Source organism: Hemiscyllium ocellatum, chromosome X, assembly GCF_020745735.1.
Source record: "Hemiscyllium ocellatum isolate sHemOce1 chromosome X, sHemOce1.pat.X.cur, whole genome shotgun sequence".
NCBI lineage: Eukaryota > Metazoa > Chordata > Chondrichthyes > Orectolobiformes > Hemiscylliidae > Hemiscyllium > Hemiscyllium ocellatum.
In genome coordinates, this window is record NC_083453.1 from 6,891,069 (window position 1) to 7,035,247 (window position 144,179).

A 144,179-nucleotide genomic window follows, 5' to 3' on the forward strand; every position below is an offset into this window, starting at 1 on the left:
TCCCATGGCTCATCCACCTAACCTACACATCCCTGGGCACTATGGGCAATTTTGCACACCCAATCTACCGAACCAGCACATCTTTGGACTGTTGGAGGAAACTGGAGCACCCAGAGGAAACGCATGCAGACACAGGAAGAATGTGCAAACTCCACACAGACAGTCACCTGATATGATGTAATTGGGATGACAGAGACCTGGTTCCAGGGTGACCAAGGATGGGAATTCAGCATCCAGGGTTATTCAATTTTCAGGAAAGCCAGACAGAAAGGGAAGGTAGGTGGGGTAGTGTTGCTGGTTAAGGAGGAAATTAGCCTGGACGATGTGGAATCAGTATGGGTGGAGCCGTGGAACACCAAAGGGAAAAAGACATTAGCAAGAGCTGGAAGTTTTTGCTGCAAACGTTTCGTTCCCTGGCTAGGGAACATCATCAGTGCTGTTGGAGCCTCGTGTGAAGCGCTTCACACGAGGCTCCAACAGCACTGATGATGTTCCCTAGCCAGGGAACGAAACGTTTGCAGCAAAAACTTCCAGCTCGGCGAGCAGAACCACAACAACGGATACCCGAGCTACAAATCTTCAATCAGATTTTAAACATTAGCAGGAGTTGCCTACAGACCACCAAACAGTAGTTGTGATGTTGGGGACTGTATTAAACAGGAAATTAGAGATGCATGCAGTAAGGGTACAGCAGCCATTATAGGTGACTTCAATCTACATATTGATTAGATTAACCAAATTGGTAGTAATGTGATGGAGGAGGATTTCCTGGAATGTATGAGGGATGATTTTCTCAACCAATATGTTGAGGAACCAACTAGAGAGCAAGCCTTCCTAGACTGTTATTATGCAACGAGAGGATTAATTAGCAACATTGTGGTGCGAGATCCTTTGGGGAAAAGTGACCACAATATGGTAGAATTCTTTGTTAAGATGGAGAGGGAGACAATTAAATCTGAAACTATGGTCCTGAACTTAAAGGAAGCTAACTTTGATGTTATGAGGCATGCATTGGCTAGAGAAGACTGGTGAAGGATACTTAAGGAGTTGATAGTGGGAAGGCAATTGTAAACATTTAAAAAAACACATGGATGAACTTAACAATTGTACATCCCTATCTGGGATAAGAGTAAGACAGGGAAGGTGGCACAACCATGGCTAACAAAGCAAATCAGGAACAGTATTAAAGCCAAAAAGGAGGCATATAAATTGGTTAGAAAAAGCAGCAAACTTGAGGACTGGGAGAAATTTAAAATTCAGCAGAGGAGGATAATTCAGAAAGGGAAAATAGAACATGAAAGTAAGCTTGTGGAATCTATGAAAAACTGACTGCTGAAGACAAATGTAGGTCCCTTGCAGTTAGAATCAGGTGAATTCATAATGGACATCAGAGATGGAAGGCCAGTTGAACAAATACTTTGGATCTGCCTTCACTAAGGAGGACACAATAACCCTCAGGAAATGCAAGGGGGACAGAGGGGGAAACTGAGGAAATCTTTATTAGTCAGGAAATGGTATTAGGGGAATTGATGGGAGTAAAACCCAATAAGTCCCCAGGGCCTGATGCTATCCATCCCAGAGTACTTCAGGAAGTAGCCCTAGCAATAGCAGATACAGAAGTGATCATTTTCCAACATTCTGTAGACTTTGGAAGAGTTCTAATGGACTGGAAGGTAACTCATGTAACTCCAATCTTTTAAAAAAGGAGGGAGAGAGAAGATGGGGAATTATAGACCAATCAGCCTGACATTGCTGGTGGGGAAAATGCTGAAGTCAATCATTAAGGATGCAATAACTGAGCATTTGGAAAGCGGTGACAGGATCAGTCCAAGTCAGCATGGATTCACTAACGGGAAATCATGCTTGACAAATCTTCTGGAATGTTTTGAGGATGTGACCAGTAGAGTGTACAAGGGTGAATCAGTAGATGTTGTGTATCTGGACTTTCAAAAGACTTTTGACAAGGTTCCACACAAGAGATTAATAAGGAAAATTAAAGCTCATGGTGTGGGAGGTGTATTGACATGGATAGAGAAATGGTTGACAGACAGGAAGCAGAAAGTTGGAATAAACCGGTCATTTTCAGTGTGGCAGGGAGTGATGAGTGGGGTGCCGCAGGGTTCTGTTCTTAACTGTTCACAATATACATTAATGATTTGGGCAAAGGAATTGAACGCCATATCTCCAAATTTGCAGATGACGCTAAGCTGGGTAGCAGTGTGTGCTGTGAAGAGAATGCTAAGAGGCTGCAGGGTGACTTGGACAGACTGGCTGAGTGGGCAAATACTTGACAAATGCAACATAATGTGGATAAATGTGAGGTTATCCATTTTGGTCACAAAAACAGGAAGGCAGATTATGATCGGAATGGTGACAGTTTAGGAAAAGGTGAGGTGCAACAAGACTTGGGTGTCATGGTGGAACAGTCACTGAAGGTTGGCGTGCAGGTGCAGCAGACAGTGAGGAAAGCTCTCCTTCATAACGAGAGGATTAGGATACAGGAGTAAGGATGTCTTGTTGCATTTGTGCCGTGATGAGGCCACATCTTGAGTACTATGTGCAGTTTTGGTCTCCTAATCTGAGAAAGGATATTCTTGCTATTGAGGGAGTCCAGCGAAGGGTCACCAGACTGATTCCTGGAATGGCAGGACTGACATATGAGGAAAAACTGGGTCAAGTGGGCTTGTATTCGCTGGAGTTTAGAAGAATGAGGAGGAAATCTCATAGAAACATAAAATCCTGATGGGACAGGACAGGCTAGATGCAGGATGAATGTTCCCGATGTTGGGGAAATCAAGAACAAGGGGTCACAGTGTAAGAAAAAGGGGTAAGCCATTCAGGACTGAGATGTGGAAGAATCTCTTCACTCAGAAAGTTGCAAACCTGTGGAATTCTCTCCCCCAGGAAGTTGTTGGGGCCAGTTCATTAGATACATTCAAGAGGGAGCTGGACATGGCCCTTGCAGCTAAAGGGATTAAGGGGTATGAGAAAAGGCAGGAGTGGGACACTGAGATTGCACGATCAGCCATGATCGTATTGAATGGTGATGTAGGCTCGAAGGGCCAAACGGCCTACTCCTGCACCTATTTCCTATGTTCCTATTCAGCCTTCTCTTTATCCAATCCTGCACATTCCTTGATATTCAGGATGATGGTCCCACCCTTCTTTATTAGTCTGGATTAGCCCTGTACTCTCCATATTTCCCTCTTGACTGCTTCCTACTGTTTGGACATAGATTTACCTCAAAGTATCTGCTCCCAGTCCATTCTAGCCAAGTTATATCTGATCTTATTAAAATCAGCCTTCTCCTAGTTGAGAACTTTGACTTCAGGTCCATCATTGACCTTTTCCAACAACAATGTTGAACCTAACTGAGTTACAATCATTGTCTACTCTCCCAATGATACTTCAACCACTCTCCCAGCTTTGTTGCCAAAAATTAAGTCCAGTACAGCCCCCTCTCTTGTGGGATGTTCTAAATACTGGCTTAAAAAGCTATCCTGAATACATTTTAAAAATTCTGCTCCCTCTAAATCTTTCACAGCATGCTGGGAAAGGTGGGTACTATGACTACCCTAATATTTTTACATTTCCCTGGAATTTGTCTATATATCTGTTCTCTTTTTTGGACTGTTCAGGGTCCTATCACTTCCAGCAATGTGATTGTGTTCCTTTGGTTTTTAATCTCTCCCATGTGGTTTCACTTGAGGAACTTTCCAAGATGTTATCCCTCTCTTACTGTTGTAATAGATTCCCTGGTCAAATTTGCAACACCTCCTCTTTTACCCCCTTCCCTGTCTCACCTGAAAGCCCTGTATCCTGGAATATTGAGCTCAGTGCCCTCTCTCAGCCATGTCTCTGTGACAGCAATGACATTGTACCCCCATGTTAAAAGTTGTGCCCCCAACTCGTCCACCGTTTGCTCAACCCTTAGCATATCAGGCCCATCTGAAGAGGATGGAAGCATAGGAGGTATAGTAAGTTTTCAGATGACACCAAAATTGGAGGTGCAGTGGACAGCAAAGAAGGTTACCTCAGATTACAATGAGATCTTGATCAGATGGGCCAATAGGCTGAGGAGCGGCAGATGGACTTTAATTTAGATAAATGTGAGATACTGCATTTTGGAAAGAGAAATCAGGGCAGGACTTATACACTTAATGGTAAGGTCCTGGGGAGTGTTGCTGAACAAAGAGACCTTGGAGTGAAGGTTCATAGCCCCTTGAAAGTGGAGTCACAGGTAGATAGGATAGTGGAGAAGGCATTTGGTATGCTTTCCTGGACTGGTTAAACTATTGAGTAGAGGAGTTGGGAAGTCATGGTGTGGCTGTACAGGATATTGGTTAGGCCGCTTTTGGAGTATTGTGTGCAATTCTAGTGTCCTTCTTATAGGAAGGATGTTGTTAAACTTGAAAGGGTTCAGAAAAGATTTACAAGGATGTTGGCAGGGTGAGAGGGTCTGAGCTACAGGGAGAGGCTGAACAGGCTGGGGCTGTTTTTCCTGGAGCGTCAGAGGCTGAGGGATTTAAAATCTGATTGAAGATTTGTAGCTCGGGTATCCGTTGTTGTGGTTCTGTTCGCCGAGCTGAGGGGTGACCTTATAGAGGTTTATAAAATCATGAGGGGTATGGATAGGATAAATAGACAAAGTCTTTCCCCTGGGGTGGGGGAGTCCAGAACTAGAGGGGCATAGGTTTAGGGTGAGAGGGGAAAGATATAAAAGAGACCTAAGGGGCAACGTTTTCACACAGAGGGTGGTACGTGTATGGAATGAGCTGCCAGAGGAAGTGGTGGAGGCTGATACAATTACAACATTTAAGAGGCATTTGGATGGGTATATGAATAGGAAGGATTTGGAGGGATATGGGCCGGGTGCTGGCAGGTGGGACTAGATTGGGTTGGGATATCTGGCCAGCATGGACAGGTTGGGCCGAAGGGTCTGTTTCCATGCTGTACATCTCTGTGGCTGTATGGGAATTATATCAGACACGGGATGTTAACACTATCTCTCTCACGCGACAGATGTTGCCTGACCTGCTGAGTTTCTCCAGTAATTTCTAGTTGTTTCTGAAAGAGGGAACCGTCGGTTCTCCAACATACAATGAACCAGCAGAGACACGCACCGACACAGCACGGACTTGGACAGATCCACCGCCTTTTCCCTGGGAGCCGCTGATGAAAGCACGCATTGCTCGCGAGGCACCGTCATGACGTTGGGACGGGCCGTAACTGGGTTCAAGATGGCGGCGGGCTGGAGGATTTTGCGAGGAACTGGCTATCGGCTGTTACTTGTGGCGGCGAGGAAGCAACTGTGTGTCCTGGATTTTCCCAAACGCTGTAAGATGTTTATTGACCTTTCACGTGCGAGAAGCCCCGAACATGAGAACGTTGACCACATCAGGGTGTTGCTGAGGGGGAGAGAGGTGTATATGAGAATCTCGGGCATGTGATAATGTGGGGGTGGGTGTGTGTAGCAGGGTTGAAGGAATGGAACGACTTTGGTGGGGTTTGTAGTTAATGTTGAGACTGAGGGGAACAGCGGCGGTTGTTAAACCTCGTGGAATCACTGGGAGAGTAAGATTAGTGAGGGTGTGGTTAGTGGCAATCATCGGATTATGAATAGGTAGAATTTTGAAAAAAACAGACCCCAGACCAGCGATGATTGATTGAAATAGTCTAACAGTAATGCGTAGCCAATTGGTGCCTGTTTCTTTGGAGACACTGCCAGAATGTTACTAGCTGCAAATGAATCTAGGCTGCAGGCAAAGTCCAACAAGTTCTTGGAGACAGCCTCTCAGCAATGCCTCTTTTACTTACACTCCTGCAAAAATTGAAATTGCTGGAAAAGCTCAGCAGGTCTAGCAGCACCTGTGCAGACAAATCAGTGTTAACGTTTTGGGTCTGGTGACCCTTTCTCAAAACTGGGAACTGAAGTTATGAGGAAGGGTCACCAGATCAGACCTGAAACATCCTCTTCACAGATGCTGTTAGATCTGCTGAGCTTTTCCAGCACACTCCATTTTTGCCTCTGATTTTATTTATGCCCCAATCTGTTATCACATCTGTTGCAGAACTACAGCTGCAGCAGCAAACTGGTCTGTTAATGCAGCAAATCCCACCACCACAAATCATTTTAATTTTTTCAACATCCGTATTGCTATCTAAAGATACCCTGTCTGCTGCAATGGCACCTGCCTCTCCCACTGGGACTGCCAGCTGAACAACTGTGGACTAATTCATTGGTCCAGTAGGATGTGTTAATGCACTTCTGGAGGCAATTGGATCTGGTAAGACTGCATGGGCATGTGACGTGGCTGCTGCAGTAGTGCCAGACCTCAGTATTCTCACTAAACTTGTCTCCCTGATCAGCTGAGTTCCTGTTTTTTTATGTACATCTTGCACTCTTTGAAATGTCACCATTGTAATGTTAGAAATGAGTATACAACAAGATCCCATAACAACAGCAAGCTCATTTTTTTTGGGAAAATAGGAATAGAAAACACTCATCGAATGGCATTTGTAGATCAATTAATGTCAACTGTTAATTGAAGTTTGGAAGGTAAAAACTGCAGATGCTGGAAACCAGATTCTGGATTAGTGGTGCTGGAAGAGCACAGCAGTTCAGGCAGCATCCGAGGAGCAGTGAAATCGACATTTCGGACAAAAGTCCTTCATCAGGAATAAAGGCAGTGAGCCTGAAGGGTGGAGAGATAAGCTAGAGGGGGGTGGGGGTGGGGAAAAAGAGTATAGAGGACAATGGGTGAGTGGGGGAGGGGATGAAGGTGATAGGTCAGGGAGGAGAGGGTGGAGTGGATAGGTGGAAAAGGAGATAGGCAGATAGGACAAGACCGGACAAGTCATGGGGACAGTGCTGAGCTGGAAGTTTGGAACTAGGGTGAGGAGGGGGAAGGGGAAATGAGGAAACTGTTGAAGTCCACATTGATGCCTTGGGGTTGAAGTGTTCCGAGGCGGGAGATGAGGCGTTCTTCCTCTAGGCGTCTGGTGGTGAGGGAGCGGCGGTGAAGGAGGCCCAGGACCTCCATGTCCTTGGCAGAGTGGGAGGGGGAGTTGAGATGTTGGGCCACAGGGCGGTGTGGTTGATTGGTGCGGGTGTCCTGGAGATGTTCCCTAAAGCACTCTGCTAAGAGGCGCCCAGTCTCCCCAATGTAGAGGAGACCGCATCGGGAGTAACGGATACAATAAATGATATTAGCGGGTGTGCAGGTAAAACTTTGGATGTGGAAGGCTCCTTTAGGGCCTTGGATAGAGGTGAGTGAGGAGGTGTGGGCACAGGTTTTACAGTTCGTGCGATGACAGGGAGAAGTAAAAGGATGGGAGAGTGGGTTGTAGAGGGGGCGTGGACCTGACCAGTAGTCTCAGAGGGAACGGTCTTTGCAGAAGGCGGAAAGGGGTGGGGAGGGAAATATATCCCTGGTGGTGGGGTCTTTTTGGAGGTGGCGGAAATGTTGGCGGATGATTTGGTTTATGCGAAGGTTTGTAGGGTGGAAGGTGAGCACCAGGGGCGTTCTGTCCTTGTTACGGTTGGAGGGGTGGGGTTTGTTTTATTGATGCCAATTGAGCAATAATGAACAGGACATTGTTCCTTGCTCTCTAAGTAATGGCCATGGAAACATCTCCATCCACCTGACAGGATTTTAATGGAAACAATCTCCCTATCTATCCACAACAAGATCCCCTCATTTTCCTCTTTGCTATCCTACCCCTTACATTGAATTCCAATCGCCACACTGCTGCAGCTCTGAGAGAAATGCTGGACACATGTCGAGCCCATTCTCCTTTTCATCCCTCTTCACCTGAAGCTTTGTATCTCTGTTTCACATCCACCAAGCTAAAATCCTTTGATTCTGACATTTTTCTCCTTCCCTGAGCCTGCTCACAACTCCTCACTCTGTGACCCATCTTCTCAATACCTAACAGTCTTCTTGCTCACCCCTATACACTTATCATTTCATTCCTCACCTTAGGCCATTTCTTCTGATTCCCACTCCCAGCGTAACCATCTGACCTCAACCTGCAGTCTCTATCTCACCCATCCCACACTGAGCCTCAAATGTTCATAATTGAAGCTGAGAAGACTTTTGGTAACAAATCTGTGTGCTTAAAAGGAATTGCTTGCCACTGGCTAACTGGGAATGTCTCTTAAGCAATGTACTTTGCGTAGCAGTGTGTAGCATTTCTTTTTTTCATTTATAGACTTAAATTTCAAATTGGATGAGAAGACAGCTCACAGCTGCTTAGACCTTTTCAAAAAAGAGACGGGAGTTATCTACCGTATGATTGGCATTGACCCAAGTAAAGTGCCAAAAAACCCTGAGCGCTTCAGAGAGTGGGCTGTGGTCTTGGCTGATGTGACTCTTTCAACTGGGAGACATTACTGGGAAGTAACAGTGAAACGATCTCAAGAGTTCCGAATTGGGGTGGCAGAGGCAAACATGTCACGAGAAGAATGTATTGGTGCCAATGATTGCTCCTGGGTTTATGCCTATCTCCAGAGGAAGTGGTACTCCATGTCTTCCAGTGAGATGGTACCAGTTGACTTCTTTGGAAAGCCTGATCGAGTGGGCTTTCTTCTGGACTGTGACAACAAGGAGCTTAGTTTAATAGATGTTGAGAAAGCAGCGGTTGTTAGCACAATAACAGTTGATTTCAAGATGCCACTAGTTCCAGCCTTTGCGCTATGGGATGGAGAGCTCTTAACACATTCAGGCATGGCCATTCTGCAAGGCATCTGAATTCCCTCCTGCCTTCCAGTGAAGGTGTTTTCTATCTGGACTTCATTCTGTTCGCTGTGTAATTTTTCAGGAATTGGCTACAATAATTTGTCTTTTGAAGAAGAGTTATCCTTTTGACCTCTTGATGTACTGTCTAAAGACTGTGTCCATGTTTTATCCAGCTATGAGCAATATACAAATGCTGCTAATATTGAGATCTATGTAATTTCCTGAGAATACACATGTAACCTCTCTTCAGTGTGGAAGAGAATTTTACAAAGAAAAACAGATTTTGGTCCTTGTTAACAATGAGAGGACTTAAATCTCTATTGGCTGGTTCTGGTTCTGGCTTTGTGCAACTCTTTCCACATTGGATAATTGTATGACCAGCTCTTAAAATGCCAAGATGTAATTAAGGGGATGTGCTTAATTGAGGTGTAGAGGTCTGCATTAAAAAAAGTCAAGACTGAAGAAGTAAATGATCAACAGTGTTGCATGAAGTTATAATTAAGTATTCTATTCTATCTGTATTCTAAGAATTTAATAAAATGTGATTTTAAAAGCATTGACTGTGTCAGCTTTATTGTAGTAAAATGTCCCAAGGCATTTTACAGGGCTATCATCAAACTGACCATACACTGACCTGGGGAATCTCAATTCTCCCCCACCCACCACCACCACCAAGCAGCCCCCAAGCTCATAGTTCACCAACCCCTTACAACCCCCTTCTCCTTTCTGTTTGTAGACTTTGAGATGGACTGCTCAGGCAGACCCATTGTTTCTGGCTGTTCCTACCCCAAGGTACTTATTTCTTCCTACCTTTGTCCAGTCCCTTCTGACACTGTTTCAAAATTTCCAATTTGCAGGCTCTAGCAATCTCCTCTTTACCGTGGATTTACAAACCCTTGACATATCCATCCGCCATCAAAATGGTCTTAGAGCTGTCTGTTTCTTCCTGGAAAGAAGGCTTGAACTGTCCCCACCCTCCTCCGCCTCATCAAGTTTGTCCCCAGTTTCCTTCTCCTTTAATTCCTCTCACTTTCTTCAGGTTAAAGGGTTGGCCATGGCTATTCGTATGGGCCCCAGTTATGCCTCTCTCTTTGTGGGATATGTGGAACATTCCTGTTCCAGTCCTACCCTGACCCCACCCACAGCTCTTTCTCCAGTATGTTGATGACATCATCAGTGAGGATTCCCCTCTCATCTCAGAGTCATAGAGATGTACAGCACGAAAACAGACCATTCGGTCCAACCCGTCCATGCCGACCAGATATCCCGATCCAATCTAGTCCCACCTGCCAGCACCCGGCCCATATCCCTCCAAACCCTTCCTATTCATATACCCATCCAGATGCCTCTTAAATGTTGCAATTGTACCAGTCTCCACCACTTCCCCAGGCAACTCATTCCATGCACGTACCACCCTCTGTGTGAAAACGTTGCCCTGTGGGTCTCTTTTATATCTTTGAACTGGAAAAAAATATCAATTTTGCTTCCAGTTTCCATCCTGCTTTCATCTTAACCCAGTCCATCTCTGACTCCTCCCTTCCTCGACATCTGTTTCCATTTCTGGGAAATACGCTAGCCATCGATATCTATTACAAACTCACTGATTCCCACAGTTACCTGGACTATACATCCTCACACCCTGCTTCCTGTAAGAACTCCATTCCATTCTCTGCTTGTCAATCTTTTATGATGATGCCATTTTCTGCAGGGAGTGTTGAAGTTTTACTGACCTGAAACAAGATTCCAACAAATGATTTCTTTGTCTAAAGCGAGTCTTTTGTTTTTATTCTTGCATGCAAGGGTAGAGAATCTGTACATATATACGTAGCATCTCCAAGTTATTCAAAATAGTATTTTTATAATGTAATCATGTCTTTACGTGACTGTTTCATTTTAGTAGCAAACCGAGTTACGATAATGAGCCAAACTGGTAGGGAATGAATGAAAACTGCAGTTTTATAACTCGTACTGTTCACAGCTAGTTCAGGTCACGGAGGCTGACTGTTCTTTCCCAGGAATTCTGGCCAAAAGGCCAGTACTTGCTAAGATTCATGGATTATGACCAAAAAGTTTTGTTTTGTACTGGTTACTGCTTTTAACTAAAACACCTATGTTGTTAATAATAATAAATGTTAATCCTTAAGCCACTTTATCCTTCATTTTATTAAATTTTAATCATTAAGCTTCATGCTGGCTTCCTAAACAATTTATTCTTCCACAGGGAACCTCAGAAATGTCCACCTTTTACTTCAACTGAAGATTCCCCGCCACTGTTGTTGAAACGGTCCTTGGGAGTGTCCGACCCATTTCCTGCACTTCTGATTATCAGCTTTTCTCCTTTCCTTGGTATTGTCTAGGCCGTTGTCTGTATAACATTCTTTGTCCCCCTCTGGGCTCGCACCTCCACCTGTCTGCTTACTCCTTTTCCCCCTCATCACCTGTCATCAGCATACATGCCATCTTTTCCTTGCTACTATCAGCCCTGAAGAAGGCTCACTGGACTCAGCACTAACACTGTTTTCTTTCCACAGATGCTGCTAGACCTGCTGAGTTTCTCAAGATTTTTAAAATAGGATTTAGAATGGTTGAGCGAAAAATCGTAACCAACTCACTCGGGATAACTTACTGTACCTCTTCACATCATGGTACAGGATGGTTTTTACACTGTCTGAGAGGGAAGGTGGAACTTAGGTGTAGCATCTGTGAGGTAGCACCTCTGCCGGTGCCGCACTTCCTCAATGCTGCTATAAGTACCAGACCAAATTAGGTGCTCAAATCTCTTGGGTGAGACCTTGAAATTACATCTGAACCCAAAGTGAAGTCCAAGGTGCACTCTTTGGTTTGTGCTGAGTTATCTGGAGGGAGGGAGGGTGGCAATGCAACTAGCACACCCCAGCTCTGAGAGACTGTCAGCAGCAATGCAACCAGCACCTCGTGGGTAGGATGCTGGAAGGTGTTGTGATTTATAACTGAAAAGTATGCTGGTAATTGAACCCCACTGTACCACTAGTCATCACAAAATGTATAAAAATCCCAGTTAAACAACTAAGATGATGAATTTACTTGACTGACTGCTAATACTTCCTCTAATTTTCTTTTTAGTGCATGACAGTGACTTCCAAAACTGCAAGTCAATGCTTTGGCACACCAGTCGGTATGTGCAGAACTTCAGAATAGCTGTGCAGTTTTGGATTACTAATCTACTATCTTACAATTTAAACTGTGCCCCTTCAAACTACAAAAACAAGCACACTCGCACTTCACTGGGTTTGCGATGCAGAGTGGTGCCAACAGCACAGGTTCATTTCCTACACCAGCTGAGGTTACCAACATCTCAGCCTGTCCCCTCACCTGAGGCAACGTGACCCTCAGGTTAAACCAATACCGGTCATGTGTCTCTGCAGTGATCGAGCAGCCCTATGCTCTAGTAGGAGTATGATGACTTTACCTTTATCTTTGATTCACAAATAAAACAGACGAGAGACAGATGCTTTACATAAATATGGTTGGTAAAATATAAACAGGGAACAAAACGCTAACGATCATAAGTCCAGATTTCAAAGATAGGTTAATTGTCTCAGTTCCTTTTGATTTCAGCAGTGATGACTTCCTGATCAGATGGACCTAGGTCTTGTGTTGTTTGCACTGTTTTTGATCTTCCATGGTTTTTCCTGCCTTTTCGCTCACATTGGGAGAAATGGGGAGAGATATTTTCTATTCGCAGGCGCTGGAGATCTCCGGGTGCATCGCACTTGCAGATCTGGTAAAAACAAAACTGCAGCTCAACCAAACACAGGGCTGGCATAAGGAGCCTTCCCTTAACTCAAAAACTCCTGATTTGACACAATATATCAGTCTCATTGCTCCAAGAGCAACTTTGTCTTCCATCTCTAAAAATATGCATCATTTGGTTTTCCAAGTTGCAAAACTCTCTCGTATTTCAGGTGTACTGTGGTCTGACTTCCATTCTGGTTTACAATGCAAAAAGGAAATAAGTGGTCCCTTGCAGAGCAGCAGTGCAACTTGCCCATCTCAGCTCCAGAAATGGGTGGCAGCAATGAAACCAGCGTATCGCATCTCCAAGAAAATGGGAGCAGCAATGACACAAGCACACCCCAGCTCTAGAATACTGACACCAGCAGTGCATCCCAGCTCTTTAGGAATGGAGACTGACAATGCAACCAGTGTATCCCTACTCCAGGAAACATGGGGAGAGAGAAGGGACAGTAACCAGGAGGAGGGGATGGGGACCAGCATGTAGAAGGAGGTAGAGTAAAAGGAGGAAGGAATTTAGAATTAATGAGAATCCAAAGGGTTTTTAACAAATATATTAAGGACAAAAGGGTAACTAGGGAGAGAATAGGGCCCCTCAAAGATCAGCAAGGCGGCCTTTGTGTGGAGTCACAGAAAATGGGGGAGATACTGAATGAATATTTTGCATCAGTATTTACTGTGGAAAAGGATATGGAAGGTATAGACTGTAGGGAAATAGATGGTAACATCTTGCAAAATGTCCAGATTACAGAGGAGGAAGTGCTGGATGTCTTGAAACGGGTAAAGGTGGATAAATCCCCATGACCTGATCAGGTGTACCCGAGAACTCTGTGGGAAGCTAGAGAAGTGATTGCTGGGCCTCTTGCTGAGATATTTGTATCATCGATAGTCACAGATGAGGTGCCGGAAGACTGGAGTTTGGTAAACGTGATGCCACTGTTTAAGAAGGACAGTAAAGACAAGCCAGGGAACTATAGACCGGTGAGCCTGACCTCAGTGGTGGGCAAGTTGTTGGAAGGAATCCTGAGGGACAGGATGTACATGTATTTGGAAAGGCAAGGACTGATTAGGGATCGTCAACATGGCTTTGTGCGTGGGAAATCATGTCTCACAAACTTGATTGAGTTTTTTGAAGAAGTAACAAAGAAGATTGATGAGGGCAGAGCAGTAGATGTGATCTATATGGACTTCAGTAAGGGGTTCAACAAGGTTCCCCATGGGAGACTGGTTAGCAAGGTATACAGGGAGAACTAGCCATTTGGATACAGAACTGGCTCAAAGGTAGATGACAGAGGGTGGTGGTGGAGGGTTGTTCTTCAGACTGGAGGCCTGTGACCAGTGGAGTGCCACAAGGATCGGTGCTGGGCCCTCTACTTTTTGTCATTTACATAAATGATTTGGATGCGAGCATAAGAGGTACAGTTAGTAAGTTTGCAAATGACACCAAAATTGGAGGTGTAGTAGACAGCGAAGAGGGTTACCTCAGATTACAACAGGATGGGCCAATGGGCTGAGAAGTGGCAGATGGAGTTTAATTCAGATAAATGCGAGCAGCTGCTTTTTGAGAAAGCAAATCTTAGCAGGACTTATACATTTTATGGTAAGGTCCTGGAGAGTGTTGGTGAACAAAGAGACCTTGGAGTACAGATTCATAGCTCCTTGAAAGTGGAGTCGCAAGTAGATAGTCGCAAGTGAAGAAGGCATTTGATATGCTTTCCTTTATTGGTCAGCGTATTGAGTACAGGAGTTGGGAGCTGAAAATGTGTTGCTGGTTAAAGCGCAGCAGGTCAGGCAGCATCCAAGGAACAGGAGATTCCACACAGAACTGCTGACAGTCTCAGCAAGTCCCATTACTAACAGGAGATGACAAAGCACTGTGACAGACTCCTTGAAGAAATGATACTGCTCCTCAAGAAGGAAGTAATGCTTGAACAGCCTGTTCTCTTGCATAATGCTTCCCTCATCCACTAATTCATATAGTCATAGAGATGTACAGCATGGAAACAGACCCTTCGGTCCAACCCGTCCATGCCGACCAGATATCTCAACCCAATTTAGTGCCACCTGCCAGCACCCGGCCCATATCCCTCCAAACCTCATATTCCCATCCAAATGCCTCTTAAATGTTGCAAATGTAACAGGCTCCACCACAGCCCCAGGCTGATAGGAAGGAGACCAGAATTGCACGCAATATTCCAACAGTGGCCTAACCAATGTCCTGTACAGCCGCAACATGACCTCCCAACTCCTGTAGTAAAAAGTGAGGTCTGCAGATGCTGGAGATCAGAGCTGAAAATGTGTTGCTGGTTAAAGTGCAGCAGGTCAGGCAGCATCCAAGGAACAGGAGATTCGATGTTTCGGGCACAAGCCCTTCATCAGGAATGAGAAAAGTGTGTCCAGCAGGCTAAGATAAGAGGTAGGGAGGAGGGACTTGGGGGAGGGGCGATGGAGATGTGATAGGTGGAAGGAGGTCAAGGTGAGGGTGATAGGCTGGAGTGGGGTGGGGGCGGAGAGGTCAGGAAGAGAATTGCAGGTTAGGAGGGCGGTGCTGAGTTCGAGTGAATCGACTGAGACAAGGTGGGGGGAGGGGAAATGAGGAAACTGGAGGAATCTGAGTTCATCCCTTGTGGTTGGAGGGTTCCCAGGCGGAAGATGAGGCGCTCTTCCTCCAACCGTCGTGTTGTTATGTTCTGGCGATGGAGGAGTCCAAGGACCTGCATGTCTTTGGTGGAGTGGGAGGGAGAGTTAAAGTGTTGAGCCACGGGGTGGTTGGGTTGGTTGGTCCGGGCGTCCCAGAGGTGTTCCCTGAAGCGTTCCGCAAGTAGGCGGCCCGTCTCCCCAATATAGAGGAGGCCACATCGGGTGCAGCGGATGCAATAGATGATGTGTGTGGAGGTGCAGGTGAATTTGTGGCAGATATGGAAGGATCCCTTGGGGCCTTGGAGAGAGGTAAGGGAGGAGGTGTGGGCGTAAGTTTTGCATATCCTGCGGTTGCAGGGGAAGATGCCGGGAGTGGAGGTTGGGTTGGTGGGGGGTGTGGACCTGACGAGGGAGTCACGAAGGGAGTGGTCTTTGCGGAACGCTGATAGGGGAGGGGAGGGAAATATATCCCTGGTGGTGGGGTCCATTTGGAGGTGGCGGAAATGACGGCGGATGATACACTGTATACGGAGGTTGGTGGGGTGGTAGGTGAGAACCAGTGGGGTTCTGTCCTGGTGGCGGTTGGAGGGGCGGGGCTCAAGGGAGGAGGAGTGGGAAGTGGAGGAGATGCGGTGGAGGGCATCGTCGATCACGTCTGGGGGGAATCTGCGGTCTTTGAAGAAGGAGGCCATCTGGGCTGTACGGTATTGGAACTGGTCCTCCTGGGAGCAGATGCGGCGGAGACGAAGGAATTGGGAATATGGGATGGCGTTTTTACAGGGGGCAGGGTGGGAGGAGGTGTAGTCCAGATAACTGTGGGAGTCAGTCGGTTTATAGTAGATGTCTGTGTTGATTCGGTCGCCCGAGATAGAAATGGAAAGGTCTAGGAAGGGGAGGGAGGAGTCTGAGACAGTCCAGGTGAATTTCAGGTCGGGATGGAAGGTGTTGGTAAAGTTGATGAACTGTTCAACCTCATCGTGGGAGCACGAGGCAGCGCCGATACAGTCATCGATGTAGCGGAGGAAGAGGTGGGGGGTGGTGCCAGTGTAGTTGCAGAAGATGGACTGTTCCACATATCCTACGAAGAGACAGGCATAGCTGGGGCCCATGCAGGTGCCCATGGCAACTCCTTTAGTTTGGAGGAAATGGGAGGATTGGAAAGAGAAGTTGTTCAGGGTGAGGACCAGTTCAGTCAGTCAAAGGAGGGTGTCAGTGGAAGGGTACTGGTTGGTGCGGCGGGAAAGGAAGAAGCGGAGGGCTTTGAGTCCTTCGTGATGGGGGATGGAGGTGTACAGGGACTGGATGTCCATCGTGAAGATAAGGCGTTGGGGACCGGGGAAGCGAAAATCATGGAGGAGGTGGAGGGCGTGGGTGGTGTCCCGAATGTAGGTGGGGAGTTCTTGGACTAAGGGGGACAGAACCGTGTCGAGGTATGCGGAGATGAGTTCGGTGGGGCAGGAGCAGGCTGAGACAATGGGTCGGCCGGGGCAGTCAGGTTTGTGGATTTTGGGCAGGAGGTAGAAACGGGCGGTGCGGGGTTGTGGGACTATGAGGTTGGAGGCGGTGGATGGGAGATCCCCTGAGGTGATGAGGTTATGGATGGTCTGGGAGATGATGGTTTGGTGGTGGGAGGTGGGGTGATGGTCAAGGGGGCAATAGGAGGAGGCATCCACGAACTGGCGTTTGGCCTCAGCGGTATAAAGGTCGGTGCGCCAAACTACTACCGCACCTCCCTTGTCTGCCGGTTTGATGGTGAGGTTGGGGTTGGAGCGGAGGGAGTGGAGGGCTGAACGTTCTGAGGGTGAGAGGTTGTCCACCCCTCTTACCCACTCCAACCTCTCACGCTCAGAACGTGCAGCCCTCCACTCCCTCCGCTCCAACCCCAACCTCACCATCAAACCGGCAGACAAGGGAGGTGCGGTAGTAGTTTGGCGCACCGACCTTTATACCGCTGAGGCCAAACGCCAGTTCGTGGATGCCTCCTCCTATTGCCCCCTTGACCATCACCCCACCTCCCACCACCAAACCATCATCTCCCAGACCATCCATAACCTCATCACCTCAGGGGATCTCCCATCCACCGCCTCCAACCTCATAGTCCCACAACCCCGCACCGCCCGTTTCTACCTCCTGCCCAAAATCCACAAACCTGACTGCCCCGGCCGACCCATTGTCTCAGCCTGCTCCTGCCCCACCGAACTCATCTCCGCATACCTCGACACGGTTCTGTCCCCCTTAGTCCAAGAACTCCCCACCTACATTCGGGACACCACCCACGCCCTCCACCTCCTCCATGATTTTCGCTTCCCCGGTCCCCAACGCCTTATCTTCACGATGGACATCCAGTCCCTGTACACCTCCATCCCCCATCACGAAGGACTCAAAGCCCTCCGCTTCTTCCTTTCCCGCCGCACCAACCAGTACCCTTCCACTGACACCCTCCTTTGACTGACTGAACTGGTCCTCACCCTGAACAACTTCTCTTTCCAATCCTCCCATTTCCTCCAAACTAAAGGAGTTGCCATGGGCACCTGCATGGGCCCCAGCTATGCCTGTCTCTTCGTAGGATATGTGGAACAGTCCATCTTCCGCAACTACACTGGCACCACGCCCCACCTTTTCCTCCGCTACATCGATGACTGTATCGGCGCTGCCTCGTGCTCCCACGAGGAGGTTGAACAGTTCATCAACTTTACCAACACCTTCCATCCCGACCTGAAATTCACCTGGACTGTCTCAGACTCCTCCCTCCCCTTCCCAGACCTTTCCATTTCTATCTCGGGCGACCGAATCAACACAGACATCTACTATAAACCGACTGACTCCCACAGCTACCTGGACTACACCTCATCCCACCCTGCCCCCTGTAAAAACGCCATCCCATATTCCCAATTCCTTCGTCTACGCCGCATCTGCTCCCAGGAGGACCAGTTCCAATACCGTACAGCCCAGATGGCCTCCTTCTTCAAAGACCGCAGATTCCCCCCAGACGTGATCGACGATGCCCTCCACCGCATCTCCTCCACTTCCCGCTCCTCCTCCCTTGAGCCCTGCCCCTCCAACCGCCACCAGGACAGAACCCCACTGGTTCTCACCTACCACCCCACCAACCTCCGTATACAGCGTATCATCCACCATCATTTCCGCCACCTCCAAACGGACCCCACCACCAGGGATATATTTCCATCCCCTCCCCTATCAGCGTTCCGCAAAGACCACTCCCTCCGTGACTCCCTCGTCAGATCCACACCCCCCACCAACCCAACCTCCACTCCCGGCATCTTCCCCTGCAACCGCAGGAAATGCAAAACTTGCGCCCACACCTCCTCCCTTACCTCTCTCCAAGGCCCCAAGGGATCCTTCCATATCTGCCACAAATTCACCTGCACCTCCACACACATCATCTATTGCATCCGCTGCACCCGATGTGGCCTCCTCTATATTGGGGAGACGGGCCGCCTACTTGCGGAACGCTTCAGGGAACACCTCTGGGATGCCCGGACCAACCAACCCAACCACCCCGTGGCTCAACACTTTAACTCTCCCTCCCACTCCACCAAGGACATGCAGGTCCTTGGACTCCTCCATCGCCAGAACATAACAACACGACGGTTGGAGGAAGAGCGCCTCATCTTCCGCCTGGGAACCCTCCAACCACAAGGGATGAACTCAGATTCCTCCAGTTTCCTCATTTCCCCTCCCCCCACCTTGTCTCAGTCGATTCACTCGAACTCAGCACCGCCCTCCTAACCTGCAATCCTCTTCCTGACCTCTCCGCCCCCACCCCACTCCAGCCTATCACCCTCACCTTAACCTCCTTCCACCTATCACATCTCCATCGCCCCTCCCCCAAGTCCCTCCTCCCTACCTCTTATCTTAGCCTGCTGGACACACTTTTCTCATTCCTGACGAAGGGCTTGTGCCCGAAACTTTGAATCTCCTGCTCCTTGGATGCTGCCTGACCTGCTGCGCTTTAACTAGCAACACATTTTCAGCTCTGATCTCCAGCATCTGCAGACCTCACTTTTTACTACAGGAGTTGGGAGGTCATGTTGCGGCTGTACAGGACATTGGTTAGGCCACTGTTGGAATATTGTGTGCAATTCTGGTTTCCTTCCTATCAGCTGAGGCTGTGGTGGAGCCTGTTACATTTGCAACATTTAAGAGGCATTTGGATAGGTATATGAGGTTTGGAGGGATATGGGCCGGGTGCTGGCAGGTGGCACTAAATTGGGTTGGGATATCTGGTCGGCATGGACGGGTTGGACCGAAGGGTCTGTTTCCATACTGTACATCCCTATGACTATATGAATTAGTGGATGAGGGAAGCATTATGCAAGAGAACAGGCTGTTCAAGCATTACTTCCTTCTTGAGGAGCAGTATCATTTCTTCAAGGAGTCTGTCACAGTGCTTTGTCATCTCCTGTTAGTAATGGGACTTGCTGAGACTGTCAGCAGTTCTGTGTGGACCTTTGTTTGCAGCCTAAGACTCTTCTGGGTTGCAGCAGGTGACACAAGCAACTTTTGACAATTCACAAGCTCCTGCTATATCTGAAAGGTCACTAGTCAGATGACTACCGATCTAAAATTGGAGATTCTAAATTGACACACAGCTGGAGAACTCAGGCCTGACAGAAAATTGGCCAAACTGAATTAAACAGTAGTCAGCAGCTATTGACTGCAGAGAACAGCGGAAATCAAGGTCAAAGAGGTCAGAAAGGTTTGGGGGAACCAATTACAACCAGCCTGAGGGTTGTGTATTGGAGAAGTGTTGATCAGACATTCTGGCATTTTGACTACTTGAGTATGCACTTTACACCTCCACATGGCCACAGTGGAGTGACCCCATTGGATACTTTGAACCTAGCTCATGATCCCATTGGCTAACGGCCACAGAACATTCTGGAAGGTGTAGGCTAAGGAGGATGAACACTCAACCTGGTCCAGCAGCGGAGCTCTGACCATTGAGAGAGACAAGTTCTGTCCTGACCCTCTTTATGAAAGACAGCCAGCTGTATGTCAGAGAGGGAGGAGGTTCCAATGGCCCAGCTCAAATACGTAGATTGTTGCAGGTAATATGATTTCTCAGACAGATAGAAATAGATACAGAGTAAATATTGTGAGAATTTGGGAAATGCGCACATGGTGTTTTCAAGAAAGAATATTTTGCTATTAAAATTGAGTTGAACCACAAATCGAATTCTGCATCCTGTTTCACTGATGAGCACTTGCATAATATGTTTTGACATAAACTGGTCGATATGTCCAAAGCACAGACAACATGTTCCTGTGTGCTCTTCAATTAGAATTATTTGTATAACTTCCAATGTCAAACCCCACTAACCTTGAACTCTCAGACCTCCAGCCTGAGCCTGATTTAAAAGGGCAGCTAGCTACCCCATGTGACAGGATTCAAGTGGGTAAAAGAGGATGGAGGCTTCCAACCAGCGATTGGGCCATAAACCAAATGCTTGTAATGTGAGGATGACAAACAGCCATAGACTATTATAGGGTTAAAGAAATTTGTGTCAAGGAAGCTGAATACAGAGTCAGAGGACCTACGCGGATACAGAGAAGCTAAAGTAGGGTCAGAGACCCACTAGGTAAGAAATAGTGAAAAGTGTCAGGAACTCAGAGTCACAGAGAAGTGAAAAAAAAAGTAGCAAATATAAGTTAAGGGACCCACAAGAAAGAGAGCAGTAAATTAAAAGGAACTAATAGATGGAATGGCACAGTGCCCAGAGTGGGAAGAGATACTAAGGAAGTCCCTAAATTAGAAGTGGCCCAGGTGAGTCAACCATTGCAGTGAGCAAATATTAGGTCTGGGACCTGTGGGACAGAAATGCAGGAAGGTGGCATGGAAAGTTGAAAGGAAGAGTGCTTTAAAACTTAACAAACTATAGTGATAAAGGTCGAGAGTGTGGTGCTAGAAAAGCACAGCAAGTCAGGCAGCATCCGAGGAGCAGGAAAATTGATGTTTCGGGCAAAAGCCCTTCATCAGGATCATGATAGCCAGCTGCGTGGAGCAGCTGAGAGACAGAGAACGGGAGGTGGTGAAGCTAAGTCAGGGACTGGAAGAAATATAGCAGAAACTGGAGAAATTAAGAGTCAAAGCAGCAGAGCAGAAGAACTAGGTGGGCAGTACACTTGGAACAGTTTCAGACCCAGTATGATGGAGTACACCAGAAGGCGCAACACACAGTCAGTGATCAGGATACAGCCAAAAAAAGCTATGGATGAGCTCACTGAGAAATGCAGAAACCTACAGAGCAGGCAAAGAAAATAGAACCCATGCTCTGAACACTCCAGCACGAGATTGAAAAAGTGCCAACCTTCTGTGCAAATGGGAATGATATGTGCATTTGGGACAACAGAATCAGATGGGGACGGTGATAGACTGGGAGGAAATGGAAGAACAAGCTGGAGAATAGATATACCAAGAATGAGAAAGAATCACAAAGTTAAACCATCGTGAGACAGGTTAGTTTTACCCTACTGATAATATGTTGTTGCAATAGTAATCCTGCTCAGTATGACAGGAACTGCAGGTTCAAACATTTGGTGTATGTGCTTGGCTGAGGAGCCAATAGTGCGAAGCTACCATTTGTGGGATTATGACTGAATGCCTCTAAGTCAGAATACTGCTTAAATTTAACGATATCCTAGTGCCACAGATCACTGATTGGCCTTGGATACCCAACTCCAGTCGGTGCATAGTGCCACTCGATTCAGGACAGGAGGGTGGCCATACATGTGTTGCCTCTCTCTTGTAAATGTATTGCACGTTCGTGGGCTTCTATTGGAACTGGGGCAAGTGGATCCTAATCCAAGTCCTGATCACGGACAAGCTTTACGGATCCAGGCCAGGATCCTGGACTAGCTATGGACACTGTCACTTCTGAGGCCTCGCCCCTCAGGAACTGAACCACAGCTAGCCCCACCACTTCCAGCCAGCAAAGGCATGACCTCAGTGTGCAGCAGCCCTGAAGTGAAAGGGGTGGTTAGAGACAGTCTGCCCAAGAAAGCGTCCAGTGTGGCGCTCTGGCCCAGAGACAGATACAGCCCCTTTACTAACACAGTCATTCCAATACTCCAACCAAGGCTTGTTGGAGGAGCAAGTCCCTGGTATCTAGAGCCCTGCCACCCAGGCAGGAGGCTTGATTCTTGCCCACACACAAACCCACCTACTCACATACCCACACACCCACTCTCATACCCACCCACCTACTCACATACTTAACCCACTCATTCACACACACACCCACTCACCCACACACAGACACACATACCTACTCACATACCCAACGACCAACTGACATACCCACACACAGACACACACACCCACTTACATACCCACACACCCACTCACATACTGATACACAATCACACACTTATTCACACACCTGCTGATGTACCCACCCACACACACGCACACACATCTACCCAGTCCCATACATACAGACACAGACCCAACCACTCTCACACACCCACTCAACATTATATCTGCCCACATGCACATACACCCACCCACAGAAATGCAGACACACATCCACCTACCCTTATTACACTGTAACCCTGATGCCAAGCTTTACGTATTATGGTCATAGAGGAACATTGTCAAAAACCCAAATTTTCCAGTCAAGACTAGTTGTCCAGGGTTACAGCACCATATGTTATAGCTAGCCATCATTATCATTATCATCTTTGAGCCACCTTCATGCTTTGGCCATTTCTCGTCTCATCTTCATCTTACTCAAATTAAAGGCCATTTTGTCTTTTGACCATTTTTCATCCCATCATCTAAGTTTTAATCATCTGGACCTCTGACGCTGCCATTGCACCAACCCACTTCCACCCTGCCAGTTTGAAGTGAGGGCCTAACACAAACATAATTGACTGACAAGAGGGGAATTGAGAGAATTCAATAAAAGTACATTTTGGACGGAGTTTAGCTGAGTGCCGGCCAGGACCAGACAGAGTTAGAAAAACATCTCCACAGATGGAGAAGTGTGGGGAGACAGCTATACTTGGTCAAATATTACATTAGCATAACAATAGATGCCACCTTGATCCCCTCTTCAGGTTGGTCTAATCATTGGCTGGATACCAGGATGTGATTATCAGAAGCAATAATTGAGCAAGAGTACACATATCCCGGCTCTCTGTGGTTTGTCCCATTGGAGTCAGGCAAGTGTGGGGATGGTGCTTTGTAGGTCCATCCCAACAATCCGTGATGTTTGGCAGTAACAACCAACGGGTTATGTATAGAAAGACAAATGAGAGTCAAAGTATTACCACCTGAGTACAGACACCATGGGTGACAGGTAGCGTACTCCACAAACAGATGTACTGAAATGGTATGTTTGGCTACCAGTCTAGAGAAAAGGCTATAAAATTGGGCAACAATGCCCCAGGAAGGTCGAAGGGGGAACTATGTCCTAAACAAAATTAACAAAGGGCTAAAGGCAGCCAGAAAGTGCATGTGTTTGTCCGAGGACTACCCGAGCACCACAAAATAGAGTGATTTTAAAACACACAGGCAAAACCCCTGGACGACAATGTACACCGTGAATTGGCACCAGCGGGGTTAGATAAATCCTGAACCCAGCTTCCAGAATGGTGCCTTTCCCAACTTCAGAAATTATACTTGTATTTGACTCACTGGCTATTAGGATGGAAACAGAGATTGACAAGGGGGGAGGCCAGACCCAGGCCAGCGGGATTTGTATAAGATTTTGAATGATTTGGCAACAGCTTACAGAGCAGGAGTGTCCACAGTCAATACTCTTGATGTGACTAATTTGGACAATAAGTTCAGAATTTTAAACAAGCAAGTTAAACAGCCCTTGGATAAAATTAATCTGAACAGTCGGCAAGATGCCGAGGGCAAATAAAAGAAACTCACAGACAACCAACGTAGTAACTGTGCTAGAGAGCACACCAGGACCATCAACAAGATCATCTGAGGAAAGAGAGATGATGACAGTAAGGAACAGAATAGGTCCCTGTGTGGCATCTATGGCCAATGGATGATCAAACAATTGAGAGCAAACCTCAAGCAAGCTAAGCAAGAACAGGTCCTGAGCAAATAGAGCATTTGTTCTGCAGGAAAAGAGACTTCAAACTGTCAATTACAGCAGTTGACTAAGGTGTGGTTTAACAATGATTTTAAGGGAACCCCAGGAAAGACTGTGGGCCTGGTCCTGGGGATCCTGATCATAACACAAACTCAAAATGGGTTACAAGTCTTCGAGTTGGAAAATGCCAGCATTATCTGAGTGGGAGCATGGTTCAAATTCAAACAGGATCTTCCGAATGCTGTTGAGAAAGAGGGAAGCCTCGTATGTACCACTCTGGATAGATGTCAGCAGACAAAAGAAATAATTGTGTACCCCTGACCCTGTATATTCAAATAAACATGCCTTGTGTGGGTTTCGGACAAACAGCATTCTAATTTGTACTGCAGAGATTCGGACGCTGAACACAGACATCATCAGGATTGCATACAAGGGGAAGAGAGAACATTGCATCACTACTAGTATGGGACCTTTACATGTAACATCCAAAACACCTTTTGTATGAGGCCACACACACCAGGCAGGGTAGGCCTAACTGAGCACAGACATCCAGAAGAGAAGTGAGAGCTTTGTCAATATCAGTGATGAACTCAAACAAACTTTCGGGGATTACTGGGAGAAATGTCAGGTAATGCATTTTGGTAGAAGAAAGACATAGAGACAATAAGACTCATTGATGTAACTTTGAAGGGATTACAGGAGGGGAGGGACCTTGGGGTTCACATGCATGATTCTCTGAAGGTGGGCTGGCAAGTCAAAACAGTTGTTAAAGCTTATAGGATCCTTGGGTTTATAAATAGAGGCATAGAGTGATGCTGCAGAAAAACCAAAGAACTGAGGAGGCTGGAAATCCAAAACAAAACCAGAAATTGCTGGAAAACCTCAGTAGGTCAAGCAGCATTTGTGGAGAGAAATTGGAATTAATGTTTTGAGTCCAGTGACCTTTCTTCAGAAGTGATGTTACACCTCTAAAAATCATTGGTCAGACCACATTTGGAGTATTGTGTTCAGTTCTGGGCACCTTATTTAAGGAAGGATGTTAAAGCCCTTGATAAGTTTCAAAGGAGATTTACCAGAACAATACCAGGAATGAAGAATTTTATATACAAGGAAAGCAATAGAGAAATTAGGCTTATTCTCCTTGGAGCAAAGAAGATTAAGAGGTGAAGTTTTAATGATGTTTTTTAAATTATGAACAATTTTGACAGGGTAAAGAAAGATATTCTACTTCGACAATTTAGCATGTCTAACTAGAGGTCACAATTGCAAGACTGTCAGCAAGAGAGCTAGGAGTCAGGTGAGGAAAAATGTTTTTACTCAGAATTGTTAGGATTTGGAATGCACTGCTTGGGAGAGTGATGGAGGTTTAAAAAGAGAGCTGGCTATACATTTTAAAGCGATGAATTTAGACAGCTATGGAAATAGGTCTGGTGAATGGGAATAGCTAACTATGACTCTATGCTCCTGCAGCAGGAGCCAAGAAATGAATGAACCCAGACTGTGTTGTGAAAGAACAATGTAATTACACGGTGTGAATTTTACTCTACCGCATGCTGCTAATTGCCAAAGAGGCTTGAAGGTGAGCCAGTATATATAACTAGTGGCTAAATTCTTAGTTTATGTATTAAGTTATTTGTATATAATACTGTTATTGCTATGCATAAGAAAGATAGCTAGTGTATAGGGGATTATTAGCTATGTATGATGGGTAACACAGTAACTCAGGGAGTTAGGCTATCTATCTGAGACTTGATGCATGTCTGCATGAGTGCATGGTCTGAACCTCTGATCTTATTTTCATTTGACACTTCAAGGGATCAACGGGAGAATCTGTGGTCACCTGGCAACAGACCCAAAATTTGAGATTCTAAATTGACCTAAAGCTAGAGAACTCAGGTTTGTCCTGACAGAAAATTGGCCAAACCAAATTAAACTGCAGCCAGCACCTATCAGTGACAGAGAATAGTGAAAACCAAGGTCAAAGATGTTTAGGGGAACCAGTTACAAACAGCCTGAAGGTTGTGCATTGGAGAAGTGCCAATCAGACTTTCTGGCATCTTGACTGCCTGAGTGTGCACTTTACACCTCCCTGGCATGGCCACAGTGGAGTATTGGCATGGCCCCACTGAATGATGGGGTTTAGCTCATGACCCCATTGCCCAATGGTCACAGACCATTCTGGAAGTTGTGGGCCAAGGAGAATGAAGACTCAGTGAAGACTCGACATTGTCCACCAGCTTTTCACCTACAAGCATAGAGCTTTTCTTGTGCTTTTCCCTGAGCTCAATTCTTGCACAGCTGCATTAGATAAATATCGCTTATTGGCTTTTCAAACCCACTCTTAACTACACTAATTTACTAGTGGCCCACCACAACTTTCAAAACTTTTACTGAGCCCTGACTTCAACACCTAGCTGCCTAATAACTCGTAGAACTTGGCCTGAGTTCTGACAGAAGGAGCATCCAACTGCTATTGGAAATTGTTGTAAACCATTGTTACCTACACTTCTAACAGAATCTACTATCTCTCTGTCTTTGCAATTCATTGTCTTGTCAGTCTCTGCCTTTTGAACTGCTCTCCAGTGACCCCTATACATCCTTAGTAACCTACTGAAAAGTCTGCAATGAACACACCTCTCCAATTCAAATTGATGTCCCATCTCCTGGGAATGAGCTTCCTTGAAATCCATTTATCTCCTACAGTGAATGAAGAAACTGCTCAGAGCGTTTGCACATACATAGTCTGGAGACAGCACAATGCCTATGCACAGACACTCTGCCATGAGATACAGCAGCAGCACTGGCCAAAATTCTTCTCTCTATAGAGTTCTCTGATTTTAACAGCTGGATATTTGGAGTGGGGATGTCCTGCTAACAGAGGTGGGTGTTGCCTGCTCCTGCAGCCTTGCCAGCAACACCCACTGCTCCTCAAGCCAAGAATCCCTTGTTTTTGGTTCCCCCAGTTCATCATCTTGAGGTTAACACATATGTCAAATACAGCCTGAGTTGCTGAAAGGACAAACTGTGCATGTGCAGGATTTATTCATAAAAAGCTGAAACTAACTCCATGCTCATACAACATTGACATTGAACCAGATAAGCAAGTGAGAAAGAACAGAGTTCATATTCGATTTACACCTGAACTGGAAAAGCAGTAAAGGTCATCCCCACCAGCAACAACATGACTAACCAGTGAAATACCATCAACAGCTTCACCAGCAAGCAGTGGAACATCAACACCAAGGAGCACAACATTAGGAACATCAAGCAGCTCTCCAACATCACAAGGAGCAACAGGCACAACGTTGTCTGTGCAGTGTGCCAACTCACCTCAACACTGAGAACATTGAATGACAAATCTAAATAACAGAGGCACAACATCCGATCACTAGTGTTACCGTGAACAATGTTTTTTCTGAGAAAAGAAAATAAACTACCAAAGACTCTTAAGGTGTTCAGCTGCTCAATTGTTAATCGTCCTTACTATTGAAAAGAAAATTAATGATTGGAACAATTATATTGGTATGGAGAATTTAAAAAAAATAAGAGCTAAGAACTAATTGTCATGTGGATGTACATCAATGTTGAACAATGTTTCTGTCATGAAGAACTGTAAGAAACACACTCAATGAAGTTCCAGCATTTTCAGTCTCAAAGTGTAACTTCAAATTTGTGGGAAGGAATTTGGCAGCCTATCAGTGGGACCCAGGCTGTCCTGTATTCTCCCTTGTTTTGAATGCCTGTCCCTTAACAGGTATCTTTATTCCCATATTTCTAGAACAATCTGTCAGAGAAATTAACCTCGGAGTCTCCTTTTATATTTGTCTCTTTTTTTGTGAGCAAGCAGCATTCATGTCATACAAGTGCCAGGCAATGACCATCACCAATAAGAGGCAATCTAATCATCAGTGATGTTACCAACATTGAATCTCCCACTATCAATTTCCATGAGGTTACCATTAACCAGTAGTTCAACGGAACTCGCCATAAAAATACATGGCATTCTGCCAGCACTAAACACATCTTCCCCGTCACTCTCCCGTCCATATTTCGCAGGGATCATTCCCTCTGGGATACACTAGTCCATTTCTCGACCACCAACACCACCATCCTTTCCCATGGCACCTTCCCATGTAACCACAGAAGGTGCAATACCTGTCCTTTCATGTCCTCCCTGCTCACCATCCAAGGGCCTAAACAGTCTTTTCAGGTGGAGCAGCATTTCACCTACATCTCATCCAATCTTGTGTAATTGTATTTGCTGAAAATGTGTTGCTGGAAAAGCGCAGCAGGTCAGGCAGCATCCAAGGAGCAGGAGATTCGATGTTTCGGGCATAAACCCTTCTTCAGGAAATCCTTTCCTGAAGAAGGGCTTATGCCCGAAACGTCGATTCTCCTGCTCCTTGGATGCTGCCTGACCTGCTGCGCTTTTCCAGCAACACATTTTCAGCTCTGATCTCCAGCATCTGCAGTCCTCACTTTCTCCTCGAAGATTTTAACCTAATTGTATTTGCTGCCAAGTGTGTGGTACTGGAAAAGCACAGCAGGTCAGGCAGCATCCAAGGAGTAGTAGAATCAAGTTTCAGGCAGAAGCCCTTTGTCAGGAAGCCCTTCACCACTCCTGATGAAGGGCTTCTGCCTGAAACATCAATTCTCCTGCTCTTTGGAGGCTACCTGACCTGCTGTGCTTTTCCAGCACCACACTCTCACTCTGATCTCCAGCATCTGCAGCCTCACTTTCTCCCTACTGTATTCGCTACACCCAATGTGGCCGACTGTACATTGGAGAAATCAAACATAGATTGGGTGACCACTTTGCAGAACACCTCATGCTCTGTGTGCAGTGTGACCTTGACCTTCCTGTAACAGATCATTTTAACACAGAGTCCTGCTTGCATATACGTTGCTCTGTCCTCAGCATGCTACAGAGCTTCAAACTAGGCACTTTACAACCTTCTGGACTTGGCGAGTTCAATACCTTCAGATTGTGAACCCATTCCTTTCATTTCTTTTAGCTTTACTTGTTACCTTGTTTGTCACCATGAGTTCTCTCCCCTTCCCCTACTCCAGCGGGACTGTCTGTCCTTCCCAGTCTAGCACTTAGACACACCATTGTTCTCCCATTCTGATCACTGAATCTGAACTATGAAGTTCCTTTCTCCACCAGTATCCACGCCCACTGCCCTCCCCCACTCCATTGCATAAATGCTATCCCCTCCACACATCAGCTCTGATGAAGAGTCATGTAGACTGGAAACATTAGTTTGCTGTCTCCCCATGGATGCTGCCTGACCCGCTATGGTCACCAACATTTATTGATTTTAGTCATTTGTTCTGACGCTGGCTACAAAAGCACTCCAGAGGCTAGGAACCCTGCGCAGAAAGCTCGACGTCTTAAATGAAAATTACAATTACATATCGCTTTAAATCACGTGGGGTAGACTTCCAGCTGGGTGGTTCTGCGATTGAATGGGATGTTTTTATAGTTTGATTTTTTTTTTGTTTAAAAATTGGACAGCTATTATTCAGTTTTCACATCCGCTTCTCTTTAAGTGCCTTGAAAGGTGAGTAAGTTCGCTGTTGGCACTTTTATTCAGAACAATTCTAACTCCGCTCTTAATAACTTCCGGGTTTGAGAAGATCGGCGGTGGATAACAGTGCGGAAAATGTTCGTTTCATGGATTCTTGCTATCACGGTTTGTATATTTTTTTCTTGCAATTTAGTATTCCTTCTGTGAAGTTAAACAGACTTTCACTTCAGGATCGATCCCATCGATCGCTGCCTTTTGGCTGAGAGTTAATTCTGATCTGGATCGGAGGAGGGAATCCCTAAAAGAAAATCCGTTTTTCTCGAAACCATTTGAAAAGTTTTGGCAGGACTTGGAGCTGCTATAGGAACGGTGAATCTTCTATCCGGTTCAAACCGAATCAGTACTTCTAAACTATTTATAGACGAAAAAAGACTCTTGTTATTGTAAAGTCTGACCTAAAGTTTTTTTTCTTGGCCCGTGCATTGCCTTTCCTATCTCTCCGCCCCACCCTCCTTTCCAACCATCACCACCTTCTTCCCCCATCCTATTGCTTTCCCAGCTCCACTCCCCCGATCCGCCTCTCATTTCTTTATAAGCCCCGGCCCACAAGCCTCATTCATAACGAAGGACTTTTGCCCGAAACGTCGATTCTCCCTCACCTCGAATGCCTCCTGACATGCTGTGCTTTTTTTTTAGCACCACACTCTTGACTATGATCTCCAGCTCCTGCAGTCCTCACTTTCTACTAAAGTTTTTTTTTAGTCTGTATGGATTCATACTACTAATGTCCATTTATAGCCTCAACACAAAACATTTTAATTTTTCACTTATGTATAGGGAGGGGCTGAACAGGCTGGGGATATTTTCCCTGGAGCGTCGGAGGCTGAGGGGTGACCTTATAGAGGTTTACAAAATTATGAGGGGCATGAATGGGGTAAATAGGCAAAGTTTTTTCCCTGGGGTTGGGGAGTCCTTGGGGTTGGGCATAGGTTTAGGGTGACAGGGGAAAGATATAAAAGAGACCTACAGGGCAACTTTTTCACACAGAGGGTGGTACGTGTATGGAATGAGCTGCCAGAGGAAGTGGTGGAGGCTGGTACAATTACAACATTTAAGAGGCATTTGGATGGGTATATGAATAGGAAGGGTTTGGAGGGATATGGGCCGGGTGCTGGCAGGTGGGACTAGATTGGGTTGGGATATCTGGTCGGCATGGACGAGTTGGGCCGAAGGGTCTATTTCCGTGCTGTACATCTCTATGACTCTATGTATGTGCTATGTGATTTTGTGTGAAATCTATTCTTCACTCTCTCGAAGCTGGAGATGAGTTTTATTGTTTACATTTTAAAAAAATTTGCTAGGTAAGTAGTAGGTAAAGTCAGATCAATTATTTATGACCTTTTATCTCTTATTGTTTGTAAGGTCTTTTTATGGTTTATAGTTTCTAAGGATTGTGTTTTGTAGTAACAATGAACAGGAAAGAAGGGCCCTGAGAAATCAATATTATTTAATGTTAAGTGTCTTCCAAAAGATTTAATTTTAAAAGTAACTCAAGGCAATAGAGTTTGAAATTGTCATGTGCTCCTCCTCTGTATGTGAAGCTTGGGCTCATTTCCAGTGCATGGAACATTCAAAACAAAGTGGATGAATTAGTCATGTAAATGGGTATGATATAGTTGAGATTATGGAGATATGACTGTAGGATGATCAAGGATGGGAACTGAACATCCAGAAGTATTCATTATTTAGGCAGGGCAGACAAAAAGGAAAAGGTGGTGGATGTAAACACAATATTGATGAAAAATATTACCTCTGACAATGTAGGAGCTGTGTAGGTAGCATTGAGAAATACCAAAGGCCAAAACAAAATTAGCCAAACTGCAGTGGTGATGTTGGGAATGGCATTAAACAGGAAATCAGCGATGCATGCAACAAAGGAACATTTTTATTATGGGTGACTTTATCTGCATGTAGATTGGGTGAATCAAATTAGTCACGATACTGTAGAGGTTTTTTTTTGGACCAATACATTGAACCAACTAGAAAACAGCTTTTGGAGTGCTGCTCCTTCATCAGGTAGCTGTGGAGCTGGACCATAAAACACAGAATTTGTATGCAACTGAAATGATATATTGAACAAACCTAGATTGCTGTTAAGTCTTTCGTCTTTTTGAATGGGTTGTAGGTTTATTAATATGTAAATCCCTGAACTTCTTTTAAATCACATTCTCAAGATAACTTAAGGTTTTATTTAATAAAAGTGACACCTCAGCTTAGATAATGCATTAAAGATGTAGGTTAGCATCTGTCTGTATCCCAATCTTGAGTCAGACTGGTTTTATTTCCAAAGTGGAATTTAATGCACTGTCTGAGCTGAGATGTCACTTTTTTTTTGTAGATATTTTTATTGAAATTTAACATTTTTGCAAATTTACAAAAATAAACAAAACTCTCAAATACAAACATTGATGTACAATTAAATCATATATACAATAGTCATAATTTAACAAAGAAAAGAGAAAGAAAGAAAACAAAAAGAGAAAAAAAAATGAATAAGGAAAGAAAAAAAAACTCAACTTTCTACTAATCTAACCTATAACTAACCAGAGTGTATACCTAAGTCTCTTACATGCTCGGAATGTATAAACATCAAATATAATAAAACCCGTATTCGCGCAGGATTCCTCTCCCAAGGGGCCCCGGAGCAGCCCGGTCTGAGATCTTCACTAAATAAAAGCCCTTGTTAGGATAGCCGAAATATCTGCATTTATATAATTCAAAAAGGGCTGCCATATTTTATAAAATAATTCAGTCTTTCGGTGCACCATATTTGTGAGGAAGTCAAGGGGGATATATTCCATAATTAATCTGTGCCAATTTGAAAGTCCAGGGGGGCCCTCAGCCACCCAGTTCACCAAAATATTTTTCCTTGCACAGAAAGAGAGAATAGAAAATAGTCTCTTCCCATGCATATCCAGAGATGAGAGGTTCGAAAAGCCCAAAAGGAGAGATACAGGGTCCACCCTAATTTCTGTTCCTAAAATTTCTGTCAGGGTATTTGCCACTTTAGTCCAGTATCTGCGGATTTTCTGACAAGTCCACAGACAATGTGCAAGAGTACCCACCTCTATTTTGCATTTGGGACACATTGGAGATGCTCCTGCCTTAAATTTTGCCAGTCGAGCCGGAGCTATATGGGCCCTATGAAGTATCTTTAGTTGGATAGCCTGAGTTCTGTTACAGATAGCAATTCTTCTAGCATTTTCCCAAATGTCATTCCACATATCCTCAGAGATTTCTAACCCCAAGTCCTGCTCCCATGTTTTAAGCAGGTCATCCATGTCTCCTGAGACTCCATCATGTAGCAAATGGTATATAGTACTAACGGAGGATGCCCCCGCTGGTCGTAAGACATTACGTTCTCTGTCTGATTTATAAAGGCTATCTATTAATGTAGTCTTCCTCTGTATATAATCTCGAACTTGGAAGTATCGAAAGAGATCCCCATTAGGTATTCCGAATTTCAGACGCAGCTGCTCAAAGGACATCAGGATCCCATCTTTAAATAGGTCCCCTAAGCATGAGATGCCCCTGGATCTCCAGAGTTTAAAGGTGGCATCTGTAATCCCCGGTTGGAATCCCCATGCGCCTACTATTGGTGCATGGGGGGATGTTTTATGTGAGTTACCCTCATTTTGCCGCATTATATTCCAGGCCTTAATTGTGTTTAATATTATGGGATTTTTACAGTGGTCTGTAATGATTTTCCTCTTATCTGAAAATAAAAGGTTAATAAGTGGGTATTTTACTTGGGAGGCTTCGATATCCAGCCAAATTGATTGTGGATCAGATGAAACCCAATCAGCTATGTAACTTAGTAGGGAGCTTAACTGATATTTCCTAAAGTCTGGGAAGTCCAGTCCTCCCCTTGCCTGTGGAAGCTGTAGCTTCTTCAGCTTAATAAGGGGCCGTCTATGGTTCCAAATAAAGGAGCCCAACCAGCCATATAATTTACGTAGGGCTAGCCTTGGCAGCATCAGCGGGAGCATTCTCATAGGATATAAGAGACGGGGCAGAACATTCATTTTAATTAATGCTATTCTCCCTAGCCAGGAAGTCGGAAGGTCTCTCCATCGCTGGAGGTCCTGCCTTATCCTTTCCATTAATTGTACAAAATTAGCCCTATACAGCTGATCAAATACTGGCGTGATAAAAATACCTAAATATAAGAAGCCCTCCAGGGACCAACGGAAGGGAAAAGGGGATCCGTCCATTAAGTGGGGTTCCATAGCCAGACCACCCATTGGCATGGCTTCCGATTTTGAAAAATTAATTTTATAGCCTGAGAATGCACTAAATGTATTAATAACTTGAATTAGACGAGGCACTGACATTAAAGGATTACTGAGGAATAAGAGAACGTCATCTGCATAGAGGGTAATTTTGTGTTTACCTGTACCAATCCTCGGGGCCGTTATATTAGGATCAGTCCGGATGGCTTCTGCTAATGGTTCGATTATCAGTGTAAACAACAATGGTGAGAGAGGACATCCTTGACGGCAGCCCCTACCCACACTGAAGCCATCCGATCTTAACCCATTAGTAATAACAGCTGCTTTGGGATCACTATACAATGTTGAAACCCATTTGGTAAACACCTGTCCAACGCCAAACCTTTCCAATGTGTAAAATAAATATGACCATTCAACCCTATCAAATGCCTTTTCCGCATCCAATGAAATTACTACTCCTGGTATCTTTCCCTGATGACAGGCTTGGATCATATTCAAGACCCTTCTGATATTATTGGATGATCTGCGGCCCTTAATAAATCCCATCTGGTCCTCCTTTATAATATATGGCAGTACCCTTTCTAGTCTTAGTGCTAACATTTTTGAGAGAATTTTAAAGTCTACATTTAATAAGGATATTGGTCTGTAAGATGCACAATCTTCTGGGTCTTTTCCTTTTTTGAGGATAAGAGAAATATTTGCTTCTTTCAGCGTGGGCGGGAGACAGACCTGACTATGCGCAAAATTATACATATCCATAAGTGGGTCAACCAATATTCCTGTAAATTCTTTATAGAATTCAGCTTGAAAACCGTCCGGGCCCGGTGCTTTTCCGCTCTGAAGTTGCCTAATTGCCTCAAGTATTTCTTGGACTGTTAAAGGGGTATTTAGGGCCGACACCTGTTCCGGAGTCAGGCCCGGGAAGGTCAAATTTTTAAAAAATGACTGCATCCTCCTAATCCTATCTTCACAATCCTGCGATCTATATAGTTCAGAATAAAATTCTTTAAAGGTCGCATTGATCTTTTTATGATCATGAGTCAGGGTACCTGTACTTTCCTTGATGGTCGGAATAGTTTGAGGGGCTTTCTTTTTCTTTGCAAGAAATGCTAAGTATCTACCCAGTTTGTCGCCATATTCATATAATCTTTGTTTCGCAAATAATATTTCCCTTTTAGCCGTTTGAGTAAGCGCGGTGTTTAAAGCTGTCCTAAGTGCTGTAATCCTCTGCAATTTTGTGATAGAAGGTCTATCAGCGTATGCTGTTTCGGCTGCTTTTAGGCGAGCTTCGAGCAGACGCTGTTGCTCTCCCTTCATTTTCCTCTGGGTCGCTGAATAGGAGATGATCAAACCTCGTGCATAAGTTTTGATGGTCTCCCACATCATTGACGGATTGCTAGCCGTACCAGTATTAATTTCTAAAAAAGTTTTAAGTTCTTGGGAGAAGTACTTTAAAAATTTGCTATCTTTTATCAGAAAGGGGTCCATACGCCAATGCCGAGCGGATGTCCCATTGTTCTTTACCTTAGTTTCCATGTATACAGCGGCATGGTCAGAGATTGCTATAGTACCTATTTTACAGGTTGCTATAGAATTTAGAAAAATCGATGGGGCAAAAAACATATCAATTCTTGTGTGACATTTATGTGGATTAGAGTAGAAAGAAAAATCTCTACCCTGTGGATGGAGACATCTCCATACATCTACCAATCCTAATTCTTTATTCAGGTCCGCCAATTGTCTAGATCTGGGAGATACTCCAGCGGCACTCTTGGGAATCCTGTCTATTTCCGGATCCATAATACAATTAAAGTCTCCCCCTATAATTGTATGACGGGCACCAAAGGCCATCAGTTTTGAAAAAGCTTCCGTTATGAATTTAAAGGGGTGTGCCAGGGGGCAGTACACATTTAAGATCCCATATTCCTCTCCATTTATGAGGGCTTTAATCAAAATATATCGTCCAGATTCGTCTTTTATCTGATTTAGAATTTTCAAAGGGAAGTTCTTCCGGACAAGGATAACGACTCCCCTGCTTTTTGAATTAAAAGAGGAAAAAAAGGCCTGATCAAATCCGCCCTGTCGTAATTTTAAGTGTTCTTTATCCGACAGGTGTGTCTCCTGTAGGAGAGCTATATCAACTCTCTCCTCCTTAAGATTTGATAATATTTTCTTCCATTTAACTGGCGAATTACTCCCCCTGACATTCCAGGTGCACCACTTAACCGACTGTTCAGCCATAATCATCTGGACAGATCCGAGACCCCTCGGGAGAGGAAACCCTATCTAGAACATCCCGAGCATGGAGCATACAAGATTTACAAAAGTAAAGACTCTCTGATACACTCAAAACAATATAACAAAAAACTCTTTCTAAGTATAAAAGATATAAAACATTCCGAATTGGAGATTTTCTCCCTTGTTCCCAGGGAGCGTCACTTCCTCTCCCACAGTCCATCTTACCCTCTTCCAACCAGTGCCCCACCCTTGACCCAGGTGTTCCTCAATAAAATGAGGAGAATTCAAATATAATATAAAGCTAGAGTTAACAGTGAACACCCCACCTCCACCCACACCCACATCTAAATATATTTGGGAATATTAATACCATATATAACTATAAGATTACAATCTCAACATGTAATACTTAAATATAATACCACAAAATAACAGGGGAAAGAAAAACAACCCCGCTCCTAAAAACAGAAGTAAAATAGAATAAGGTAACCACCTCTCCCCATCAACATTAACCAAACGCCCCAACATATATATATACATACACACATAGGGGGAAAGATAAGAAAAGATGAAGGGATGTAAACCAAAATAATGGGAAAGGCAGACCAGCGTCCACAATCTCTTACAGTTTATTTAAGAGAGTTCAAGAATTCCTTAGCCTTCTCCGGTGATCCGAAGTTATATATGGATCCTTCGTGGCTAAGGCGTAGCGTCGCTGGATATCGTAAGGAGTACTGAATATTTAAATCCCTTAAACGCTTCTTCGCCTCATCGAATGCCTTCCTCTTTCGGACCAAAACTGGGGAGAAGTCCTGGAACAGCATGATCCTGGATCCTTTGTGGGTCATAGCTTGGGGATCTTTTTCCAGATTTCTTGAGGCTTCCAGGAGCATCTGCCTCTCCCTATAGCTCTGCAGCTGGAACAGGACCTGGCGTGGGCGCTGGGTTGAGCCGGGCCCACGTACTGCGACCCGGTAGGCCCATTCTACCCTTACCTGGCCTGATCCAGCAGGCAGATTTAAAAGTTGTGGCAGCCAATGCTCTAAGAATGCTGTCAGCTGACCTCCCTCTTTCTGCTCGGGCAGGCCCAACAACCGAATATTTTTTCTACGACATCGATTTTCGAGGTCATCAATGTGGTTTTCTAGGTTCTGGACTCGATTCTCGAGAAAACGGATGTGGTCGGCTGTTGATTTTATCGCAGTCTTTGAGGCTGCGGCCTTCGACTCCACCTCTCTGACTCGGCACTCCAATTCCTGAATGTCTCTGCCCTGCTTCTGCAGCTCGGCTGATAGTGCTTCTCTGCTCTGCCGAGACTCATCGATAAAAGCATCAATCTTCGCCTCCCACCTGACAAACATCTCCTCAAAGCTCATCTTCATTGGTAAATCTCCTGAAGTAGCTGAAGACACCTTTGTTGCAGCTGAAGAGGGAGAGGGTGGGGGAGGAGTCCCTGCTTTCTTAGAGCCGCCTGTTCCCTTCCCTTTACTCATTTTCCAGCTAGTATTAGACTATGTAAATGTACTAATAGGTAACTATTTAAGGTTAACAACTATTATAAATGGTTTAGTGAGTGTGGTGGGGGTGGATAGACCACTTTGCCCAAGTTTTGGGTAGAGCACTGTGGACTCAGTCTTGCTGGGTCGCCGCCATCTTGGATCCCCCGAGATGTCACTTTTTTAAAAAATAAAATCTTAAGTTATCTTGAGAATGTGACTGGGTTTTACATACTAATGAACCTACAATCCATTCTAAAAAAATGAAAGACTAAATAACAATCTCTAGGTTTGTTTGATTATATCATTTCGTTGCATGGCGCTGTAATCTTTTGCTATAAATTGTCTTATGGACCTGCTCCACAGTTACCTGATGAAGGAGCAGCACTCTGAAAGCTAGTACTTCCAAATAAACCTGGTGATGTGATTTTTTAAAAAAACTTTGTCCACCCCAGTCCAACAGTGGCTCCTCCACGTAATGAGAAAGGAATAATGATAATGTGTTTGTGAGCGACCATGATCTGATCGGATTCTTCATCAAGATGTAGAGTGAGGTAGTTGATTCTGAGATTAGGGCCCTGAATCTTTAAGGGAAACTAGGATCGTATGAGGCTTGAGTTGGCTTTGATGGACTGTGAAATGTTACTGAACGGAATGACCGTGAATGGGCAAATGGCATACATTCAAAGAGCAAATGGGTGAACAGCAAAAATTGTTTATTCCTGTCTGGTGCAAGAAGTCAGTGGACAAACTGTGGCTTACAAGTGAAATTAGAGATAGTTTTAGATGCATAAAGAGGCATCCAAATTGGCATGAAAAAACAATAGGCTTGAGAACATTTCTGAAGTTAGCAAAGGAGGACCAAGGGATTGATCAAGAAGGGGAAAATAGATTGAAAGTAAGCTTGCTGAAAATTTAAGAACTGAGTGGAAAAGTTTGAGAGCTATGTAAAGAGAAACAAATTTTGAAAAGTAATTTAGGTCCCACACGTTCAGAAATGGGGGAATTTATAATGAGGAACAAAGAAATGGAGGAGCAGTGCCAGATGATTGGTGGGTGGCAAATGTTGTTATTCCCTTGTCCAAGAAAGGGAATAGGGATAATCCTGGGAATTACAGATCAGTCAGCCTTATGCCAGTGGTGAGCAAAGTTTTGGAGAGGATTCTGAGGGACAGGGTTTATGATTACTTGGAAAAGCATAGCTTGATTCGAGGTAGTCCATATAGCAAGGTTTGTGAAGGTTTGTAGCTCAGGTTGAAGTTTAGGGTTTAGGTTTGCTCACTGAGCTGTCGGTTTGATATCCAGACGTTTCATTACCTGGCTCGGTAACATCATCAGTGGGGACCTCCAAGTGAAGCGAAGCTGTTGTCTCCTGCTTTCTATTTATATCTTTCTCCTGGATGGGGGTTCCTGGGGTTTGTGGTGATGTCATTTCCTGTTCGTTTTCTGAGGGGTTGATAGACGGTATCTAGATCTATGTGATTGTTTATGGCGTTGTGGTTGGAGTGCCAGGGCTCTAGGAATTCTCTGGCATGGTACACCAACCACAATGCCATAAACAAACACATAGATCTAGATAACCATCTGTCAACCCCTCAGAAAATGAACAGGAAATGACATCACCACAAACCCCAGGAACCCCATCCAGGAGAAAGATATAAATAGAAAGCAGGAGACAACAGCTTCGCTTCACTTGGAGGTCACCACTGATGATGTTACCTAGCCAGGTAATGAAACGTCTGGATAGCAAACCGACAGCTCAGCGAGCAAACCTACACCCTAAATAGTCCGCACAGCTTTGTGAGGGGCAGGTCATGCCTCACAAGCGTTGTTGATTTCTTTGACGACGTGACAAAACACGTTGATGAAGGAAGAGCAGTGAATGTGGTTTACATGGATTTTAACAAGGCTTTTTATAAGGTTCCTCATGGTAGGCTCATTCAGAAAGTAAGGAGGCATGGGATACAGGGAAATCTGGCTGTCTGGACACAGAATTGCTGGTCCATAGAAGACAGAGGGTGGTGCTAGATGGAAAGTATTCAGCCTGGAGCTCGGTGACCAGTGGTGTTCCACAGGGGTCTGTTCTGGGACCTCTGCTCATTGTCATTTTTATAGATGACTTGGATGAAGTGGAAGGGTGGGTTGATTAGATTAGATTACTCGGTGTGGAAACAGGCCCTTCGGCCCAACAAGTCCACACTGACCCGCCGAAGTGCAACCCACTCAGACCCATTCCCCTTCATTTACCCCTTCACCTAACACTATGAGCAATTTAGCATGGTCAATTCATCTACCCTGCACATTTTTGGACTGTGGGAGGAAACCGGAGCACCCAGAGGAAACCCACACAGACACTGGGAGAACGTGCAAACTCCACACAGTCCACCTGAGGTAGGAACTGAACCTGGGTCTCTGGCGCTGTGAGGCAGCAGTGCTAACCACTGTGTCACTCATTGTGCCACTTATGGGCAGCATGGTGGCACAGTGGTTAGCACTGCTGCCTCACAGCGCCTGAGACTCGGGTTCAATTCCCAACTCAGGCGACTGTGCAAACTCCACACAGTCAGTCGCCTGAGTTGGGAATTGAACCCGAGTCTCAGGCGCTGTGAGGCAGCAGTGCTAACCACTGTGCCACCATGCTGCCCATAAGTGGCACAATGAGTGACACAGTGGTTAGCACTGCTGCCTCACAGCGCCAGAGACCCAGGTTCAGTTCCTACCTCAGGTGGACTGTGTGGAGTTTGCACGTTCTCCCCGTGTCTGCGTGGGTTTCCTCCAGGTGCTCCGGTTTCCTCCCACAGTCCGAAGATGTGCAGGTCAGGTGAATTGGCCATGCTAAATTGCCCATAGTGTTAGGTAAGGGGTAAATGTAGGGGTATGGGTGGGTTGTGCTTCGGCGGGTCGGTGTGGACTTGTTGGGCCGAAGGGCCTGTTTCCACACTGTAAGTAATCTAATCTAATCTTATGTAAGTAAGTTTGCCGATGACACAAAGGTCGGTGGAGGGCTGTTGTAGTTTGCAACGGGACGTTGACATGATGCAGAACTGGGCTGAGAAATGACAGATGGAGTTCAACCTGGAAAAATGTGGATTGATTCACTTTGCAAGGTTGAAATAGATTGCAGAATACAGGGTTGAGGGTAGGATTCTTGGCAGTGTGGAGGAACAGAGGGATCTTGGGTCTAGGTCCATTGATCCTTCAAAGTTGCCGTCCATAGTTAAGGCATATGGTGTGTTGGCTTTCATTAACAGGGGGATAGAATTTACGAACCACGAGGTTATGCTGCAGTTCTGTAGAGCCCTGGTTAGATCACACTTGGAATGTTGTGTCCAATTCTGGTCACCTCATGATTGGAAGGATATGGAAGAGTGCAGAGAGATTTACTGGGATGCTGCCTGGACTGAAGGGCTTGTCTTATGAAGAAAGCCCTAGCTCCCTCAACCTATTCTCATTGGAGCAAAGAAGGATGAGAGGCAACTTGATAGAGGTGTGTAAGATGATGAGAGGCTTTTTTTTCCCCAGGGTGGAAATGTCTATCACAAGGGGGCATAATTTTGAGGTGATTGGAGGAAGGTTTGGGGGAGATGTCAGAGGGAGGTTCTTTACAGAGAGTGGTGTGTGTGTGTGGAATGCACTGCCAGTGTTGGTAATAGAGTCAGGTACATTAGGGATATTTAAGCGATTCTTGGATAGGCACATGGATGATAGTACAATGAAGGGTATGTAGGTTAGTCTGATCTGAGAGTAGGATAAAAGACTGGCACAACATTGAGGGCTGAAGGGCCTGTACTGTGGCTGTACTGTTCTATGTTCTATAATTTGCTTCAGCCTTCACAAAGGAGGATATGGTGGGGAATACTGGGTTTAATGAGAGAAGGGAACTGGAGCAAATTTGTAATACTAGAGAGATGGTGTTGGAGAAATTGATGGGACAGTTCCTACAGTTTGGAGGGTAGTTAATATAAAAGAGGGGTTGAGAGAAAACAGAATTATAGACCCGTGAGCCTGACAGCAGAAGTGATAAAGGTGCTAGAGTTCATTATCAAGGATTTTATGTTGGAGCACTTAGTGGTAGAATCAGATGCGGTCAGCATGGATTTATAAAAAGCAAATTGTGTTTGACAAACCTACTGGAATTCTTCAAGGATATAACTAGCAGAGTTGATTGGGAGAATCAGTGGATGTTGTTTATTTGGTCTTTCAGAAGACTGTCAAGGAAGTCCCACATAAGCAATTAATGTGTAAAATTGAAGTGCATGGGATTAGGGTTGGTGTATTAAGATGGATAGAAAATTGGTTAGCAGACGGAGGGCAAAAAGTGTAGGAATAAATAGTCTTTTTTTTCTAAATGACAGGCAGTGACCAGTGGAGTGTTGCAGGGATCGGTACTAGGAACCCAGCTCCTCACAGTATATGTTAATGATTAGATGAGGAAACTAAATAAAATATCTCAAAATTTGATGACACAAAACTGAGTGAAAGAGTGAGCTATGAGGAGGATGCAAAGATGTTGCATTGTGACTTGGACAGGCTAAGTAAGTGGGCAGATGCATGGTAGATGCAGTGTAATATGGATAAATATGAGGTTATCCACTTTGGTAACAAACTTAGGAAGGCAAATTGTTATTTGAATGGCTGTAAATTGAGAGAGGGGAATGTTCAATGAAACCTGGTAGTCCTTGTGCAGCAGCCATAGAGTCGTAGTGTCATATAGCCTGGAAACAGATCCTTCAGACCAACTAGTCCACGCCAACAATGTTCCAAAACTAAACTATTCCCATTTGCTTGGTTTGGACCATACCACTCCAAACCTTTTCTATTCATGGACCTGTCCAAATGTCTTTTAAATGTTGTAACTGTACCTGCATTCGACACTTCCTCTGGCAGTTCAGTCCACATACAAACCACTCTAGTTACCCCTCATGTCCTTTTTTTAAAATGTTCTCTTCTCACCTTAAATATATGCCCCCTAGTATTAAGCTTCCACACCCTAGGTAAACAATCCTTGCTATTCACCTTATCTATGTCCTTCATGATTTTATAAACCTCTATAAGCTCATCCCTCCACCTCCATTGAAAAAGGTCTGAGCCTATCTAGCCTCTTATAACTCAAACTCTCTGTTCCCGGCAACATCCTGGTAAATCCTTTCTGACCCCTCTCCAATTTAATAATATCTTTCCTACAGCAGGATGTCACTGAAAGTAAGTGTGCAGGTGCAGCAGGCAGTAAAGAAGGCAAACTGTATGTTGACCTTAATAGGGAGTGGATTTGAGAACAGGAAAAGGATGTCTTGCTGCAATTATACAGGGCATTGGTGAGGACATAGCTGGAATATTGTGTGCAACTTTGGCCTCCATATCTGAGGATATTCTTGCTGTCGAGAGAGTACAGTGAAGGTTTACTGAGTTGATTTTTGGGACGGTACGACTGGTGTATGAGGAGATGAGAAAGTGTATAGGGTACAAGCAGGTAGGGAAAGAGTTAAGTTTTGAGAAACAAGAGGTTCAGCTGAGCATGACTCAGATCAGATAAGCGCTTGCAGTTAACAATGGGGTGCTGGAGGCAAGGATGATGGGTTAACAAGGTGGAAAAGCATTCATAATGTAAAGCCATTTAACAATATTGGAAGTATTCAGTATGTAAGGTCAGTTTAACAAGGTGAAAAGTATTCATTATGTGAAGCCAGTTAAGGTTAAGACCATTCATTGTGTAACGGCAGATGGCTTAATCTTTACTATTGATGCTCGCTGATTGTAATGGTCATACAATCAATATGTATGTTGCCTTATCTGGATGCTCCTCCCTGTAAAATGACTATATAGTTCATTAAGACACTGCTGATCCAGAGAAGACCAGGAACCCATGTCCCTGCGCACATGGGCGATTGTTCTCTCTCCCTCCAGGGCGTAGGATAAAGATGAAAGAGGTAAAACTATACTGTGTTTCTGAGCATTTTGCTTCGACTTTGGGGGTAATGGGACAACAGAGAGATTGAGTGAGTCGGTTAGGATTGTATTCACTGGAGTTTAGAAGAATAAGGGGGGAGTCGTCTAGAAGGCTAGATGCAGGAAGAATGTCCCTGACAGTGGGAAAGCACAGAAGTAGGATTCATAGTTGGAGGACAAGACGTAAACCTAGGGATAGTCAACATGGTTTTGTGAAGGGCAGGTCATGCCTCACAAACCTTATTGAGTTCTTTGAGAAGGTGACCAAACAGGTGGATGAGGGTAAAGTGGTTGATGTGGTGTATATGGATTCCAGTAAGGTGTTCGATAAGGTTCCCCACGGTAGGCATAGGATTGAGGGTGATTTAGCGGTTTGGATCATAAATTGGCTAGCTGTAAGAAGACAGAGGGTAGTGGTTGATGGAAAATGTTACGAGTGGTGTCACACAAAGATCTGTTTTGGGGTCACTGCTGTTGGTCATTTTTATAAATGACCTGGATGAGGACATAGAAGGATGAGTTAGTAAATTTGTGGATGACTCTAAGGTCGGTGGAGTTGTGGATAGTGCAGAAGGATATTGCAGGTGACAGAGAGACATAGATAAGCTGCAGAGCTGGGCTGAGAGGTGGCAAATGGAGGGTGTGGAAAAGTGTGGGGTGATACACTTTGGAAGGAGTAACCGGAATGCAGAGTACTGGGCTAATGGTAAGATTCTTGGTAGTGTAGATGAGCAGAGAGGTCTGTGTCCATGTGCATAGATCCCTGAAAGTTGCTACCCAGATTGATCGTGGTTAAGAAGGCTTACGGTGTGTTAGCTTTTATTGGTAGAGGGATTGGGTTTTGGAGCCATGAGGTCGTGTTGCAGCTGTACAAAACTCTGGTATAGCCACACTTGGTGTATTGCGTACAGTCTGGTAGCCACATTATAGGAAGGATGTGGAAGCTTTGGAAAGGGTGCAGAGGAGACTTACAGGATGTTGCTTGGTATGGAGGGAAGGTCTAATGAGGAAAGGCTGAGAGACTTGAGGCTGTTTTTGTTAGAAGGTTAAGAGGTGACTTAATAGAGACATACAAGATGATCAGGGGATTAGATAGGGTGGACAGTGAGAGCCTTTTTCCTCGGATGGTGATGGCTAGCACGAGGGGACATAGCTTTAAATTGAGGGGTGATAGATATAGGACAGGTGTCAGAGGTAGGTTCTTTACTCGGAATAGTTGGGGCGTGGAAGGCACTGCCTGCAACAGTAGCAGACTCGCCAACTTTAAGGGTACTTAAATGGTCATTGGATAAACATATGGATGATAATGGAATATTGTCGAATAGATGGGCTTCGGATCGGTATCACAGGTTGGTGCAACATCGAGGGCCGAAGGGCCTGTACTGCACTGTATGGTTCTATATTCTTGGAGTGAGATAAGGAGAAATTTCTTCACACTTGAGAGTGGTGATCCTGTGGAATTCACTGCCACAGAAAATGGTTGAAGCCAAAATATTGTGTTTTCAAGGAGGAGGTAAGTACAGCTTTTGTGGTTAAAGGAATCAAGGGATATGGGAGGAAGGAGGGATTTGGGTATTGAGCTCAATTCTCAGCTATGATCACTGGGCTGAATTGCCTACTACTGTTCCTATATTCTGTGTTAATGTTATAATTGAATATTGTGTTTTTTGGAAAATAAAAGAAACATCAGTTGCGTACATCACAATCTGTGCTCCCTGTCTCATGTTATAGAACATAGAACATTACAGCGCAGTTCAGGCCCTTCGGCCCTCGATGTTGCGCCGTAGGATCACCATGTCATCAAATGGTGTTCAGATGTAGCGACTCCCAAAGAGAGAATTGGATAGGTTCTTGTGAACAAAGTGGAGGGTGGGTGGGATATTAAAAGACGTAGGGAGTGAGGGGGAGTGTGGGATTAGACTGGGTGGGACAGTAATGGTTATGGATAATTGGGTGGGAATGGCATATTATGGGATCTTCTCACTGAGCACTGTTTCTATGAGCGTAACCCCAGACTGCAAGGTCAGCGTCAAGTCCATAATGTCATCCCCTGTGTGATTATGCTGCACTTGTAATTTTATCATGAATATCTGACTGAAATGCTCATCAGTTGCTCTTTGTTAACCTGTACAGGTTGCAAGCTTTGTATCGTGCATCAGCCATCACAGTCAGTGTAGTGAAAAGGAGTATAAACATCTGGACATCTGCTGCCCAATGTGTAAACCTGGTAAGTCTATATTCTTGAATCTGTCTCTCATGTTTGGGGTAGGGGGTGAGATTGGCCTTTCTGAGCTCTGTATGGCATTTGTTTAGCAACACAGGCAGCATCCTCATGTCGAGGATGATTCTGTCTTGAATTGGCTGGGAGTGTTGGCTTTGTATTCACAAGTGGTTATGATCTCCGATAATCTCTCCCACAGTGAGAGCAGCTGCTGTTCGAGGTGGTAGTGATGGTTGAAAGAAAGCTGCTTGAGTCTCCTCTTCCTGGCTGTCTCGACAATCTTTCTCAGTGGCTCCTCTTATTGATTGGGAGGCCTTTTTTTTTAATGAGGAGCCATTTTGGTCATGATTAGGCATCTGCTTTCTCTGTGCTAACATTAATAGAACAGAATTTCATGGAGGCTTTAGGATTATCCTTGACACATTTCACTTGGCTCTTGTCTGAATGGGTTCCCTGGCTCAGCTGTGAGTAGTACACCTGTTTGGGAAGTCTCAAGTTGGGCGTCCTGACAACTTGTCCTGCCTGTCTCAGCTAATGTGAGATTAGATTAGATTACTTACAGTAATCTAATTACTGTAATCTAATTACTCACCAACAAGTCCACACCGACCCTCCGAAGAGCAACCCACCCATACCCCACATTTACCCCTTACCTAACACTATGGGACAATTTAGCATGGCCAATTCACCTGACCCGCACATCTTTGGACTGTGGGAGGAAACCGGAGCACCCAGAGGAAACCCACGCAGACACGGGGAGAACGTGCAAACTCCACACAGTCAGTCACCTGAGTCGGGAATTGAACCCGGGTCTCGGGCGCTGTGAGGCAGCAGTGCTAACCACTGTGCCACCGTGCCGCCCACAAATTGAGATTGTAAGATCCTCTGTACCTGACATGCCTGTGCCTTGAAGAATGCCCACGTTAGATTTCTGTCCTCCCACTTAAGTTGCAAGTTTCCTATTGATTTGTTCACTTGCCCTTTAAATTTCTTGAGCTTGGTTCCCCTCTCAGAACTAAAACTGAAACACCCACAAAGGAACACCTTGCCCTATAATTTGTCGAAGAATTGTGAAAAATGGTGTAACTTGCTTTTTAGCAACTTCTAGTAGTTAAATAAAATAAAGCCCTGACACTGACTTTGAAATCAACAAGTAACAATTTATTTACCTAACTCTAACAGTGAACAAATTAACTGAACTGTTAACAAACAGAATAAATCCCTTCTAACTACTAACTATTCCTGAAAAAAACACGATTCTAATGGTAAGCTGTTCCAATAAATACAGATCCTACTTGTATATAAAAATACAATAGAATTTAGTCTCTCGAAATTACAGCCCGGTTACGTCTTCCAGAATGTTCTGTGCCATCTCCATCATTTGTACCGCTGTCAGTCGATGGTGCTTTCTTTAAGAGCTGAGAGCTGTTATCTCTAGCGGATAGCAGTTAGCTCTGCTAATTTTTTCCAGTTGCCCCCTTCTTTTATACCCTTGATGACATACCATTATTTTTATAGTTGGATTGGTCCTAGGTTGTCAAAACCATCAGATTTAAATTTCATGGTTTTTTTCGGTATGTAAGGGCCTGGTTTAAATTGATTGGTTAAATTCAAAAGCCTGTTGTCTTGGTGAAAATGCTGCTTCGTCTGCTAAGTGGACAGCCGTTTGATACAAATGTATCCGTTTGGGTGCTCTTTGTACACCTGCAAACGTTCAAGCTGTTTTTCACAGACACCCATGTTAAACCTCTAAGCACCAAAAAAACACAATCTTTTAAAGGGACCATGCAATGCTTCCCCTTCCCCTCGCATTTTACATACACCAAATTCTAACGGCCTGTCTTCTAATCCACACCTACTTTATCCAACTTGGTGACACTACGTCAGATCAAAACTCTGCAGTCTTGCCACATCCTGTCATGAATTAAATGACTCGCTGGAACAGAAGCCTCCACAATTATCCCCACCCTCGATGATGGGAGAGCCCAGCACATCAGTGCCAAGGCTGAAACATTAACATCACAGATGCCAGTCCTCAGCCAATTTAATTCAACCCGTGTGACATCAAGAAATGGCTGAAAGCACTAGATAGTGCAGAGGCTATGGACACCATTCAGAAAGAAGTAATGAAGACTTGTGGACTAAAACTTGCCACATCGCTAGCCAAGCTGTTCCAGTATAGCTGCAACACTGGTATCTACCCGACAATTGGAAAATTGCCCACGTATGTCCTATCCATAAAAAGCAGGACAAATGCTGTATCAAACCTTCGATCATTAGCGAAGTGATGGAAGGGGTCATTGACAATGCTATCAAGTGACACCTGCTCAGCAATAACCTGCTCACTGATACTCAGTTTGGGTTCTGCCAGGGCCACTCGCCTCCTGACCTCCATTACAGCCTTGATTTGTACATGGCCAATTAGCTGAACTCCCAAAGGTGAAGTGTCAATGACTGCCCTTGACATCAAGGTTGCATTGAATGAGTGTGGCGTCAAGGAGCCTGAGCAAAAATGGAATCAATGGGGATCATCTGCATTGGTTGGAGTCCTACCTAGCATAAAGGATGATTCCAGCTCCAGAACATTTATGCAGGAGTTCCTCAGGAAAGTATCCTCTGATCAACCATCTTCAGTTGCTTCGTCAATGACCTTCTCGCCATCATAAAGTCAGAATGGGGATGTTCACTGATGATTGATTGAATATAAAATAAGAGGACTTAGGAAGCCGAGGTAGGTCACTCGATGGTCTTAACTCCCATGTCTGTTACTACAACCCTTAACTTGCTTGTCTGCCGAAAATCTAGCTAACTAGGACTTGATTAAATTTAGTAATCCAACCTTCGCTGTGTTCTGGAGAAGAGAATTCCCTTGACTGACAAAGGTAATTTTGTCTTTAAAGTGAGACCTCGTTCTTAATCTGTGTCCCCTAGTTTCTCCTGCAAGGGGGAGCATCCTTTCTCCGAATCCATCCTGCCAAGTCCCCTCAGGATCATATGTTTCAATAAGATCATCCCTCATTCTTCTAAATTCCAACAGATACAGTCCCGATCTATTCGACCTTTCTTCATCCCAGGAATGAATTGAGTAAACCTTCTCTGAGTAGGTTTGAGCACATATCTATTCTTTTTCAAATAAACTGATCAAAACTATACTAGAGTTGCAGTAAGACCTGCTTACTTTTATGTTCTGTTCCCCTTCCAGTAAACACTAATATTTAATTTGCCTTCCTCATTACTTGCTGTACCTGCAAACCAGCTTATGATTCATTGACCAGCATGCTCCTATCCCTATAACCTCACAGTTCTACAAGCTCTCTCCATTTCAATAATGTACTGCATTTTTATTCTTCCTGCTAAAGAGGACAACTTCACATTTATCCCATGTTATATTCCACCTGTCAGATTCTTTTATCCACTCGATCAATCTATCTATATCGCCTGGCAGACTTTCTGCCTCCATGTGACAACATTCTTTCTTAATTTCTTAGCAATGTATGACACAGTTCAGCACCATTCGTAAGCCCTCCTGTACTGAAGCAGTCTGTATTCATCTACAACAGGATAAGGACGATATTCCAGCTTGGCTGATAAATAGCAAGTAACATTCACACCACACCAGTGCCCGTTAATGTACTACATCCAACAACAGCTTTTCAATGGCATTAAAATGGCTAAATTCCCCCACCGTCAACATCCTGGCGATCACCATTGACTGGAAACTGAACTGAGCCAGCCATGTAAATATTGTAGCTGCGAGAGCTCTTTCCATGGCAAGTAACTCGCTTCCTGTCTCTGCAAAGCCAGTCCATCATCTATCAGCCACAGGTGAGGAGTGTGTCATGGAATACGTTCCACTAGCCCAGATGAGTGCATCTCCAACAACACTCAAGAATTCAACACGACTCCGGTTAAATCACTACACTTGATTTGCAACTTACCTTCAAAATCCCTCTACCACCGACGCACAGTATCATTGACAAGAAATTCACAAAGAATCGTTGTATAGAACTTTCCAAATCCACAAACACTACAATCTAAAGAACAAAGGCATATGATACATGGTAACATGTTCCTCTTCAAGCCACTCCACCATCGTGACTTGGAAATATATCACTGCTGCTTAACTATTGCTGGGTTAAAGTCCTGGAATTGCCACCTCAAGTGCTGTGGATGTAGCTGCACCTATTTAAGGGCGGCACGGTGGCACAGTGGTTAGCACTGCTGCCTCACAGCGCCTGAGACCCAGGTTCAATTCCCGCCTCAGGCGACTGACTGTGTGGAGTTTGCACGTTCTCCCCGTGTCTGCGTGGGTTTCCTCCGGGTGCTCCGGTTTCCTCCCACAGTCCAAAGATGTGCAGGTCAGGTGAATTGGCCATGCTAAATTGCACGTAGTGTTAGGTAAGGGGTAAATGTAAGGGTATGGGTGGGTTGCGCTTCGGCGGGTCGGTGTGGACTTGTTGGGCCGAAGGGCCTGTTTCCACACTGTAAGTAAGTAATCTAAAGGTGCCACCACCTTCTCAAGAGCAACTAGGAAGGAACAATAAATGTTTGCACAGCCAGTGATATCCACATCCCATGAACGAATGAAACAAGCCCACCTGATTAGTCATAGAAATAGGCCCTTCACCCTGCCATGTCTACGGTGACCAACAAACACCATACTACACTATTCCCATTTGTCTGTACTTGATTCATGGCTGACTATGCCTTGGCATTGTAAGTACTTCTCCAGATGCTTCTTAAATGTTGCGAGAATAGGCAGTGCGTTCCATATTTCAACCATCCTCTAGATGAAAAAGAAATGCCTCTGGCTCCTCTAAACCACTTTCTCCTCACCTTAAACTCATGTCCTCTGGTCTTAGATACATCTACCGTGGGAAGAAGATTATCACTATCTACCCTGGTCTATGTCTCAATCAGATTTCTCCCTCAGCTCCAGGGAAAATGAGCCCAGCCTATCCAGTCTCCCCTCAACTGAGACTGTTCATCCCACACAACATGCTGGTGACTCTCGCCTGCTCCCTATCGAGTGTGATCACATTCTTCTGATACTGTAGTGATCAGAACTGCACACCGTATTCCAAATGTGGCCTAATCAATGTTTTATAAATTTGCAAAAAGTCTTCCTTGCTCCTATAATCTATCCCCAACTAATGAAGGCAGGCATTTTCTATGCTGTCTTCACCACCCTGTCTACCTCTGCTGACACCTTCGGGGATCTATGGACTTGTACACCAAAGTGTCTTTGTTCCTGAGTACTCCCTCGGGACCTACCAGTCAGTGTGTATCCTTCCAAAATGCATCACCTCTCTCTTACCAGGATTAAATTCCACCAGCCATCATTCTGCCCAATTTACCAGCTGATCAATGTCAGACTATAACCGGAGACCATCCTTCTCGCTGCCAACAACACTGCCAATTTTTGTCATCGGCAAACCTAATTATACCTGCCACACTTACATCCAAGTTGTTAACGTACATAACAACCAGCAAGGGTCCTAGGACTGATCTCTGTGGCACGCTGCAGTTCATAGGTCTCCAATCATGAAAGCAACCCTCCACAGTCACCCTTTTGCCTCCTATTTGCAAACCAATTTAGAGATCCAGCTTGCCAACTTGCCTTTGATCCAATGGACTCTAACCTTTTGGATCAGCCTGGTAAAAATGGTGGTGGCACTGTGCTAATGTAGCTGGGCTAGTAATCAAGAGCCTGAGCTCAATTCCCTGAGGGCATGGGTTCAAATCCTTCTAGTTGAATCAAATTGAATTCTCTGTGACTACCTGGTCAGGTCCTCGGCCCCCCCCCCCCCCCCCCCCCAAACAACCCACCCTCCCATCCTGGCACCTTCCCCTGCCACTGCAGGAACTGTAAAACCTGTGCCCGCACCTCCTCCCTCACCTCCATCCAAGGGCCTAAAGGAGCCGTCCACATCCATCAAAGTTTTACCTGCACATCCACTAATATCATTTATTGTATCTGTTGCTCCCGATGCGGTCTCCTCTACATTGGGGAGACTGGGGCCTCCTAGCAGAGCGCTTTAGGAAACATCTCCCGGACACCCGCACTAATTAACCACACCGCCCCATGGCCCAACGTCTCAACTCCTCCTCCCACTCAGCTGAGGACATGGAGGTCCTGGGCCTCCTTCACCACCGCTCCCTCACCACCCGACACCTGGAGGAAGTACGCCTCATCTTCCGCCTCAGAACACTTCAACCCCAGGGCATCAATGTGGACTTCACTAGTATCCTCATTTCCCCTTCCCCCACCTCACACCAGTTCCAAACTTCCAGCTCAGCACTGTCCCCATGACCTGTCCAACCGGCCTATCTTCCTTCCCACCTATCTACTCCATCCTCCTCTCTGACCTATCACCTCCATCCCCACCCCCATTCACCTATTGTACTCTCTGCTACTTTCTGCCCACCCCCACCCTCCTCTCATTTATCTCTCCACCCTTCAGGCGCTCTGCCTCTATTCCTGATGAAGGGCTTTTGCCTGAAACATCGATTTTCCTGCTCCTCAGATGCTGCCTGAACTGCTGTGCTTCACCAGCACCACTCTAATCCAGAATTTTGGATCAGCCTTCAATGTGGGACCTTGTCAAAGGTCTTCAGAATTCCATATAAACCTCATCAACTGCATTACTGTCCTCACTATGTAGTCACCTTTACAAAAAACTGGATTACATTTGTCAGCCAGGATCTCTCTTCAACAAATCTGTGCTGACTGTCCCTGATCAATCCCTGCCTTTCAAATTAATTAAACCTGTCCGACAGAATCTTTTTCCACTAATTTCTCTCCCACTGACATCAGCCTAACTGATCTGTGATTACCTGGCCTATCCCTGCTGCCCTTCTTGAACGAAGGAACCACATAAGCTATCCTCCAGTCATTCAGCACTTCACCTGTGGCCAGCAAAGTATGAAATATCTCCAGCAATCTCCTCCCTTGCCTCCCATAGCAACCTGGGATCAATCTCATCAGGCCTTGGGGATTTATGCACCTTTATGCCCGTACCTAATATGAATCATGTTCTAGAACCTCACTGTCCTAACTGAAATCCCCAGCGGCACGGTGGCTCAGTGGTTAGCACTGTTGCCTCGCAGCGCCAGGGACCCAGGTTCGATTCCAGCCTTGAGCAACTCTGTGTGGAGTTTGCACGTTTTCCCCGTGTCTGCGTGGGTTTTCTGCGGGTGCTCCGGTTTCATCCCACAGTCCAAAGATGTGCAGGTTGGTGAATTGGCCATGCTAAATTGCTCATAGTGTTAGGTGCATTAGTAGGGAATAGGGGAATGGGTCTGGGTGGGTTGCTGTTCGCAGGGTCGGTGTGGACTTGTTGGGCCGAAGGGCCTGTTTCTGCATTATAGGGAATCTAATATAAAAATATCTTTCTGGGGATCTAAGATGGCGGTGATCTGAGAAGATCACACTGCAGAGCTTCGCATCGCTGCAGGAGCAGGACGGTCCTTTAACCCACCCAACCCAGATCATCAGGATTTCTTGGGACGTTGGAAAGATTGTGGAGCCCCAAGAAACATTTAAAAATTGACTGACCTGTATTTTCAGCTGTCCCGCAATGCCTAAAAATGGAGGAGGAGCATCTGAGGCCGGTCTGCAGCTCAGCCTGCAGCAGCCTCGGAGCCGGTTACTCTCCAGGACCTGGTGAACCAGCTCTCGAAATCTCGCGAGATGCTGGGGAAACAGATTGAAGAGAAGCTGGCTCCAGTCTCTCTCATGCTGCAGAAGCATGAGCAGCAGCTGGGAGACCTGGAGAAGAGGATGGATGAGGTGGAGCACAGGGTCACAGTGGTGGAAGCTGATGCCAGTTCATTCAAGGAAGAGATCCAAACCCTGAAGACGCAGGTTCGTAATTTGCGTGACCAAGTGGATGATCTTGAAAACTGGGGCAGGGAAAAAAGCATTCAGATCATCGGTCTGCCCGAGGGTAAGGAAGGTGAGCGGCCTGCGGAATTTGTTGAAGATTGGCTTCCGAAATTCCTTGAGTTAGAGACTGGCATGTGAGGATTGAAGATAGAGAGGGCTCACCGGGTCGCAGCGCGGAGGTTGGGTCTGGGTCAACGCCCTTGTCCTTTCCTGGTGCGGTTCCATCATTACCGGGATAAAGAGAGAGTCATGAAGGCTTCCAGACTTCAGGGGAAGGATCCAAAGGCCCTAATTTACGAGGGGTCTAAGATCATGTTTTTTCAGGACTTTTCAGCAGCGGTGATCCAGAAATGAAAATCGTATGATAGTGTCAAGAGAAGATTGAAGGAGCTTGGGATTCAGCACTCCCTGAGATATCCGGCAGTGCTTCGGATCACCTTAGATGGATCCATGCATCTCTCTTTGACACATTGGAGAAGGCAAGAGACTTTGTGGACAAACTAACCCAATTTAAACAATTGTAGTACATATAAATGTCATTGCTTGGGTATGTGTTTATTATTCTGTAAAAGAAATGGAGGAAATCCAGTTGGAGCTTTGTTTTTTTCCCCCTTTTTTTCCCCTCTGTTGATAATAATTTGGTTCAAACTATGTCTGGCGGTGGTTAAGATGTACATTTTAAATTTCTAAGTTAGGGCATACCAAAGGATGGGTGGGGTATTTATTCTCCCTTTTATTTATAAAAGAATTGTTTTTTTTATTCATATTGATATTCTATGGGGTGTTTATTCTTTTTAGCTTGTGCTTGCGATGTGGCTGTAGCTGGGAGAAGTGAAGGTGGTTGAGATGGTTAGATGCCTATTTATGGGCAATTCAGGACGGGTAGTTGTCCCCTCCAGGCAGGGGGAGTTTCCCTACTCAGCGCTATTGGCACTTTATACGTTGGTTTATTTTCTGGTTTTTGTTGTTTTTTATTTTTAATAATTTTGTATGTTTGTTTGTTAAATGTAGTGGTTTTAGTTTATGTAGTTTTTATATTTGGTGGACCATGCGACACTAAGGCTCAGCAATTTGTGGTTCGGGTTCCTCCTCTCTGGAATTTAAATGTAATTGCAGAAGATTATGGCTAATGATTTGATTAAATGGTGTACCTGGAATATCAAGGGAAGTCACTCACCAATTAAGAGGAAGAAGGTACTCTTGAGTCTTAGAAAGGAGAAGGTGAATATTGCTTTGTTACAGGAGACACATTTGGATGACAAGGAGCATCTGAAATTACAGTAGATTGGCTTTGACTGAGTTTAGTTTTCATCATTTAATACCAGAAGTAGGGGAGTGGCTATATTGGTTAGGAAAAATCTCTCATTTAAATTGTTGGAGTGTGTTAAAGACACATACAGGAGGTTTATAGTTCTTAAATCCTTGATAAATGGGGAAGAATACGGCATCTTAAATGTTTATTGTCCCCCAGCTCATCCTCTTAGATTCTTGGTAGATGCTTTTACTAAACTGATAATTCTCAAGTCTCGGCACATCATTATGGGGGAGATTTTAACTGCCTCGTGGACCCTACAGTAGACAGGTTGCCTAAAGGTCCTTCGATACCCTCTGCACAAACTAAAGTTATTGGGTTTGTGTGGGGAATGAGGGTTGGTGGACGTCTGGAGGTGTCTCCACCCTACAGGTAGGGATTTTACGTTTTTCTCCAATCCGCACAGATGTCACACAAGGATTGATTTTTTTTTTCTGACCCCTGTGGTAACCCTGGATCTGGTGGCATCCTGTATGATTGGTAATATTGCCATCTCTGATCATGCTCCAGTGTACCTCATGGTTAAGATTAAGGATTTTATAGTGGATTCAAGGTACTGGCGAATGGACCCCTTTATTCTCATGGACAGTTTGTGGAGTATTTCTCTACGGAATTTCAGGCTTTCCTAGACATCAACATCGGCTCGGTTGATAGCTCATCTGTTCTCTGGGAAACTGCCAAAGCTTATGCTAGGGTGTTAGTTATTTCATATTCCTCCAGTAGGAAGCGGCAGAAGGGTGAGCAGCAATGTCTCCTTGAAGCACGGCTGAAGGCAGCCGAGAAGGCCTACTTTGACAGACCCTCATCGGTCAAACTCCAGAGGATTACGGCACTGCGGTCTGCACTAAATTCCATGCTCACGCAGACGGCAAAGAAGGAGCTGGCTTTTGCAAAGCAAAGGTTATATTAGCATGGTGACAAGCCAGGCAAATACTTAGCATACCTTCCCAGAAAGAGAAGTGCCCCACAAACCATTACAGCGATTAGGGAATGGTCTGGGAACCTAACGTGATTCTAAAAAAATTAATGTGGCGTTCCAGAGATTCTACTCTAAGTTATATCAGTCTGAGAATTGTGAGGAGGGATAGGCCAAAATGGAATCCTTTTTTAGAGATCTGAAGCTCCCGGGTGTGACTCCCAAACAACAGTCCTTTCTCAATGTCCCATTATCAGAGCAAGAAGTGCAGGAAGCTGTGAGGCAGCGTCAGAGTGGAAAGGTGCCCGGTCCTGATCGACGTCCCAGTGAATTCTATAAGGAATTTATAAGTATACTGTCAGGCCCGATGCTGAATATGTTTAATGATTCATACAGTCATGTTTGTCTCCCACCATCTCTGAGAGAGGCCAATATTTCACTTACCCTTTAAAAAAGGGAAGGATCCGGAAGGCTGTGTTTTGTACAGGCCCATCTCGCTCTTAAATGTGGACTTTAAGATCCTCTCTAAGGCTCTCCATTAAGGCTGTGTTACCCTCTATTATTAAAGAGCATCAGACTGGCTTCATAAAGGGTCGCAGATCCTCCAATAATGTTAGGAGGCTGCTTACCGTAATTCAAGCATGCCGACAGCAGTCAATACACTGATTGGTGATTTCTTTAGATGCAGAGAAGGCATTTGACCGAGTTGAGTGGCCGTACCTTTTCTATACTCTAGACCGGTTTAGTCTTTGTGAAGTTTTCATAAGATGGGTAATGGTTCACTGCAGTGTATCTCTCGCGGCGGTCATTACCAACGGGGTATGATCAAGCAATTTTAATATTTCTAGGGGCAGCCGGCAGGGCTGCCATTCGTGGGGATCTCAATATATCAGCTCCAGAAGTGGGGTCAAAATTACATAAGATCTCGCTGTATGCAGACGATGTTCTAATTTTCTTGACAAATCCAGCAGTCTCAGTGCCTCGCCTGATTCAATGCATTCGCGTGTTTGGCGCTTTTTCGGGGTATAAGATTAATTTTGCTAAATCAGAGGCTATGCCTATGGGTGGTCTTATGAAAGAGTTGGCTCTTGAGAGTGACTGTAGATTCCCATTTAGGTGGTCACAGGGGGATTTTGTTTATTTGGGCATATTCATTACTCCAGTCTGGATTGGCTGTTCAAAGCCAATTTTTGAAAAAATTAAACAGGATCTCCAAAGATGGGAGGTACTTCAAGTCTCATGGTTGGGTCGGATAGCGCTTATTAAGATGAATATTCTCCCTCGTTTGCTCTCCCCTATACGGATGCTCCCCCTGATTTTCAATAAACAAACCCTCAGGAGACTGAATGGTTGGTTCAGCTTCTTTATCTGGCACCGTAAACGGCCCCTCATTAAATTAGCCAAACTGCAGTTGCCTCACAGATTGGGGGGAGTAGACCTTCTGGACATTAAAAATTAGCAATTAAACTTGCTCTTGACCTACGTGAGTGATTGGGTTTGTGTGGACCTTCTTTCAATATGGCTAGATATCAAAGTCTCCCAGGCAAGGTGCCCCCTTACCAGTTTGCTATTTTTGGACAAGGTGAGGACAGTTAGGGAATATTGCCATAACCCAATAGTCATCAATACTGTGAAAGCATGGAGGGCAATTCGGCAGAGGGAAGGCAATATTGGCAAAACATCTTTGTTTACACCTTTAGTGGGTATGCGGAGTTTTCAACCAGGTATGATAGATTCAGGATTTAAATGTTGGGCAGCTAGGGGTATATCTTGCATGGGTGATTTATTTGAGGGAGATGTAATGGTGTCCTTCGATCAGTTAGTATGGAAGTACGAGCTACCTAATAGAGACCTCTTTCGTTTTTTTTTCAAGTTAGGGATGTTATTCAAAAAAAGACCACACTTTTGACTGATCCCTCCAAATCTGACATAGAAAGAGGGGTACTAAGGGCTAAGAATACACTCTCTGTCAGTACTTTATATCACCAATTGGGGGGTGCCACCTCAGATGAGTCTGATCGACTCTGCAAGATGTGAGAGAGAGAGAGCTGGGTGTTGAAGTTTCTTTAGAGGCATGGGAGGATATTTGGGAGAATGCAAGGAATATATCTATTTGCAACAGGACCCATGCTTTACAGTTGAAGATTCTCCACAGGGTCCACTTAGCCCCAGACCGTTTGTCAAAATTTAAACCAGGGGTATCTTCAGCATGCCCCAAGTGTAAGGTCTGTATGGGCACTCTTACCCATTGTCTCTGGTCTTGTGACAGGCTTCAAACATATTGGAGCGCTGTGGTGGGTGCAATGGAGGGGATTTTAGGGGTAGGGGTGGAGAAGGACCCTATTTCTCTCCTTTTGGGCCTACGCATTGTATTTCCTGCAGACTCGCATAAGAAAAAACTTTTCAATATTCTTACGCGTTCTGTGCAAGGACGAACATCTTGCTAGGTTTGATATCCGAAAACCCCCCAGGCCTGTCAGGTTGGCGGAAGATTGTTATGGAGCATATTCCCCTGGATTTTCTCACAAATATGGTACACCACAAAACTGAGAATTTTTACAAGACATGGCAACCCTTTTTGAAATACCTGGACACAGATTTATCTGCCACACTAACAAGGGCTTTTATATAGCCGTAACGATTGTGTTTCATGAGTCCAGTATCCAGGGAGGAGGAGCCGTGAATGTATGAGTGTTTTGTTTGGCTGGGCTGAGTTAGTACTATTTATTTGTTTGTTGTTAGGTATTTATTTATTTATTTAGTTAAATAGCTAGTTTAGGTTTTTTTTAATTTTATACTTTTCTATATATGTTTATACATTTGTATAGGAGGGTGGGTTGGGGAATTTTTTTTATTATTTGGGTTTAGTTTGTACTATTTTTGTACTGTTTTGAATTGCATTGTTTTGTATTTGTAATATTTAAAAATCTATTTTTTCTTAATAAAAATATACTATAAAAATATTTTTCTCCTTCATGAGTGCAGGTGGGAAATAGTCATTTAAGACCATCCTGCAGTTCCATGCACGGTCTCTAATAGGCTCCATTATTTCCCTGGTAATCTCCTTGCTCATTATATACTTATAAAATGCCGTGGTGTTTTCCCTAATCCTGTCTGCCAGAATTAGGTGACTCCTGACTCAATGCCCAGTAAGCCAGTCAGTTAAAACACGATAATAGTGCCTGGACACATCCAAGCAAAGCTTTTAAAAAGAATGTTTACAGTGAGGAACACATACACATTCTACCTGCTGCCCTTTGCATATCTGTAGGACTGAGAGCAACATTTGTGGGTTTCCTTTGTAGAACACTCCTTTGTTGGAGCTTAATAGCTTGTAACCGTATTCTTCTTTCCTAGGTCAGCGAGTAAATGGACATTGTACATTGACAAGTGGCACAGAATGCCATCCATGTGCTGACAAAACCTATCAAGATAGTTTCAATGGAGATGACGATTGTAAGGCATGCAGGTCTTGTGCAGAAGGTGAGCAAAATGAGTTAGGATATCTGGGGAAGCACTTCTGGTGTTCAGAATTTTCTACATGAATCTATTTCTGGTCCACTAAGGCAGGAGAAAGTGCTGGGTCTCATTCTGGGCAATGAGGTAGTTCAAGTAGGGGAACACTTTAAGAGACCGACATCATGGTATCATAAAGTTTTTAGGCTGGTTATGGAAGAGGAGAACAATTAATCCAGAGTAAAGCTAGGTCATTGGAGGAGGGCCAATTTCAATGGATTGAGAACAAATCTAATGAGATACATCCAAGCATACTGGAGGAATAACGAGGGTATCGCAATTTAATTGCCAAGATTGCACCAATAATCATGCCCCATTTTTCCACATGCTATCACTAAATGTATAAAGTCCCAATTTGACCAAATAGCTGTCCTGTGATATTGCTATATCACCTTGTTTTGTAAGCTTACTTTCCTCCTCTGCCCTCCCAACTAGTTAAAAACTTTGTAGATAGTCATTGTAATGCAATTTGCCAGGACACTGGTCCCAGCAGTTCAAGTGAAGCCCATCCAACCGGAGTAGCTTCCTACTATCCAAGGCCTGGGGTCAGTGCCCCATGAACTGAAACCCATTCCACTCACACCAATCTTTGAGCATCCCTTTTCCAATTTGCTTTCCTACCTAACTTGGTATCCACAGCAACCTGGTTAAAATGTACTGAGTTCCTTCATCCAAGTCACTAATATAGATTGTAAATACTTGAGGCTCGAGCTCTGATTCCTGTGGTGTAACACTAAGTATAGTTGACCAATATAAGAATGATCTATTTATCCCAGTTCTTTCTTTCATGTTAGTTATAGAACATAGAACAATATAGCACAGAACAGGCCCTTCGGCCCACGATGTTGTGCCGAACATTTGTCCTAGCTTAAGCACCTATCCATGTACCTATCCAATTGCCGCTTAAAGGTCACCAATGATTCTGACTCTGCCACTCCCACAGGCAGCGCATTCCATGCCCCCACCACTCTCTGGGTAAAGAATCTACCCCTGACATCCCCCCTATACCTTCCACCCTTCACCTTAAATTTATGTCCCCTTGTAACACTCTGTTGTACCTGGGGAAAAAGGTCTCTGACTGTCTGTCTACTCTATCTATTCCCCTGATCATCTTATAAACCTCTACCAAATCACCCCTCATCCTTCGCCGTTCCAATGAGAAAAGGCCTAGCACTCTCAACCTATCCTCGTACGACCTATTCTCCATTCCAGGCAACATCCTGGTAAATCTCCTCTGCACCCTCTCCGAAGCTTCCACATCTTTCCTAAAATGAGGCGACCAGAACTGCACACACTACTCCAAATGTGGCCTTACCAAGGTCCTGTACAGCTGCAACATCATCTCACGACTCTTGAATTCAATCCCTCTGCTAATGAACGCTAATACACCATAGGCCTTCTTACAAGCTCTATCCACCTGAATGGCAACTTTTAAAGAGCTATGAACATAGACCCCAAGATTCCTCTGCTCCTCCACCTTACTAAGAACCCTACCGTTAACCCTGTATTCCGCATTCTTATTTGTCCTTCCAAAATGGACAACCTCACACTTGACAGGGTTGAACTCCATCTGCCACTCCTCAGCCCAGCTCTGCATCATATCTAAGTCCCTTTGCAGCTGACAACAGCCCTCCTCACTATCCACAACTCCACCAATCTTCGTATCGTCTGCAAATTTACTGATCCACACTTCGACTCCCTCTTCCAAGTCATTAATAAAAATTACAAACAGCAGAGAACCCAGAACTGATCCCTGCGGAACTCCACTTGTAACTGGGCTCCAGGCTGAATATTTACCATCTACCACCACTCTCTGACTTCGACCGGTTAGCCAGTTCTCTGTCCAACTGGCCAAACTAACCAACTATCCCATGCCTCCTGACTTTCCACATAAGCCTACCGTGGGGAACCTTATCAAATGCCTTACTAAAATCCATGTAAACTACATCCACTGCTCTACCCTCATCCACATGCTTGGTCACCTCCTCAAAGAATTCAATAAGACTTGTAAGGCAAGACCTACCCCTCACAAAACCGTGCTGGCTGTCCCTAATCAAGCCTACTACCGAAGTAAGACTAACTGGCCTGTAATTCCCGGGGTTATCCCTATTCCCTTTTTTGAACAGGGGCACAACATTCACCACTCTCCAGTCTCCTGGTACCACCCCCATTGACAGTGAAGACGAAAAGATTATTGCCAACGGTTCTGCAATTTCCTCTCTTGCTTCCCACATAATCCTAGGATATATCCCGTCAGGCTGGGGGACTTGTCTATTCTCAATTTTTCAAAATGTCCAACACATCTTCCTTCCTAACAAGTATCTCCTCTAGCTTACCAGTCCGTTTCATACTCTCCTCTTCAACAATACAGTCCCTCCCATTTGTAAATACTGAAGAAAAGTACTCATTCAAGACTTCTCCTATCTCTTCCGACTCAATACACAGTCTCCCACTACTGTCCTTGATCGGACCTACCCTCGTTCTCATGTTTCTCACATACGCATAAAAGGCGTTATCCTTGATCCTACCCACCAAAGATTTTTCATGCCCTCTCTTAGCTCTCCTAATCCTTTTCTTCAGCTCCCTCCTGGCTATCCTGTATCCCTCCAACGCTCTGTCTGGACCTTGTTTTCTCAACCTTATGTAAGCCTCCTTCCTCCTTACAAGACGTTCAACCTCCCTCGTCAACCAAGGTTCCCTCACACGACCATCTCTTTCCTGCCTGACAGGTCACGGACATGTTGCATCTGTTCCTTGAAAAAGTTCCACATTTCAACGACATCCTTCCCTGACAGCCTATGCTCCCAACTTATGCTCCTCAGATCTGGTCTTGCAGCATCGTATTTACCCTTCCCCCAATTGTAAAACCTACCCTGTTGCACGCACCTACCTCTCTCCATAACCAAGGTGAAAGTCACAGAATTGTGGTCACCATCACCAAAATGCTCACCCACTAACAAGCCCATCACTTGTCCCGGTTCGTTACCAAGTACCAAATCCAATATGGCCTCCCCTCTGGTCGGACAATCTACATACTGAGTTAGAAAAGCTTCCTGGACACACTGCACAAACACCGCCCCGTCCAGTCTACTTGATCTAAAGAGCTTCCAATCAATATTTGAGAAGTTGAAATCGCCCATGACTACTACCCTGTGGCTTCCGCACCTTTCCAAAATCTGTTTCCCAATCTGTTTCTCCACATCTCTGTTGCTATTGGGGGGCCTATAGTAAACACCCAACAAGGTGACTGCTCCTTTCCTATTTCTGACTTCAGCCCATACTACCTCCAAAGGCAGATCCCCCTCGAACTGCCTTTCTGCAGCCGTTATACCATTTCTAATCAGCAACACCACCCCCCTCCTTATTTACGACCCCCCCCCCCCCCCCCCAATCTTACTGAAACATCTGTAACCAGGAACCTCCAACATCCATTCCTGTCCCTCTTCTATCCACGTTTCCGTGATGGCCACAACATCGTAGTCCCAAGTACCGATCCATGCCTTAAGTTCACCCACCTTATTTCTGATACTTCTTGTGTTGAATCAGACACACTTGAGCCCATTTGTGTCCGCAAGTGTTCCCTGTCGGTGCTACCTTCTCCACTGCCTCCCTACATTCTTGGGCATCCTGAAAAACAGCTAACCTTATTGAATGATTTTTTTAGAAATCTGAATGCACTCCATCTAAGGTTTCCCTGCCTTGTTTATTGCATCCTCAAAGAATTCTAACAGATTTTGTGAAACAGAATTTATTTTCCTTTCTCAAAACCCTGCCGTGACTCTTCTTATTGCATTGTGATTTGCTTTAATAATGGATTCCAGTATTTTCCCAATGACAGATGTTGGGTTAATTGGCTGATTAGTTTCCTGCTTTCTGTTTCCCTTCTTTCTTGAACAGAGGTGCTGTCTTTCCAGTGTCCAAAATCATGACCGATCTAAATAGTTTCAGGGCAATTGTCCCTGTTGGTAGAATGATTGATTGAGGGCCTGGTGATTGGTAAAATAACCAGAAGCAGCATGAGAAAAATCTTTTTAATGTTGACAGTGGTTAAGATCTGGAGGGCACTGCCTGAGATGGGAAATAGAGACATAGTCCATTGTGGCTTTCATAAAAGCCTTTGATTAAATACCTGAAGAGAAAAGGTTAGCAGGAAGTTGGGGAATGGGACTAGCTGAATTGTGCTTGCTGGGAGCATGCACACAATGGGTCAAATGGTCTCCTCCTGCACAGTAGCCATTCTCCCTGTCCTATCTGAGCATTTTATCTGTGCACAGACCTAACTGTAACATAACAGGTACAAAATAAATTAGTTAAACCATTTGAAATTACTGCATTAGAAAAGTTATGGTACGTACATAGTGCGGTCACTGAGCTCTGTTAATGCTGAGTGTATCAGAGCAGTTTTTGAGTTGTATTACATTTATTAGAGACTGTAGAACAAGGGCCAACAATACTGAACATTTTGTATCTTAAAATCTCAACTGGGTCCTGTAGATGATTTGTGTGAAATGGGCTCAGCCTCCCCTTCATGTTTCTTTGTGATGAGACCCTGTAGGAGAGCCAGCCACTCTGTTAAATCCACCTAACTGAATGGGAGGTTGCCACTGCCAATTAGAGCAAGTGTAAAACCAACCCCAAAATATTAACAAGGATCTTGTTGTTTGGTGCTATACAGGGACATTTCCAGTCATACCATGTACAGTTAAACACAATACAGTTTGTGACTGCTTGGAAGGTTTCCACTGCGAGAACATCACTGTTAATGGCTGTGAGAAGTGTACAAAACACAGCACCTGTCCACCAGGGGAGGAGGTGGTGAGCAAAGGTGAGATATCAGTCTATCTGTGCACCGTCTGTATTGCGACCCGAGTTTTATCTAATTACATCAATGAATTTGAAAACATTCACAAGCTCAAATAGCTTAGCACATCTGTGCACACTGACTCTGTAACTGATTGCCAAGGGAGTGCCAATTGACTCCCCATTCACATTTATTCATGGAAATCTATCCAAGCAGACTGGCATCAAGGTAACTATATAAATGTGCTAGTATGTGCCACAGCACATTTAAATTCATTGCAAAATCATCACCAGGATCTGCTGGTCCGAAATTGTGGCACAGCCTCAGCACAAAGAATGCTATCAGCATGTCCACTTCTCACTGTGTCTGTCAACTCTGCCTCCTACCCTCACTCTGTCAGTCACTTCTCTCTCCCCCGTGAGACCACACACCCAAAACCACATCAGTTGGTTCCCCGACTGATCCAAAATGTATTTATCTCAGCCTAAAATGTATACAAAGACTCTGTCTCCACAGCTCTGTGGCAAGGAGTTCCAAAGACACTCAACCCTGTGAGAGAAGGACTTCCTCCTCATCTCGTTATTAAATTGGTACTCTTTTATTCTGAGATTGTGCCCTCTGGTCCTAGATTCTCCTATGAGAGGAAACATTCTCTGTGTTTACCCTGACCAAACCCCTGAAGAATCCTGTCAATGATCTCACCTCTCCTCCTCCTTAACTCCAGTGAGTCAAGTCCCAACCTGTTTAGCCTTTGTTCATAAGACAATCTCTCCCTCACAGGGATCACCCTGGTGAACCTTCTCTGAATTGTCTCCTTGTCACTAGTTCATATAATTGCAGCAAAGAGCTGCTGTCAGAGAGAGATATTCATAATAGTTACTATAGTCTTCAGTTCTTCTCGTTATTTTCATTCCACCTATAACGATGACTCTGAATTTAGATTGAAATGTTGGTAAATTAGCAATGATGAATATTTAAAGAAATGTTTGACAGTTCTCCAGGAATATACATTTCATTATGATCAAAGAACTCCTCGTTGAAAGAGATCCATCCATGACTAATTATTGAGGCTAATGTTAGCATTAACTGAGAAGAGAAATTTCAGAATATTGCCAGGAAGAGGAGTAAGCCCTGATGAACGAATGGAAGAGTTTTAGAAACCAGCAAAAGGTGACCAAAATAACTAACAAAGGAGAAGAAAGTAGGCTGAAAGTAAATGAGTCAAAAATCAACAAACAGATTGCAAGATCTTGTATTCAGTGGAGAAGAATAACAAAAGCAAATGGTGGTCCCTTGGATGTAAAAGCAATCAAAATTAATTTGGGAAATGACTGCAGAAATTCTGTACAAATATTTTGTCTGTCTTCAAGAGACAAAACCAAGGCTTAAAGGAGAGTGTGGACCAAGAGTCTAATAAGAGTGAGAAACTTAAGAGTTTTCTTAAAGAGAAAGGTACCTCAGAAATAAATCCTGACTCAAATCAAACAAATTCCCAGGGCTTTGTGCCTTGCTCCTAGGGCTGTAAGAGAGAGCGTGCTGCAAAGGTAATGGATGCACTGACTATGATTTTCCAAAACTGCTTAGATTCTGGAATAGTGAATGGAAGTTTTCAATTGTTAAGAAAGGGAGGTAAAAAAAAAATAGGGATGACAGGCTAGTTAGCCTGTCAATAATAGGGAAATTGCTGGAATCTCTCACTAAGGTGGTCATAGTTATAGAGTCATAGAGATGTACAGCATGGTAACAGACACTTCAGTCCAACTCGTCCATGCCGACCAGATATCCCAAACTAATCTAGTCCCATTTGCCAGCACTTGGCCCGCATCCCTCCAAACCCTTCCTATTCATATACCCATCTAAATGCCTTTTAAATGCTGTAATTGTACCAGCCTCCACCACTTCCTCTGGCAGCTCATTCCATACACGTACCACCCTCTGTGTGAAAAAGTTGCCCCTTAGGTCTCTTTTATATCTTTCCCCTCTCACCCTAAACCTATGCCCTCTAGTTCTGGACTCCCCCACCCCAGGGAAAAGACTTTGTCTATTTATCCTATCCATGCCCCTCATGATTTTGTAAACCTCTATAAGGTCACCCCTCAGCCTCCGATGCTCCAGGGAAAACAGCCCCAGCCTATTCAACCTCGCCCTGTAGTTCAAATCCTCCAACCCTGGCAACGTCTTTGTAAATCCCTTTTCTGAACCTTTTTGAGTTTCACAACATCTTTCCGACAGGAAGGAGACCAGAATTGCACGCAATATTCCAAAAGTGGCCGAACCCACCAAATCCTATACAGCCGCAACATGATCTCCCAACTCCTATACTCAATGCTCTGACCAATAAAGGAAAGCATACCAAATGCCTTCTTCACTATCCTATCTACCTGCGACACTACTTTGAAGGAGCTATGAACTTGCACTCCAAGGTCTCTTTGTTCAGCAACACTCCCTAGGACCTTTATCATTAAGTGTATAAGCCCTGCTAATATTTCCTTTCCAAAATGCAGCACCTCGCGTTTATCTGAATTAAACTCCATCTGCCACTCCTTAGCCCATTGGCCCATCTGATCAAGATCCCTTCGTAATCTGAGGTAACCTTCTTAGCTGTCCACTATGCCTCCAATTTTGGTGTAATCTGCAAACTTACCTACTATACCTCCTATGTTCACATCCAAATTACTAATATAAATGACAAAAAGTAGTGGACCCAGCACCAATCCTTGTGGCAATCCACTGGTCACAGGCCTCCAGTCTGAAAAACAACCCTCCACCACCACCCTCTGTCTCCTACCTTTTGAGCCAGTTCTGTATCCCAATGGCTAGTTCTCCCTGTATTCCATGAGATCTAACCTTGCTAACCAGCGTCTCATGGGGAACCTTGTTGAATGCATTACTGAAGTCCATATAGATCACATCTACTGCTCTGTCCTCATCAAAGTTCTTTTTGTTACTTTTTCAAAAAACTCAACCAAGTTTGTGAGACATGATTTCCCACGCACAAAGTTATGTTGACTATCCCAAATCAGTCCTTGTCTTTCCAAATACGTGTAAATCCTGTCCCTCAGGATTCTCTCCAACAATTGCTCACCACTGTTCTGGGGAAAAACACTAGTCCCTCAGTCAGAATCTGGATTCAATGACAGAGTTTATTGCTCCGGGTGAGAAAGACACCAACAGCACAGTGGTCAGCTGCGAGTCTTCTCTTGATCCGGAGCACATGTCAAGAAACTTTTATACATCTAGTGATATGATAGGTCAATAATGAGATTATTTTCTTTGCCATAAATAAGCCATGTTTCGTTGCAGAATCGCTGGTAGTTTTGATACAGTCTTTGTCAGTTCCAGCGCAGCCTTTGTTAATTTCCATATGGTCATTGTCAGTTTCAGTTTAGACATTGTCAGTTTTGATGTGTGCATGGAAATCCATTGCCGTAGTAATGGGTGCCAATCACTCTCCCTGAGAAGGACGATTACTGCAGCCCTGGCTATTAGCATTTTGTATTGAGTCGGTATCAGGCTGTTAGCATTTCTGTAAGAGGTGTTGGCTGGACCCAGACACTTCGGCAGGCAGTGTTTGTTACCCATGTGTTCTCTCCTCCACTCACCCGAAACTGGGTTGTGAATGCATTGTGCTGGCATCCTGGTGGCCCCATGCAGTGTCGGTAGCTGCTCTGCTGTTTCTCTCCATATTGTGATCCTGCGGCCATCTTGTGTGTCAAGTTGGCCAACTGATGGCTCAGCAGCCATCTTGTGTGTCCATGTGCCCAGTGTCACCCTGCCCCTTGCCATTTCTCTCTTCACCACCGACGTCAGGCTCACCGGTCTATAGTTTCCTGGCTTGTCCTTTATCACCTTTCTTAAATAATGGTACCACATTAGCCAACTTCCAGTCTTTTGGCACCTCACCTGTGACTATCGATGATACAAATATCTCAGCAAGAGGCCCAGCAATCACTTCCCTAGCTTCCCACAGAGTTCTCAGGTACACCCGATCAAGTCCTGGGGATTTATCCACTTTTATGCATTTCAAGATATCCAGCACTTCCTCCTCTGTAATCTGGACATTTTGCAAGATGTCACCATCTATTTCCCTACATTCTATATCTTCCATGTCCTTCTCCACAGTAAACACTGATGAAAAATACTTGTTTATATCTTCCCCCAAATGCTGCAGATCCATACAAAGGCCGCCTTGCTGATCTTTGAGGGGCCCTATTTGCTCCCTAGTTACCCTTTTGTCCTTAATGTATTTGTAATAAACCTTTGGATTCTCCTTAACTCTCTTTGCCAAAGCTCTCTCATGTCCCTGTTTTTACCCTCCTGATTTCCCTCTTAAGTACATTCCTATTGCCTTAATACTCTTCTAAGGATTCACTTGATCTTTCCCGTCTATACCTGACATATGCTTTCTTCTTTTTCTTAACCAAACCCTCAATTTCTCTAGCCATCCAGTATTCCTTTCACCCTGACAGGAATATACTTACTTTGGATTCTTGTTATCTCATTTCTGAAGGCTTCCCATTTTCCAGCCGTCCCTTTACCTGCGAACATCTGCCCCCAATCAGCTTTTGAAAGTTCTTGCCTAATACTGTCAAAATTAGCCTTCCTCCAATTTAGAACTTCTCTGGCCTATCCTTTTCCATCATTATTTTAAATCTAATAGAATTATGGTCGCTGGCCCCAAAGTGCTCCCCCACTGACACCTCAGTCACCTGCCCTGCCTTATTTCCCAAGAGTAGGTCAAGTTTTGCACCTTCTCTAGTCGGTACATCCACATACTGAATCAGAAAATTGTCTTGTACAGACTTAACAAATTTCTCTCCATCTATACCCTTAACACTATGTCAGTCCCAGTCTATGTTTGGAAAGTTAAAATCCCCTACCATAACCACCCTATTATTCTTCCAGATAACTGAAATCTCCTTACAAGTTTGTTTCTCAATTTCCCTCTGACTATTGGGGGGTCTATAATACAATCCCAATAAGGTGATCACCTCTTTCTTTATTTCTCAGTTCCACCCAAACAACTTCCCTCCATGTATTTCCGGGAATATCCTCCCTCATGTAATGCTATCCCTTCTCAAAAATGCCACTCCCCCTCCTCTCTTGCCCCCCTTTGTATCCTTCCTGTAGCATTTATATTCTTGAGCATTAAGTTGCCAGTCCTGCCCATCCCTGAGCCATGTTTCTGTAATTGCTATGATATGCCAGTCCCATGTTCCTAACCATGCCCTGAGTTCATCTGCCTTCCCTGCTCGGCCCCTTGCATTGAAATAAACGCAGTTTAATTCATCAGTCCTACCTTGTTCTCTGCTTTGTCCCTGCCTGCCCTGACTGACTGACTTCTTTTCTCAATTGTACCAGTCTCAGATTGATCTCTTTCCTCACTATCACCCTGGGTCCCACCACCCCACTCCTTATTAGTTTAAATTCTCCTGAACAGCTCTAGCAAATCTCCCTGCCAGGATATTACTCCCCTTCCAATTCAGGTGAAACCCGTCCTTCTTGTACAGGTCACTTCTACCCCAGAAGAGATTCCAATTATCCAAAAATGTGAATCCTTCTCCCATGCACCAGCTCTTCAGTCACACATTCATCTGTTCTGTCATCCTATTCCTACCCTCACTAGCTCGCAGCACCGGGAGTAATCCAGATATTACTACCCTTGGACCTCCTTTTTGAAATCCTGCCTAACTTTCTATATTCTCCCTTCCTAATCTCATCCTTTTCCCTTCCTATGTTGTTGGTACCAATGTGTACAATGATCTCTTGCTGGTCCCTCTCCCCCTTGAGAACATTCTGCACCCTCTCTGAGACATTCTTGATTCTAACACCAAGGAGGCAACACACCATTCTGATTTTTCGCTGCTGGCTGCAGAAACGTCTGTCTGTGCCCTGACTAGAGAGTCCCCTAACACAATCGATTGCTTGGCTGAAGATGGTTGGGCCTAAGACACTACCCTGAGGAGCTCTAGCAGAGCTGTCCTGGAGCAAAGATAACTGACCTCCATAACCACAGCTATCTTTCTTTGTGCCAGTTATGACTCCAACCAATGGAGAGTTTTCTTCAATTCCAGTTTTGCCAGGGCTCCTTGGTGCTACACATGGACAAATGCAGCCTTGATGTTAAGGTGTCACTGTCACCTCCCCTCTGGAGTTCAACTCTTTCTTTCGTCCATGTTTGAACCAAGGCTGTAATGAGAGGCCCTGGTGGAACCCAAACTGGGTGTCACTGAGCAGGTTATTGATGCCACCTTCCATCGCTTTACTGATCGTGTAAACTGATTGGGCAGTAATTGGATGGGTTAGAACATGCCTGGGCAGTTTTCCACATTGTTGGGTAGATGCCAGTCTTGTCACCATTGGAAGAGATGACAAAGATACATCTGAGGCAGCTAAGGTTGAAACTTGTCAACTTTTTCTCCAACCTAACATTTATTATCCAGACCTCAAACTGTAAGAGGAGGAGTTCACTGGTAGATTTGCAGTTTATGTTCTCAAGCAGGTTCCTGTTGTTCCACATTCTCTTATTCAGCTTGGACATAGCAGTGGCAACAATTGGGGTGTGTGCACATGTATGTGCCTACATGCCAGCAAGCAAATATGCAGCAAATCCCTTTCATTGCAAGGGGATTGGAGGACAAGAATCAAGAACAAATGGAAAAATAGCTTGTTGAAGGCTTTAGTGAGAACTCACCTGGAATATAGTGTGCAATTTTGGTCACTGTGTTTAAGGAAAGATATGCTTGCATTGGAGGCACAGTACAGCAAAGGTTTACTGGGTTAGTACTTGATATGAGAGGTTTGCCCTAAGATGAAAATCTGAATACATTGCATTAATATTCTCTGAAGTTTAGCAGAGTGAGAAGTGATCTCATACAAGATTCTGATGGGGCTTGATAGGGTATGTGCAGAGAGGTTGTTTCCTATGGTTGGGGAGCCGAGAACTTGGAGACACAGTCTCAGGATTAGACTCTGGTTAGGTCCACTTGGAGTGCTGTGAGCAGGTCTGGGCAAAACACTTTTGCAAGGATATATTGACCTTGAGGGGAATGCAACATCAGTTTATAAGAATAATACCTGGAGTGCAGGGGTTAGGTTCCAAGGAGAGATTGTACAATTTGACCTGTTTTTTTCTTTCTAGAATTTAAAGTTGTAGGGGGTGATCTGATCGATCTCTTAATGATCTTAACAGGAGAAGACAAGGTAAATAAAGATAGGCTATTTCTACTAGCTGGAGATCCTAGATCAAGGAGGCTTAGTCTGAGAATTCAGGCCAGACCAGTCAGGAGAAATGTTAGGAAGCACTTCTACACACAAAAAGGGTGGGAGAGGTTTTGAACTTTCTTCCACAAACACCAATGGATGGTTGATCAATTGTTAATTTTAAGTTTGAGATAGAGACGTTTTTGTTATGCAAAGGTATTAAGGGATATGGGCCAAAGGCAGGCATATGGACTGAAGTCTCCGATCAGCTACGATCTAATTGAATGGTGGAACAGACGCAAGGGACTGAATGGCCTCCTATGTTCCTCTGACAGGATGATTATTTCAGACTGCAATGAGGAGAAATTGTAAATCTTTGGAACTCTATACCCCAGAGAACTTTGGATATTTGTAGATCCAAAGTTGAGATTGATGCTCCCTCGGGTGCTGCGATGCTCCCTGGGCACTGACTCTTGGGCACTGCGATGCTCCCTCAGCGCTGACCCTCTGACAGTGTAGGCCTATATAATTTTATTTTCTAAATTTGAGATTGTGGACAAAAATGGGGAGGGGGGGGAGGTAGAGAAAAAGTGACTGTTTTAACACCAGGGACTGTGGAAGGAACTGCTGCACTTTTAAAAACAAGCTACTAAAATTTGTTTGCGTTGTGTTTATCTTGCCCACAGCCTGGACAGAGCAGCAACAATGTTCATAGATGGCATGGCATAGGAGTGTGCGAGCAGATTGGTCACAATTATACAAACCTGTTGTGAATGCCAAAGATTGACACCAAATCTGAGATTGTTCAGTTGGCCAGGAACCAACTTGTGGGTTGTGCTGGAAGGGAAATAGCTCTCACTCTCTCTGACTTTCCTTTTGTTTATCATAAATTGTAGTTCTTGTCAAATACAGGAATCTGGTCAGTGTTTTCTGTTAACTTGGTTCCAACAGACCGGTAAACTGGGGACTTTGTCTACTTCAATTCAGTCACGAACTTCTATGGCATCCCTGAAAGTAGCAGAAGTGGAGAGTCAGTGCATGTTCCCAGTTGGGTTGGGTCAGTAGTGTCAGCTTTGACCCCATGCTTAAGTCTGCTGTGGGACGTGAACTTGACTCTTTGCCTCAGAGGGAACCACTGCTCTCACTCGCTGTGCTGTGTTGACCAAAATCTACCAGAGCAGTAATAGGAGTGCTCTAATGGACCTTGACAGCTGAGACAAAGAGAAAGTTCTGAAATCAGACAGAATTTCTGTTTATAATGAGCATTGACTTCTATTGAAGCAGAATCTTTTTATTTAAATTGAGGAAAAGTGCAGAATGCTGAAATGCCCTGGGATCTAAGTGACCTTGTGAATCCCAAAAAGTCAGTAACAATTCTGATTTCCAACATTCATTGGTTCTCTTGGGTCTTTTTTTAACAAAAGAGCAGTGTAGTAATAATTAGTTGCAGTAATAATAAATGAAATGTTGGCCTTTATTGTAAGAGTATAAAAAATAGGGAAGTTGTTTTACAACTGGATAGGACATTGGTTAGACTGCACCTGGAGTGATGTGTACTGTTTTGGTCTCCTTCCTCGAGGAAGGACATATTTATATGGAAGGAATTGAGGATTTGGCTGATTCCTGGGAAGAAGGGTTTGCCTTGAGAGGAAAGGTTGAGGTGGTTGGGCTGATACTCATTGCCGTTTAGAAGAATGAATGGGATTTAATTGAAATCTTAAGGCCCTGGAGGAACTTGACCGGATAGATGCCAAGAAGGTATTTCTCCATGCATGGGTATCTAGAACTGGGGGACGTAGTTTAAAAATGAATGTTCTCCCAGTTAGGATAGAGAGGAGGTGAAATTTATTTTCTCATAAGGTCGTTAGTCTATGGAATCCATTTGAAGAGAGTGGTTGAGGCTGGATCATTGAATAGATTCAGAGCTGGGTTTGACAGTTTTCTGATCGACAGTGGAGTCAAGAGTTATGGGATAGACATTGGGTAGAAAAATGGAGTCAGGGACATGATCAGACCAGCCATGATTGTGTTAAAATGTAGTGCAGCCTCAAGTGGCTAAGTGGCCAATCCTGCGTATTATAATCCTATTACAATCTTATGAAAGTGAGGTCAGGAGTGTACGTAACTGGGATCTCGACTGCTCAGTGTTTGTCGTTGCAACTCAGACTAGACCTGTGATAAGCACCTCATTATAAGAACTGACTGCTCAATCCTTGTTCCTCAGGAGCTTACAGGAAAGACACAGAGTGCCGCCATCAAGAAACTATTTTACCTGAAGAAGGGACTGGGTGAGTTGACTGTGAGATAACTTTCATTCCAACAGATTTGCAGATATGGCCTACCAATGTCCCGGTAGCATCAGTCTTTCCTCTTCACCAGATTTCGTTCTGTCCCTCTCGCCCTGTGGCCCTCTCGCTCTCTCTCCATCTGTTGCTTGCTTGCTCTCTCTGTATGTCGCTCTCTCACTCTCTCTCTCACTCTCGCTGTCTGTCACGCGCTCTTGCTCTCTGTCTGTTTCTTGCTCTCTGTCTGTTGCTTGCTCTCGCTCTTTCGCTGTCTGTTACTCTCGCTCTCTCGCTGTCTGTCGCTCGCTTGCTCTCTCTGTCGCTCGCTCTCTCTCTCACTCTTTTGCTGTCTGTCACTCCCTCTCTCGCCGTCTGTCACTCGCTGTCTGTCGCTCGTGCACTCGCTCTCTCTCTCGGCATTAACTCTGCCCCCCCCACCATGTGGTGGCATTGACTCTGGGCATCTGTCTCTGTCTCTGTCTCTCTCTCTCAGTTGCTAAATCCTATTGATGTGTAGTTGCATGGGTTTTGACAGCCTTTGTTTATCCCCTTTCAGTTCAGGATCCTGAATTGTGTGTTGACCAGATCCTGAGTGATGTTTCCCAAGTTATTACAGTTGCATGTGGAAACCCCAAATTATCAACCTCCTTCAGTGAGGAGAAATGAACTGGCTCACCTTTTTTTTTTCACCCACCTTCTCAGTTGGAACAAGCTCAGGTTATAAAGGAGTCCCTCGTTTGACAGTATCTTTTTCCCAGACCAAATGAATTTATATTTTGACAGGAACCAATTTAATCAAGCTTTCTAAACAAAATAGTGAATTTTATTTTACGAAATGTGAAAATAATTAATAGCATCTTGTATATGCACAGATTAGGAATAAAAAAAGTGAGTCTAAAATGAGACAAAGGTTAAAGGTTACATGGATTCGTCTTACTTGGTGATTTGTGAAGTGTGCAAAGTAAAATGTTGACAATTGAACAGTCCATTTTGGGATTCTTGTCTTTACAGTTAATTGAAATCCTTTTGTTTTAATTCTGAATTCCTATAATTCCTTTATATGGTGGTTGGCTGGCAGTACTGAGTTGTCCTGTTTTCCTTCTGACTAGCTAGTTGGCATCTAGCACTCAGTGAGGCAAACTTTTACCTGCAATACAGGGGTGACTAGTGGGTGGTTCTTTGACTCTGACCTTCACAGCCCATTCTAACTTCAACCCAGGCTAGTAACATGATTACCTTGGTTTTTATCCCCTTTTAAAAAAATATTCATGGAACAACAAAGCATAAACATCTGCACAAGTCGGTTTCTGCTGAGTGGGGTAAGATAGCCATAACCACCTCCCCCCTCCATGGTGTCTTTTTGTTGTGTCTATTTGATGTTTCCATGATACTTTGGAGGTGTGGTATTCCATTGGTCCCACACTGGACTTTGCGAAACAGTGCTGAATTTACATCCACATCTATTCTTGTCTTTAGTAATCCTCGCGTTTTTCCTTTCTAAAAAAATTTTGAAATTAAAAATGTCCATAGTATTTTGAGGTTCTGATCTGTCTTCATGATAATGAAAGCAGGAATTAGAACAGTCTGCAATGCTTCTGCAGTCATGGGTTATCAGTGTCATCTCTGAGCCTCACCTTATCAAATGTCCACAGCCGTGTCCAGCAAGGAAGGTCAGAAACCATAACCCCAAAGCATGCCATTCCAGGCTTACACCACTCACTCACCTCCCTACCTCCCGGGGCAGAACTCACCTTTTCAGGATTACACCACCACCCCAGTGAAAGAAAGAGAGACTTGCATTTCAAAGCACCTTTGCAGGCAGCAAATGATTTTTATCAACTACAGTATTTTAATGTGGGAAATGCTTCGTTAGGAAGAGCTTCTGCTCTCCTGCTCCTCTGATGCTGTATGACTGGCTGTCCTTTTCCAGCACCACACCCTTGACTCTGATCTCCAGCATCTGCAGTCCTCACTTTCTCCTGAAAAGTAAATGATATCTTGGCTTAATGTCTCCTCTGAAAGATGGTACCTTTGGCAGTGCAACACTGTTGATGTAATATCGGGAGTGTTGATCTGCAAAATATGCTGAAGTCACTATAATAAGACGTGAACTTTGATCCTCTAACTCAGAGGATAGAGGACTGCCGACAGTTCTTCTACCACCTTGATACAATGGAGAACAGCCTTCGTCAACAAACACACCTGTAGGACGTGTGGTTCATGATATGGAAAGCCCATTGGTTTGAAAGAGCTGCACTAAGTTGTCTATGAGATTGGAATACTGAAAGCTGGAACTTTCTCCCTGAAAACACTGAATAATTTGGGCAAATTAAGATTTTCAGTACTGAGATCAATAGACTTTTTTTTGTTGAGCAAAGTTATCAGAAATGGGAAACAAAAATGGGTAGATGGAGTTGAGAAAAAAAAATTAGCTGTGTGAAATAGCTATGTGAACAGCTGAGCAGGATCAAGGAGATGAATGGTTCTTTCCTGTTTCAATCTCAAAACAAATGTGTCAGCTAGCAGTATGCCATAATCCATGCATGGTATTGTATTTTGGGCTGCTGTTGAGCAATGCTCAATACCAGTGATTTAAATGTACAGTATAATCTGTTAGAATCAATAGAATCCCTGGTAGAATCACAGAATCCCTACAGTGTGGAAAGAGGCCATTAGGTCCATCAAATCTGCACCAGCCCTTCGAAGTGCATCCCACCCAGACCTAACCCTCGACCCTATCCCACATTTCCCATGGCTAATCCACCTAGCCTACCTATCCGTGGACATTACATGGCAATTTAGCATGCATGTGTTTGGACTATGGGAGGAAACCGGAGCACCCGGAGGAAACCCACGCAGACACTGGGAGAATGTGCAAACTCCACACAGTCACCCGAGGGTGGAATCAAACCTGGATTCCTGGTGCTGTGAGGCAGCAGTGCTAACTGCTGAGCCACTCGTCCCACCTATTATGTGGGCAGTTTCGCACAGAGGCTACAGGTGCAGGAAAATGACTCTCAGGCTGAGGTTGAATTTGTAACTCATTGCTATAAAGAAGCTTTATTCTGTATCTAACCCCACTCTGTATCAGTCCTGGGAGTGTTTGTTGAGGCTACTTTCACTTTAAAATAGTAGAGGGAGCTGTGCATTCAGTTAAGACTAAAAGGAGGTTTTCTTGGTATCTAACCCCATGCTGTCCCTGTCCTGTGAGTGTTTGCTGGGGACAGCATCGAAGGAGCTTTAATTTCAGATTAAAAGAGTAGTAGGAGATTTATTCACTATCTTAACCCATTCGTACTCTCAAAATTCAACAATATGTTTTGTAATTGTAAATGTGTACTAGGTTAGATTTGTCATCAATGTGATCATGTGTCTATGTGAAATGTCTCCTTTTTGAATTTTTTTATTCACTCCTGGGATGTGGGCTTTCCTTTTTCTAAATTTGGCTAATTAGGGAATGTGTGTGCAATGGGCTGAGTTGTCATTTATTGCCCTATAGAGGGGAACTTGCAAGTGACAATGCTCCTAAGTATTTGTTACCATTATCCTAGGTGGTAGAGGTCGCAGGTTTGGAAGACGCTGTCATATTGTTGGGGAACAACTTCTTTCATGATTCAGTGGCTTCATGAACATGAAGCATTGACACAAATGTGGAACTGTCACTGAGACTACACCATTCCATTTCATTCCATGATTCCTCAGACCCTCAAACCCACTCTGCATTGATGAATTTATGAAAATGTTACAATTTATATTGCTCACTGTTTGTTTTGTTTCCACAGAGAACGTGTGCCTGGACAGACTGGGGACATATCTGGATGTGTTTCTTACATCTATGTTATAGTCCTCTTTGTGCTGTTGTGCGTTTTAGTTGGGATACTTTTGTTCTTGCACTGGAAATCCTTGACCACTCTCTTCTGCTCAGGTATTCCTCAAATTTCAGCAGCTTGTGAATGGGGTTTGCATCCTCAGACTGTCCACAGTATGGAAATACGTTAAAGCTCTTAACCAGCACGCTGGCAAACGGAAATCTCAGGGCTTGGAGGTGGTTGTTAGGGCCAAGGCTATCAAAGAACCAGGGAGAGAGGTGATGAAAAGTGGTGACTTTTGGTGAAACATTACCAAAAGCAGGGTTGTGTCTGGAGTAAACTGCAGAAGCAGCAAAGAGTTTGTCTCTTGGTGTCCGAGAGAGTGTTGAGTCTACGACTAGAACAGCTGACAGGTAAAGCTGGCTCAGGTTGGATAGAGGGGTTGTGGACAGATTTGATAACAAGGTCTGGAGCCCAGAATTTGAATGACAGGGACCCTGTGCAGCTAGGTGCAGAGTATAGGGGTGGGATATTGGAGACCTGGGACTCTGTAGGAGAAGTTTAGCATGAGTTTAGAGAATAGAAAGAGACATAATGAGGGGGGGGGGGGAACAAGGAGCAGAGAGTGGTAATGGGGGGGGGGGCTAAAGAGGCAAGAGTGGGTGAGGAGAGAGCTGGGTGGGCTTAATGGGAAGGGGCATGGGGGGGGAAGAGTTCGATTGGGAGGGTGGATTGGAGTTAGTGGGTGAAGGAGAGCGCAGATTGCGGGAGCATGGTAAAATGTTGGAAAGTAGAGGGGAGAGTGGCAAGGAGAGAGTGGAAGTGTGTGGACGCTGCCCAGTGGAGAGAGTGTGGTGAGAGGGGAGGATATTGATTTGTTTGAGGGACTTGTAATGGACATGGGGTGGGTTTAGGGTGAACAGGTTGTCGAGGTCCTTCAGCACTGGCTCCAGCATGGCAAGTTAATGGATTCCCAGTAAAATGGATGTGGGGATACAAGAGAGCTGAAACGACTCTTTCTATTTCTCATAATGTGTAACTGAGGTGAGTACTGAGTCAAACTGGTGTAGATCAGGCTGACTGTCTGTGGTAGAAAAGGTTAAGAGATGTTTGGGCATGAGGTGCTGCTGGAGTTGTCTGAATGGGCAGCAGGTACAAAGTGCAGAATTGCATGTGTGTGAAAATGAACAATGAAAGATAAGGGATAAAATGCATCCTGGTCACCATCAAGCCACCTGAAATACAGGACAAGTGGTCACCTTGGCACAGATCTGTCACAGGCGCACCTGTAATTTCTGTTGACATCGCAGTTTTCATTGAGTGACTAGAGTTCTGTTAATTTTGTGTGTTTTCTGGGCACTGTGTGTCTCACCTGCTTCAGAGCAATGGCCTGTAGAAATTGCCTGAGCCATGTCATTGTTGTCCTTGCCTCACGTCAACTTACTCAGCCCCACTTGGAAAGGTTGGGCCTTGGCTGATGCCCTGGAACTATATGGGGCGTAGACTAGTGTGCACTTACATCAGCCAACTTTGTGGGACTGACTGATGGGCCTGACCCACTGAGCAATCCGTTAGATCAACCCAGCAAGCAATCAAAGGAATTGTGATGAATAGAAGAGCACAGCTGAAAGATTGCAAGGAACCTAGTTCAGTGTCACCAGGTATTAAAGTGACAACAAAACACTGTTTGAAATCTGAAATAAAAGCAGGAAGTGATGGAAATAGTCAGCTGGTCTGGCAGCATCTGTGAAGAGAGAAACAGAGTTAATATCTACACTCTAATATAACTTCTTCAAGTTGCAAGTGCGGCTCTGAAGAAGTGTTGTATTCAATTTGTTTGTTTCTGCCTTCGGAGATGCTGCAAGCCAGCTGAGTATTTACGAAATTTTGTTTTTATTTGATGATTATTATCAGGAATTTGTGAGAATCTTATTTTAAAACTATTTTATATTTTTGTCTTTTAGCTATCCCATGGTGTTTCGAGGTAAGCCAATTTTGTTTCCTGGATGAAGTTGATGTTCTTTGCCTCCCTTTGTTTGAACCCAGATTACAAAGTGTGCTGTGGATGGGAGTGAATGTGCCACTTAGCTTACAGCAAACTCAATCTATTTTCCCATTGGAGCCCAATTCAAAATGAGCTGAGATCAGTTTCCATCCCGAGTTGGTTTTGTTTCCTTGTAACACACAATGTTTCCATGGAGATGAGATACAAGAGTAACAAAAACTCATTTTTGTTAGCCAACCAGTGTTTGAGATGACTGACAAGAGAGTCACTAGTTATTGGTGTAAATGGTTCAGCTTGAAGAACTATGACTACTGGTGTCCCTCAGCGATTGACTCCACTCACAAGCCTCACAGTCTGTTTGAATGATGTGGGCAGTGCTGTTGGGAACATGGGCAGCAGGTTTGCAGATGACACCAAATACAACAGTTAAGAAAGAAATTAAATCAAATGCAAAAGATGAGCTGGGGAATGGACCATACGTTGTAAATGGTAGTTAATTTGGATAAATGCAATGTTTTGCACATTGGTAGGACCAACGCAGAATACACATCAGATAAATACTGAATTTTGCTCGTCCACTATGTAGTGATTTCTTACCAATGTTTCTTCATGTTGTGAGTTTGTAATGGCCCATCCCTTTCCCGGTGATCATAAATCTTCTAGGATCCATTGTAGTATCTTCCTACTCATGGAGATGAGGCTGATAGGCCTTTAGCTCTCTGGCTGTGATCTCCTTTGTTATTTTCCTGAAGGTAGGAACTGTATGCGATAGGTCAAATTAGAACCATTCCTGACTTTATTGAACTCTTGAAGATGCAGAAAAAGCACTCTCAGCGCTCTTGTCCCCACTTTCTAATCCCCAGTAGGTGATTATCCAGACCTGGGAGTGCTATCAACTAACCGAAATGGTATTGCTATCTTGAGCTTAGAAAAATGTACAGGAATATTAATTGATGTAAATAGCCGTTGAACAATTCTCTCCTAACCTGAGACTAAGTTTGAATTAGATGTTCACTAAAGACCATTTACCATTACTGCTACAATTTCATATCTGTTTCTTTCAAGATTTCCAGAGGTTCATCTTCTGGATGTTTTTGTGTCCTTCAATTGCATGTGATATTTGTCCCTATTATGCTGAGTTATCCCAAGAGTATGAAATGCCTTTTGTTTCAATTGACTTTGTCTCTGCTTGTTTCTTGTTAGTCAGTATGATTTTGTTTTGCGATTCTTTCATTAGTGTTTGGATTCTACCTGTAATCCTTCTCCTTCATTCTCAATACTCCATTGATAACGTAGTAGGGTTGTTCAGTCAGCTTTTGTGAGTGAGTTTGTCAGTTATTTCTGCCTTTAGGTTATCTGCAACCTTTGTTTCACAGTAAGATTTTTTTTTTTCACGCATTTATGAGAGGTAGGCATCACTGGCTGGACCAACATTTATTGTCCATCCCTAGTTGCCCAGGGTAGATAAAAGTCAACCACATTGCTGTAGGTCTCAAGTCATGTAGACCAGACCAGGTGAAGTTCGATTTCCTTTTCTAAAGAACATTAGGGAAGCCTTTTTTTTATGCAACGATCAATGCTGGTTACATGGTCAGCATTAGGCTAGCTTTTCACTCCAGATTTTACTGAATTTTAATTTTACCATCTGCCGTGGTGGGATTTGAACCCATGTCCTCAGAACACTTGCCTTGGGATCTGGCTTATAAGCCTAGTAATTTATCACTATAGTACCACAGCTTCCCCAAATGTAATGATGTTACAATCTGAGTTGGTCAGTTTGGTACAACAGTAGCGATATCAAATGGTTTACAAGCCAAAACTAGCATTTGTCCACCTCTCACCCACGTGCAGTGTGAGAAAACCAGTATTGATTGATTGGTTAATTTGATTGAGAGAGATAGTTGTAATGGAAGCTGACACCCAGAGATGAGTGATGATCATCTGTCACATGAGAGAAATTTTCTAATCTGAGAGAGGAATAGGTTAGCTTCTGTCTACAGGGGCAACATTCAAGTCTTCGAATCAAAACATCAAAAATCATTGTCTTGTTTAAAAGATATCGGTGAAGATTTCATTATCTAAAATTCCCAGTTCAAAGCTGCTGCATGTTGGAGTACAGTGTAGAATTTGGCAGTAGGGGTGGTCGGGATACCCTTCTCACCTCTAATATTAATGAATGGAAACTGTGCTGGAGTTCCCAAGAATCAGTCAATAATTTGTAACTTAATGACTGGCTTGATTTGTTTTTTTTGATTGCAATGTCCTTACTCAGCAGAAGACTAAGGAAAAGGAAGCCGTTATCCAGCGACCTGTTCAAGAGGAGGGCCATCAAACATTTTTGCAGGTTTCATTAGAAGAGAGGTCAATGGATAGTTTCTCAACTCATACCAAGCCAATCCATGACTTTGCCCCACTAAAAATGAAAGATGGTGAGTGTGTCAGCATTAAAATGAGGACAGACCAGCCTCTGGTCTTCAGTTTTCAAATATGTCTGCATGAAATTAACCTTACTGAATTCAGTTATTATGGACAGTAATGATTTGCAGGTGCAAGTTCAACTTGGAGGGTCAGATGTGGTAGCTGTACTGGGATATGGATGTAAGCCAATCAAGACTAGGAACTGAATATACAAGGTTATATGGTCCGCAGAAAAGACTCTGGAAAATGGTCATGGGAGGGTAACCATAATGACTGATTGAAGAGATGTTACCTTTCGTTGTATCCTTTTGTCGTTAGGGATAAGTATGTCGTGGAAACTTTATAGCTGGAATTAAGAGATAGAAAACTGTCATCATAGTTGTAAAGTAGTGGAATGTATCATGCCAAGCATGTAGGAAAGATGGTAATGGGAAAATTTTGACTTTCAGTTTGGAATAATCAAACTAGAAGATGTCAGAAAGGTAGTGAATTTCTAGAGTGTATCTAAGGTAATTTTCTCAAATATGATGCCCTAGAACTAACAAGGGCCATTCCACATTAGATTAGATTAGTAATCCATCATGAGACACATTTAGTTCACATCTTAATGGCGCGAGATTCATAGAGTCATTTATCAAATGGTGATCATAACATGATCTACCTATGTTTGGGGGTGTGAGTGGGTCTCATCTGTTGTCTTCTTCCAATCATGTCCAATTCTCATTTCAGGGTTGTGCCTGTTCTGTGCACGAGTAGTATGCACTTTCTGCATGATGCAATAACCTAGAGAGTCTGGAACCAATGCATGTGTGTTTCTGAGTGAGCATGCATGCACAGTTGCCCTGAAAGTGTGGCATCAAGGAGCCCAAGCAAAACTGGAGTCCCTGGGGATTGGGGCAAATTCTTTGGTTGGAGTCATACATGGCACATAGGAAGATGGTTATGGTTGTTGAAGGTCTGTCATCACAGCTCCAGAATGCCTCTGCGGGAGTTCCTTAGGGTAGTGTCCTAGACCAAACTATCTTCAGCTACTCCATCAATGGTCTTCTCTCCATTGTAAGGTCAGAAGTGGGGATGTTTGCCAATTATTGTGCAATATTCAGCACCATTTGTGAATCCTCAGATACTGATGATGGGAGGTGCTGGTGTTGGACTGGGGTGGACAAAGTTAAAATCACACAACACCAGGTTGTAGTCCAACACTTTCGGAGCACTGCTCCTTCATAGCTACCTGACGAAGGAGCAGTGCTCTGAAAGCTTGTACTTTTCAAATAAACCTGTTAAATTATAACCTGGTGTCGTGTGATGTTTAACTCTGATACTGAAGCAGTCGATGTTCAAATGTGGCAAGAAATGGACGGCATTCAGGCTTGGGCTGAAAAGTGGCAAATCACATTTGTGCCACACAAATGCCAGGAAATGACCATCTCCAACAAGAGAAAATCTAACTGTTTCCTCTCGTCATACATTAGCATTATAATCATTGAATTGCACACTATCAACATCCTGGGGGTTACCATTGACCAGAAACTGAACTGGACTAGACATAGACTAGCCTCAGGCGACTGACTGTGTGGAGTTTGCACATTCTCCCTGTGTCTGCGTGGGTTTCCTCTGGGTGCTCCAGTTTCCTCCCACAGTCCAAAGATGTGCAGTTCAGGTGAATTGACCATGCTAAATTGCCCATAGTGTTAGGTGAAGGGGTAAATGTAGGGGAATGGGTCTGGGTGGGTGCACTTCGGCGGGTCGGTGTGGACTTGTTGGGCCGAAGGGCCTGTTTCCACACTGTAAGTAATCTAATCTAATCTAAAAAAAATACAGTAGCTACAAGAGCAGGTCAGATGTTAGGAATCTGGATGAGGGTAAAGTGGTTGATGTGGTGTATATGGATTTCAGTAAGGCGTTTGATAAGGTTCCACAGGGTAGGCTATTGCACAAAATATGAAGGCATGGGACTGAAGGTATTATAGTGGTTTGAATCAGAAATTGGCTAGCTGAACGAAGGCTGAATGAAGGATGGTTGCTGATGGGAAATATTTGTCTTGCAGTTCAGTTGCTAGTGGTGTACCACAAGGATCTGTTTTGGGTCTACAGCTGTTTGTCATTTTTATAAATGACCTGGATGAGGGCATGGAAGGATGGGTTAGTAAATTTGTGGATGACACAAAGGTAGGCAGAGTTGTGGATAATGATGAAGAATGTTGTTGTAGGTTAGAGAGACATAGATAAGCTGCAGAGCTGGGCTGAGAGGTGCCAAATGTCATTTAATGCAGAAAAGTGTGATTCACTTTGGAAGGAGTATCAGGAATACAGAGTACTGGGGCTAATGGTAAGATTCTCGGTAGTGTAGATGAGGGATCTCTGTGTCCAGGTACATAGATCCTTAAGTTGCCACCTGGATTGAGAGGGTTGTTAAGAAGGCATACGGTGTGTTAGCTTTTATTGGTAGAGGGATTGAGTTTCGGTGCCATGAGATCATGCTGCAGCTGTACAAAACTCTCTGATGCGGCCACGCTTGGAGTACTGCATACAGTTCTGGTCACCGTATTATAGGAAAGATGTGGAAACTTTGGAAAGGGTTCAGAGGAGACTTACTAGGATGTTGCCTGGTATGGACGGGAGGTCTTCTGAGGAAAGGCTGAGGGTCTTTTTGAGGCTGTTTTCGTTAGAGAAGAAGGTTGACAGGTGACTTAATTGAGACAAAAGATAATCAGAGGATTAGATCGGGTGGACAGTGAGAGCCTTTTTCCTCGGATGGTGATGGCTAGCACGAGGGGACGTAGCTTTAAATTGAGGGATGATAGATATAGGACAGATATCAGAGGTAGGTTCTTTACTCAGAGGAGTAGGGGGTGGAATGCAATGCCTGCAACAGTAGTAGACTCACCAACTTTATGGACATTTAAACGGCCATTGGATTGGCATATGGAATAGTGTAGGTTAGATGGGCTTCAGAGTGGTTTCACAGGTCAGCGCAACATCGAGAGCCGAAGGGCCTGTACTACGCTGTAATGTTCTATGTTTTAACCCACCTCCTGACTCCAAGATCTGTCCACCATCTTCAAGATGCAAGTTAGGAGTGTGATGAAATACTCCCCACTTTCCCGGATAGTTATGGTTGCAATGATACATAAGAAGTGACATCATCCCGGACAAAACAGCTCACTTGATAGACACACCAACCATCTCCAATTCACATAATTTAGTAGTGACTACCAGGTATAAGGTTTAGTCACCAAGCTTCCTTCAACAGAACCTTCCAAAGCCATAACGTTTACCATGGACTTGAAGACACTTACAGCACAGAAGGAGGTCCATTGGCCCATGCTTGTCAACAAAGATCTGACTACACCGATCTCATTTTTTTTCAGGTTTTGGCCTATATCCTTGGAGGCGATGATAATAGAAGTGAATATTTAAAATACTGTTTCAATATTGAGAGTTTAAAACTCAACCACCCTTTCAGGCAGGGTGTTCCAGATGCCCACTACCCTCTGGGTGAAAACATTTCTCCTCAGCTCTCCTCTTCGCCTTCTGTCTGTTACTTTAAATCTGTGACTCTGGTTATTGATCCTTCTACTAATGGAAAAAGTGATTTCCCATCTACCCTATCAATGTACCTCATAATTTTTATTCAATCATCATGGATTTAGTAAGGCAAAGTCAGGTCAGTCAGATATGACTATATTTTTGAGGTTGTGACCAGGAGTGTTGTTGGGAGTAATTGATTGTAGTAAATATGAATTTTGGCAAGGCTTTCATCAAGTCCATAGAAATCACAAATGTAAAATCCCATGGGATTTAAGACAAAGTGGTGAGTTGGATCTAAAATTGGCTCAGAGACAGAAGTGTTTTTGTGACTGGAAAATTGCTTCCAGTAAGGTTCCATAGTGCTCAGTACTACTCCATTGCATTTTGTGGTATACGTCTATGATGTGGATTTGAATATATAGGAGTTATGATTAAGATATTTGCAGACATTACAAAAATTTGCTGTAATTCTGATAGCGAGGGAGAAAGCTAGAGACTACAGGAAGGTATCAATGGGCCAGTCAGCTGGGCAGAACAGGGGCAAATAGAGTTGAGTCCGGTGCAGTGTGAGGTTATCCATTTGGAGAGGGCTGATGCCAACTGGAGAGATACTGAGAAGAGCAGAGGAACAGATCAATGAAGATGGCTGGATAAGAAGATATAGAGGGCAAGAAGACTTGAGGCCTTTTTTTGGGTCTATGTTTAAGAGCTCAGAGATTATGCAGGAATTGTATAAAACACTAGTTTGACCACGATAGGAGTATTGTGTGCAGTTCTGATCACACTGTTGAAAAGTTGTGAATGCATTAGAGGGTGCAGAAGAGATTTGTGAGGATATTACCAGGACTGGAGAATTTTAGTTATGAGATAAGATTGGATAGGCTGAAGTTTGTTTCTACTGGAACCAAGGAGGCTGAAGAGAAACCAATGAGGGACCCAGTTAGTGAGAATAGGAAGGATCTATTGCCTTTGTGCGGTCCATAATTGAGGATATAGATTTAGGATAAGAGATGAGAGATTTTGATGGGCTTTGAGGGAAAACCCTTTCAGATTGTCACCATCCTTGGGAATTCACTGCCTGAAAGGGGGCAGAAGCAGAATCCCTCAACATTTTAAAAAGTACTTGGATGTGCACTCAAAGTAACAGAATAGACCAACAGTGAAAATGTTACTTCCGTCATTTTGTACTATTTTGGCAGAGGAAGAGGTCAGCCTGCTAAACATTCTAATATTGAAGCAGGGTCAAGGACTCTCCAAAGCTAACATGAGCACAATAATGTTACTGAAAAAATATTGGTACTGAAAGGTGGCAACTTGCCATGTGGTTTCTGTATACCTATTTCTGTATCTTTTCAAAGGAAGTAAATGAAAATGTTACAGATGTCTGAAATATAATCTTCTACATTTCTCTTCATTTTAAAAACTGTTCCTGTAGATTGGCGAAAAGTGAGAAAAGGAATTGTAGACCAGTTAGCTTGTAGACCAATTCACATTCACTAATGCTAGGTCCAGTCAATAATTAAGGACAGCGTGACTGATCTTGGAAAGTTTTCAACTGTTCACAGTGAATCAGTTTTGCAGTCTCTAGGCCTTCTAACAGTAGCTATACTGTAGGACAAAGAAGAAACTGGCAGACAAAGAGGGCATGTAAAAATGTACATTATACATAAGGGAAAGCAGGCTTCATGTAGGTTGGGAAGGTTAATTTGGCAGAAGTAGACAAAAGGAAGAATTTGTAAATTTATACAAGGCACTAGTTAGACCACACCTTGAACACTGTGAAACCATTTTAGGCCCCTTGTCTGAGCAAAGATGTACTGGCATTAGAGGCAGTCCAGAGAAGGTTCGCTAGGCAGATACCAGGTATGGAGAGGTTAAGCTAATTGGGCCTATACTCATTGAAATCTGAAAGAATGAGAGGTATCCTTATGGAAAAATATAAGATTCTTGGGGGTCTTAACAGGGTAGACGTGGAAGATGTTTAAAAAAAAATTCACTTGCAGGATGTGGGTGTCACAGGCTGGCCAGCATTTATTGCCCATTCCTAGATGCCCTGACCGGTATTCCTGAACAGCCTCTGTGCTGTGTCTAGGTCAATGCCAGATATTACATTTGGTCTCATTTTTGTTGAGACTTTGTAGCAGTTGAGACAGCTGAGTGGCTTACTGAGCCATGTCAGAACATGGTTGACTCTCAACTACTCTCTATGGAACGAGAGTGGGGATCAAATCCAGTGAGAATGGCAAACTTCTTTCCCTAAAGGATATATGTGAGCCAGACGGGTTTTTCCAACAATTGGCAATGGTTTTGTGGTTTTCAGCAGATTCTTAATTTTCTTTTATTGCATTCACATTCCACCACTTGCTGTGGTAGGATGTTCTCCAGAACGTTAGCGGAGTTTCTGGATTAATATTAAGTTGTCATAGGTACAAGGTACAGATTCTTCAGTTACAATTCTTATGGGGGATTTGATAGAGGTTTTCTAAATCATGAGTGGGTCAGACAGAGTTGATAGGGAGAAATATTCCCCCTCATGAAAGGAAGAAGAATGAAGGGGCATATATTTAATGTGATAATACCACTAGGTCATCACCTTCCTGTTCCCCTTCTGGGAGGTTTAGGACCGAAGGCATAATCTGAGTAATGGGTCATCCATTTCAGACAAAGATGAAGAATTTCTTTTCTCTCAGGATACTGAATGTATGGAATTCTCTCTGCAGAAACTGGGCCTTGAAATGCTTAAAGGCTGAGATAGATTTTTGATCAATATGGGAATCCAGGGTTATGGAGAAAAGAAGGAAAGTGGACGGGAGGAATGTCACAGAATAATCGGCCCATCATGTCTGCACCGGCTTGTTAAACTAGTATCATTACCAAGTGCTAATCTTGACTTTTCCTGAAACACTTGCGCATTATTTTTCTCCAAATAATCAGCCATTGCCCTCTTGAATGCCTCGATTGAGTGTATTGCATATCCTAACTACTTGCTGTATGAATTCATTTTTTTGTTATATCACCCTTGCTTATTTTGCACATCACATTCGTTTTCCTTTCACGAGTGGGAATACATCTCCCTATCTATTCTGCCTGGCCCACTCATGACTCAGAAAACCTCTATCAAATCTCCTCTCAGCTGCCTTCTCTCAAAGGAGAACAGTCCCAACTCCTTCAATCTATCTTCATCACTGAAGTTTCTCATTCCTGCAGTTATTCTTGTAAAATGCTTCTGCACTGTCTCCAATGCATTCATAGTCTTCCTATAATGAGGTGTTCGCTACTGTATACAATACTCCAGCTGAGGTCGAACAATGATCTTGCCCCAAGTTCAACATGACTGTCCTCTCCCACACTGGGACTGGTTTTGTGCTCTTTGTGAAATAGCTTGTATAGTTTGAAAATTTCTGATTTTTTTTTGTATTTCAGTGGATACATCGGAGTCACAATATTCCGATTTTACAGTGGCGTTTTCAACAAACAGCTCCGTGGAAAAGTTTCAAGATGCTAAAGATCTGCAGTGAAGGAGAACCTTATTCTTTACTTCTTCCAGGATGAATTGTTGCTAGCAGCAAGATTTTGAAGTCCCAGAAAACAATTTTTTGATTACAAAATGAGATTTAATTTTCTGGTTGCCTCTTTAGTGAACCCAAGGTGTAAGATTTTGGGAGTAGATAAGGATACAAAATCCTCGAGTGAGAACAGTCAATTAATCTAATGTTCAAAGCAACAGTCTTTCCAATATTCAAACTCTGACATCTCAGTAATCACCATTCTGTTCTGATTTAGGGGCTCTGGAACAACCTTCCTGTCTCCCAAAATATTCTTGTAACAGCTTTGAAACACAAACCACATTCCCATTGGTTCCAAGCATTACCATATTTTACTTGTTTAAAAAAACATTTTTCAAAAAAATCTCAAAAGTAACTTGTGTGTGTTCCCTTATCTAGAATCTAGAAATCAGATGGGCTTTTAGTGTTTATTTATTTTGTTCCAAAATATAATTTTTTGTTTCCGTTTGGGTGGCAAGGGTCTGGGCCGGACACTGCCGCAGGAAAGAGCGAGTAGGGCAGTGGTAAGACATCTGGTTCAGCCACTGCCATTCGACCCTTTAAAATGGCGGTGCTTGGACCTGACACAGTACACCAGTTGGAGGATGCTCAGGTGTGCAGTGGAATCCCGTCTGCGCTCACCCCAGCTTGGACTGCATTTCACATTGACCTCAAGGTCCCGTACTTCCCCTGGGAGCCTGAGCCCCTTCCGGAATTTTAGTTTTGCCCCCTTTTAAGGACATAAAACGGCGGGTCCTGTATTTACTGCTGCTGCACACTGTCCACCTGATTCCCCTCATCCACCACATAGACCAGCCAATGGGGATTCCCAGTAAAGGGTGCTCAACATGGGAGTCCTCCCCCTCTCTCTTGGGGATCTGGGGTTGAGGGTGCTGCACGCAGCAGTCCCCTGCAAACACAGATTGCGATAGTTCATGGACTCCTAACCCAAATGCATGTTCTGTGGTGCTGTGGGGTCTGTGGACCATGTATGTATTGGGTGTGGGTGCTTGCACTCCCTTTTTGATTTTCTTAAAAACCTGTTCCTCTATATTTTTGGTTGCAGTGCTGAAAAGAATATAATACTTAACCCGTGCTTGAAATCAGGACTTATTAGCTTGCGCAGGCTTGGGATTTTGGAGGGATTAGTTTAATTTGTATAGTTTTATCTATTTTCAGCTGCATGTTACAATAAAAAGATTATTTTCTAAATGAATTGTTATTTTTATCTTCAGTACTGGCACCGTTCTGAAGGGTAGTCATATTGGATATGAAACGTTCACTTTCTCACCATGGGTTTCTCTAGCATTCTCTGTTACACATACAGTAAAAAATGAGGTCTGCAGATGCTGGAGATCACAGCTGCAAATGTGTTGCTGGTCAAAGCACAGCAGGTTAGGCAGCATCTCAGGAATAGAGAATTCGACGTTTCGAGCATAAGCCCTTCATCAGGAATAATGAATTACACATACACCCTACCCTGGTTACAGACCACACCGGGAGAGCTGTGAGCATATGTAGTAAAGAGTTATTGAAGATTGCACTGTAGATGGACTCGAGAGACATCTTGATTCCAAGGGATAAAATAATTTTTTAAAAAAACTAGGTTTGTCAATCCTAGAATTCAGAAGGTTAAAGAGTGATTAAACTGTTAAACCAGAGACCCAGATAATGTTCAGGAGACCGGGTTCTAATCCTGCCTTGGCAGATGGTGGAATTTGAATTCAATAAAAACCTAGAATTAAGAGTCTCATGATGGGGAGATTCAAGATGGTGGCAGTCTGAGAAGTTTGCTGTGTTGGGCTCTGTGCCATATCTTGAGTGGAAACCTTTTAATATAAAATAGGTAGAGCACCTAGAACCCCTTTAAATTAGGATTTAGAGACTCTGGAGTTGAAATGAAGGCATCTAAAGGACGGAGCTAGGGGAGTGCAGCAGGCAGGGCAATCTGCTACTGTGTCGGGCAAACCCGCAGCTGCTGCTTTGACTCCTGTGGCGGCACCTTTTAAGATTGGTGGAGGTGCAGCAGCATCTACTCATGGAGTTTGCAAAGCTCTGAAAAAATTGAGGGAGTGCTGAACTGATAACTGCCATGCTGACAAAGCATGAGCAGGAGGTCCAGGCTTTGGATCAGCATGTGGAAGTGGTAGAACAGGACCGCAGCCTTCGTGGTCGTAATGGAGAGCTCCGAGGGGAGGGTCTGAACCTTGGAAAGCCAGGTTCGGGCCTTGCTGGAACAAGTAGACGACCTCAGAAACTGAGGTTGGAGAAAAAACTTGTGTCGTGTGTCTTTTGGGAATGTGACGATGGCGAAAGCCTTGCTGAATTCTTGAAAGGTGGCTCCCAGAGTTGCTGCGGCCGGAGATAGAGTTGGAGCGGGCCCACCGGATCGTGATACGCAGGTCCAGGCTGGATTAGTGCCTCTGTCCAGTCCTAGTGCAACTCCAGCACTATAAAGAGAAGCAGTTAATAATAAAAACAGCCAGAAGACTGGGAAGAGATCCACAACTCTGGTTTATAATGGTTTGAGGATAATGTTTTTTCAAGACTTTTCTGGGGCCATAATTAAGAAAAAGAAGACTTTTGATGATGTAAGAAAAAATTAAGAGACTCAAATATTCAATATTCTCTGAGATAACTGGCAGTGGTATGTTTTAATTATGAGGGAATCTGTTTACAACTTCGACTGGGCGGAAAAAGCAAAAGAATTTTTGTACTCATTGAAATAATAGACAGACTGAGGGGGAAGAGGAAAAGATATGTGCAGACAATGGTATAATTTATTTTTAATCTTTTTTTTGTTCTTTTCCCTTTTGTGGTCTCAGGCCTTAGAGGCTTGGTATTGCTTTGGTGTAAAATCTGGTTTGTTTTATATTGTATCCGTTTGGTAGTTATCTTTATTCTACTGCTGTTTTTCTGAGTGAGGGGTGGTTACTTCTTTGGAGTGAAGATGTGTGAGATCGAGATGTGGTCAGGGAGGGGTGGGTGTCCACTGTCAACTTGTAGAAGTGTAAATAACAATTTTTTTTCCATTGGCTGGGTTTGGGGCGTGGCCTTAACTGGAAGGTGCCAGGACAGCTGTAAAATTAGATTCCCTTGATTAGATTAAATTCCCTACAGTGTGGAAACAGGCCCTTCGGCCCAACAAGTCCACACCGACCCTCCGAAGATTAACCCACCCAGACCCATTTCCCTCTGACTAATGCACCTAACACTATGGACAATTTAGCATGGCCAATTCACCTGACCTGCACATCTTTGGACTGTGGGAGGAAACCGGAGCACCTGGAGGAAACCCACGCAGACACGGGGAGAATGTTCAAACTCCACACAGTCAGTACCCCGAGGCTGGAATCGAACCTGGAACCCTGAGGCAGCAGTGCTAACCACTGAGCCACCGTTTCTTAATTTTAGTTTCTAAATTTTAATAGTGTTTGTAGGAATAGTTTTTAAATTTGATAAGGTTGGGAGTAAATACCCCTTATGGGCGAGGGGGGGTGTAAGATCTCTGGAGATGTTAAGTTAGGAGTAGTGGTTAGTTTCTTAATTTTAGTAGTATTTGTAGGAATAGTTTTAAAATTTGATAAAGTCTGTGCTTTTTTCCACTTGCCGCACATTAAATGAGCTTCTTCTTGAGGGACCGTGGGCTGTAGTGTGCAGACATGACTAGTGATCTGTTCAGGTGGTGCACCTGGAATATAAAGGGGAGCCATTCCCCCATTAAAAGAAAAAATTAAATACTTTCCCATACCATCTGCTTCTATCCCCCTCCATGACTATAGTGAAGGTCAGGGAGTTGTGATCACTATCACTGAAATGCTCTCCCACCAAGCTATCTGACACCTGGCAGATCCAATATGGCCTCCCTTCTAGTCAGCCTGTCTACGTATTGAATCAGGAACCCTTCCTGGACACACCTGACAAAAACTGCTCCATCCAAATTATTTGTACTAAGGAGGTTCCAATCAATATTAGGGAAGTTAAAGTCACCAAGACAACCATGATTCTTCTGCACCTTCTCCAAAATCTGCCTCCCAATCAGCTCCTCTGTGTCTCTGTTGCTACTGAGAGGAGGGGGGGGAATGGTCTGTTGGAAACTCCTAATAAAGTGACTGCTTCTTTCCTGTTTCTGACTTCCACCCATACTGACTCAATAGACAAACCCTCCTCGAAGACCTCCCTTTTTGCAGCTGTGATACTATTTCTGATTAGTCATGCCACTTCTCCACCTCTTTTAGCTCCCCCTTTAATGTGACTGCCTCCCTGTAACTCCCCTGTCTCACCCCCTCAGCCTCCCGATGATCCAAAGTTCATCCAGCTCCAGTTCCCTTACACGGTCTGTGAGGAGCTGGAGTTGGGTGCACTTCTCGCAGGCGAAGTCAGCAGGGATGCCAGTGATGACCCTTACCTCCCACATCCTGCAGGAGGAGCATGCAACTGCCCTAGCCTCCATCCCCGCTGATCTAAATTGCCAAGAGAGATTGAAAAAAAATTTCTTAAAAGCCTGACCTTACCAACCCTCCACTCACAGTCATTTTTTTGGTTAGAGGAGGATGGGTGGGAGGCACGACGTGTAGTGTTTCAAGGTTAATTACAGGCCCCAAAATATCAGTTCACGTGCCCAGCAATTCCCGTGTCCGCATCCACTCCTGTTGAGCCTTTGCTTCACCTCCTCACAAGGTAAGTCTTTAAGAGGGAAGTTTCCCTTCTCGGTAGCCTCCAGTCTGCATTCTTGTTGCAAATGGATAATAAATCAATCATTCCTTTTCAGTAGTATCTTCGGATTAATGCAAAAAGATATGGGTATCAATCACGGAAATTAAAAAAAAGTATAAAATGTACAAAATTTAAGATTCATTTAAAGGTTTTTTTTAAAAAAAGCAAAGTACTCTCCTCATTGACTTTGGTCATAGGTTTTCTTCAAGAAGACAATTCAATTGTGCAGAACTAATGGGGCATTCCTTGTTAGAAAGAATGGAGTGAAGTTTGACAGCAGTGGCTCCCTCCTTTTCGCGGTTTCTCCAGCATTTGAGCATTTCAAATCTCTGCAAGACAACTAACCGCTGCTGAGCTTCACATTGCTCAATTTCGTGGCTTTGCAGATCCAGGAATTGGATTCCAATTTGCTGCCAATTATGCCCCATGTTTTTGGCCAATTGCATCAGTTTTTTGTCTGTCAGTATCTTTAGCTCCACCTCTGCAAACAAAAAAATAAAATATTAGAATGAAACATTTGGCCAGAGGAACTTTAACTGAATGGCGGTGCGTGGCACACAGAAGTCTCTCTCAATCCCCATCACTGATTACTATGCAGTGAATGCTGTATCCTGTTTGAAATATTCCATACAAATGTTATTTTTAAAGGAATTCTTAAGCGAGCTTATACGTACTGTTTTTCTTTGACATGATCATTTCATTGTCCGAAGGCTCAGACAGAGCTCCATCAGATTCACAGTCCTTCAGTCTCTCTCTCTTCCTCTGCACTATATAAAAGAGCAAGATATTAGAATTCAAATCCAGTCAACTCCAAAGGCAGTATAGCTGACTTACTTCTGCCAAGGTCCCCTGAGCCCAATGAAATATAAGCAACTTCTAAATTAATTTTTTTAACAATGACCCTTTGAAAACCTCCAGGTGAAAGTGAGGACTGCAGATACTGGAGATTAGAGTCGAGAGTGCGGTGCTGGAAAAGCACAGCAGGTCAGACAGCATCCGAGGAGCAAGAGAATCGGGCAAAAGGTGAAGGGCTTTTGCCCGAAACGCCGACTCTTCTGCTCCTCGGACGCTGCCTAACATGCTGTGCTTTTCCAGCATCACACTCTTGATTTTGAAAACCTCTGTAGATTAATCAGGGACAATTCACATCCTGTACCAGATATTTTGGATATTAAGGACTTCAAGGAGCGTGGACCCAGTGAAGGAATGTGATTTGATTTAGTAACAACATTTTCAAAATGCTAAGTGAAACTGATAAGAGAAATTGGAGTCGGGGTGGGGGATAGTCACAAAAATAGAGACAGGTCTTTCAGGAGTAAATTTAGGGTAATAGACAATAGGTGCAGGAGTAGGCCATTCTGCCCTTTGAGCCAGCGTCACCATTCATTATGATCAAGGCTGATCACCCTCAATCAGTATCCTGTTCCTGCCTTATCCCCATAACCCTCGATTCCACTATCCTTAAGAGCTCTATCCAACTCTTTCTTGAAAGTATCCAGAGACTGGGCCTCCACTGCCTTTTGGGGCAAAGCATTCCACACACCCACCACTCTCTGGGTGAAGAAGTTTCTCCTCAACTCTGTTTTAAGTGGCCTACCCCTTATTTTTAAACTGTGTCATCTGGTTCGGTACTTACCCATCAGCGGAAACATGCTTCCTGCCTCCAAAGTGTCCAATCCTTTAATAATCTTATACGTCTCAATCAGATCCCCTCTCAGCCTTCTAAACTCAAGGGTATACAAGCCCAGTCACTCCAATCTTTCAACGTAAGATAGTCCCGCCATTCCGGGAATTAACCTCGTGAACCTACGCTGCACTCCCTCAATAGCCAGAATGTCTTTCCTCAAATTTGGAGACCAAAACTGCACACAATATTCCAGGTGTGGTCTCACCAGGGTCCTGTACAGCTGCAGAAGAACCTCTTTGCTTCTATACTCAATTCCTCTTGTTATGAAGGCCAGCATGCTATTAGCTTTCTTCACTGCCTGCTGTACCTGCATGCTTACTTTCATTGGCTAATGTACAAGAACACCCAGATCTCATTGTACTGCCCTGTTACCTAACTTGACTCCACTTAGGTAGTAATCAGCCTTCCTGTTCTTGCCACCAAAGTGGATAACCATACATTTATCTACATTAAACTGCATCTGCCATGCATCTATCCACTCACCTAACCTGTCCAGGTCACCCTGTAACCCCCTAACATCCTCCTCACATTTCACCCTGCCACCCAGATTTGTATCATCAGCAAATTTGCTAATATTACTTTTAATACCATCGTCTATAACATTAATGTATATTGTAAAAAGCTGCAGTCCCAGCACTGATCCCTGCGGTACCCCAATAGTCACCGCCTGCCATTCCGAAAGGGAGCCGTTTAGTATCCCCAATACCATGCGCCCTAATTTTGCTCACTAACCTCCTATGTGGGACTTTATCAAAGGCTTTCTGAAAGTCCAGGTACACTACATCCACTGGATCTCCCTTGTCCATATTTAGAGTTACATCCTCAAAAAATTGCAGAAGATTTGTGTGTGTGCACATTAGCAGAAGTTTGGAATCCTCTGCAAAAACAGTTGACACTTGATCCATTTTATAACTAATAAATACTGGATGGATACACCTTGCGGCGGGGGTGGGGGTACAAAGTTAAAAATTACACAAGACCAGGTAACAGTCCAACAGGTTTAATTGGAAGCACTACCTTTTGGAGCGCTGCTCCTTCACCTTGGGGGTGGGGGTACAGGGACATGAGAGAGGGGGATACAGGAAGGAAGAGGTGGAAAGCGGGTGTAACACAAGCAGGATCAAGAGTGGGGGGGTGGTTGGAAGAGAGGAACAGAAAAATACACAGTGAGGGGAGGAGATAGGAAGGACACACAAAGGTGCGATGCGGGGACAATACACAGCAGAGGAGAGGGTAGGATAGGGAGGATACTAATGATAGTGACAGAGGAAGGATTCACACGGGGGATATAGAGAGGCTAAAGGGTGGTAGGATTCATGGAGGATACACATAAGTGTACGGGAACACATCTGGAGAGGACACATACAAGGGAAGGGGGAGGCGGGAATAGAAACAGGATGCACAGAAAGGGATATTTGTTCTCCGCACTCCTTCTTCCCCCAACCAAAAAAAACCTCGTTGTTTATCTCATTTCCTCCTTTATCAGTTCCAAGCGGCGCTTGTGTAATTGAGCAAAAACGGAAACTGCTGGCGAACCTTAGGTTCTGTTTTTGTTTCAGCTCTGTTTTATTTGGTGTAAATGACGTGCTGTGTTCTGTTACCTCGAGTACTCTCGGAGCCACTCAAGTTTCCGTCTCCAAACATTTTCCCCACCAGGTCACGCCTGGGAATTTGAAGCAGGACCTTTCTGCTGATGTCTCGAGCCTGCTTTCCATAATTGTGCTGGAGGAGAGAAGCCATTTCTTGCCGAGATTTCCCCTCCGACCGCCCGCGGGCTATCGGTTTAAATTCCGCGCTGTTCTCAAGATGGAATCGGAACCTTTCGAAATCGTTTTCGCTCAGTTCATCGAGGACCTCGAGCAGGAACTGTCCGGTTGTCATGATGTTCTTTTGTTAAAGGAATCCTAACAGAGAGACCGAGCGACACATCCGCGCCACTCAATCACGACATACTGAGCTGCTTTTCCAAATTCAAAATTAACAACAGTTTCGCTTTCCCTGAGAACCGCCTCCGGTATTGCCAATGAGAAGATCTTCTTCCGAGTGCAGCGAGCCAGCCCGCGCTTTTTCTCAATCCTTTCCTCCCATTCACTAGGTGGGGATACACAAACACACGGCCAGTATCGCGATTTGATTATTTGCAAGTACTGTAGATGCTCTCTTTCTAAGTTCCCACTCTGAAAGGGTCTTGGACGATACATGTCGAGCCTGCTCCACATTCAATAAATACCACGACTTATCCGGTAACATTACCTCTGGTAACCTTTGACCCTCTTGCATAATTAGAACCTAAAACTACCTCACAAATGTTCAAGAACACTATTTCTACCACCTTTTCAGGAAGTGTTCCACAGTCTCGATATCTCCGGGAGACGACAAAAGTCATCTCTGTTTAAAATGGGCACCTTCTGATTCATAGAATCCCCACAGTGTGCAAACAGACCATAATGCCCAACAAGGCCGCACTGACCCTCCAGAGGAGCAGCCCAACCCCCGTATAACCATGTATTTACCACGGCTTATGCACTCAGCCCACATATCCCTGGACACTATGGGACAATTTAGCACGGCCAATCCACCCTAACCTACACATCCCTGGACACTATGGGACAATTTAGCATGGCCAATCCACCCTAACCTGCACATCCCTGGGCACTATGGGACAATTTAGCATGGCCAATCCACCCTAACCTGCACATCCCTGGGCACTATGGGACAATTTAGCATGGCCAATCCACCCTAACCTGCACATCCCTGGGCACTATGGGACAATTTAGCATGGCCAATCCACCCTAACCTGCACATCCCTGTGCACTATGTGACAATTTAGCACGGCCAATCCACCCTAACCTGCACATCCCTGGGCACTATGGGACAATTTAGCATGGCCAATCCCACCCTAACCTACACATCCCTGGGCACTATGGGACAATTTAGCATGGCCAATTCACCCTAACCTGCACATCCCTGGGCACTATGGGACAATTTAGCATGGCCAATCCACCCTAACCTGCACATCCCTGGGCACTATGGGACAATTTAGCATGGCCAATTCACCCTAACCTGCACATCCCTGGACACTATGGGACAATTTAGCACGGCCAATCCACTCTAACCTGCACATCCCTGGACACTATGGGACAATTTAGCATGGCCAATTCACCCTAACCTGCACATCCCTGGACACTATGGGACAATTTAGCACGGCCAATCCCACCCTAACCTGCACATCCCTGGGCACTATGGGACAATTTAGCATGGCCAATCCACCCTAACCTGCACATCCCTGGGCACTATGGGACAATTTAGCATGGCCAATCCACCCTGACCTACACATCCCTGGGCACTATGGGACAATTTAGCACGGCCAATCCCACCCTAACCTGCACATCCCTGGGTACTATGGGACAATTTAGCATGGCCAATCCATCCTAAGCTGCACATCCCTGGGCACTATGGGACAATTTAGCATGGCCAATCCCACCCTAACCTGCACATCCCTGGACACTATGGGGCAATTTAGCATGGCCAATCCACCCTAACCTGCACAGCCCTGGGCACTATGGGACAATTTAGCATGGCCAATCCCACCCTGACCTGCACATCCCTGGACACTATGGGACAATTTAGCACGGCCAATTCACCCTAACCTGCACATCCCTGGGCACTATGGGACAATTTAGCACGGCCAATCCCACCCTAACCTGCACATCCCAGAGCACTATGGGACAATTTAGCATGGCCAACCCACCCTAACCTGCACATCCCTGGGCACTATGGGACAATTTAGCATGGCCAATCCACCCTGACCTGCACATCCCTGGGCACTATGGGACAATTTAGCACGGCCAATCCCACCCTAACCTGCACATCCCTGGGTACTATGGGACAATTTAGCATGGCCAATCCATCCTAAGCTGCACATCCCTGGGCACTATGGGACAATTTAACATGGCCAATCCCACCCTAACCTGCACATCCCTGGACACTATGGGGCAATTTAGCATGGCCAATCCCACCCTAACCTACACATCCCTGGGCACTATGGGACAATTTAGCACAGCCAATCCCACCCTAACATGCACATCCCTGGGCACTATGTGACAATTTAGCACGGCCAATCCCACCCTAACCTGCACATCCCAGAGCACTATGGGACAATTTAGCATGGCCAATCCACCCTAACCTGCACATCCCTGAACACTATGGGACAATTTAGCATGGCCAATCCATCCTAAGCTGCACATCCCTGGGCACTATGGGACAATTTAGCATGGCCAATCCCACCCTAACCTGCACATCCCTGGACACTATGGGGCAATTTAGCATGGCCAATCCACCCTAACCTGCACAGCCCTGGGCACTATGGGACAATTTAGCGTGGCCAATCCCACCCTAACCTGCACATCCCTGGGCACTATGGGACAATTTAGCACGGCCAATCCCACCCTAACCTGCACATCCCTGGGCACTATGTGACAATTTAGCACGGCCAATCCCACCCTGACCTGCACATCCCTGGACACTATGGGACAATTTAGCACGGCCAATTCACCCTAACCTGCACATCCCTGGGCACTATGGGACAATTTAGCACGGCCAATCCCACCCTAACCTGCACATCCCAGAGCACTATGGGACAATTTAGCATGGCCAACCCACCCTAACCTGCACATCCCTGGGCACTATGGGACAATTTAGCATGGCCAATCCACCCTGACCTGCACATCCCTGGGCACTATGGGACAATTTAGCACGGCCAATCCCACCCTAACCTGCACATCCCTGGGTACTATGGGACAATTTAGCATGGCCAATTCACCCTAACCTGCACATCCCTGGGCACTATGGGACAATTTAGCACAGCCAATCCCACCCTAACCTACACATCCCTGGGCACTATGGGACAATTTAGCACGGCCAATCCACCCTAAACTGCACATCCCTGGACACTATGGGACAATTTAGCATGGCCAATCCACCCTAACCTGCACATCCCTGGACACTATAGGACAATTTAGCACGGCCAATCCACCCTAACCTGCACATTCCTGGGCACTATGGGACAATTTAGCACGGCCAATCCCACCCTGACCTGCACATCCCTGGGCACTATGGGACAATTTAGCATGGCCAACCCACCCTAACCTGCACATCCCTGGGCACTATGGGACAATTTAGCACGGCCAATCCCACCCTGACCTGCACATCCCTGGACACTATGGGACAATTTAGCACGGCCAATTCACCCTAACCTGCACATCCCTGAGCACTATGGGACAATTTAGCACGGCCAATCCCACCCTAACCTGCACATCCCTGGGTACTATGGGACAATTTAGCATGACCAATCCATCCTAACCTGCACATCCCTGGGCACTATGGGACAATTTAGCATGACCAATCCACCCTAACCTGCACATCCCTAGGCACTATGGGACAATTTAGCATGGCCAATCCACCCTAAACTGCACCATACCTGGGTACTATGGGACAATTTAGCACGGCCAATTCACCCTAACCTGCACATCCCTGGGCACTATGGGACAATTTAGCACGGCCAATCCCACCCTGACCTGCACATCCCAGAGCACTATGGGACAATTTAGCATGGCCAACCCACCCTAACCTGCACATCCCTGGGCACTATGGGACAATTTAGCATGGCCAATCCACCCTGACCTGCACATCCCTGGGCACTATGGGACAATTTAGCACGGCCAATCCCACCCTAACCTGCACATCCCTGGGTACTATGGGACAATTTAGCATGGCCAATTCACCCTAACCTACACATCCCTGGACACTATGGGACAATTTAGCATGGCCAATCCACCCTAACCTGCACATCCCTGGGCACTATGGGACAATTTAGCACAGCCAATCCACCCTAACCTGCACATCCCTGGACACTATAGGACAATTTAGCACGGCCAATCCACCCTAACCTGCACATCCCTGGACACTATGGGACAATTTAGCATGGCCAATCCACCCTAACCTGCACATCCCTGGGCACTATGGGACAATTTAGCACAGCCAATCCACCCTAACCTGCACATCCCTGGACACTACAGGACAATTTAGCACGGCCAATCCCACCCTGACCTGCACATCCCTGGACACTATGGGACAATTTAGCACGGCCAATCCCACCCTAACCTACACATCCCTGGGCACTATGGGACAATTTAGCATGGCCAATCCACCCTAACCTGCACATCCCTGGGCACTATGGGACAATTTAGCACGGCCAATCCACCCTAACCTGCACATCCCTGGGCACTATGGGACAATTTAGCATGACCAATCCACCCTAACCTGCACATGCCTGGGCACTATGGGACAATTTAGCACGGCCAATCCACCCTAACCTGTACATCCCTGGACACTATGGGACAATTTAGCATGGCCAATCCACCCTAACCTGCACATCACTGGGCACTATGGGACAATTTAGCGTGGTCAATCCCACACTAACCTACACATCCCTGGGCACTATGGGACAATTTAGCATGGCCAATCCACCCTAACCTGCACATCCCTGGGCACTATGGGACAATTTAGCACGGCCAATCCACCCTAACCTGCACATCCCTGGGCACTATGGGACAATTTAGCATGACCAATCCACCCTAACCTGCACATCCCTGGGCACTATGGGACAATTTAGCACGGCCAATCCACCCTAACCTGTACATCCCTGGACACTATGGGACAATTTAGCATGGCCAATCCACCCTAACCTGCACATCACTGGGCACTATGGGACAATTTAGCGTGGTCAATCCACCCTAAACTGCACATGCCTGGGCACTATGGGACAATTTAGCACGGCCAATCCACCCTAACCTACACATCCCTGGGCACTATGGGACAATTTAGCACGGCCAATCCACCCTAACCTACACATCCCTGGGCACTATGGGACAATTTAGCATGGCCAATCCACCCTGACCTGCACATCCCTGGGCACTATGGGACAATTTAGCACGGCCAATCCCACCCTAACCTGCACATCCCTGGGTACTATGGGACAATTTAGCATGGCCAATTCACCCTAACCTGCACATCCCTGGGCACTATGGGACAATTTAGCACAGCCAATCCCACCCTAACCTACACATCCCTGGGCACTATGGGACAATTTAGCACGGCCAATCCACCCTAAACTGCACATCCCTGGACACTATGGGACAATTTAGCATGGCCAATCCACCCTAACCTGCACATCCCTGGACACTATAGGACAATTTAGCACGGCCAATCCACCCTAACCTGCACATTCCTGGGCACTATGGGACAATTTAGCACGGCCAATCCCACCCTGACCTGCACATCCCTGGGCACTATGGGACAATTTAGCATGGCCAACCCACCCTAACCTGCACATCCCTGGGCACTATGGGACAATTTAGCACGGCCAATCCCACCCTGACCTGCACATCCCTGGGCACTATGGGACAATTTAGCACGGCCAATTCACCCTAACCTGCACATCCCTGAGCACTATGGGACAATTTAGCACGGCCAATCCCACCCTAACCTGCACATCCCTGGGTACTATGGGACAATTTAGCATGACCAATCCATCCTAACCTGCACATCCCTGGGCACTATGGGACAATTTAGCATGACCAATCCACCCTAACCTGCACATCCCTAGGCACTATGGGACAATTTAGCATGGCCAATCCACCCTAAACTGCACCATACCTGGGTACTATGGGACAATTTAGCACGGCCAATTCACCCTAACCTGCACATCCCTGGGCACTATGGGACAATTTAGCACGGCCAATCCCACCCTGACCTGCACATCCCAGAGCACTATGGGACAATTTAGCATGGCCAACCCACCCTAACCTGCACATCCCTGGGCACTATGGGACAATTTAGCATGGCCAATCCACCCTGACCTGCACATCCCTGGGCACTATGGGACAATTTAGCACGGCCAATCCCACCCTAACCTGCACATCCCTGGGTACTATGGGACAATTTAGCATGGCCAATTCACCCTAACCTACACATCCCTGGACACTATGGGACAATTTAGCATGGCCAATCCACCCTAACCTGCACATCCCTGGGCACTATGGGACAATTTAGCACAGCCAATCCACCCTAACCTGCACATCCCTGGACACTATAGGACAATTTAGCACGGCCAATCCACCCTAACCTGCACATCCCTGGACACTATGGGACAATTTAGCATGGCCAATCCACCCTAACCTGCACATCCCTGGGCACTATGGGACAATTTAGCACAGCCAATCCACCCTAACCTGCACATCCCTGGACACTACAGGACAATTTAGCACGGCCAATCCCACCCTGACCTGCACATCCCTGGACACTATGGGACAATTTAGCACGGCCAATCCCACCCTAACCTACACATCCCTGGGCACTATGGGACAATTTAGCATGGCCAATCCACCCTAACCTGCACATCCCTGGGCACTATGGGACAATTTAGCACGGCCAATCCACCCTAACCTGCACATCCCTGGGCACTATGGGACAATTTAGCATGACCAATCCACCCTAACCTGCACATGCCTGGGCACTATGGGACAATTTAGCACGGCCAATCCACCCTAACCTGTACATCCCTGGACACTATGGGACAATTTAGCATGGCCAATCCACCCTAACCTGCACATCACTGGGCACTATGGGACAATTTAGCGTGGTCAATCCCACACTAACCTACACATCCCTGGGCACTATGGGACAATTTAGCATGGCCAATCCACCCTAACCTGCACATCCCTGGGCACTATGGGACAATTTAGCACGGCCAATCCACCCTAACCTGCACATCCCTGGGCACTATGGGACAATTTAGCATGACCAATCCACCCTAACCTGCACATCCCTGGGCACTATGGGACAATTTAGCACGGCCAATCCACCCTAACCTGTACATCCCTGGACACTATGGGACAATTTAGCATGGCCAATCCACCCTAACCTGCACATCACTGGGCACTATGGGACAATTTAGCGTGGTCAATCCACCCTAAACTGCACATGCCTGGGCACTATGGGACAATTTAGCACGGCCAATCCACCCTAACCTACACATCCCTGGGCACTATGGGACAATTTAGCATGGCCAATCCACCCTAACCTGCACATCCCTGGACACTATGGGACAATTTAGCATGGCCAATCCACCCTAACCTGCACATCCCTGGACACTACGGGACAATTTAGCATGGCCAATCCACCCTAACCTGCACATCCCTGGGCACTATGGGACAATTTGGCATGGCCAATCCACCCTAACCTGCACATCCCTGGACACTACGGGACAATTTAGCATGGCCAATCCACCCTAACCTGCACATCCCTGGACACGATGGGGCAATTTAGCATGGCCAATCCACCCTAAACTGCACATCCCTGGGCACTATGGGACAATTTAGCATGGCCAATACACCCTAACCTACACATTCCTGGGCACTATGGGACAATTTAGCATGGCCAATCCACCCTAACCTGCACATCCCTGGGCACTATGGGACAATTTAGCATGGCCAATCCCACCCTAACCTGCACATCCCTGGACACTATGGGACAATTTAGCACAGCCAATCCACCCTAACCTGCACATCCCTGGACACTACAGGACAATTTAGCACGGCCAATCCCACCCTGACCTGCACATCCCTGGACACTATGGGACAATTTAGCATGGCCAATCCACCCTAACCTGCACATCCCTGGGCACTATGGGACAATTTAGCATGGCCAATCCACCCTAACCTGCACATCCCTGGGCACTATGGGACAATTTAGCATGACCAATCCACCCTAACCTGCACATGCCTGGGCACTATGGGACAATTTAGCACGGCCAATCCACCCTAACCTGTACATCCCTGGACACTATGGGACAATTTAGCATGGCCAATCCACCCTAACCTGCACATCACTGGGCACTATGGGACAATTTAGCGTGGTCAATCCACCCTAAACTGCACATGCCTGGGCACTATGGGACAATTTAGCACGGCCAATCCACCCTAACCTACACATCCCTGGGCACTATGGGACAATTTAGCATGGCCAATCCACCCTAACCTGCACATCCCTGGGCACTATGGGACAATTTAGCACGGCCAATCCACCCTAACCTGTACATCCCTGGACACTATGGGACAATTTAGCATGGCCAATCCACCCTAACCTGCACATCACTGGGCACTATGGGACAATTTAGCGTGGTCAATCCACCCTAAACTGCACATGCCTGGGCACTATGGGACAATTTAGCACGGCCAATCCACCCTAACCTACACATCCCTGGGCACTATGGGACAATTTAGCATGGCCAATCCACCCTAACCTGCACATCCCTGGACACTATGGGACAATTTAGCATGGCCAATCCACCCTAACCTGCACATCCCTGGACACTACGGGACAATTTAGCATGGCCAATCCACCCTAACCTGCACATCCCTGGGCACTATGGGACAATTTGGCATGGCCAATCCACCCTAACCTGCACATCCCTGGACACTACGGGACAATTTAGCATGGCCAATCCACCCTAAACTGCACATCCCTGGGCACTATGGGACAATTTAGCATGGCCAATCCACCCTAACCTACACATTCCTGGGCACTATGGGACAATTTAGCATGGCCAATCCACCCTAACCTGCACATCCCTGGGCACTATGGGACAATTTAGCATGGCCAATCCCACCCTAACCTGCACATCCCTGGACACTATGGGACAATTTAGCACAGCCAATCCACCCTAACCTGCACATCCCTGGACACTACAGGACAATTTAGCACGGCCAATCCCACCCTGACCTGCACATCCCTGGACACTATGGGACAATTTAGCACGGCCAATTCACCCTAACCTGCACATCCCTGAGCACTATGGGACAATTTAGCACGGCCAATCCCACCCTAATCTACACATCCCTGGGCACTATGGGACAATTTAGCATGGCCAATCCACCCTAACCTGCACATCCCTGGGCACTATGGGACAATTTAGCACGGCCAATCCACCCTAACCTGCACATCCCTGGGCACTATGGGACAATTTAGCATGACCAATCCACCCTAACCTGCACATCCCTGGGCACTATGGGACAATTTAGCATGGCCAATCCACCCTGACCTACACATCCCTGGGCACTATGGGACAATTTAGCACGGCCAATCCCACCCTAACCTGCACATCCCTGGGTACTATGGGACAATTTAGCATGGCCAATCCATCCTAAGCTGCACATCCCTGGGCACTATGGGACAATTTAGCATGGCCAATCCCACCCTAACCTGCACATCCCTGGACACTATGGGGCAATTTAGCATGGCCAATCCACCCTAACCTGCACATCCCTGGGCACTATGGGACAATTTAGCATGGCCAATCCCACCCTGACCTGCACATCCCTGGACACTATGGGACAATTTAGCACGGCCAATTCACCCTAACCTGCACATCCCTGGGCACTATGGGACAATTTAGCACGGCCAATCCCACCCTAACCTGCACATCCCAGAGCACTATGGGACAATTTAGCATGGCCAACCCACCCTAACCTGCACATCCCTGGGCACTATGGGACAATTTAGCATGGCCAATCCACCCTGACCTGCACATCCCTGGGCACTATGGGACAATTTAGCACGGCCAATCCCACCCTAACCTGCACATCCCTGGGTACTATGGGACAATTTAGCATGGCCAATCCATCCTAAGCTGCACATCCCTGGGCACTATGGGACAATTTAACATGGCCAATCCCACCCTAACCTGCACATCCCTGGACACTATGGGGCAATTTAGCATGGCCAATCCCACCCTAACCTACACATCCCTGGGCACTATGGGACAATTTAGCACAGCCAATCCCACCCTAACATGCACATCCCTGGGCACTATGTGACAATTTAGCACGGCCAATCCCACCCTAACCTGCACATCCCAGAGCACTATGGGACAATTTAGCATGGCCAATCCACCCTAACCTGCACATCCCTGAACACTATGGGACAATTTAGCATGGCCAATCCATCCTAAGCTGCACATCCCTGGGCACTATGGGACAATTTAGCATGGCCAATCCCACCCTAACCTGCACATCCCTGGACACTATGGGGCAATTTAGCATGGCCAATCCACCCTAACCTGCACAGCCCTGGGCACTATGGGACAATTTAGCGTGGCCAATCCCACCCTAACCTGCACATCCCTGGGCACTATGGGACAATTTAGCACGGCCAATCCCACCCTAACCTGCACATCCCTGGGCACTATGTGACAATTTAGCACGGCCAATCCCACCCTGACCTGCACATCCCTGGACACTATGGGACAATTTAGCACGGCCAATTCACCCTAACCTGCACATCCCTGGGCACTATGGGACAATTTAGCACGGCCAATCCCACCCTAACCTGCACATCCCAGTGCACTATGGGACAATTTAGCATGGCCAACCCACCCTAACCTGCACATCCCTGGGCACTATGGGACAATTTAGCATGGCCAATCCACCCTGACCTGCACATCCCTGGGCACTATGGGACAATTTAGCACGGCCAATCCCACCCTAACCTGCACATCCCTGGGTACTATGGGACAATTTAGCATGGCCAATTCACCCTAACCTGCACATCCCTGGGCACTATGGGACAATTTAGCACAGCCAATCCCACCCTAACCTACACATCCCTGGGCACTATGGGACAATTTAGCACGGCCAATCCACCCTAAACTGCACATCCCTGGACACTATGGGACAATTTAGCATGGCCAATCCACCCTAACCTGCACATCCCTGGACACTATAGGACAATTTAGCACGGCCAATCCACCCTAACCTGCACATTCCTGGGCACTATGGGACAATTTAGCACGGCCAATCCCACCCTGACCTGCACATCCCTGGGCACTATGGGACAATTTAGCATGGCCAACCCACCCTAACCTGCACATCCCTGGGCACTATGGGACAATTTAGCACGGCCAATCCCACCCTGACCTGCACATCCCTGGACACTATGGGACAATTTAGCACGGCCAATTCACCCTAACCTGCACATCCCTGAGCACTATGGGACAATTTAGCACGGCCAATCCCACCCTAACCTGCACATCCCTGGGTACTATGGGACAATTTAGCATGACCAATCCATCCTAACCTGCACATCCCTGGGCACTATGGGACAATTTAGCATGACCAATCCACCCTAACCTGCACATCCCTAGGCACTATGGGACAATTTAGCATGGCCAATCCACCCTAAACTGCACCATACCTGGGTACTATGGGACAATTTAGCACGGCCAATTCACCCTAACCTGCACATCCCTGGGCACTATGGGACAATTTAGCACGGCCAATCCCACCCTGACCTGCACATCCCAGAGCACTATGGGACAATTTAGCATGGCCAACCCACCCTAACCTGCACATCCCTGGGCACTATGGGACAATTTAGCATGGCCAATCCACCCTGACCTGCACATCCCTGGGCACTATGGGACAATTTAGCACGGCCAATCCCACCCTAACCTGCACATCCCTGGGTACTATGGGACAATTTAGCATGGCCAATTCACCCTAACCTACACATCCCTGGACACTATGGGACAATTTAGCATGGCCAATCCACCCTAACCTGCACATCCCTGGGCACTATGGGACAATTTAGCACAGCCAATCCACCCTAACCTGCACATCCCTGGACACTATAGGACAATTTAGCACGGCCAATCCACCCTAACCTGCACATCCCTGGACACTATGGGACAATTTAGCATGGCCAATCCACCCTAACCTGCACATCCCTGGGCACTATGGGACAATTTAGCACAGCCAATCCACCCTAACCTGCACATCCCTGGACACTACAGGACAATTTAGCACGGCCAATCCCACCCTGACCTGCACATCCCTGGACACTATGGGACAATTTAGCACGGCCAATCCCACCCTAACCTACACATCCCTGGGCACTATGGGACAATTTAGCATGGCCAATCCACCCTAACCTGCACATCCCTGGGCACTATGGGACAATTTAGCACGGCCAATCCACCCTAACCTGCACATCCCTGGGCACTATGGGACAATTTAGCATGACCAATCCACCCTAACCTGCACATGCCTGGGCACTATGGGACAATTTAGCACGGCCAATCCACCCTAACCTGTACATCCCTGGACACTATGGGACAATTTAGCATGGCCAATCCACCCTAACCTGCACATCACTGGGCACTATGGGACAATTTAGCGTGGTCAATCCCACACTAACCTACACATCCCTGGGCACTATGGGACAATTTAGCATGGCCAATCCACCCTAACCTGCACATCCCTGGGCACTATGGGACAATTTAGCACGGCCAATCCACCCTAACCTGCACATCCCTGGGCACTATGGGACAATTTAGCATGACCAATCCACCCTAACCTGCACATCCCTGGGCACTATGGGACAATTTAGCACGGCCAATCCACCCTAACCTGTACATCCCTGGACACTATGGGACAATTTAGCATGGCCAATCCACCCTAACCTGCACATCACTGGGCACTATGGGACAATTTAGCGTGGTCAATCCACCCTAAACTGCACATGCCTGGGCACTATGGGACAATTTAGCACGGCCAATCCACCCTAACCTACACATCCCTGGGCACTATGGGACAATTTAGCACGGCCAATCCACCCTAACCTACACATCCCTGGGCACTATGGGACAATTTAGCATGGCCAATCCACCCTGACCTGCACATCCCTGGGCACTATGGGACAATTTAGCACGGCCAATCCCACCCTAACCTGCACATCCCTGGGTACTATGGGACAATTTAGCATGGCCAATTCACCCTAACCTGCACATCCCTGGGCACTATGGGACAATTTAGCACAGCCAATCCCACCCTAACCTACACATCCCTGGGCACTATGGGACAATTTAGCACGGCCAATCCACCCTAAACTGCACATCCCTGGACACTATGGGACAATTTAGCATGGCCAATCCACCCTAACCTGCACATCCCTGGACACTATAGGACAATTTAGCACGGCCAATCCACCCTAACCTGCACATGCCTGGGCACTATGGGACAATTTAGCACGGCCAATCCCACCCTGACCTGCACATCCCTGGGCACTATGGGACAATTTAGCATGGCCAACCCACCCTAACCTGCACATCCCTGGGCACTATGGGACAATTTAGCACGGCCAATCCCACCCTGACCTGCACATCCCTGGACACTATGGGACAATTTAGCACGGCCAATTCACCCTAACCTGCACATCCCTGAGCACTATGGGACAATTTAGCACGGCCAATCCCACCCTAACCTGCACATCCCTGGGTACTATGGGACAATTTAGCATGACCAATCCATCCTAACCTGCACATCCCTGGGCACTATGGGACAATTTAGCATGACCAATCCACCCTAACCTGCACATCCCTAGGCACTATGGGACAATTTAGCATGGCCAATCCACCCTAAACTGCACCATACCTGGGTACTATGGGACAATTTAGCACGGCCAATTCACCCTAACCTGCACATCCCTGGGCACTATGGGACAATTTAGCACGGCCAATCCCACCCTGACCTGCACATCCCAGAGCACTATGGGACAATTTAGCATGGCCAACCCACCCTAACCTGCACATCCCTGGGCACTATGGGACAATTTAGCATGGCCAATCCACCCTGACCTGCACATCCCTGGGCACTATGGGACAATTTAGCACGGCCAATCCCACCCTAACCTGCACATCCCTGGGTACTATGGGACAATTTAGCATGGCCAATTCACCCTAACCTACACATCCCTGGACACTATGGGACAATTTAGCATGGCCAATCCACCCTAACCTGCACATCCCTGGGCACTATGGGACAATTTAGCACGGCCAATCCACCCTAACCTGCACATCCCTGGACACTATAGGACAATTTAGCACGGCCAATCCACCCTAACCTGCACATCCCTGGACACTATGGGACAATTTAGCATGGCCAATCCACCCTAACCTGCACATCCCTGGGCACTATGGGACAATTTAGCACAGCCAATCCACCCTAACCTGCACATCCCTGGACACTACAGGACAATTTAGCACGGCCAATCCCACCCTGACCTGCACATCCCTGGACACTATGGGACAATTTAGCACGGCCAATCCACCCTAACCTACACATCCCTGGGCACTATGGGACAATTTAGCATGGCCAATCCACCCTAACCTGCACATCCCTGGGCACTATGGGACAATTTAGCACGGCCAATCCACCCTAACCTGCACATCCCTGGGCACTATGGGACAATTTAGCATGACCAATCCACCCTAACCTGCACATGCCTGGGCACTATGGGACAATTTAGCACGGCCAATCCACCCTAACCTGCACATCCCTGGACACTATGGGACAATTTAGCATGGCCAATCCACCCTAACCTGCACATCCCTGGGCACTATGGGACAATTTAGCGTGGTCAATCCCACACTAACCTACACATCCCTGGGCACTATGGGACAATTTAGCATGGCCAATCCACCCTAACCTGCACATCCCTGGGCACTATGGGACAATTTAGCACGGCCAATCCACCCTAACCTGCACATCCCTGGGCACTATGGGACAATTTAGCATGACCAATCCACCCTAACCTGCACATCCCTGGGCACTATGGGACAATTTAGCACGGCCAATCCACCCTAACCTGCACATCCCTGGACACTATGGGACAATTTAGCATGGCCAATCCACCCTAACCTGCACATCACTGGGCACTATGGGACAATTTAGCGTGGTCAATCCACCCTAAACTGCACATGCCTGGGCACTATGGGACAATTTAGCACGGCCAATCCACCCTAACCTACACATCCCTGGGCACTATGGGACAATTTAGCATGGCCAATCCACCCTAACCTGCACATCCCTGGACACTATGGGACAATTTAGCATGGCCAATCCACCCTAACCTGCACATCCCTGGACACTACGGGACAATTTAGCATGGCCAATCCACCCTAACCTGCACATCCCTGGGCACTATGGGACAATTTGGCATGGCCAATCCACCCTAACCTGCACATCCCTGGACACTACGGGACAATTTAGCATGGCCAATCCACCCTAACCTGCACATCCCTGGACACGATGGGGCAATTTAGCATGGCCAATCCACCCTAAACTGCACATCCCTGGGCACTATGGGACAATTTAGCAAGGCCAATACACCCTAACCTACACATTCCTGGGCACTATGGGACAATTTAGCATGGCCAATCCACCCTAACCTGCACATCCCTGGGCACTATGGGACAATTTAGCATGGCCAATCCCACCCTAACCTGCACATCCCTGGACACTATGGGACAATTTAGCACAGCCAATCCACCCTAACCTGCACATCCCTGGACACTACAGGACAATTTAGCACGGCCAATCCCACCCTGACCTGCACATCCCTGGACACTATGGGACAATTTAGCATGGCCAATCCACCCTAACCTGCACATCCCTGGGCACTATGGGACAATTTAGCATGGCCAATCCACCCTAACCTGCACATCCCTGGGCACTATGGGACAATTTAGCATGACCAATCCACCCTAACCTGCACATGCCTGGGCACTATGGGACAATTTAGCACGGCCAATCCACCCTAACCTGTACATCCCTGGACACTATGGGACAATTTAGCATGGCCAATCCACCCTAACCTGCACATCACTGGGCACTATGGGACAATTTAGCGTGGTCAATCCACCCTAAACTGCACATGCCTGGGCACTATGGGACAATTTAGCACGGCCAATCCACCCTAACCTACACATCCCTGGGCACTATGGGACAATTTAGCATGGCCAATCCACCCTAACCTGCACATCCCTGGGCACTATGGGACAATTTAGCACGGCCAATCCACCCTAACCTGTACATCCCTGGACACTATGGGACAATTTAGCATGGCCAATCCACCCTAACCTGCACATCACTGGGCACTATGGGACAATTTAGCGTGGTCAATCCACCCTAAACTGCACATGCCTGGGCACTATGGGACAATTTAGCACGGCCAATCCACCCTAACCTACACATCCCTGGGCACTATGGGACAATTTAGCATGGCCAATCCACCCTAACCTGCACATCCCTGGACACTATGGGACAATTTAGCATGGCCAATCCACCCTAACCTGCACATCCCTGGACACTACGGGACAATTTAGCATGGCCAATCCACCCTAACCTGCACATCCCTGGGCACTATGGGACAATTTGGCATGGCCAATCCACCCTAACCTGCACATCCCTGGACACTACGGGACAATTTAGCATGGCCAATCCACCCTAACCTGCACATCCCTGGGCACTATGGGACAATTTAGCATGGCCAATACACCCTAACCTACACATTCCTGGGCACTATGGGACAATTTAGCATGGCCAATCCACCCTAACCTGCACATCCCTGGGCACTATGGGACAATTTAGCATGGCCAATCCCACCCTAACCTGCACATCCCTGGACACTATGGGACAATTTAGCACAGCCAATCCACCCTAACCTGCACATCCCTGGACACTACAGGACAATTTAGCACGGCCAATCCCACCCTGACCTGCACATCCCTGGACACTATGGGACAATTTAGCACGGCCAATTCACCCTAACCTGCACATCCCTGAGCACTATGGGACAATTTAGCACGGCCAATCCCACCCTAATCTACACATCCCTGGGCACTATGGGACAATTTAGCATGGCCAATCCACCCTAACCTGCACATCCCTGGGCACTATGGGACAATTTAGCACGGCCAATCCACCCTAACCTGCACATCCCTGGGCACTATGGGACAATTTAGCATGACCAATCCACCCTAACCTGCACATGCCTGGGCACTATGGGACAATTTAGCACGGCCAATCCACCCTAACCTGTACATCCCTGGACACTATGGGACAATTTAGCATGGCCAATCCACCCTAACCTGCACATCACTGGGCACTATGGGACAATTTAGCGTGGTCAATCCACCCTAAACTGCACATGCCTGGGCACTATGGGACAATTTAGCACGGCCAATCCACCCTAACCTACACATCCCTGGGCACTATGGGACAATTTAGCATGGCCAATCCACCCTAACCTGCACATCCCTGGGCACTATGGGACAATTTAGCACGGCCAATCCACCCTAACCTGTACATCCCTGGACACTATGGGACAATTTAGCATGGCCAATCCACCCTAACCTGCACATCACTGGGCACTATGGGACAATTTAGCGTGGTCAATCCACCCTAAACTGCACATGCCTGGGCACTATGGGACAATTTAGCACGGCCAATCCACCCTAACCTACACATCCCTGGGCACTATGGGACAATTTAGCATGGCCAATCCACCCTAACCTGCACATCCCTGGACACTATGGGACAATTTAGCATGGCCAATCCACCCTAACCTGCACATCCCTGGACACTACGGGACAATTTAGCATGGCCAATCCACCCTAACCTGCACATCCCTGGGCACTATGGGACAATTTGGCATGGCCAATCCACCCTAACCTGCACATCCCTGGACACTACGGGACAATTTAGCATGGCCAATCCACCCTAACCTGCACATCCCTGGACACGATGGGGCAATTTAGCATGGCCAATCCACCCTAACCTGCACATCCCTGGGCACTATGGGACAATTTAGCATGGCCAATACACCCTAACCTACACATTCATGGGCACTATGGGACAATTTAGCATGGCCAATCCACCCTAACCTGCACATCCCTGGGCACTATGGGACAATTTAGCATGGCCAATCCCACCCTAACCTGCACATCCCTGGACACTATGGGACAATTTAGCATGGCCAATCCACCCTAACCTGCACATCCCTGGGCACTATGGGACAATTTAGCATGGCCAATCCACCCTAACCTGCACATCCCTGGACACTATGGGACAATTTAGCACGGCCAATCCACCCTAACCTGCACATCCCTGGGCAGTATGGGACAATTTAGCACGGCCAATCCACCCTAACCTACACATCCCTGGGCACTATGGGACAATTTAGCATGGCCAAGCCACCCTCACCTGCACATCCCTGGGCACTATGGGACAATTTAGCACGGCCAATTCACCCTAACCTGCACATCCCTGGACACTATGGGACAATTTAACACGGCCAATTCACCCTAACCTGCACATCCCTGGGCACTATGGGACAATTTAGCATGGCCAATCCACCCTAACCTGCACAGCCCTGGGCACTATGGGACAATTTAACATGGCCAATCCACCCTAACCTGCACATCCCTGGGCACGATGGGACAATTTAGCACGGCCAATCCCACCCTAACCTGCACATCCCTGGGCACTATGTGACAATTTAGCACGGCCAATCCCACCCTAACCTGCACATCCCAGAGCACTATGGGACAATTTAGCATGGCCAATCCACCCTAACCTGCACATCCCTGAACACTATGGGACAATTTAGCATGGCCAATCCATCCTAAGCTGCACATCCCTGGGCACTATGGGACAATTTAGCATGGCCAATCCCACCCTAACCTGCATATCCCTGGACACTATGGGGCAATTTAGCATGGCCAATCCACCCTAACCTGCACAGCCCTGGGCACTATGGGACAATTTAGCGTGGCCAATCCCACCCTAACCTGCACATCCCTGGGCACTATGGGACAATTTAGCACGGCCAATCCCACCCTAACCTGCACATCCCTGGGCACTATGGGACAATTTAGCACGGCCAATCCCACCCTGACCTGCACATCCCTGGACACTATGGGACAATTTAGCATGGCCAATTCACCCTAACCTGCACATCCCTGGACACTATGGGACAATTTAGCACGGCCAATCCCACCCTAACCTGCACATCCCTGGGCAGTATGGGACAATATAGCACGGCCAATCCACCCTAACCTACACATCCCTGGGCACTATGGGACAATTTAGCATGGCCAAGCCACCCTAACCTGCACATCCCTGGGCACTATGGGACAATTTAGCACGGCCAATTCACCCTAACCTGCACATCCCTGGACACTATGGGACAATTTAACATGGCCAATTCACCCTAACCTGCACATCCCTGGGCACTATGTGACAATTTAGCATGGCCAATCCACCCTAACCTGCACAGCCCTGGGCACTATGGGACAATTTAACATGGCCAATCCACCCTAACCTGCACATCCCTGGGCACGATGGGACAATTTAGCACGGCCAATCCCACCCTAACCTGCACATCCCTGGGCACTATGTGACAATTTAGCACGGCCAATCCCACCCTAACCTGCACATCCCAGAGCACTATGGGACAATTTAGCATGGCCAATCCACCCTAACCTGCACATCCCTGAACACTATGGGACAATTTAGCATGGCCAATCCATCCTAAGCTGCACATCCCTGGGCACTATGGGACAATTTAGCATGGCCAATCCCACCCTAACCTGCATATCCCTGGACACTATGGGGCAATTTAGCATGGCCAATCCACCCTAACCTGCACAGCCCTGGGCACTATGGGACAATTTAGCGTGGCCAATCCCACCCTAACCTGCACATCCCTGGGCACTATGGGACAATTTAGCACGGCCAATCCCACCCTAACCTGCACATCCCTGGGCACTATGGGACAATTTAGCACGGCCAATCCCACCCTGACCTGCACATCCCTGGACACTATGGGACAATTTAGCATGGCCAATTCACCCTAACCTGCACATCCCTGGGCACTATGGGACAATTTAGCACGGCCAATCCCACCCTAACCTGCACATCCCAGAGCACTATGGGACAATTTAGCATAGCCAACCCACCCTAACCTGCACATCCCTGGGCACTATGGGACAATTTAGCATGGCCAATCCACCCTGACCTGCACATCCCTGGGCACTATGGGACAATTTAGCACGGCCAATCCCACCCTAACCTGCACATCCCTGGGTACGATGGGACAATTTAGCATGGCCAATTCACCCTAACCTGCACATCCCTGGGCACTATGGGACAATTTAACATGGCCAATCCCACCCTAACCTGCACATCCCTGGGCACGATAGGACAATTTAGCACGGCCAATCCCACCCGAACCTGCACATCCCTGGGCACTATGGGACAATTTAGCACAGCCAATCCCACCCTAACCTACACATCCCTGGGCACTATGTGACAATTTAGCACGGCCAATCCCACCCTAACCTGCACATCCCAGAGCACTATGGGACAATTTAGCATGGCCAATCCACCCTAACCTGCACATCCCTGAACACTATGGGACAATTTAGCACGGCCAATCCCAACCTAACATGCACATCCCTGGGCACTATGTGACAATTTAGCACGGCCAATCCCACCCTGACCTGCACATCCCTGGACACTATGGGACAATTTAGCACGGCCAATTCACCCTAACCTGCACATCCCTGGGCACTATGGGACAATTTAGCACGGCCAATCCCACCCTAACCTGCACATCCCAGAGCACTATGGGACAATTTAGCATGGCCAACCCACCCTAACCTGCACATCCCTGGGCACTATGGGACAATTTAGCATGGCCAATCCACCCTGACCTGCACATCCCTGGGCACTGTGGGACAATTTAGCATGGCCAACCCACCCTAACCTGCACATCCCTGGGCACTATGGGACAATTTAGCATGGCCAATCCACCCTGACCTGCACATCCCTGGGCACTATGGGACAATTTAGCACGGCCAATCCCACCCTAACCTGCACATCCCTGGGTACTATGGGACAATTTAGCACGGCCAATCCACCCTAAACTGCACATCCCTGGACACTATGGGACTATTTAGCATGGCCAATCCACCCTAACCTGCACATCCCTGGGCACTATGGGACAATTTAGCACAGCCAATCCACCCTAACCTGCACATCCCTGGACACTATAGGACAATTTAGCACGGCCAATCCACCCTAACCTGCACATTCCTGGGCACTTTGGGACAATTTAGCACGGCCAATCCCACCCTGACCTGCACATCCCTGGGCACTATGGGACAATTTAGCATGGCCAGCCCACCCTAACCTGCACATCCCTGGGCACTATGGGACAATTTAGCACGGCCAATCCCACCCTGACCTGCACATCCCTGGACACTATGGGACAATTTAGCACGGCCAATTCACCCTAACCTGCACATCCCTGAGCACTATGGGACAATTTAGCACGGCCAATCCCACCCTAACCTGCACATCCCTGGGTACTATGGGACAATTTAGCATGACCAATCCACCCTAACCTGCACATCCCTGGGCACTATGGGACAATTTAGCACGGCCAATCCCACCCTGACCTGCACATCCCTGGACACTATGGGACAATTTAGCACGGCCAATTCACCCTAACCTGCACATCCCTGAGCACTATGGGACAATTTAGCACGGCCAATCCCACCCTAACCTGCACATCCCTGGGTACTATGGGACAATTTAGCATGACCAATCCATCCTAACCTGCACATCCCTGGGCACTATGGGACAATTTAGCATGACCAATCCACCCTAACCTGCACATCCATAGGCACTATGGGACAATTTAGCATGGCCAATCCACCCTAACTGCACCATACCTGGGTACTATGGGACAATTTAGCATGGCCAATCCCACCCTAACCTGCACATCCCTGGGCACTATGGGACAATTTAGCATGGCCAATCCCAGCCTAACCTGCACATCCCTGGGCACTATGTGACAATTTAGCACGGCCAATCCCACCCTGACCTGCACATCCCAGAGCACTATGGGACAATTTAGCATGGCCAACCCACCCTAACCTGCACATCCCTGGGCACTATGGGACAATTTAGCATGGCCAATCCACCCTGACCTGCACATCCCTGGGCACTATGGGACAATTTAGCACGGCCAATCCCACCCTAACCTGCACATCCCTGGGTACTATGGGACAATTTAGCATGGCCAATTCACCCTAACCTGCACATCCCTGGGCACTATGGGACAATTTAGCACAGCCAATCCACCCTAACCTGCACATCCCTGGACACTATAGGACAATTTAGCACGGCCAATCCACCCTAACCTGCAAATTCCTGGGCACTATGGGACAATTTAGCACGGCCAATCCCACCCTGACCTGCACATCCCTGGGCACTATGGGACAATTTAGCACGGCCAATTCACCCTAACCTGCACATCCCTGAGCACTATGGGACAATTTAGCACGGCCAATCCCACCCTAACCTGCACATCCCTGGGTACTATGGGACAATTTAGCATGGCCAATCCACCCTAACCTGCACATCCCTGGGCAGTATGGGACAATTTAGCACAGCCAATCCACCCTAACCTGCACATCCCTGGACACTATGGGACAATTTAGCATGGCCAATCCACCCTAACCTGCACATCCCTGGGCACTATGGGACAATTTAGCATGGCCAATTCATCCTAACCTGCACATCCCTGGGCACTATGGGACAATTTAACATGGCCAATCCCACCCTAACCTGCACATCCCTGGGCACGATGGGACAATTTAGCACTGCCAATCCCACCCTAACCTGCACATCCCTGGGCACTATGGGACAATTTAGCACAGCCAATCCCACCCTAACCTACACATCCCTGGGCACTATGTGACAATTTAGCACGGCCAATCCCACCCTAACCTGCACATCCCAGAGCACTATGGGACAATTTAGCATGGCCAATCCACCCTAACCTGCACATCCCTGAACACTATGGGACAATTTAGGATGGCCAATCCATCCTAAGCTGCACATCCCTGGGCACTATGGGACAATTTAGCATGGCCAATCCACCCTAACCTGCACATCCCTGGACACTATGGGGCAATTTAGCATGGCCAATCCACCCTAACCTGCACAGCCCTGGGCACTATGGGACAATTTAGCGTGGCCAATCCCACCCTAACCTGCACATCCCTGGGCACTATGTGACAATTTAGCACGGCCAATCCCACCCTGACCTGCACATCCCTGGACACTATGGGACAATTTAGCACGGCCAATTCACCCTAACCTGCACATCCCTGGGCACTATGGGACAATTTAGCACGGCCAATCCCACCCTAACCTGCACATCCCAGAGCACTATGGGACAATTTAGCATGGCCAACCCACCCTAACTTGCACATCCCTGGGCACTATGGGACAATTTAGCATGGCCAATCCACCCTGACCTGCACATCCCTGGGCACTATGGGACAATTTAGCATGGCCAACCCACCCTAACCTGCACATCCCTGGGCACTATGGGACAATTTAGCATGGCCAATCCACCCTGACCTGCACATCCCTGGGCACTATGGGACAATTTAGCACGGCCAATCCCACCCTAACCTGCACATCCCTGGGTACTATGGGACAATTTAGCACGGCCAATCCACCCTAAACTGCACATCCCTGGACACTATGGGACAATTTAGCATGGCCAATCCACCCTAACCTGCACATCCCTGGGCACTATGGGACAATTTAGCACGGCCAATCCACCCTAAACTGCACATCCCTGGACACTATGGGACAATTTAGCATGGCCAATCCACCCTAACCTGCACATCCCTGGGCACTATGGGACAATTTAGCACAGCCAATCCACCCTAACCTGCACATCCCTGGACACTATAGGACAATTTAGCACGGCCAATCCACCCTAACCTGCACATTCCTGGGCACTATGGGACAATTTAGCACGGCCAATCCCACCCTGACCTGCACATCCCTGGGCACTATGGGACAATTTAGCATGGCCAACCCACCCTAACCTGCACATCCCTGGGCACTATGGGACAATTTAGCACGGCCAATCCCACCCTGACCTGCACATCCCTGGACACTATGGGACAATTTAGCACGGCCAATCCCACCCTAACCTGCACATCCCTGGGTACTATGGGACAATTTAGCATGACCAATCCATCCTAACCTGCACATCCCTGGGCACTATGGGACAATTTAGCATGACCAATCCACCCTAACCTGCACATCCCTGGGCACTATGGGACAATTTAGCACGGCCAAACCCACCCTGACCTGCACATCCCTGGACACTATGGGACAATTTAGCACGGCCAATTCACCCTAACCTGCACATCCCTGAGCACTATGGGACAATTTAGCACGGCCAATCCCACCCTAACCTGCACATCCCTGGGTACTATGGGACAATTTAGCATGACCAATCCATCCTAACCTGCACATCCCTGGGCACTATGGGACAATTTAGCATGACCAATCCACCCTAACCTGCACATCCATAGGCACTATGGGACAATTTAGCATGGCCAATCCACCCTAACTGCACCATACCTGGGTACTATGGGACAATTTAGCATGGCCAATCCACCCTAACCTGCACATCCCTGGGCACTATGGGACAATTTAGCATGGCCAATCCCAGCCTAACCTGCACATCCCTGGGCACTATGTGACAATTTAGCACGGCCAATCCCACCCTAACCTGCACATCCCTGGACACTATGGGACAATTTAGCACGGCCAATCCCACCCTGACCTGCACATCCCAGAGCACTATGGGACAATTTAGCATGGCCAATACACCCTAACCTACACATTCCTGGGCACTATGGGACAATTTAGCATGGCCAATCCGCCCTAACCTGCACAGCCCTGGGCACTATGGGACAATTTAGCGTGGCCAATCCCACCCTAACCTGCACATCCCTGGGCACTATGTGACAATTTAGCACGGCCAATCCCACCCTGACCTGCACATCCCTGGACACTATGGGACAATTTAGCACGGCCAATTCACCCTAACCTGCACATCCCTGGGCACTATGGGACAATTTAGCACGGCCAATCCCACCCTAACCTGCACATCCCAGAGCACTATGGGACAATTTAGCATGGCCAACCCACCCTAACTTGCACATCCCTGGGCACTATGGGACAATTTAGCATGGCCAATCCACCCTGACCTGCACATCCCTGGGCACTATGGGACAATTTAGCATGGCCAACCCACCCTAACCTGCACATCCCTGGGCACTATGGGACAATTTAGCATGGCCAATCCACCCTGACCTGCACATCCCTGGGCACTATGGGACAATTTAGCACGGCCAATCCCACCCTAACCTGCACATCCCTGGGTACTATGGGACAATTTAGCACGGCCAATCCACCCTAAACTGCACATCCCTGGACACTATGGGACAATTTAGCATGGCCAATCCACCCTAACCTGCACATCCCTGGGCACTATGGGACAATTTAGCACGGCCAATCCACCCTAAACTGCACATCCCTGGACACTATGGGACAATTTAGCATGGCCAATCCACCCTAACCTGCACATCCCTGGGCACTATGGGACAATTTAGCACAGCCAATCCACCCTAACCTGCACATCCCTGGACACTATAGGACAATTTAGCACGGCCAATCCACCCTAACCTGCACATTCCTGGGCACTATGGGACAATTTAGCACGGCCAATCCCACCCTGACCTGCACATCCCTGGACACTATGGGACAATTTAGCACGGCCAATCCCACCCTAACCTGCACATCCCTGGGTACTATGGGACAATTTAGCATGACCAATCCATCCTAACCTGCACATCCCTGGGCACTATGGGACAATTTAGCATGACCAATCCACCCTAACCTGCACATCCCTGGGCACTATGGGACAATTTAGCACGGCCAATCCCACCCTGACCTGCACATCCCTGGACACTATGGGACAATTTAGCACGGCCAATCCCACCCTAACCTGCACATCCCTGGGTACTATGGGACAATTTAGCATGACCAATCCATCCTAACCTGCACATCCCTGGGCACTATGGGACAATTTAGCATGGCCAATCCACCCTAACCTGCACATCCCTGGGCACTATGGGACAATTTAGCACGGCCAATCCCACCCTGACCTGCACATCCCTGGACACTATGGGACAATTTAGCACGGCCAATCCACCCTAACCTGCAAATTCCTGGGCACTATGGGACAATTTAGCACGGCCAATCCCACCCTGACCTGCACATCCCTGGGCACTATGGGACAATTTAGCATGGCCAACCCACCCTAACCTGCACATCCCTGGGCACTATGGGACAATTTAGCACGGCCAATCCCACCCTGACCTGCACATCCCTGGACACTATGGGACAATTTAGCACGGCCAATTCACCCTAACCTGCACATCCCTGAGCACTATGGGACAATTTAGCACGGCCAATCCCACCCTAACCTGCACATCCCTGGGTACTATGGGACAATTTAGCATGACCAATCCACCCTAACCTGCACATCCCTGGGCAGTATGGGACAATTTAGCACAGCCAATCCACCCTAACCTGCACATCCCTGGACACTATGGGACAATTTAGCATGGCCAATCCACCCTAACCTGCACATCCCTGGGCACTATGGGACAATTTAGCATGGCCAATTCATCCTAACCTGCACATCCCTGGGCACTATGGGACAATTTAACATGGCCAATCCCACCCTAACCTGCACATCCCTGGGCACGATGGGACAATTTAGCACGGCCAATCCCACCCTAACCTGCACATCCCTGGGCACTATGGGACAATTTAGCACAGCCAATCCCACCCTAACCTACACATCCCTGGGCACTATGTGACAATTTAGCACGGCCAATCCCACCCTAACCTGCACATCCCAGAGCACTATGGGACAATTTAGCATGGCCAATCCACCCTAACCTGCACATCCCTGAACACTATGGGACAATTTAGGATGGCCAATCCATCCTAAGCTGCACATCCCTGGGCACTATGGGACAATTTAGCATGGCCAATCCCACCCTAACCTGCACATCCCTGGACACTATGGGGCAATTTAGCATGGCCAATCCACCCTAACCTGCACAGCCCTGGGCACTATGGGACAATTTAGCGTGGCCAATCCCACCCTAACCTGCACATCCCTGGGCACTATGTGACAATTTAGCACGGCCAATCCCACCCTGACCTGCACATCCCTGGACACTATGGGACAATTTAGCACGGCCAATTCACCCTAACCTGCACATCCCTGGGCACTATGGGACAATTTAGCACGGCCAATCCCACCCTAACCTGCACATCCCAGAGCACTATGGGACAATTTAGCATGGCCAACCCACCCTAACTTGCACATCCCTGGGCACTATGGGACAATTTAGCATGGCCAATCCACCCTGACCTGCACATCCCTGGGCACTATGGGACAATTTAGCATGGCCAACCCACCCTAACCTGCACATCCCTGGGCACTATGGGACAATTTAGCATGGCCAATCCACCCTGACCTGCACATCCCTGGGCACTATGGGACAATTTAGCACGGCCAATCCCACCCTAACCTGCACATCCCTGGGTACTATGGGACAATTTAGCACGGCCAATCCACCCTAAACTGCACATCCCTGGACACTATGGGACAATTTAGCATGGCCAATCCACCCTAACCTGCACATCCCTGGGCACTATGGGACAATTTAGCACGGCCAATCCACCCTAAACTGCACATCCCTGGACACTATGGGACAATTTAGCATGGCCAATCCACCCTAACCTGCACATCCCTGGGCACTATGGGACAATTTAGCACAGCCAATCCACCCTAACCTGCACATCCCTGGACACTATAGGACAATTTAGCACGGCCAATCCACCCTAACCTGCACATTCCTGGGCACTATGGGACAATTTAGCACGGCCAATCCCACCCTGACCTGCACATCCCTGGGCACTATGGGACAATTTAGCATGGCCAACCCACCCTAACCTGCACATCCCTGGGCACTATGGGACAATTTAGCACGGCCAATCCCACCCTGACCTGCACATCCCTGGACACTATGGGACAATTTAGCACGGCCAATTCACCCTAACCTGCACATCCCTGAACACTATGGGACAATTTAGCACGGCCAATCCCACCCTAACCTGCACATCCCTGGGTACTATGGGACAATTTAGCATGACCAATCCATCCTAACCTGCACATCCCTGGGCACTATGGGACAATTTAGCACGGCCAATCCCACCCTGACCTGCACATCCCTGGACACTATGGGACAATTTAGCACGGCCAATTCACCCTAACCTGCACATCCCTGAGCACTATGGGACTATTTAGCACGGCCAATCCCACCCTAACCTGCACATCCCTGGGTACTATGGGACAATTTAGCATGACCAATCCATCCTAACCTGCACATCCCCGGGCACTATGGGACAATTTAGCATGACCAATCCACCCTAACCTGCACATCCCTAGGCACTATGGGACAATTTAGCATGGCAAATCCACCCTAACTGCACCATACCTGGGTACTATGGGACAATTTAGCATGGCCAATCCCACCCTAACCTGCACATCCCTGGGCACTATGGGACAATTTAGCACGGCCAATCCCACCCTAACCTGCACATCCCTGGGCACTATGTGACAATTTAGCACGGCCAATCCCACCCTGACCTGCACATCCCTGGACACTATTTGACAATTTAGCACGGCCAATTCACCCTAACCTGCACATCCCTGGGCACTATGGGACAATTTAGCACGGCCAATCCCACCCTGACCTGCACATCCCAGAGCACTATGGGACAATTTAGCATGGCCAATCCACCCTAACCTGCACATCCCTGGGCACTATGGGACAATTTAGCATGGCCAATTCACCCTAACCTGCACATCCCTGGGCACTATGGGACAATTTAGCATGGCCAATCCCACCCTAACCTGCACATCCCGGGACACTATGGGAGAATTTAGCATGGCCAATCCACCCTAACCTGCACATCCCTGGGCACTATGGGATAATTTAGCATGGCCAATCCCACCCTAACCTGCACATCCCAGAGCACTATGGGACAATTTAGCATGGCCAACCCACCCTAACCTGCACATCCCTGGGCACTATGGGACAATTTAGCATGGCCAATCCACCCTGACCTGCACATCCCTGGGCACTATGGGACAATTTAGCACGGCCAATCCCACCCTAACCTGCACATCCCTGGGTACTATGGGACAATTTAGCATGGCCAATTCACCCTAACCTGCACATCCCTGGGCACTATGGGACAATTTAGCACGGCCAATCCCACCCTAACCTGCACATCCCTGGGTACTATGGGACAATTTAGCATGACCAATCCATCCTAACCTGCACATCCCTGGGCACTATGGGACAATTTAGCATGGCCAATCCACCCTAACCTGCACATCCCTGGGCACTATGGGACAATTTAGCATGGCCAATTCACCCTAACCTGCACATCCCTGGGCACTATGTGACAATTTAACATGGCCAATCCCACCCTAACCTGCACATCCCTGGGCACGATGGGACAATTTAGCACGGCCAATCCCACCCTAACCTGCACATCCCTGGGCACTATGGGACAATTTAGCACAGCCAATCCCACCCTAACCTACACATCCCTGGGCACTATGTGACAATTTAGCACGGCCAATCCCACCCTAACCTGCACATCCCAGAGCACTATGGGACAATTTAGCATGGCCAATCCACCCTAACCTGCACATCCCTGAACACTATGGGACAATTTAACATGGCCAATCCCACCCTAACCTGCACATCCCTGGACACTATGGGACAATTTAGCACGGCCAATCCCACCCTAACCTGCACATCCCTGGGCACTATGGGACAATTTAGCACAGCCAATCCCACCCTAACCTACACATCCCTGGGCACTATGTGACAATTTAGCACGGCCAATCCCACCCTTACCTGCACATCCCAGAGCACTATGGGACAATTTAGCATGGCCAATCCACCCTAACCTGCACATCCCTGAACACTATGGGACAATTTAGCATGGCCAATCCATCCTAAGCTGCACATCCCTGGGCACTATGGGACAATTTAGCATGGCCAATCCCACCCTAACCTGCACATCCCTGGACACTATGGGGCAATTTAGCATGGCCAATCCACCCTAACCTGCACAGCCCTCGGCACTATGGGACAATTTAGCATGGCCAATCCACCCTGACCTGCACATCCCTGGGCACTATGGGACAATTTAGCATGGCCAACCCACCCTAACCTGCACATCCCTGGGCACTATGGGACAATTTAGCATGGCCAATCCACCCTAACCTGCACATCCCTGGGCACTATGGGACAATTTAGCACGGCCAATCCCACCCTGACCTGCACATCCCTGGGCACTATGGGACAATTTAGCATGGCCAACCCACCCTAACCTGCACATCCCTGGGCACTATGGGACAATTTAGCACGGCCAATCCCACCCTAACCTGCACATCCCTGGGCACTATGGGACAATTTAGCATGGCCAATCCCACCCTAACCTGCACATCCCGGGACACTATGGGAGAATATAGCATGGCCAATCCACCCTAACCTGCACATCCCTGGGCACTATGGGACAATTTAGCATGGCCAATCCCACCCTAACCTGCACATCCCAGAGCACTATGGGACAATTTAGCATGGCCAACCCACCCTAACCTGCACATCCCTGGGCACTATGGGACAATTTAGCATGGCCAATCCACCCTGACCTGCACATCCCTGGGCACTATGGGACAATTTAGCACGGCCAATCCCACCCTAACCTGCACATCCCTGGGTACAATGGGACAATTTAGCACGGCCAATCCACCCTAAACTGCACATCCCTGGACACTATGGGACAATTTAGCATGGCCAATCCACCCTAACCTGCACATCCCTGGGCACTATGGGACAATTTAGCATGGCCAATCCCACCCTAACCTGCACATCCCGGGACACTATGGGAGAATTTAGCATGGCCAATCCACCCTAACCTGCACATCCCTGGGCACTATGGGACAATTTAGCATGGCCAATCCCACCCTAACCTGCACATCCCTGGGCACTATGGGACAATTTAGCATGGCCAATCCACCCTGACCTGCACATCCCTGGGCACTATGGGACAATTTAGCACGGCCAATCCCACCCTAACCTGCACATCCCTGGGTACTATGGGACAATTTAGCATGGCCAATTCACCCTAACCTGCACATCCCTGGGCACTATGGGACAATTTAACATGGCCAATCCCACCTTAACCTGCACATCCCTGGGCACGATGGGACAATTTAGCACGGCCAATCCCACCCTAAACTGCACATCCCTGGACACTATGGGACAATTTAGCATGGCCAATCCACCCTAACCTGCACATCCCTGGGCACTATGGGACAATTTAGCACAGCCAATCCACCCTAACCTGCACATCCCTGGACACTATAGGACAATTTAGAACGGCCAATTCACCCTAACCTGCACATCCCTGAGCACTATGGGACAATTTAGCACGGCCAATCCCACCCTAACCTGCACATCCCTGGGTACTATGGGACAATTTAGCATGACCAATCCATCCTAACCTGCACATCCCTGGGCACTATGGGACAATTTAGCATGACCAATCCACCCTAACCTGCACATCCCTAGGCACTATGGGACAATTTAGCATGGCCAATCCACCCTAAACTGCACCATACCTGGGTACTATGGGACAATTTAGCACGGCCAATTCACCCTAACCTGCACATCCCTGGGCACTATGGGACAATTTAGCACGGCCAATCCACCCTAACCTGCACATCCCTAGGCACTGTGGGACAATTTAGCATGGCCAATCCACCCTAAACTGCACATACCTGGGTACTATGGGACAATTTAGCACGGCCAATTCACCCTAACCTGAACATCCCTGGGCAGTATGGGACAATTTAGCACGGCCAATCCCACCCTGACCTGCACATCCCAGAGCACTATGGGACAATTTAGCATGGCCAACCCACCCTAACCTGCACATCCCTGGGCACTATGGGACAATTTAGCATGGCCAATCCACCCTAACCTGCACATCCCTGGGTACTATGGGACAATTTAGCATGGCCAATTCACCCTAACCTACACATCCCTGGGCACTATGGGACAATTTAGCACAGCCAATCCTCCCTAAACTGCACATCCCTGGACACTATGGGACAATTTAGCATGGCCAATCCACCCTAACCTGCACATCCCTGGGCACTATGGGACAATTTAGCACAGCCAATCCACCCTAACCTGCACATCCCTGGACACTATAGGACAATTTAGCACGGCCAATCCACCCTAACCTGCACATCCCTGGACACTATGGGACAATTTAGCATGGCCAATCCACCCTAACCTGCACATCCCTGGGCACTATGGGACAATTTAGCACAGCCAATCCACCCTAACCTGCACATCCCTGGACACTACAGGACAATTTAGCACGGCCAATCCCACCCTGACCTGCACATCCCTGGACACTATGGGACAATTTAGCACGGCCAATTCACCCTAACCTGCACATCCCTGAGCACTATGGGACAATTTAGCACGGCCAATCCCACCCTAACCTACACATCCCTGGGCACTATGGGACAATTTAGCATGGCCAATCCACCCTAACCTGCACATCCCTGGGCACTATGGGACAATTTAGCACGGCCAATCCACCCTAACCTGCACATCCCTGGGCACTATGGGACAATTTAGCATGACCAATCCACCCTAACCTGCACATGCCTGGGCACTATGGGACAATTTAGCACGGCCAATCCACCCTAACCTACACATCCCTGGGCACTATGGGACAATTTAGCATGGCCAATCCACCCTAACCTGCACATCCCTGGGCACTATGGGACAATTTAGCACGGCCAATCCACCCTAACCTGTACATCCCTGGACACTATGGGACAATTTAGCATGGCCAATCCACCCTAACCTGCACATCCCTGGGCACTATGGGACAATTTAGCGTGGCCAATCCACCCTAACCTGCACATCACTGGGCACTATGGGACAATTTAGCGTGGTCAATCCACCCTAAACTGCACATCCCTGGGCACTATGGGACAATTTAGCATGGCCAATCCACCCTAACCTGCACATCCCTGGATACTATGGGACAATTTAGCATGGCCAATCCACCCTAACCTGCACATCCCTGGACACTACGGGACAATTTAGCATGGCCAATCCACCCTAACCTGCACATCCCTGGGCACTATGGGACAATTTGGCATGGCCAATCCACCCTAACCTGCACATCCCTGGACACTACGGGACAATTTAGCATGGCCAATCCACCCTAACCTGCACATCCCTGGACACTATGGGACAATTTAGCATGGCCAATCCACCCTAACCTACACATCCCTGGGCACTATGGGACAATTTAGCACGGCCAATCCACCCTAACCTGCACATCCCTGGGCACTATGGGACAATTTAGCATGGCCAATCCACCCTAACCTGCACATCCCTGGACACTATGGGGCAATTTAGCATGGCCAATCCACCCTAACCTGCACATCCCTGGGCACTATGGGACAATTTAGCATGGCCAATACACCCTAACCTACACATTCCTGGGCACTATGGGACAATTTAGCATGGCCAATCCACCCTAACCTGCACATCCCTGGGCACTATGGGACAATTTAGCATGGCCAATCCCACCCTAACCTGCACATCCCTGGACACTATGGGACAATTTAGCATGGCCAATCCACCCTAACCTGCACATCCCTGGGCACTATGGGACAATTTAGCATGGCCAATCCACCCTAACCTGCACATCCCTGGACACTATGGGACAATTTAGCACGGCCAATCCACCCTAACCTGCACATCCCTGGGCAGTATGGGACAATTTAGCACGGCCAATCCACCCTAACCTACACATCCCTGGGCACTATGGGACAATTTAGCATGGCCAAGCCACCCTAACCTGCACATCCCTGGGCACTATGGGACAATTTAGCACGGCCAATTCACCCTAACCTGCACATCCCTGGACACTATGGGACAATTTAACACGGCCAATTCACCCTAACCTGCACATCCCTGGGCACTATGGGACAATTTAGCATGGCCAATCCACCCTAACCTGCACATCCCTGGGCACTATGGGACAATTTAACATGGCCAATCCACCCTAACCTGCACATCCCTGGGCACTATGGGACAATTTAGCACGGCCAATCCCACCCTAACCTGCACATCCCTGGGCACTATGTGACAATTTAGCACGGCCAATCCCACCCTAACCTGCACATCCCTGAGCACTATGGGACAATTTAGCATGGCCAATCCACCCTAACCTGCACATCCCTGAACACTATGGGACAATTTAGCATGGCCAATCCATCCTAAGCTGCACATCCCTGGGCACTATGGGACAATTTAGCATGGCCAATCCACCCTAACCTGCATATCCCTGGGTACTATGGGGCAATTTAGCATGGCCAATCCACCCTAACCTGCACATCCCTGGGCACTATGGGACAATTTAGCGTGGCCAATCCCACCCTAACCTGCACATCCCTGGGCACTATGGGACAATTTAGCACGGCCAATCCCACCCTAACCTGCACATCCCTGGGCACTATGGGACAATTTAGCACGGCCAATCCCACCCTGACCTGCACATCCCTGGACACTATGGGACAATTTAGCATGGCCAATTCACCCTAACCTGCACATCCCTGGGCACTACGGGACAATTTAGCACGGCCAATCCCACCCTAACCTGCACATCCCAGAGCACTATGGGACAATTTAGCATGGCCAACCCACCCTAACCTGCACATCCCTGGGCACTATGGGACAATTTAGCATGGCCAATCCACCCTGACCTGCACATCCCTGGGCACTATGGGACAATTTAGCACGGCCAATCCCACCCTAACCTGCACATCCCTGGGTAATATGGGACAATTTAGCATGGCCAATTCACCCTAACCTGCACATTCCTGGGCACTATGGGACAATTTAACATGGCCAATCCCACCCTAACCTGCACATCCCTGGGCACGATAGGACAATTTAGCACGGCCAATCCCACCCTAACCTGCACATCCCTGGGCACTATGGGACAATTTAGCACAGCCAATCCCACCCTAACCTACACATCCCTGGGCACTATGTGACAATTTAGCACGGCCAATCCCACCCTAACCTGCACATCCCTGAGCACTATGGGACAATTTAGCATGGCCAATCCACCCTAACCTGCACATCCCTGAACACTATGGGACAATTTAGCACGGCCAATCCCAACCTAACATGCACATCCCTGGGCACTATGTGACAATTTAGCACGGCCAATCCCACGCTGACCTGCACATCCCTGGACACTATGGGACAATTTAGCACGGCCAATTCACCCTAACCTGCACATCCCTGGGCACTATGGGACAATTTAGCACGGCCAATCCCACCCTAACCTGCACATCCCAGAGCACTATGGGACAATTTAGCATGGCCAACCCACCCTAACCTGCACATCCCTGGGCACTATGGGACAATTTAGCATGGCCAATCCACCCTGAACTGCACATCCCTGGGCACTATGGGACAATTTAGCATGGCCAACCCACCCTAACCTGCACATCCCTGGGCACTATGGGACAATTTAGCATGGCCAATCCACCCTGACCTGCACATCCCTGGGCACTATGGGACAATTTAGCACGGCCAATCCCACCCTAACCTGCACATCCCTGGGTACTATGGGACAATTTAGCACGGCCAATCCACCCTAAACTGCACATCCCTGGACACTATGGGACAATTTAGCATGGCCAATCCACCCTAACCTGCACATCCCTGGGCACTATGGGACAATTTAGCACAGCCAATCCACCCTAACCTGCACATCCCTGGACACTATAGGACAATTTAGCACGGCCAATCCACCCTAACCTGCACATTCCTGGGCACTTTGGGACAATTTAGCACGGCCAATCCCACCCTGACCTGCACATCCCTGGGCACTATGGGACAATTTAGCATGGCCAACCCACCCTAACCTGCACATCCCTGGGCACTATGGGACAATTTAGCACGGCCAATCCCACCCTGACCTGCACATCCCTGGACACTATGGGACAATTTAGCACGGCCAATTCACCCTAACCTGCACATCCCTGAGCACTATGGGACAATTTAGCACGGCCAATCCCACCCTCACCTGCACATCCCTGGGTACTATGGGACAATTTAGCATGGCCAATCCACCCTAACCTGCACATCCCTGGGCACTATGGGACAATTTAGCACGGCCAATCCCACCCTAACCTGCACATCCCTGGGCACTATGGGACAATTTAGCACGGCCAATCCCACCCTGACCTGCACATCCCTGGACACTATGGGACAATTTAGCATGGCCAATTCACCCTAATCTGCACATCCCTGGACACTATGGGACAATTTAGCACGGCCAATCCCACCCTAACCTGCACATCCCTGGGCAGTATGGGACAATTTAGCACGGCCAATCCACCCTAACCTACACATCCCTGGGCACTATGGGACAATTTAGCATGGCCAATCCACCCTAACCTGCACATCCCTGGGCACGATGTGACAATTTAGCACGGCCAATCCCACCCTAACCTGCACATCCCTGAGCACTATGGGACAATTTAGCATGGCCAATCCACCCTAACCTGCACATCCCTGAACACTATGGGACAATTTAGCATGGCCAATCCATCCTAAGCTGCACATCCCTGGGCACTATGGGACAATTTAGCATGGCCAATCCCACCCTAACCTGCATATCCCTGGACACTATGGGGCAATTTAGCATGGCCAATCCACCCTAACCTGCACAGCCCTGGGCACTATGGGACAATTTAGCGTGGCCAATCCCACCCTAACCTGCACATCCCTGGGCACTATGGGACAATTTAGCACGGCCAATCCCACCCTAACCTGCACATCCCTGGGCACTATGGGACAATTTAGCACGGCCAATCCCACCCTGACCTGCACATCCCTGGACACTATGGGACAATTTAGCATGGCCAATTCACCCTAACCTGCACATCCCTGGGCACTACGGGACAATTTAGCACGGCCAATCCCACCCTAACCTGCACATCCCAGAGCACTATGGGACAATTTAGCATGGCCAACCCACCCTAACCTGCACATCCCTGGGCACTATGGGACAATTTAGCATGGCCAATCCACCCTGACCTGCACATCCCTGGGCACTATGGGACAATTTAGCACGGCCAATCCCACCCTAACCTGCACATCCCTGGGTACTATGGGACAATTTAGCATGGCCAATTCACCCTAACCTGCACATTCCTGGGCACTATGGGACAATTTAACATGGCCAATCCCACCCTAACCTGCACATCCCTGGGCACGATAGGACAATTTAGCACGGCCAATCCCACCCTAACCTGCACATCCCTGGGCACTATGGGACAATTTAGCACGGCCAATCCCACCCTAACCTACACATCCCTGGGCACTATGTGACAATTTAGCACGGCCAATCCCACCCTAACCTGCACATCCCAGAGCACTATGGGACAATTTAGCATGGCCAATCCACCCTAACCTGCACATCCCTGAACACTATGGGACAATTTAGCACGGCCAATCCCAACCTAACCTGCACATCCCTGGGCACTATGTGACAATTTAGCACGGCCAATCCCACCCTGACCTGCACATCCCTGGACACTATGGGACAATTTAGCACGGCCAATTCACCCTAACCTGCACATCCCTGGGCACTATGGGACAATTTAGCACGGCCAATCCCACCCTAACCTGCACATCCCTGAGCACTATGGGACAATTTAGCATGGCCAACCACCCTAACCTGCACATCCCTGGGCACTATGGGACAATTTAGCATGGCCAATCCACCCTGAACTGCACATCCCTGGGCACTATGGGACAATTTAGCATGGCCAACCCACCCTAACCTGCACATCCCTGGGCACTATGGGACAATTTAGCATGGCCAATCCACCCTGACCTGCACATCCCTGGGCACTATGGGACAATTTAGCACGGCCAATCCCACCCTAACCTGCACATCCCTGGGTACTATGGGACAATTTAGCACGGCCAATCCAACCTAAACTGCACATCCCTGGACACTATGGGACAATTTAGCATGGCCAATCCACCCTAACCTGCACATCCCTGGGCACTATGGGACAATTTAGCACAGCCAATCCACCCTAACCTGCACATCCCTGGACACTATAGGACAATTTAGCACGGCCAATCCACCCTAACCTGCACATTCCTGGGCACTTTGGGACAATTTAGCACGGCCAATCCCACCCTGACCTGCACATCCCTGGGCACTATGGGACAATTTAGCATGGCCACCCACCCTAACCTGCACATCCCTGGGCACTATGGGACAATTTAGCACGGCCAATCCCACCCTGACCTGCACATCCCTGGACACTATGGGACAATTTAGCACGGCCAATTCACCCTAACCTGCACATCCCTGAGCACTATGGGACAATTTAGCACGGCCAATCCCACCCTCACCTGCACATCCCTGGGCACTATGGGACAATTTAGCATGACCAATCCATCCTAACCTGCACATCCCTGGGCACTATGGGACAATTTAGCACGGCCAATCCCACCCTAACCTGCACATCCCTGGGCACTATGGGACAATTTAGCACGGCCAATCCCACCCTGACCTGCACATCCCTGGACACTATGGGACAATTTAGCATGGCCAATTCACCCTAACCTGCACATCCCTGGACACTATGGGACAATTTAGCACGGCCAATCCCACCCTAACCTGCACATCCCTGGGCAGTATGGGACAATTTAGCACGGCCAATCCACCCTAACCTACACATCCCTGGGCACTATGGGACAATTTAGCATGGCCAAGCCACCCTAACCTGCACATCCCTGGGCACTATGGGACAATTTAGCACGGCCAATTCACCCTAACCTGCACATCCCTGGACACTATGGGACAATTTAACACGGCCAATTCACCCTAACCTGCACATCCCTGGGCACTATGGGACAATTTAGCATGGCCAATCCACCCTAACCTGCACAGCCCTGGGCACTATGGGACAATTTAACATGGCCAATCCACCCTAACCTGCACATCCCTGGGCACGATGGGACAATTTAGCACGGCCAATCCCACCCTAACCTGCACATCCCTGGGCACTATGTGACAATTTAGCACGGCCAATCCCACCCTAACCTGCACATCCCAGAGCACTATGGGACAATTTAGCATGGCCAATCCACCCTAACCTGCACATCCCTGAACACTATGGGACAATTTAGCATGGCCAATCCATCCTAAGCTGCACATCCCTGGGCACTATGGGACAATTTAGCATGGCCAATCCCACCCTAACCTGCATATCCCTGGACACTATGGGGCAATTTAGCATGGCCAATCCACCCTAACCTGCACAGCCCTGGGCACTATGGGACAATTTAGCACAGCCAATCCCACCCTAACCTGCACATCCCTGGGCACTATGGGACAATTTAGCACGGCTAATCCCACCCTAACCTGCACATCCCTGGGCACTATGGGACAATTTAGCACGGCCAATCCCACCCTGACCTGCACATCCCTGGACACTATGGGACAATTTAGCATGGCCAATTCACCCTAACCTGCACATCCCTGGGCACTATGGGACAATTTAGCACGGCCAATCCCACCCTAACCTGCACATCCCAGAGCACTATGGGACAATTTAGCATAGCCAACCCACCCTAACCTGCACATCCCTGGGCACTATGGGACAATTTAGCATGGCCAATCCACCCTGACCTGCACATCCCTGGGCACTATGGGACAATTTAGCACGGCCAATCCCACCCTAACCTGCACATCCCTGGGTACGATGGGACAATTTAGCATGGCCAATTCACCCTAACCTGCACATCCCTGGGCACTATGGGACAATTTAACATGGCCAATCCCACCCTAACCGCACATCCCTGGGCACGATAGGACAATTTAGCACGGCCAATCCCACCCTAACCTGCACATCCCTGGGCACTATGGGACAATTTAGCACAGCCAATCCCACCCTAACCTACACATCCCTGGGCACTATGTGACAATTTAGCACGGCCAATCCCACCCTAACCTGCACATCCCAGAGCACTATGGGACAATTTAGCATGGCCAATCCACCCTAACCTGCACATCCCTGAACACTATGGGACAATTTAGCACGGCCAATCCCAACCTAACATGCACATCCCTGGACACTATGTGACAATTTAGCACGGCCAATCCCACCCTGACCTGCACATCCCTGGACACTATGGGACAATTTAGCACGGCCAATTCACCCTAACCTGCACATCCCTGGGCACTATGGGACAATTTAGCACGGCCAATCCCACCCTAACCTGCACATCCCAGAGCACTATGGGACAATTTAGCATGGCCAACCCACCCTAACCTGCACATCCCTGGGCACTATGGGACAATTTAGCATGGCCAATCCACCCTGACCTGCACATCCCTGGGCACTATGGGACAATTTAGCATGGCCAACCACCCTAACCTGCACATCCCTGGGCACTATGGGACAATTTAGCATGGCCAATCCACCCTGACCTGCACATCCCTGGGCACTATGGGACAATTTAGCACGGCCAATCCCACCCTAACCTGCACATCCCTGGGTACTATGGGACAATTTAGCACGGCCAATCCACCCTAAACTGCACATCCCTGGACACTATGGGACTATTTAGCATGGCCAATCCACCCTAACCTGCACATCCCTGGGCACTATGGGACAATTTAGCACAGCCAATCCACCCTAACCTGCACATCCCTGGACACTATAGGACAATTTAGCACGGCCAATCCACCCTAACCTGCACATTCCTGGGTACTATGGGACAATTTAGCATGACCAATCCATCCTAACCTGCACATCCCTGGGCACTATGGGACAATTTAGCATGACCAATCCACCCTAACCTGCACATCCCTGGGCACTATGGGACAATTTAGCACGGCCAATCCCACCCTGACCTGCACATCCCTGGACACTATGGGACAATTTAGCACGGCCAATTCACCCTAACCTGCACATCCCTGAGCACTATGGGACAATTTAGCACGGCCAATCCCACCCTAACCTGCACATCCCTGGGTACTATGGGACAATTTAGCATGACCAATCCATCCTAACCTGCACATCCCTGGGCACTATGGGACAATTTAGCATGACCAATCCACCCTAACCTGCACATCCATAGGCACTATGGGACAATTTAGCATGGCCAATCCCACCCTAACCTGCACATCCCTGGGCACTATGGGACAATTTAGCACGGCCAATCCCACCCTAACCTGCACATCCCTGGGCACTATGTGACAATTTAGCACGGCCAATCCCACCCTAACCTGCACATCCCTGGGCACTATGGGACAATTTAGCACGGCCAATCCCACCCTGACCTGCACATCCCAGAGCACTATGGGACAATTTAGCATGGCCAACCCACCCTAACCTGCACATCCCTGGGCACTATGGGACAATTTAGCATGGCCAATCCACCCTGACCTGCACATCCCTGGGCACTATGGGACAATTTAGCACGGCCAATCCCACCCTAACCTGCACATCCCTGGGTACTATGGGACAATTTAGCATGGCCAATTCACCCTAACCTGCACATCCCTGGGCACTATGGGACAATTTAGCACAGCCAATCCACCCTAACCTGCACATCCCTGGACACTATAGGACAATTTAGCACGGCCAATCCACCCTAACCTGCAAATTCCTGGGCACTATGGGACAATTTAGCACGGCCAATCCCACCCTGACCTGCACATCCCTGGGCACTATGGGACAATTTAGCATGGCCAACCCACCCTAACCTGCACATCCCTGGGCACTATGGGACAATTTAGCACGGCCAATCCCACCCTGACCTGCACATCCCTGGACACTATGGGACAATTTAGCACGGCCAATTCACCCTAACCTGCACATCCCTGAGCACTATGGGACAATTTAGCACGGCCAATCCCACCCTAACCTGCACATCCCTGGGTACTATGGGACAATTTAGCATGACCAATCCACCCTAACCTGCACATCCCTGGGCAGTATGGGACAATTTAGCACAGCCAATCCACCCTAACCTGCACATCCCTGGACACTATGGGACAATTTAGCATGGCCAATCCACCCTAACCTGCACATCCCTGGGCACTATGGGACAATTTAGCATGGCCAATTCATCCTAACCTGCACATCCCTGGGCACTATGGGACAATTTAACATGGCCAATCCCACCCTAACCTGCACATCCCTGGGCACGATGGGACAATTTAGCACGGCCAATCCCACCCTAACCTGCACATCCCTGGGCACTATGGGACAATTTAGCACAGCCAATCCCACCCTAACCTACACATCCCTGGGCACTATGTGACAATTTAGCACGGCCAATCCCACCCTAACCGGCACATCCCAGAGCACTATGGGACAATTTAGCATGGCCAATCCACCCTAACCTGCACATCCCTGAACACTATGGGACAATTTAGGATGGCCAATCCATCCTAAGCTGCACATCCCTGGGCACTATGGGACAATTTAGCATGGCCAATCCCACCCTAACCTGCACATCCCTGGACACTATGGGGCAATTTAGCATGGCCAATCCACCCTAACCTGCACAGCCCTGGGCACTATGGGACAATTTAGCGTGGCCAATCCCACCCTAACCTACACATCCCTGGGCACTATGTGACAATTTAGCACGGCCAATCCCACCCTAACCTGCACATCGCTGAGCACTATGGGACAATTTAGCATGGCCAATCCACCCTAACCTGCACATCCCTGAACACTATGGGACAATTTAGCACGGCCAATCCCAACCTAACATGCACATCCCTGGGCACTATGTGACAATTTAGCACGGCCAATCCCACCCTGACCTGCACATCCCTGGACACTATGGGACAATTTAGCACGGCCAATTCACCCTAACCTGCACATCCCTGGGCACTATGGGACAATTTAGCACGGCCAATCCCACCCTAACCTGCACATCCCAGAGCACTATGGGACAATTTAGCATGGCCAACCCACCCTAACCTGCACATCCCTGGGCACTATGGGACAATTTAGCATGGCCAATCCACCCTGAACTGCACATCCCTGGGCACTATGGGACAATTTAGCATGGCCAACCCACCCTAACCTGCACATCCCTGGGCACTATGGGACAATTTAGCATGGCCAATCCACCCTGACCTGCACATCCCTGGGCACTATGGGACAATTTAGCACGGCCAATCCCACCCTAACCTGCACATCCCTGGGTACTATGGGACAATTTAGCACGGCCAATCCACCCTAAACTGCACATCCCTGGACACTATGGGACAATTTAGCATGGCCAATCCACCCTAACCTGCACATCCCTGGGCACTATGGGACAATTTAGCACAGCCAATCCACCCTAACCTGCACATCCCTGGACACTATAGGACAATTTAGCACGGCCAATCCACCCTAACCTGCACATTCCTGGGCACTTTGGGACAATTTAGCACGGCCAATCCCACCCTGACCTGCACATCCCTGGGCACTATGGGACAATTTAGCATGGCCAACCCACCCTAACCTGCACATCCCTGGGCACTATGGGACAATTTAGCACGGCCAATCCCACCCTGACCTGCACATCCCTGGACACTATGGGACAATTTAGCACGGCCAATTCACCCTAACCTGCACATCCCTGAGCACTATGGGACAATTTAGCACGGCCAATCCCACCCTCACCTGCACATCCCTGGGTACTATGGGACAATTTAGCATGACCAATCCATCCTAACCTGCACATCCCTGGGCACTATGGGACAATTTAGCATGACCAATCCACCCTAACCTGCACATCCCTGGGCACTATGGGACAATTTAGCACGGCCAATCCCACCCTGACCTGCACATCCCTGGACACTATGGGACAATTTAGCACGGCCAATTCACCCTAAACTGCACATCCCTGAGCACTATGGGACAATTTAGCACGGCCAATCCCACCCTAACCTGCACATCCCTGGGTACTATGGGACAATTTAGCATGACCAATCCATCCTAACCTGCACATCCCTGGGCACTATGGGACAATTTAGCATGACCAATCCACCCTAACCTGCACATCCCTAGGCACTATGGGACAATTTAGCATGGCCAATCCACCCTAACTGCACCATACCTGGGTACTATGGGACAATTTAGCATGGCCAATCCCACCCTAACCTGCACATCCCTGGGCACTATGGGACAATTTAGCACGGCCAATCCCAGCCTAACCTGCACATCCCTGGGCACTATGTGACAATTTAGCACGGCCAATCCCACCCTAACCTGCACATCCCTGGGCACTATGGGACAATTTAGCACGGCCAATCCCACCCTGACCTGCACATCCCAGAGCACTATGGGACAATTTAGCATGGCCAACCCACCCTAACCTGCACATCCCTGGGCACTATGGGACAATTTAGCATGGCCAATCCACCCTGACCTGCACATCCCTGGGCACTATGGGACAATTTAGCACGGCCAATCCCACCCTAACCTGCACATCCCTGGGTACTATGGGACAATTTAGCATGGCCAATTCACCCTAACCTGCACATCCCTGGGCACTATGGGACAATTTAGCACAGCCAATCCCACCCTAACCTGCACATCCCTGGGCACTATGGGACAATTTAGCACGGCCAATCCACCCTAAACTGCACTTCCCTGGACACTATGGGACAATTTAGCATGGCCAATCCACCCTAACCTGCACATCCCTGGGCACTATGGGACAATTTAGCACAGCCAATCCACCCTAACCTGCACATCCCTGGACACTATAGGACAATTTAGCACGGCCAATCCACCCTAACCTGCAAATTCCTGGGCACTATGGGACAATTTAGCACGGCCAATCCCACCCTAACCTGCACATCCCTGGGCACTATGGGACAATTTAGCATGGCCAACCCACCCTAACCTGCACATCCCTGGGCACTATGGGACAATTTAGCACGGCCAATCCCACCCTGACCTGCACATCCCTGGACACTATGGGACAATTTAGCACGGCCAATTCACCCTAACCTGCACATCCCTGAGCACTATGGGACAATTTAGCACGGCCAATCCCACCCTAACCTGCACATCCCTGGGTACTATGGGACAATTTAGCATGACCAATCCACCCTAACCTGCACATCCCTGGGCAGTATGGGACAATTTAGCACAGCCAATCCACCCTAACCTGCACATCCCTGGACACTATGGGACAATTTAGCATGGCCAATCCACCCTAACCTGCACATCCCTGGGCACTATGGGACAATTTAGCATGGCCAATTCATCCTAACCTGCACATCCCTGGGCACTATGGGACAATTCAACATGGCCAATCCCACCCTAACCTGCACATCACTGGGCACGATGGGACAATTTAGCACGGCCAATCCCACCCTAACCTGCACATCCCTGGGCACTATGGGACAATTTAGCACAGCCAATCCCACCCTAACCTACACATCCCTGGGCACTATGTGACAATTTAGCACGGCCAATCCCACCCTAACCTGCACATCCCAGAGCACTATGGGACAATTTAGCATGGCCAATCCACCCTAACCTGCACATCCCTGAACACTATGGGACAATTTAGGATGGCCAATCCATCCTAAGCTGCACATCCCTGGGCACTATGGGACAATTTAGCATGGCCAATCCCACCCTAACCTGCACATCCCTGGACACTATGGGGCAATTTAGCATGGCCAATCCACCCTAACCTGCACAGCCCTGGGCACTATGGGACAATTTAGCGTGGCCAATCCCACCCTAACCTGCACATCCCTGGGCACTATGGGACAATTTAGCACGGCCAATCCCACCCTGACCTGCACATCCCTGGACACTATGGGACAATTTAGCACGGCCAATTCACCCTAACCTGCACATCCCTGGGCACTATGGGACAATTTAGCACGGCCAATCCCACCCTAACCTGCACATCCCAGAGCACTATGGGACAATTTAGCATGGCCAACCCACCCTAACTTGCACATCCCTGGGCACTATGGGACAATTTAGCATGGCCAATCCACCCTGACCTGCACATCCCTGGGCACTATGGGACAATTTAGCATGGCCAACCCACCCTAACCTGCACATCCCTGGGCACTATGGGACAATTTAGCATGGCCAATCCACCCTGACCTGCACATCCCTGGGCACTATGGGACAATTTAGCACAGCCAATCCCACCCTAACCTGCACATCCCTGGGTACTATGGGACAATTTAGCACGGCCAATCCACCCTAAACTGCACATCCCTGGACACTATGGGACAATTTAGCATGGCCAATCCACCCTAACCTGCACATCCCTGGGCACTATGGGACAATTTAGCACGGCCAATCCACCCTAAACTGCACATCCCTGGACACTATGGGACAATTTAGCATGGCCAATCCACCCTAACCTGCACATCCCTGGGCACTATGGGACAATTTAGCACAGCCAATCCACCCTAACCTGCACATCCCTGGACACTATAGGACAAT

At 46.9% G+C, this 144,179-nt stretch overlaps 3 protein-coding genes across 7 annotated transcripts; 2 read left to right on the plus strand and 1 right to left on the minus strand.

Moving 5' to 3' along the window:
• Positions 1-5,225: 5,225 nt before the first annotated feature.
• Positions 5,226-9,453, plus strand: LOC132805799 (SPRY domain-containing protein 4-like). The gene is made up of 2 exons (XM_060821075.1): positions 5,226-5,337; positions 8,215-9,453. The coding sequence occupies exons 1-2, from the start codon at positions 5,241-5,243 to the stop codon at positions 8,751-8,753; spliced, it is 636 nt and encodes a 211-aa protein (XP_060677058.1). The 5' UTR covers positions 5,226-5,240; the 3' UTR covers positions 8,754-9,453.
• Positions 9,454-29,471: 20,018 nt separating this feature from the next.
• On the plus strand, positions 29,472-90,397 carry LOC132805736 (tumor necrosis factor receptor superfamily member 14-like). Of its 4 annotated transcripts, none has more exons than XM_060820961.1 (9): positions 29,472-29,796; positions 45,869-45,962; positions 59,430-59,555; positions 64,264-64,413; positions 73,817-73,880; positions 77,660-77,802; positions 79,651-79,670; positions 81,964-82,120; positions 89,064-90,397. In XM_060820961.1, exons 2-9 carry the CDS (start codon positions 45,950-45,952, stop codon positions 89,156-89,158), a joined length of 768 nt encoding a protein of 255 aa, XP_060676944.1. In that variant the 5' UTR covers positions 29,472-29,796; positions 45,869-45,949; the 3' UTR covers positions 89,159-90,397. The 4 variants fall into 4 exon arrangements, with proteins under 4 accessions (XP_060676944.1, XP_060676942.1, XP_060676943.1 ...); XM_060820959.1 differs by lacking the exon at positions 29,472-29,796 and adding an exon at positions 29,804-29,928; XM_060820960.1 differs by lacking the exon at positions 29,472-29,796 and adding an exon at positions 29,804-29,928 and having other exon boundaries at positions 81,967-82,120.
• Positions 90,398-91,573: 1,176 nt separating this feature from the next.
• LOC132805771 (uncharacterized) lies at positions 91,574-97,622 on the minus strand. 2 transcript variants are annotated; one of them, XR_009640952.1, is made up of 4 exons: positions 97,190-97,622; positions 94,576-94,668; positions 93,781-94,382; positions 91,574-91,635 (listed from the first exon to the last, which is right to left on the minus strand). XR_009640952.1 is itself a non-coding variant. In XM_060821016.1 (3 exons), exons 1-3 carry the CDS (start codon positions 97,467-97,469, stop codon positions 94,093-94,095), a joined length of 663 nt encoding a protein of 220 aa, XP_060676999.1. In that variant the 5' UTR covers positions 97,470-97,622; the 3' UTR covers positions 91,839-94,092. The 2 variants fall into 2 exon arrangements, 1 of the variants encoding a protein (XP_060676999.1); XM_060821016.1 differs by lacking the exon at positions 91,574-91,635 and having other exon boundaries at positions 91,839-94,382.
• Between the last annotated feature and the right edge of the window lie 46,557 nt (positions 97,623-144,179).

Coding starts and splice junctions, on each gene's coding strand:
- LOC132805799 (XM_060821075.1), top strand. CDS start 5,241: ATGGCGGCGGGCTGGAGGATTTTGCGAGGAACTGGCTATCGGCTGTTA. Junction 5,338..8,214: donor CCTGGATTTTCCCAAACGCT/GTAAGATGTTTA, acceptor TTTCATTTATAG/ACTTAAATTTCAAATTGGAT.
- LOC132805771 (XM_060821016.1), bottom strand. CDS start 97,469: ATGACAACCGGACAGTTCCTGCTCGAGGTCCTCGATGAACTGAGCGAA. Junction 94,669..97,189: donor TGGCTCCGAGAGTACTCGAG/GTAACAGAACAC, acceptor TCTTTTATATAG/TGCAGAGGAAGAGAGAGAGA. Junction 94,383..94,575: donor GATCATGTCAAAGAAAAACA/GTACGTATAAGC, acceptor TTTTGTTTGCAG/AGGTGGAGCTAAAGATACTG.
- LOC132805736 (XM_060820959.1), top strand. CDS start 29,899: ATGTTCGTTTCATGGATTCTTGCTATCACG. Junction 29,929..45,868: donor CATGGATTCTTGCTATCACG/GTTTGTATATTT, acceptor TAACCTGTACAG/GTTGCAAGCTTTGTATCGTG. Junction 82,121..89,063: donor CCCACTAAAAATGAAAGATG/GTGAGTGTGTCA, acceptor TTTGTATTTCAG/TGGATACATCGGAGTCACAA.